The sequence below is a fragment of the Vicia villosa genome, linkage group LG6, assembly GCF_029867415.1.
Source record: "Vicia villosa cultivar HV-30 ecotype Madison, WI linkage group LG6, Vvil1.0, whole genome shotgun sequence".
Taxonomy (NCBI): domain Eukaryota; kingdom Viridiplantae; phylum Streptophyta; class Magnoliopsida; order Fabales; family Fabaceae; genus Vicia; species Vicia villosa.
In genome coordinates this window covers 20,395,094-20,527,631 of record NC_081185.1, presented here as the reverse complement: position 1 = coordinate 20,527,631, position 132,538 = coordinate 20,395,094, and the positions used below count along the sequence as shown (strand labels likewise).

Sequence of the window (132,538 nt, the reverse complement as noted above, 5' to 3'; positions counted from 1 at the left end):
GCATTGACCTCATTTCTCCCGCTGATGGGCCTTTTTGTAGTACCAGAGGTGGAACCTATTTGAATTTTTCCATTTTGAATGCCACTTTCGACACGTTCTCCGGTCAGTATCAGGTCAGTGAAACCTGATGATGAGCTTCCCAGCAAATGGCTATAGAAAGGGCCAGTTAAAGTGCCCATGAACATGTCAACTAGTTCGCGATCAGATAAGGGTGGTTGAACCCTTCCAGCCATATCTCTCCATTTTTGTGCATATCCTTTGAAACTTTCTTTTGGTCCCATAGACATGCCCCTTAGTTGAGTACGGGTTGGCGCAAGATCAGCATTGTATTGGTACTGTTTGTAAAAAGCAGCAGCTAATTCTTCCCAAGTATGAACCTTGGTATTTTCCAGCTGATAGTACCATTCGAGTTGTGTACCCGACAGACTTTCTTGGAAGAAGTGAATCCACAATTTGTTATCTGTTGTATGAGGTTGTATCTTCCTCACATAGGATCTCAGATGTAGTTTCGGGCAAGAAACTCCATCATATTTTGCAAAGATAGGAACTTTGAATTTTGGAGGGATAACAACATCCGAGATGAGCCCCAGATCATTGAAATCTAAGCCAGGTATTTTTTGTATCTCCATAGCTTTCATACGGTCTTCCAGCTGTTGGTATTTTTCATCGTCCGGTTCGTCCCCAGAATGATCATTTTCTTCATTTGAAGAGAGAGAGGGTTTAGCAGAACCCTGGTTGCTTTGATTGTCTTCTTGTTCATCATCACCGACTGTTTCAGGGATCGGTGGCTTTGTGAACTTTTTGACTGGGATTTTGATCTTCCTTTTCAGGTGACTCACGCCTACAGATCCTTTAGGCTTCTTTTTCTTCTTGATTATCAGGGCTTTCAGTTCTTGCTGCCCCTTTGCCAGTTCCAGAATTGCCACTTGAACTTGGGCATTCTGTGCTTCGAGATTCTTGATGCTCATTTCAGATTCCATCTCTTCTGACTGAAATAAACAGCGAGAAGATGAGAAATCCGTCATGTGAACCTGTTATGCCATGTGTATGACTGGATGCCATGTGTATGCAATGTATGAAATGTATATGCAATGTATATGAATGCAATGTATGCATGAAGTGAAATGTGTGTGCAATGTTTCAAGGATCTTAGAGTTTAGATTTGTTAAAGAAGAAACAAACGTTAGTTAATCAATTTATTTCTTTTTTCTTCTTTTTTTTTTTTTGCTTCTTTTTTCTTTGCCTCATTTGGGCTTACAAGACAGAAATAAAATAAATGATCCTTCAGGTCTCCCGTGGACGCTTTCTCTTTGCCCCCAGGAATGTGTTGATCTGCTGTTCTTCTTGAAACTGTCCGGTGAGCTCCAATATCCTTCTCTCATAGTCTTGACAGTATGATTTGAAGGTGTCTCTTTCCTCTTTGAGTTGAACCCAAGATTTTTGCAACTCTTCTAGGTCAGTTGGCATGTCTGGGTGTAGAATAACTTGAGGTTCATACCCTTCGACCTCTGGTTCAATAGTCACAGGTAGAACAGCGGGATATGGCATAAGGAGTTTCTGAGCATGAGTGCGGACCCATCTGAGGTAGGGTTCCATAGGAATAGAATTCCATTGCCCCAGAGTTTTGCTTTCTATTCTATAGACACTGCCCCATGCATGTATGAACCTTCGTCGGTGTCTATGAGAATCATTCTCGTAATCAAACACAATGCCATGGATAATCATGTCATGAGGACCGTTGCTCCTTGCATATCCGAATTGGCGTAGAGCTAAAGAGGGATTGTAAGTGATGCCTCCTTTGATGCCAAGGAGTGGCACATTAGGGTACTCTCCACAATGATCAATGATAGTAATGTCTTTTTGAAAGAAGTTGTTCCACCGGATATCTGAATGAGACAAAGACATAATCCTGTGAGACCATTGCATTCTTTGTTCATTTCTCAACACTGATCGGGGAAGATGAAATGTAAACCACCTAGCCAGTAGTGGTATACAGCACATGAGAGTTCCTCGTTTCTTCATGGTACGAGTGTGTAGAGAATGTAGAATGTCTCCCAGCAATGTTGGTACCGGGTTACGGATTAGGAAAAGGTTGATGATGTGTACACTTATGAACTGGTCGGGATTTGGGAATAAAACCAATCCATAGATCAAAAGTGCCATAACTTCCTCAAAAGCTGGATAACTTTTGTTTTCTAGCAGTAGTCGAGCCTTTTCCAACAAGAACTTGGCAAGCAAACCCTTAACTCCACTCTTTGTTTCCCAATTGGACTCGACTTCTGATTTCCGCAGATGTAAAGCAGCAGCAATGACTTCAGGTTTTGGAATCCTTTCTAAACCAGTGAAAGGTAATTGATTTCGAACAGGCAATCCCATTAGTTCAGAGAATTCTTCCAAAGTGGGTACCAACTGGTAATCAGGAAAGGTAAAGCAATGATGTTCAGGGTCAAAGAACTGGAACAGGACCCGTATCATGTCTTCTTCAAATTTTGAGGTAACCAAATGGAGTAGGTGACCATGCCTTTCAGTGAATTGAACATTCCTGGGGAATTCTGACACCAAGTCTTTTAGCTCAGATGGTACCGTTGAAATGTTGATTCGGATGTAATCTTTGGTGGCGGGAGCCATTACCTGCAAAAACAAAGGTAAACTTTTTGATCCTTGAAGTGTCTGGTGCAAAAATGATATGCTTATGATGCAAACATGTGGCACACAAAAACAAATCAAACAATAGCCTTAGGTTTAAAGGCTTGCATGGAGCTGATAGGTGATACCCTCCCCACTGAAGTTGAGTTGGTTAAAACCTGTCCTAGAATAGCATTCGGGTTCTATGATCCTTGGAAGTAACATCTCAATACGGCGCTCGAGCGGCCGATCAAAATATTCCTCGAGGATAACTAACTTCGATCAATTTCAAAGCTAGCCACTTAATAGGCCACAAGTCAAGTTCAACTAAAAAGGTTCTAAGACAAATTAGTGTTTAATGACATTTCGGAAGCCTAATATACTCCTTGATCGTTTTCAAGGGACATCAGTATAAACCAAAGTGTCGCACTAACGATGACTACCAGCTCAACCGTATCGGTACATGCCGTACAGTTTCCTTGGTCTAATGTCATATACTTAAGGTATCTCGAGATTCGGGTTAGAATCTTTCACACAAGCAAAATACCCAAGCAAGCCTTTGAAAAATAAAGCAATCAAGTCAAACAATTGAAAACATCGACCTATTCTCTTAAGGTAATCCCTTTTGAAAACATTTTGTTTTTTGAAAGTATTCCCCAGCAGAGTCGCCAGTTCTGTGGACCTCCGATTTTTTTAATACCGGGCCATACCTCTGTTCTGTAGAGATACGTGAACTGACTCTTTTTTTTGTCGCTTAATGCTTTCGCATTTTTGAAAATTCACAGAGTCGCCACCGACCTTTTATTTTATCCAATTAAGGAAAGGTTTATAAAAGAAACAGAAAAAAGACCTTTAAGAAATTCTGGGTAAGGGGGTAGGTTATACAAAGGGAAGGTGTTAGCACCCTTTGTATCCATGGTTATCCATGGGCTCTTAAGTTTGCTTAGCTCACTTGTTTTTCGATCACTTTTCAATTGCTCTGAAATTGCTCATATGTGGTTTCAAATACCTTTGTAATTTGAATTTTGTAATGATCCGTGTGTGGATGTATACAAAATGCTTGTTTATCTTTCGAAAGGTGTTTTGAAAAGAACGTTAACTTTGTAATAACCCGTGTTTGGATGTATACAAAGTGTTGTCTTTTTTGAAAGTTTTGAAAAATCAACAGTGTATGAGAATTTTGTTTGTTTTGATTTGAGCAAGCAAACTAGGAGGTCTACCCTGAGTTGTAAGGTCTTTATCCTGTTTCCTTTAAAAATCTATCCTTTCACCGGATATAAAAGCAAGGTTCGATTTTGTACTCAAAATAGTAGAATTTGACTTTGATTTTGAAAGAATGAAAAGGATTACCTGAAGAGGTGCAAGTGTGATTGTGATTGGATTCAGATATTTATCTTTGAAGTTAGTGATCTAACGGTTCAATTTTATCTTTGACATACACGCAGTTTATATGTATGCTGGAAAGTAAAATGCGGAAATGTAAAGTGCGGAAAGTAAATCTACGCTATTACATCGATTGTGCGGGAAATGTAAACTAGCCTATTTACATGAATTTGACATCCTATACATTTATCTAGGAATTTTAAATTGCAAGAAAAATAAAAGGCATGTTTTTGGAATTTTTATGATTGGTTTTAATTATAATTAATGCATGATTAATTAAATTAAAATGAAGAAAAAAGATGAAAATAGATTTAAACCTAGAAATTAAGTTTAAAATATGTACAAAATATTTGTCAATTAATTTTAAAACAAAACTATATTTTTTTGGAATTTTTGAAATTGATTTGAAATTGATTAAGCTAATTAAAACATAATTATACAAATAATTATACAAATAATTAAAACTCAAAGAGAAAATTATTCAAAATATGTACAAAATTAGTTTATAATATATAAACAATATTTTATATAAAGAACAATTTTTTTTATGATTTTTTGATTGGTTAGAATAATTAAAAAGCAAATATATAATTATATACTAATTAATTATGCAAAATAGCCTTAATTTAAATAAAATATTAATATTTTTATGCCTAAAAATAAATAAATATTTTATCAGATTAAAACTAAAAATAAAAATATTTTTGGTGTTTTATGATTGGTTGATTTTAATAAAAATGCAAAATATAGAGATTTATTAATTAAAACCTGCAGGGGGGTGTGCTAAGCAAATCTGGAAAAGAACTATGTTTAGTTCAAGAGATGCTTTTTGGGCCAGAAACCAGGGGTGTGGATATCACTACGTACAGGCCCAGTCCACTTGTTCTTTTATTTTTTTTCTGATTTTTAGTTATGTGGGGTCCACGTTTTTAAACCAGAGCCAATCATGTTATAACGTTTTGCCACGCATGCCACAGACTTATTGACCAGCCAATAGGAGCGAGGGAAGGAGCCACGCGTGCAGTCAACCCTGCCCTAGCTTTGCTGACCGCCGGAATAGTGTTTTCCGGTTGTCTTCTCCGGCGAGGTAGCTTGCCAAACCTGCGAAAACGTTAGTTTAAACACCAAATGAAGGCCCTACCCCCCTAAATCGAGGCCTGGGAATCCATTGGTGAGGTTAGTTTGGACTGAAAGTGCTTGTGTTAAGAGATTCGAAGAGAAACATAAACTCACGGTTGACAATGGCAACCTATGTTCAGGACGTTAGAACTCTCATGCTAGGGTTCAAACCTGATCTGATGGTGATTATAAACTCAACCATAGCCATGAGACATGTTAACAACGCATAAAATTTGAATTTGAACTAAATGAAAGTTTACCAAATCGGAGAGTGAGAGAACTCGAGTTTCAGGCCTCTATGAACTTGGTTATGGATCTGAACTTACTCAAATAAGTTCCAGGAAGTGATTTATGGACTTAGTTTGCTTTGAAACTAGCTGCAAATTTGAATACGAATTTTGAAGTTTCTTTGATTATTTTTTGAAATATGAAGTGTGTTCTTGCTATATCTTTGATCTATTTCGTGTGTCCTTCTTACATTGAAGTATACTAGCCTATTTATAAGCCAAGGGCTGCTTAAAAACTAAGCTAAAAGCATTGATGAGCTTTGTTGAAACTTTGATTTTTAAATATTAAAAATCTTTGAAAACTTGACCAAGTCACCTTGCCTTTACTTCTCTTGCCTTGCTCTTCAATCTTCTGCAGAAAGAGGAAGATTCTTTGAGGTGAGTCATGCTTGATTTGTAAGCTACCATTTATCCATGCATTTTCCTTTTAATTTTAATCTTAAAGTAAGATAAAATCATGCAAAAATGGATAAAAAAAGGTATGGGCTTAGTCTTGGTCGTGGGAGGCCCATAGTAACATGGAAATGATGTTTGAATGCTGAAAACTTGGCCCCATTTGGAAAAAATGCCATTTTGAACAATGTTGATTTCATGTATTTTCCCAAAATTTAGCCAACTTCAACAAGGTGTAAATCCTTCAATTTTTGTCATATGAAGGAGATCTTGCACTTTTTAGAAACCTCAAAGAGTCCTCTAACCAATGTCTTTGGTCTCATGTCAAAATGATTTTTGAAGCTCCTTGTGTGTCCTTTTGAAAAAAGTGTCTTTTTGTTGACTTTGAAAATAACCTGTAATGTCTTTGATCATATTTTTCAAATGGTGAATCCAATGACCATGGGATCAATGGCATTTGAAAGATAATTGAATTTCCTTCAAAACAAGCTTTGGTTTGAATTTTTTGGATGAAGGATGAGAGAGTTATGATCAGTCAAAGTTGAGTTGACTTTTCAGGCAAAAACCCTAATTTTGAATCTTAGAGTTTTGATTTTTTTAATCTTTCCTTGATGAATTATGATCATCCAATGATCAAATGATGAATCCTTTGACAAAATATGGACTTTGGCAAAAAATTTCATTTTTGACTGTCTGTTGACTTTTTGGGTCAAACGGGTCGTCTGTTGACTGTTTGAGCTGCTGACGGTGCGTCTGAGTGAATTGAAGTTTGAAAATTTGTATGATGGTACTTTGAGATATATGGATGTGTATGAAATCCATTTGAGCTCTCAAAAACTTGTTGCTCCTGTAAAAACAAGAAAAACCCTGATTAGGGACTGTTTGTGTAGGAGACAGTTAAGCGTACCTGATTTTTGTGCAGTGTTGAGTCTCTGCTAATCGCGTGATATTCAGAGGACTTCTAGAACAAAAATCTTGGAATTTTGAATTGTGAAAGATTGATTTGATTGATGGTACAAAACACTGAGAATTGTACTGCCAGCAGTTTGGCTGTCAACTGACCGTTCAGGTATTGGTGTAGCAGTTAGAGTGAAAAATCAACAGTCAAAGTTAATTTTCTTTTTTGTTGTTTTTTGTTTTTGTTTTATGTGAAAAATGAAAGTTTATTTACATGACTTGTTAGAAAAACACAGACATAATAAATAACTAATATTTACGGTATGCGGGCAAAATTACCGATAATAACCCTGAAAATCATTTAATGCACAGAAATAGGAATATTTGACTGGCAGAAAACACACAAAATATTATCTTAGTAATTAAGCAATATTATGACAAATAGTACAACATTTAATACTGACAGTACAAATATCACATACTATATTGAACAGTACGACGAATAAACGGTACATTTAAGAAATAAGAAATACGGCAAATTTTAAGAATGACGATTAATGACCCATGCTATGAACAATAACATGTAGATGATTGGGAGTGCAACCATTGCAGGTCCACACTCTTCAGGACTATGCAGGCAGAAGAAAGTCATGATCACCGTAGCAATGGTGATGACTGTAAGAAACAGTGTCTCTATCCACTTTGCCATTCTTGTTAGGGAAGAAGAGAAAATAGATATGAGGTAGGAATTTGAAAGATGAGTTGGAATTTGATGTGAGATTTTATGGAAGAAAATGAGAGGTATTTATAGAATGGAAAGAAGGAAAGAGACGTTGGGGAATGATGTGATTCCGTACAAAAGGAAAATTTGAGTGGAAGTAAGATTTGAAAGAAAGTGTATGATAGTGTTGGAAAAAAGAGAGATTTGATTTTTGAAAAAGAGATTTGAAAAGATTTTTGCAAATATTGGAATATAGTACAAAAACTAGCGGGAAATAAAAGATAATAATAATCTACTTGTTACCAGTACAGTCTGAGTTTCCTGATTCTGCGCCTGCAAAAAGATTTAACTCTGTACCAATTGTGTCAGTACCATTTATCTGTAAATAAATAAATAGCATGTGTGAAGTAATAAACAGTATTTGGCGTTTGCGTAAGAATAAATTCAACTGCAAGCCAAATTACTGTATAAGAAAAATTCTAAAAACTAAGTATTTCATATGTCAGGATATTTGTTGAAATAAAATCCATGATTATATGAGACTCTTAATTTTCAGATTGGAGTTTTCTTGAAAAATATGTGGGCAAATTTTGGGGTATAACACCTATATACTTGTCAATATGATCATACACATCCATACTCATACATATTTGATGTGATTTACTTTGTAGAGGTATGTTCTCTCTTTTATTCATAATCTTTATAACTTTAAGATCATTTATATACATTGATACCTTTGCTTATACTTAATATACTTTGACTTTACTCATAATACATGTGTCATATCTCACCCATATTACTTGATATACTTATTATTGATGCTTGCTTAACATGTATGCCATGATTGCTTGATTTCTCATTGATATTGCTTGTGTCACCAAATCCAAAGGAATGAGATAGTATTGACTAAAATTATCAAGGTACTCACCTATTTCCCTCTTGTTTACTTTATGCTTTGTATTTGTAAAACTTAGCACCAAAATCTTGCTTTGCATTTTTAAATCCTAGCACTCCCCCCTTTTAAATCTTGCTTTGCATTTCTAAAGCTTAGCCATTTTTAAACATGCTTTGTATTTCTAAAACTTAGCATTCCTCCCATTGCCTTTCATTTTTAAAGTCTGCCTCCATTTAAAGACTTGCTTTTTCTTGTTAAAGCTTAGCATTTTAAAAACTTGCTTTGTATTGTTAAAGCTTAACACTCAAAAACATTTTGTCACTTAGGCTCTTTATTTTCCTTTTGAGGGAAACTACAAATTCTCTGACTTCCCTATTGCACAAAAGAGGTATGTAGGCACAAAATGTGATGTCTTGCCAAGCATAATAAAACTCTTTTCCTACCATCCCACTATATTTCACATAACAAAAACAATAACAATAAAACAATAATGTACATTTTCAAAGAGGTTCACATAGAGTACTACAAATGTGAGGGGTGTTAATACATTTCCCTTGCATAACCAACCATCGAACCTAAAATCTCTGTTTATTTTATCAGTTTTGATTTAAAAACTTCTTTGGGTTTTACTTCGTTCTTTCCCCATTTCCTTTGGAAACAATAAATCGTAGTGGCGACTTTCCATAAAATACGAGCTAAGTCAATCCAATGACATCAGTCTCAATTTTTCCCCGCTACAGGTTCCTATATCGAAAATACGTGATGACACAATGGGATAACTGACTCAACAATGATCCGTGTAAATTAGCACACATATTAGTCATGTATCCAAAAACATCGACATGCCTACACAGTTCTGAACTACATGGAGCATAATCAAACTGGATAGGTTCCACCACCTATCTTAGAGTCAATTATGTTAACAAACTCGTATGTATCCATCGATGATTCCTAAGATCATTTTAATGAGTTCAACCTCTATATAAATAGGGGTTTCACTCCCTAAGTGTGATCACACAATTAATCTACTCATATATTATCTGTCAACATATTGTTTAACTTAGACATCAATATATATTTTTATAGGCACACCCTCTACATCCAAAGAAACAATAAAGGTAGGATATAGATAAAAGATTACAACAATACGATCATAAACACCAAACTCACATCACATGTTCATGTGAAGATCTTCTATATATTTGAACACTTTTATTTTTAATAAATTACTAATAAAAATGAGATCCACCTAAAGACCGATAGAACATAACTAATATAAGATTCATTTCAAATTAACACTTAAAAAGACACTTTGAAAGATTTATTTAGCATATTGTCAAAGAGTTTAAAAAACATACACTAACTAAAATAGTTTTATACTATTCTTCAATAAAAAATTATCATTTATCATATCAGAAGACTACTTAGATGTTCTTGGAGTAAAACTCACTATATAAATAAAATATATGTATAAACTAATTTGAGTGATAGAGATCTCCTATTTTCTCATTGTCAAATAGGATGAGTCCATTGTTGATGCTTCCATACTTTAATACGTTTCCATTATCCAAACAATTTAAATTTTAAACCTTCTATTATCTAAACTTAAACCCTATTTAACTTTCTTTCTCTCCATCCTATCCCATTTCACATGAAAACATAACAACAAAAAAATTCTCAAAAAGTCACCTCAATTCACTATCATTTTTCAATTAAAAAACGGTTAACAAAAACAATCGTTACCCAAGAACATGTGAATATAATTGAAATACTTTACCCCAACACCCAACTTGAACAAACGACAAAAAAATTTCCATTTCTTTCCCTTCAAGTTTCCCATTTCTCTCCACAAAATCTTTTCGTCGTTTATTTCTTCAAAAACATTCCTCCCACCTAATCATGCTCGTCACTGAAACTTAAACCCTAACCGTTTTCACTTCACTCTACTATGGACGCGCGTCGAGGCTCACGCGCCGTCGTAGACCCTAAAATTCGCATGGTCGGTTTCTTCACTCCTCCCGCTCCGGTTCAATTCGAGTTCTCTCCTTCCGCCAATTCTCTCTCTCCGGTCATGATCCCTCCGCCGCTTCATTCATCGGAAAATCTCGAACTCTGTTCTCAACCTTCCGTCGTCACTTCTCCTTCCTGCGATGAAGCTATTGCCGTCTCACGGAGCCTCAATAGCTGCTCCGAAGAGATGTTTCCTGCTTCGATGTCTCTCTCTCCGTCTCCGGTGGCTTCTACAGTAGCTCGCGGTGGATTGGACTCGACGACTGTGAAGAGCGGTGGCGGAATTCCGATGTGTAATTTGACTACGGTTTCTGTGGTCAATGCTGATTCGTTTGCGATTGACGGTGAGGTTTTGCGTCTTTTTGAAATTGAGAATTTGATATGCTTTGAATTTGAACTTCGTTTAGTTTAGTGTGGAAGTAGAAAGATACTGAAATTTAAGAGGATTTGATTAAGTTAAGCTGTAAATGTTTATTGTTACTACATTTAATTGGATTAATTGAAGATTTGTATGATTGTGTTTTTCATTCTTGGCTTATTCTGTTAGTGAATGCGCAGTTAATGCTTATCGATAACAGTGAATTCAATGTTTCAGGATCATTTGGAAGTGGAGTTGTTAATTAATGCTTTCGTGTTTGATTTGATAATTGCACGGTTCTTTATGAAAAATTTGTATTTAATGTGTTGAAATTGGCGTTAGGGATAAAGTTTTGAATAGTATCACTGCATTTATGATTGGAATTTAATTTCTGGAATATTGGAGTAGCTTCTTTAGGAAGCATGTTATTTAATGATAACATCATAGCGTGCTTTTAAAATAAGTTTCATTATGGCCTGCTGCTTTTGTTGTAATCACTCAAAATATCATTTGCATTGACATTAAGAGGAAAACATGGTGCTAATAAGTACTAGTTGTACTTTATTTCTCCTGTTTCAATTTCATGAAGTTATTTTTACAAATCAATTCTTGTCAATAGTGTATTTGTTTTGAATTTTTATTGCTTCTTAAAATTTTATGAAATTAGGCAAGAGCTTTATTTAACATAGGTTTGTAGTTTCTACAGGGAGTATCTAGTGTGATTAACACTGTATAATACAGTTACAATGCTATGGCTTTGCTTGTTTGTTATTCATGTCTAGCCCTTGCAATGCTATGGCTTTGCTTGTTTGTTATGAAAAATGCTATGGGCCTAATAGCTACTTTAACAAGTAGCCAATGCTTCTTAAGCGGCACGATCGAATTATATGTTGTTTTTAATGAAACTCACAAAACCCACCTAATTTGGCACCTTTTGAATCTTAATTTTTGTAAATTTTGATGACTGTATGCAACAATAGTTATTTTTTTTCAAATTAAAATTTTCATTTATTTTCTGCCATCTGCTATATTGATAACTTTTGTACTCTTCTCTTAGTGTTCATTTTATATTTTAACTGTTTGGCCAATCAGAAAATATGAGGAATAATTGTTGAAACAGCCTGACCAGCTTGTTGTCAATCTATTTTTGTAGCAATTCTAAGATGCTCTCTTTGTTTGCTGTTTTTCTTTCTAGTCATATATGGTCTTTTGAAGGTGTCTTGGGCAATTTTAAGCTTTCATTTAGCATAATTTAGAAATTCAAGCCTTTTTTTTACCCTTTTCCCCTTGTTTGCTATTCCCCACAGAAAGAGAGAAGCCGATCAAAGGAGGAGGATCTGCAGTGGACGTTAAAGACGAAGCTGTGAATTCAAAACAGAAGAAAGATAAGTCCTCAAAAGCTGAAAGACGTGCTCTTCAAGAAGCTCAGCGAGCGGAAAAGGCTGCTGCAAAAGGTGTGTATTAGCATTCAGCATGCTTGTGTTTGGTCGTACAAGTGCGATGTTGGTCTTGATTATACTACATCAAAATCTCCTTAGAATAACCTTTCATTGCTTAACATTTTAATTCTTATTATAAATTCCTCTGCAAAAACAAGTGAATCTGAAACATGATTGTAAGAATTCATCTGTCAATTGACCTAGTATCATCTTCAACCTACTGTATAAGGATTTGAACGTTGTTTGTTTATAATGATGATTTTAGCATTTCCTATATTAGAACATGATAATGAACTTTCATGAATTTCTTTTGTAATATAAGTCATTGTGACACTGCTAATCAGTATGTGCTTTTATATTATCTGTTGTAGCTGAAGGAAATACGGCATCTAGAACTGCAACTTCAGCGAGTGTAAAATCAGCTAAAGCTGCAAAGCCCCCACACAAAGCTGTTAATACGTCTGCTGCAGCTTCTGAGAAAAAGGGTGGTGATCGGCCATCAGAGAAGGATAGGAAAAAAGATGTTCCTCACCCACGCCTGCAATATGATGATAAGAGCAGAGTAGAGAAAGCTAAACGCCGTGCTGTGGTAAACCAAACTGAATCCAGGAACAGAGTTGAACTGTTTAGACATTTGCCACAGTATGAACATGGGAGTCAGCTTCCTGATCTTGAGGCAAAGTTTTTCCAGCTTGGTCCTGTGCATCCATCAGTTTATAAGGTGGCGATATTATCCCGTTATTTCAACTTGTTGCAATCCATAATTCTTATATGGTCAGGTTTTTTCCTTTCATAATATATGTTTTAGTTCTATTATTAGTAACACAGTCTAAATAGGATGTTCCCCTATGAAACACTGACACAGACACTGGAAACAATACTGGCACTAGTAGAAATTTTAAGAAATTAATTAATTGAATGTAATCACATGTGTTGGTGTCGCACACTAGACACCCCTTCCATCTGAAGTGTCGTTGCTACAGAGGTGTTCCCTGCCCTTATATCCTTCATGTCATAACTAAACATTTAGTAAACTCAACCAAGGACCTATGCGAAAAAGAAATCGTTTGTGGAAACTTAAAAATTGAAAGATCCAGCTCTAAATGGATTTGCATGTGTTTATTTAATTTAACACAGTCAAGACATGAAAAGTGTTAAATAGATCCAAGCATATGAAAGATCATTTATGGTACTCCTTAGTTATACATTTTGTATTCAAATCATTAACTTGAAATGGTTTCTTTTCGTGTAGCATTTGTCTATTGCTGGTAGTTTCATTAAATACAATTTCAGATCTTTATTCCCTTAGAACATTACAAATTTATTGCTTAAAGTTTCATCAATAAAACACCATTATTGAAATCTTCAGTTTTATCAGACACACTTGAGTTCATGCATTGTGATGGTTGGAGTTTTGCATTCTGATGCATCTCTAGTAATACATCTTAACTCTTAAGCATGGAATTGGTTGATATGGAATGATGATAATAATGATATTATGTATTTTGATATGTTGAATTGTTGAAATGAAATCTCTTCATTTTTTGAGTTAGAATTTGAGCCACTACTAGGGTAAACTCTAGTGGGCGCATCATTGGTGTTATTTAGTTATTTCACTTGTGAGTAAAGTTTTGATGTCTAGGGCCAAGTGGAGGTAAGAAGAAAGAGAAACACAGACTAAGTACTGCTATTTCTAGTGCAATAACATGTTTAAAGCTAAGCACATAGGCTATACTTGGGAATTTGGGGAGAAAGGAAGGGAAGGGCTTTGGAGGGAATGGGAGGAATGAAAAGATTAAGTTCCCTTCAAAGTCCTCCTTCAATGCATTTTTTAAATTCCCCCATATTGGAGGTTTTAGTTCAGTGAAGAAAATAAAATTTCATGCAAGATTCACCCTTCTCATTCCCTTTATTCCTTCCTTTATCCTCAAATTGTTAGGAGTCCCCATGCATGAAGGGAGAGTCAAATCCAAAAGACTAGTCCATTGGGTGGGAGAGTCTCATGACTTACCCAATGGACTAGTCTTTTGGATTTGACTCTCCCCACATGCGTAAGTCCTAACAATTGCCGTTTTCATTGAGAGTTAGATATACCTCAATTGTTTTTGCAAATTGGTCCCTCGTTTGGTGATTCCTGACTAAGATTTAAAACCCACTTCAATTGTTTTGCAAATTGGTCCCCTTTGGATATACTTTTTCCTAACCAGTTGTTTTTATCGTGGTTATCAGGTGGGTTTGCAGTATCTTTCTGGAGATATATCTGGTGGCAATGCTCGTTGTATTGCTATGCTTCAAGCATTCCAGGATGCCATCAAAGACTACACAGTTCCACTTGGGAAGACTCTAGTGAGAGACTTGACAGCAAAAATTAGTAGCTATGTTTCATTTCTTATTGAGTGTCGACCTCTTTCAGTCAGTATGGGAAATGCAATTAGATTTCTCAAAAGTCGAATTTCACAGCTACCTCGAACACAGTCTGAGTCAGAATCAAAAACTTCTCTTCAATCAGATATTGAGCGTTTTATATATGAGAAGATTATACTTGCTGACAAGATGATAGTAGAGCATGCTGTCACAAAAATAAGAGATGGTGATGTTCTTCTTACTTATGGTTCATCGTCAGCAGTTGAAATGATACTGTTACATGCACATAAATTAGGGAAACAGTTTCGAGTTGTAGTAGTAGACTCTCGTCCAAGTCATAGAGGGAAACTTCTGCTTCGTAGACTAGTGGAGGAAGGTCTTAGTTGTACATACACTCATATCAATGCTGTTTCCTACATAATGCATGAGGTTACTCGAGTTTTTCTAGGCGCTTCATCAGTGTTGTCTAATGGAACAGTTTATTCAGGAGTTGGAACTGCATGTGTTGCAATGATCGCTCATGAATTCCATGTCCCTGTTATAGTTTGTTGTGAAGCTTTTAAATTTCATGAAAGGGTACAACTTGACTCAATATGCTCAAATGAACTTGGTATGTTAACAATGGCGAATGAATAGGATTTCTTTAACTTTTTGTCTGGAAGAAAGCTGATATTTCCATTGTTTTCTTATAGGTGATCCAGATCTCGTTTCAAAGGTTTCGGGTAGACGGGATATTAACCACTTGGATGCTTGGGCCAATACTGAAAATCTGCAACTTCTAAATCTGATGTAAGGCATTTATATGTATATGAGATAATCCAAATTTTTTATTTCCTTACTTTAACCTTACATTTTTCTAAATCGATGTCAGCTATGATGCCACACCTTCAGATTATGTTTCAATGATTGTCACAGATTATGGCATGGTGAGTTCTGAAACTTAAAAAAGATTGTTTACAATTAATAAAAACAAAAGATCTAACAATTTACCTTTGGCAGATCCCCCCAACAAGTGTTCCTGTCGTTGTAAGGGAATATAACAGAGAACATGCGTGGATATAAACTCAGCAAATGCAGATGAGTCTCAATTTTGTGTGCATGCGAAATCCCTGTTTAGAAACCCGGAAGAAGCAATAAAATCTGTGAATGTTGTTGTGTTCTTATCTTTGAATAATTGAAGTGTAATGTAATAGGTGGGCCGCTTTGTACTTAAATTTTGGATATTTGTCTGTAGTTTCCTGTCACAGTGAAGAGTGCGGATCGTCGCCTCTCCAGGCAGATTTTGGCCATGCAGAGCTATTTTTTTTCCACTATGCGCCAAACTTTTATTAGTCATTTAGTCACAATTATAATACTTAGATATAATTCATGACAATATACTCTAGCATTTTTTGATCTATCCAGCAACCCCATTCAGTGGGAAAATATTTTGTTGCTGTATTCACTTTTCCGTCACAATTTTGATGGTTAGTTATTATTAAGTTTGCATTTTTTTAATTGCTGTTCTAATTATGTAAACTGAATAATTGTGAAGTGTGAATGATCTAACTGGGAAACGTAGAAAAGGATTTTAAAATAAGAACATCAGCCTCCACAATCAACTTTCCTTTTATGATTACAAGGCACAACAATCAACTTTTTTTTTTGGCTCAAACACAATAACAATCAACTTTAGGTGGATGAATACTAAACACATTGCATGTGATATTTAGGATGATATTTATTGCAATTCCATTAGGCTGTGGGGGATGCAATCATACAAGCATAAAACTGCTCTATAATAGAGAATTTCTTTATTGATGTCATACTCTTCTTGGTCACCCCCGGCAAATTTCTCAGAATGCTCTTATATTTCGGAAATGCATCTCCGAAGTCAACATTTTATGAAAAAAAAGGTGGTTTCGGCGATGCACTTCCGAAAACACTTTTTTTTTGTTGTAAAAAAATGATTTCGGAGATGTACATTCGAAATAAAGTTATTTTCTAGAAAAAAGGTGTATTCGAAAGTGCATCTCCGAATTCACCCCCCTTGGAAGAATTCGGATATGTACTTCCGAAATTTTCTCTAATGCAGAATCAATGAAACAAATAAGAACGCTTCGATTTATTATAAAACATGGAAATTACAAACATCACATAACATAAAATTAAAGTTACATATTGTTAAACACGGGTAAGTGAGGATGAGTCAACATTTTGATAACGTCGGCCCCCGATCTTTGAAGTTTTGCATCCAACTCGATCGGACCCTTCGAAGAAAATCGGTCGAAAGTTGTCCACAAAACCGCTAAATCTTCGTCGTTCTTGACTTCAAATGGGGTGAACTGAACGTCTTCCTCGTCATTAAGCGAAAGCGAGCGGTACTCAAGCTTGACAACCTTCCGATTTTCATTGCAAGAGAGCGTTGAGCGACGTTATCAATTTCGCGAATGGCGTGTCGCGCGAGAAACGAAATTGGAACGGCATCGGGTAGCCAGTGTTGAAGTAGACAAACGCAAGGTGGGGGTAGGTTTGTGTCATTGTTGTTTTGTGGCTTTATGTTGATGAAAATGATTGGAGTAGTATTTATAGACTTATTGGAGTAATAATGACCCAACAAACCTTATCTTGCTTTCAGTGGATGTTTCAGAAATGTACTTCCGAAATCAGCCCAAAAACAATTAAATTTCGGAAATATACTTCTGAAATAAGCAGAAACAGACATGAAATTTGAGTTTTGAGTTGTGCAGTCTGTTTTGACAAATAACTACAAATTCAACTAAGCATAAGCAAAACATAAACAATGACAACATAAAATATAGGTATATTATATATGTATTGAATCAGTTTGATTTTATATTATAAACAACAATACATACAAAAAATGACACACACCAGGTCATTACAAACAAAAAGGGTCCGGTAAAAACTAAAATTCGCCGAACCAATCGGTGGCGCTTAAATCTAAAACCGGTAAGTTCTTCGACCGCTCTCTATTTTCCTCACGCTCTTGCTTCATCATTTCTTCAAACTCCGTCATTCTTTCAACAAAAGGGTCTGGCCAAGTATCCGCCTCATTTGTATGATGTGTCTTCCACTGACAAGAAATAGCCGGTATAGGCACCCCGGTTTCAAAAAAACTTGCACAAAGTGGCACGATCTTAGATACTCGATACAGATGATGCAGCTAGACGCGTCCAAAGGCGGGCGACTATGAAACGGGAAAAATGTCTCCGAAAATCCAAATCTCGTCACACACACCCGATCGTACGCACTTGCTATAAGATGACCCATATCAGGGAATGACATCCACTTCGAAACCGGGGCGTGACCGCTTAGTGATGGAACAAGGGAATCATGAATTTTATCAAAGTTTTTTTTATTTTCATAGAGTCGACCGTAGATATCCCTATGCGAAGTCAACTCCGAAATAAGTGCCCGTCGAATAAGAGTGTGATTTTCTTCTCCTCTTCCAAGCAAACTGGCAACGGCTCGATACCCACAATTACCGTAGGTGCCAACATCAACTATGTTACCAATATACTTGTGCATAAAAAGCAGCATCTCATCAATGTAGATCATCGGAGGTTTTTTGATCGGAGGTGTGCGCGACGGCTTCGAAATACGGGCTCCTTTGTTAGCACTACACTTGGACTTTGGTGTCGGTGAATCCAGGATCAATGCACCAACATGTTCAAAGTAGGAAGGGTCTCGTTTGGTTGATGTGCCATCTTAGGTACTTTTCGGCTTTTTAGGCGCACCTTTGGTTTTAACTAGTTGAGATGGCGGTTTCAAATCGGTGGTCTCCGGAAATGAAATTTTCTCAATTGCTCCTTTATGTGCAATTTCATGGTGTCATCCGCTTTAGCAAACTTATCCATTATCACTTCCAACTCGTCGGAGATGGTAATTTTGGATTCATTTTCTTTCGGCGGCTCGAAATCATCAAAACGGAGCTTTTTCCAATGGTCAGTTACTTCATCCATGCGTATCGGTGAATTAAACTTCATCTTCTTAGAAAGTATACAAGCACATGGAAGCCCGTAAGTTTTTCTAATTGTTCACCCGCATTTTGAACTATCCGGCCCCGTTGTCTCCGCCCGCTTGGCCTCATGAAAAATAAAATTCAATCCCGAACAGGATATGTTGTAAATCAATTGCGAGAATAGATTTTGGCCCTTAAACCGGTGTTCCATAACCATCTTGCTCCGACCAAACGATGTTTGGATTTTATTGTGTTGATTTTGGAGCATTTGGTTCACAGTGTCCCATCCCCGACATAAATCCCCATTGCTATCACCCAACCATCTCTTCAACGTTGCATGTGCGGATTCAACTCGGTTAGTTATAGTGCAACCAAGATGTCTTACTCGATCCGTCCAATCACAAACAACTTTTTCTTTTACTTTGTCAAGGATCGTACTTTCGACATAATAACAAAAAGTGTTCAAAGAAACACACAAAGTCTGGAATTTTATCACTTTCTCGGTGTACAACTCTTCGGAACGTGCATCTAAAATCTCCCTCCATGCGGCCATAATCTTGTCCACCACTACACCGGCTTTGATGATGTTACCGTTGTCATCCTTTCTTTCTTTCCTGCCAACCGCGGGTTTTAGCTTACTTCTCACATTACACGTTATATGATACCGGCAAAGTAATGCGGTCGATGTCGGGAAGACGGTATCGACCGCATTCATCAAAGCATTATATCGATCGGTAACAATGATACTTGGCATGATATTTTGATCAACCAACAAAGACTTACACATTCCCAAAGCCCATGTAAAGTTATCTTCTTTCTCACATTCCAAAAAAGCAAATCCAACCGAAAATGTCTTGTCCGTCGAGGTCACACTAACAATCTCTAGAAGCGGAAGCCTATACTTGTTGGTCTTGTACGTCGAATCCATTACAAGAACGGTTGTAAATGTGTTGAACAACTTGATGCTTTCGGGATGAGTCCAAAATATGTCACGCACCGTAACTTTGTCCTCACATGTTCGGAAGCTTGAAATGTATTGGTTATGGCCCAAAAGTTTCAAAAGTTGTTGCATTTCCGACCTCGTGCCCATTTTCAAGACTTTAAGATTGTTTCGTTCATTTTATACTTGCTTTATATTTGAAACACTATCCGGTTTTTTTCGCTTCAAATTGGCAAGTATGTTTCTCGGTGCCACTTTGATTATCGATAAGTCCGAAATAACATTCTTCTCTTTGCGGGACAACCGACACGCAATTGGATGCCCGTGTAGCTTGCTTTCCAAGGCATGATTATGAACTCCACAAATGACGCTAAAACGCCACAAATCATCAATCCTACGAGTCACGTGCAACTTAAACAGATACCCACACTTTCTCGATCCCGCGTCTTTGTGTTTTAACACCCGGATTATTTGTACATACTTCCCATCCCTCTCGCAATTCAACACGATAAAAGCTTTCCGTCTACTACTTCCATTGTCGGACCTTAATATGACAGTGCCAAATCCAAGTTTAGTAGCTTCACTTCGAACCTAATCAAGCAAATGTTCACGACAAGCGAAGCTCATATCATCTGTAAATTATTGTCGAACATCCACTGCAACGATCATATTTTTAACATCGTTAACCGACTCTTTATCAACGTTGGCCCCTTCTGGAACTTCTAAGTCATCGGCGACAATGTTGTCCGGATGCACCATACCTAACATATGCAAAAATATACTAAAGTTGTTAAAACTTTTTTTTTATTTCTGCCAGGTCTTATTTCTGAAGTACATTTCCCAAATTTATTAGGTGATTTATTTCGGAAATGTAGTTCCCAACCAACGCAGTTTTCAGTCTACTAAATCATCAACAATGTAGTGTAATAGGAGATAAAATGAATGATGTTTACCTCAAATTGTAGCTTTCTATGCTCCCTTTAGTATGATCAACTGTTTGAAACTTGATTTTGAGATGAAAAATTGATTGAGAATGATGGAGGTTTTGGAGAGGGTTTGTGATGAAAATGATGAAATAGTGAAGGAGGGAAAACTGTACAAGAATAGATTATTTTGGAGGTACATCTCTGAAACAATACCTGATACATTTTTTTTGAATTTTTCAGAGCTTTCGGAGATGCATCTCCGAAAACACCCCCCATTTGATGTTTTCGGAGATGCATTTACGAATTCTGGAAAAATCTGGAAAAAAAATAACTTCGAAAATGCATTTCCGAAGTAGGGGTATATTTGGGTTTTTGCTAGAGGTTCTCCCCATAGGGGGGTCTACAAAGAAAAACTCCTATAATAATGATTAGCTATACACACAACAACGTGTTCATGTGCCATCCCAAGTATTTTATAACTTTAGAAAAATTGGGAATGTACACTCTGTGGAATGCTACCACACCCTATGAAAAATAAAAAATGCATAAGATTTTTGAGATACATCACCATCACCAGACGCATCCAAAACACAAATGTTTTAAATTTAAGCGTTTAGACTATGTAAGAAACAATTACGGAGATGCATCTCGGTAAAATTTCAACATATAGATTGCTTTTTACTAAGATGCATCTGCGCACAGTATTTAATTGAAAGGACAGTATAATCTTTTCTTTTTCCTGAATTTTCATAATACTCTCAAACTACCAAACTCTCATCTTCCAATATCTCTCAATTCACATTCACTCAAAATCATTCGAGACACTTCCAAATCTTTTAAGGATTGAGTGGTGTTCTTCAATAAGGGTTGTTGTTCTTTTAAGCAAGAGAATTGTGTGGTGTTCTTGATCAAAGCTTTTAAGCAAGATCAAATATTGTTCTTAGTTAGAATGCTTAACTAAGTATTTTGTTTATTGGAAAGTGTAATCTTTATATTTGGGTTCCCTTGGTCGCAGGGTGTGTGACTGTTTTATCACTGCGGTGATTGGAAGTGGGATGTCGATTTCTCAGGTCTAGATGTCCACTTCTAGGTAGAAGTAGCGCTGGGTAGTGATTAGGTGATAAGTTGTAACCATGGGTGTTTAGCTTTGAACTAATACTGCGAATAATAGACTTCCTTTTTTGCTTGGTAGCCCCCAGATTAGGTGTTGTTTGCAATGAACTGGGTTAACAATTACTGTGTTCTTTATCTTTCTACATTAAGTTTTTAGTTTGATAATTCTGATGTAAGTCAGCAGATGTTATAACACTTTTCTTGACATTGTGTGTTGTTAGGACATCTATTTTGACATCTGTTTTACGTGCTAGAATTTCAATTGGCATTAGAGCAGGAACCCTATTTTGTTTATTGGGCGAGCTCCAGGGAAAATAATTTCCGGTACTATGGATAAAGAAGGAGAATACAACAACAGACCACCTCCGTTAGATGGATCTAATTATGACTGGTGGAAAGTCAGAATGATGGCTTTTCTAAAATCTATGGACAACAAAGCTTGGAAAGCTGTTTTAAAAGAAACATCCTGGTAATAAGGATAAATAAGGGAATGTGTCCTTTAAACCTGAAGAAGATTGGTATGATGAGGATGATAAATCTGATCTTGGGAACTCCAAGGCTATAAATGCTCTATTCAACAGAGTAGACAAAAATGTTTTTCAGGTTGATCAATACATGTACTGTGGCCAAGGATGATTGGGAAATCCTCAAAGAAAATTATGAAGGCACATCCAAGTTAAAAATATCTAGGATTCAACTTCTCACTTCAAGGTTTGAAAGTATAAAGATGAATGATGATGAGACTATCTAGCAATATCATATGAAGATTCTTGAAATTGCAAATTGATCTAGTGCCTTGGGAGAGAAAATGTCATAAGAAAAACTTGTAAGAAAAATTCTTAGGTCTCTACCAAGGAAGTTTGACATGAAGGTAACAACCATTGAAGAAGCTCATGACATCAACACCATAAGAGTTGATGAACTTGTTGGTTCTCTTTGAACTTTTGAATTGGCCATTAGGGACAAGCTTGAGAAAAAGAACAAAGGTATAACCTTAGTATCCAGTAAAGAAGATGAAATCTGTGAAGCTGATCTAGATACTGAGGAAGGAATGTCCAAAATAGTTGTGTTACTTGGAAAGCAATTCAAAAAAAAATCATAAGAAAATGGATAGAAGAGGAAGACCTGATGTCAAGACCATCTCATCAGACATTAGAAATAACAATGATTCTCAAAATGATACCAGACCTGGAGATAAGTCTAATCAAAGCAAAGGAATTTGATGTTATGAGTGTGAAGGATTTGTTAACATTAGACCAGCATGTCCAACCTATCTCAAGAATCTGAAAAAGGGACTAACTGTTTCTTGGTCTGATGATGATGAATAAGAAGCTGAGTATACTACTGAAATTGTCAAGCTGGTAATGGCTCTTTCTGGAAGATGTGAAGATGAAGTAGAATCTTGTGATAAGAGTGATCTCTATAAATACCTGAATGTGTCCTACAAGGATACCTGTGACAGGTGTGAAGAAAATCTCAAGACACAAGAAGAATAGAGAAAGATCATTACTGATCTTGAGCTTGAAAATAAGGAACTTTTGTGCATTGTCTCTCATCTATGAAAAGAGGTAACTCTTTTAAATTCCAAGCTTAACAACTTGACAAACTCCTTGAATAGGATGAACAATGGAATTGTAACAATACAAGAGAATAAAGACACAAAAGTCAAATATCATTCTGATATTCTACAAAAGAAAAAGTTTGCAGATAAATCCCTTCCTGCTGGAAAGAAGAGAATGATCAACATGACAAACCATAAGTTTCAACATCATGACATGCATTCGCAAATTGTTAGTAGATTTTAGGTAGCATCCCTCTGGAGTTGTCAGATTTGGTGATGGGTTTAAGGGTGGAATCAAGGGAGTAGGAAAGTTGATGTAAGTTGGATCTCCTAAGTTAGAAGATGTTCTTCTTGTAAAAGGAATATCTGCTAATGTTATTAGCATCTGTCAGCTATGTGATCAAGGGTTGATGGTAAATTTCTCCAAATCAGAATGCGTAGTCAAAGATGAGAAAGATATTGTTCTCATGAAGGTTATAAGGTCTAAAGAAAACTGCTACTTCTGGGAATCTCAAACAACTTCTACATGTACAACAACCAATGAGGATGAAGTAAAGCTATGGCACCAGAAACTTGGACACCTTCAATTCAACATAATGAAGGACATTAGACTTAAAGGAATCATTGGAGGAATGTTAGGGCTCAAGATCAGAGGAAAGAAATTCTTTTATGAGTGTGAGTTAAAGAAGAAAACTATAATGTCACTCTCAATGTTACAACTTCAGACTACATCTAAAGTGTTTGAACTACATCACATGGACCTGATAGGACCTATGCCAATAGAAGGACTGGATAAAATAAGGTATGTCATTTTAGTCATAGATGATTTTTGTGGGTTTGCATGGATAAAACTTCTTAAAGAAAAATTAGACATTCTTGATGTCTTTGAATTCTTATGTGACGAAATTCAAAATGCTAGAAATGGTAAGGTTACTAGAGTAAGAAGTTATAATGACAAGGAGTTTAGAATGCAAAGTTCTTTGAGTTATATCTTTCAGAATGAATTAGTCATGAGTTCTTTTCACAAAGACATGGAATAATTAAGCAAAAGACTAAGTCATTACAAGAACATCCTGACAGTTCAAACTGGTTTTTGAACCTTGAAAGATTTGATTGAAAAATATGAGAATCTTGAAATAATCATTAAAGGTGCAGACAATCAAGGATGATTAGGACAAATGCAAATTAGCCTCTGTTTTTAGAAAAAGAATCTTTGAGAATTTTTTGAAAAACTAAGATTTAATTTGATTTTATTTAGGGTTAAATATGTATGAGGTCCTAAAAAATATTTCAACATTCAATTTTAGTACTTAAAAAAATTTCCCTTTAAAGAATGGTCCTCCTAAAATTTTCCGTCTACAATTTTAGTCTTTTTCGTCTATTTGGTCTAACGGAAGCTGATGTGGCACGCCACGTTGCATGTCACGTCACTTAAATTCAACATAATATTTTTCTACAAAAAACCTTATATATTGCGGGGTTATAAACCTCCCTAAATTCATTCGAATATGGTATCAAGAATAGTCTGCTGAAGCTGTGAAAAATCATATGACTACCATTTTTCCATTGTCTTATCTTTCAATAACATTCTCCCTATGTATGTTTGGTGTAATTTTCATTGTCTTATCTTTTAATAATATTCTCAACTTTCTTTCTTTGAAAGGGAGAGTTTGTATATTCTGATTGTCCATTACTGTTATATTAAATTTCTTTTGAAAATAAAAGCAATTTTAAAAGGTTAATATTATATTACATGAGTAAGTTTCTCCAAAATATATTTTGCAATTATATATTGAACATACATTGAACATGTATATGATATAATCTCTAGAAAACATTTAGAAGTCTATTTAAAACCAAAACCAACGAACAACTAAAACTATAAAAGCAAAACCATTTGTTTAATGAAATTCTTGCCATAAAAGGACTATGTATTTATCATAGCCAAGCTAATATAATCTTCTCTCTTGTGTTTGTTTTGACAAGGAACTCTGTTGGTAACTCTTATGCCACACTCTGTGATTAAAGACTTACCATGTTGGTGTATTCTAACCATATTGCAACTCAATATACCATTTACATCTACTTGTTGGTAACTCTTATGCCATTCTCTTTGCGATTAAAGAGTCATCATGTTGGTGTATTCTAACCATATTGCAAGTCAATAACCATTTACAACTACTTATTCTAAAAAAAAACTCTTGCTAAGAATCCATGGGTAATTATCAAATCATAAGAGATGTACTCTCATACAAAAAGTAAGTTTCACATTTTCGAGCTTTTGATAGCTCTCTGGACAGAAACATCGTGAGCCTTTGATTTAGTGCGTTTTTTGAGATTTTTCTGATGCTTAATCTTCGCATGAACTTCCGTTTTCCACCTGTGGCCATAGTATGGGTTTTCAGTGAAATTAGAAAGACAAATATTTTAATTTTTGTGTTTGAATAGGCATCGATGAAATTAGAGAGGGAGATGAAAAATTTGGGTTTCAAAGGAGGTAAAAATGATGATGTGAAGAATGAGAGATAAAAACGATTTATCTACCAACTATTTGAATAGTTGTTTGAGAAAAATTAATGTCTTTTTACAGTTATTTAGAGGGGGTTTCAAACCCCCGCGATTTCTATGTTTTTTATGTAGGGTTGACTTTAACTGATGTGGCGTGACAAGTAGCATGCCACATCAGCTTCCGTTAGATCAAATATATGGTAGGGACCAAAAGTGTGTACGAAAAATTTTAAGAGGATCATTATTTGAAGTAAATTTTTTGATGGACTAAAAACGATTTTTGCAATATTTAAGAGGACCAAAAACGTATTTAACACTTTTATTTATTCCTAATTTGTGAAAAGATCTTGCAGCAGTTTTCAGAAAAGAGAAGATTGGATTCAATTTGAACTCCAAGCCCATTCTGCAAGTATCTATAAAAGGAACTTGGGAAACCTAGTTTGCCAAGCATTCACACAAGGGAGACTGTGGGTGCAATAAGGGTTGTTGTTTTGGGAGTTTCTCAAGTTTTTCGTGTTTTCTATTCTTTTGTGTCACTCATGTATCTTCTGATACATTGAGGTGAATGTGTATTCTCACTCATGAAGCTTTTAAGCAAGAGAGTTGAGTGGTGTTCTTGATTGAAGCTTTTCAGAAAGATCAAGTATTATTCTTAGTTAGGGTGTTTAACTAAGTATTTTGTTTATTAGAAAGTGTAATCTTTCTATTTGGGTTCCCTTGGTGGGAGGGTGTGTGAATGTTTTATCAGTGAGGTGATTGGAAGTGGGATGACAATTTCTCAGGTCTAGATGTCGACTTCTAAGCAGAAGTAGCGATGGGTAGTGATTAGACGATACATTATAAACTGGGGTGTTTAGCTTTGAACTAATCGTACTAATAGTGGACTTCCTTCCTTGATTGGTAGCCCTTAAATTAAGTGTTATTTGCACTAAACTGGGTTAATAATTATTGTGTTCTTTATCTTTCTGCATTAAGTTTCCAGTTTGATAATTGTGATGTAAGTCAGCAGATGTTATAACATTTATCTTGACCTTGTATGTTGTTAGGACATCTGTCTGGACATATGTTCTACGTGCCAGAATTTCATCTTGTAATTGGCCAGAAAGCGTCTTCAGACATTGACAACAATTAGAGACATTTGAAAAAGTCTCCACGCAAACCCCAAAGAATTCCTACTCAAGAGTGACAACATGTGTGTACTGATTATCTTGGAAGAGATCAGCCAAACGCTTCCAAGCAACCAAAGTTATGGAGACAGGTTCCATGATGAATGTTAGCAAGTCAATAAAAATAATGGAATAGATCCACTAAAGCATGGTTGCATCTAAGGTGGCCCATTAATTAGGGTTAGTAACAAGTGGTGTAGGATTGTTGTCTTAAGGCATAATATGTTGCACGACCCGGTGAGAGCAAGCATGAACGCGAAATAGTTCCACGCATGTGCCATAGTAATTAGTCTCCATATCAAGAATAATAGGAATATTATTCCTAATGTTTGAAACAGCGAGAGAGAGAGAGAGAGAGAGAGAGAGATGAAATTCTGACTTGGCCGAGGATGATAGAGGTAGTGTCGGGCTCTCCAACTTAGAAGGAGGAGTCTCCATGTTGCTTTCTTCGTTAGAGGAGACAAACAAGATGTGTACAGGTCATGCAGTCTGAAGGAGGGAAATATATCTAGCTAAGGCAGGGTCTGTAACACCCCAATTTACCCCGTCAAGTTATAATAAAAATCAGAGTATAAAATTCCTTCATAAAATGATGTAACATTTACTTCACAAACATCAACAATTAATCGCATTTAAAACAAATACATAACACAAATAACTCGGATGAACCGATCACGATAAAGTATGTTAGAACAAGATTTGTTCTGATCAATTATCTTAGTTTTGATGATAACAATAATATGAATTTTGCTTAAGATAATATGGTACTCTAATCCAATGCAATTTCCCTTTCAGGAAATATATAAAGAGTACGCATAATTCAGCGCTCAGAAGCTTTGTCTCAAAGGGTTCAGCATGCAACATCAGAACATGGTCTGGCAAGACATCAGAAGATGGTCGAAGCAGAATCAGAACATGGGTCTATGGAAGCATCAGAAGAACAAGAGAACAGAAGCACTGAAGTTCTGATGGTATCACGCTCAGAAGCACTTCAAGGTCAGAAGATCAGAAGATGCTTTGCACCAAGCTGTTTGACTCTGATGATATTCAAACGTTGTATTCACAAACATCAGATCAGAAGAAAGTACAAGTGGCAAGCTACGCTGACTGACAAAAGGAACGTTAAAAGCTACTAAAGGCTACGTCAGTAGACACAGCGTGAACAAGGCTCGAGGTAGTTGACAAAAGCGTAAAACATTAAATGCGATGCTGTACGGAACACGCAAAGCATTAAATGCACTCAACGGTCATCTTCTCCAACGCCTATAAATATGAAGTTCTAATGAGAAGCAAGGTTAACGATTCTGCACCAAAACAACTCATATTAACTTGCTGAAACTCTGTTCAAATTCAAAGCTCAGAATCTTCATCTTCATCAAAGCTCACTACATTGCTTTTGTAATATATTAGTGAGATTAAGCTTAAACGATTAAGAGAAATATCACAGTTTGTGATTATAGCTTTCAAGAAGCATTTGTAATACTCTTAGAATTGATTACATTAAGTTGTAAGGAACTAGAGTGATCGTGTGGATCAGAATACTCTAGGAAGTCTTAGAGGTTATCTAAGCAGGTTGTAACTAGAGTGATCGTGTGGATCAGTATACTCTAGAAAAGTCTTAGAGGGTATCTAAGCAGTTGTTCCTGGAGTGATCAGTGTGTGATCAGAAGACTCTGGAAGACTTAGTTGCTGACTAAGTGGAGAACCATTGTAATCCGTGCGATTAGTGGATTAAATCCTCAGTTGAGGTAAATCATCTCTGCGGGGGTGGACTGGAGTAGTTTAGTTAACAACGAACCAGGATAAAAATAACTGTGCAATTTATTTTTATCTGTCAAGTTTTTAAAGCTACACTTATTCAAACCCCCCCCCCCCTTTCTAAGTGTTTTTCTATCCTTCAATTGGCATCAGAGCGCCGGTTCTAAGGTGCAAGCACTTAACCGTGTTTAGAAAAGATTCAGGAAGAGAAAAACGCTTCAGTAAAAGATGGTTGATGAAAGTGAAAAGTCTACACCTGCATCTACATCTGGCTCTGCTGAGCAATACAACGGTAACAATGGTTATACTAGACCGCCGGTATTTGATGGTGAAAACTTTGAATACTGGAAAGATAAACTGGAAAGTTACTTTCTTGGTCTAGATGGTGATCTATGGGATCTTCTGATGGATGGTTACAAACATCCAGTAAATGCCAGAGGCGTAAAGCTGACAAGGCAAGAAATGAATGATGATCAAAAAAAGCTTTTCAGGAATCATCATAAATGCAGAACTGTTTTGCTGAATGCTATCTCTCATGCTGAGTATGAGAAGATATCTAACAGGGAAACGGCCTATGACATATATGAGTCCTTGAAAATGACTCATGAAGGAAATGCTCAAGTCAAGGAGACTAAAGCTCTAGCTTTAATCCAGAAGTATGAAGCCTTCAAGATGGAGGATGATGAAGACATTGAAAAGATGTTTTCAAGATTTCAAACTCTTACTGCTGGATTGAGAGTTCTTGACAAGGGATACACCAAGGCTGATCACGTAAAGAAGATCATCAGAAGCTTACCCAGAAGATGGGGTCCTATGGTGACTGCATTCAAGATTGCAAAGAATCTGAATGAAGTTTCTCTGGAAGAGCTTATCAGTGCCTTGAGAAGTCATGAAATAGAGCTGGACGCAAATGAGCCTCAAAAGAAAGGTAAGTCTATTGCATTAAAATCCAATATCAAGAAATGCACTAACGCTTTTCAGGTTAGAGAAGAAGATCCTGAAGAATCAGAATCTGAAGAAGAAGATGAACTGTCTTTGATCTCCAGAAGGCTAAATCAACTCTGGAAGACCAAGCAGAGGAAGTTCAGAGGCTTCAGAAGTTCAAAGAAATTTGAACGTGGAGAATCTTCTGATGACAGAAGATTTGACAAGAAGAAGGTCATGTGCTATGAATGCAATGAGCCTGGACACTTCAAGAATGAATGTCCAAAACTTCAGAAGGAAAATCCCAAGAAGAAGTTTCATAAGAAGAAAGGTCTTATGGCAACCTGGGATGAGTCAGAAGATGATTCAGACTCTGAAGACGAGCAGGCCAACTGTGCGCTGATGGCGACAGAAGATGACGAATCAGAATCTACATCAGAATCAGATTCTGAAGAGGTATTTTCTGAACTTATTAGAGATGAGTTAGTTTCCGGTCTAACTGAACTTCTGGAACTCAAGTCTCAGATTAGTCTCAAATACAAAAAGCTGAAAAAGCTATTTGAATTTGAAACAAAGAAGCTTGAGTTGGAGAATTCTGAATTAAAAGAAAAACTTTTAAAATTATCCAATAATGTTGGATCTCCTTCTGATTCAGAAAAATCCACTCCTAGTCTAAACCATATTTTGAAAGAATATGATTTAAGTTTCAGGAAGTTCTTATCTAGAAGTATTGGCAGAAGTCAGCTAGCTTCTATGATATATGCTGTGTCTGGAAACAAAAGAGTCGGCATTGGTTTTGAGGGTGAAACCCCATACAAACTTGAACCTGTTGATGAAATGAAATTCACATACAAGCCATTGTATGATCAGTTCAAGTATGGCCACTCCCATGATATTAGGCACACTTCACATGCTCAAAGTTTTCACATAACACACACCAAAAAGCATGTGACACAACCTAGGAAATATCATGAAACTCACATTAAGAATTATCATGCTGTTCCTCCTATTGTTTACAATGTTAAACCCAAGTTCAATCAGAACTTGAGAAAATCTAACAAGAAAGGACCCAAGAAAATGTGGGTACCTAAGGATAAGATTATTCCTATTGCAGATATCCTTGACTGCAAAAAGGACAAAGCACAACATGTCATGGTACCTGGACTCTGGATGCTCACGACACATGACAGGAAGAAGGTCTATGTTCCAAGACCTGGTGCTTAAGTCTGGAGGAGAAGTCAAGTTTGGAGGAGATCAGAAGGGCAAGATAATTGGCTCTGGAACTATAAAGTCTGGTAACTCTCCTTCCATTTCTAATGTACTTCTTGTAGAAGGATTAACACATAACCTCTTATCTATCAGTCAATTGAGTGACAATGGTTATGATATAATCTTTAATCAAGAGTCTTGCAAGGCTGTAAATCAGAAGGATGGCTCAATCCTATTTACAGGCAAGAGGAAGAACAACATTTATAAGACAGATCTGCAAGATCTTTTGAGTCAGAAGGTGACTTGTCTTATGTCTGTTTCTGAAGAGCAGTGGGTCTGGCACAGAAGATTAGGTCATGCTAGTTTGAGAAAGATTTCTCAGATTAACAAACTGGATCTGGTCAGAGGACTCCCTAATCTGAAATTCAAATCAGATGCTCTTTGTGAAGCATGTCAGAAGGGCAAGTTCTCCAAACCTGCATTCAAGTCCAAGAATGTTGTTTCTACCTCAAGGCCATTAGAACTCTTGCACATTGATCTGTTTGGCCCAGTCAAAACAGCATCTGTCAGAGGGAAGAAATATGGATTAGTCATCGTAGATGATTATAGCCGCTGGACATGGGTAAAATTCTTGAAACACAAGGATGAGACTCATTCAGTGTTCTTTGATTTCTGCATTCAGATTCAATCTGAAAAAGAGTGTAAAATCATAAGGTTAGAAGTGATCATGGTGGTGAATTTGAGAACAGATCCTTTGAAGAATTCTTCAAAGAAAATGGCATTGCCCATGATTTCTCTTGTCCTAGAACTCCACAGCAAAATGGGGTTGTAGAACGAAAGAATAGGACTCTGCAAGAAATGGCCAGAACCATGATCAATGAAACCAATATGGCTAAGCATTTCTGGGCAGAAGCAATAAACACTGCATGCTATATTCAGAATAGAATCTCTATCAGACCTATTCTAAATAAGACTCCTTATGAATTGTGGAAGAATAGAAAGCCCAACATTTCATATTTCCATCCTTTTGGATGTGTATGCTTTATTCTGAACACTAAAGATCATCTTGGTAAGTTTGATTCCAAAGCACAAAAATGTTTCCTTCTTGGATATTCTGAACGCTCAAAAGGCTACAGAGTATACAATACTGAAACATTGATTGTAGAAGAATCAATCAATATCAGGTTTGATGATAAGCTTGGTTCTGAAAAACCAAAGCAGTTTGATAATTTTGCAGATTGTGATATTGATATATCAGAAGTTGTTGAGTCAAGAAGCAACGCATCAGAAGCAGAGCTTCTCAGAAGCAAAGAATCTGAAGATCAAGTATCAGCTTCTCTGGAGAATCTAAGCATTTCTGAAGAACCATCTGTCAGAAGATCATCCAGACTCATCTCTGGTCATTCAGAAGATGTCATTCTTGGAAAGAAGGATGATCCAATCAGAACAAGAGCATTCCTTAAGAACAATGCAGACTGTCAATTAGGTCTTGTATCTTTGATCGAGCCAAATTCTGTTGATCATGCTCTAGAAGATCCAGACTGGATAATTGCTATGCAAGAAGAACTGAATCAGTTTACAAGGAATGATGTTTGGGATCTTGTTCCTAGACCAGATGGATTCAATATAATCGGCACAAAATGGGTCTTCAGAAACAAGCTCAGAATGAGAAGATGAGAAACTCTTATGTATGAGTATCTTCTGAAATGAAAACTTTTTCTTAAGAAGTTCTGATTGAAATCAATTAGAAATTGTGATTCAGTTATTACTAACGTTTCATTGTCTAAGTTGATTCAGAATCTCTTTAAAAGCAAAACAGCTGTAACTGGCTATCCAGATGGTAAACACGTGGTCACTACTCCTGGACAAGCGTGCGTGCAGTTGAGGGGACGTCTACGTAGGTAACTGTGCAAATCACGTCTTTTGTCATTATTATCTCTCCTCACGTCACGTAACATTAAATACTTTTCATCATTTACTCTCTTTCAGTTTTCTATTTATATTCTTCAAACGTTTCTTTTCCCTCTCATATTTCTCTCACTTTGCATTCAGTTTCTTTTTCGTTCTCTCTCTTTGTTTTCATATCATAAACCCTAGCAGTTTCCAATATCTGCAAATTCATCATGAATCCATCGTCAAGCTCTGGGAATCAAGATAATGATCGGAAACAAAAGAGAAAGGCAACTGCTGAACCAGAAACCAAACCAAAAAGAGTAAGGATCTCCTATGACCCTCTCAAAGTGTACCAACCCCTTGACGGTTCCCCTCAATCACCTCCCTCTTCAAAGACCTCCACCACCTCTTCCTCCTCATTCATCCTCTCGGAACCACCTTCTTCACCATCTGATATCTCCTCTCCTTCAACCCGTCCATCAGATATTTCTTCATCTCTCTCACACCCTTTTCCCACCAGAACACCTAATCCCTATAGCGTTGTTCTTCCCGACTCCAGGTTCACTGTCAACCCTCCAACCCCTACCACTCAATCATATCTGGAGCTTTTACATTCTGATGTAAATGGCTGGTTGGAGATTCTAGGTGCTGCTCACCTTAACCATCTGGATGAGTATGCTTCAAACAACCTTTGGAATACCTTTCGTCAGGATTTTCTGGCTAAGGCTACAGACACTCAGAGAAGGATTATGTCTGAAGCTCCTGGTGTTCGTGGTCTTCGGTTGGAAGTTGGTGAAAGCAGCCATCACCATCTCATCAGGAACAGAAGTGTTCTTGAAGGGAAGATACCAGCAGATGAGTTGGAAGAAGAAAATCTCTGCAGAGATATCGTGGTGTGGAGACCATGGTTTCCTGTGCTGACTGGAGATTTTCAGTGGCTGTTCAACTGGTTCAGAATGAACCCTTCTGAAAAAGCACCTCACATGGTCTTTCCAGTAGTGGTTTATCCTGCTGAAGTTGCTGGTCCTACTCCTCCAACAAACCTAGCAGCTATTCTTCAAGCGTTGGAAGCTGGAACTTCTGAGCTGCCTGAACCAGAATATGCTAAGGCGACTTCTGAGTCAGACTCAGATGAGGAAATGGAAGATGCACAAGCTGAAGATCTTCCAGAAGATCACCCTGCTGAGATTGCTGTCACTTTTGGCAGAAATTCTGGTGCCTCCTCTTCTGGTGAAACCTCAGCTCTGATGGAGACCTTGGAAACTCTTCATCAGAATCAAGCTATGCTGGCTTCTCGTTTGGACGCGCAAGAAGTAGCCAATGCTGAGTTTCGCTCCTTCATGACAAGGCAAGCTACAAGCACTGACGGGATTCATGATGTTCTGGCGCGGATTTTGCGTAGGCTAGGATCTTAGTCTTTTGGTCTTTGTAGTTTCCTCTCCTTGTTGCATTTGTTTTCCTGCATTCCTTTCTTGTAATCTTTTGATTTTTAATGAAAAGTTTCTTTGCTTTTACATTCCAGTGATTTTATTTGTCGTTTTATTCATCTGAATCTTTTGAAATATTCTTTTTGATGTTATGACAAAAAGGGGGAGAAGATAAATGATAAATGATTTGATTAATCTATCAGTTGCTGGGTAAAGCTCCCACACATTTACTAACAAGAACTGCAAGTTCTATATGGTTTAAGTGTTTTGCAGGTATAAAGAAGTGAAGAGAATCTTCAAAGCAAACACAAGAAGCAAAACCATGGAATCTGAAGCAAGCTGAGTGCTATCAAGCTTCAGAGATCAGAAGCACTGATAATAGAATTTGATCTATATTTGTCTATTTACTTTGACAAAATTCTATTTGCTCTGATACATTATTTTAGCCTATATGGCTCTGATACATATCATGTGTTCGAATATACATTTTATGTTCTGACTCGTTCATGCTGACTTTTGTCGTTTAGTTTTTGTTCTGTAACATTTCAGGATGTAGAGATGCTCTGATGATGCTCTGGTACATTCAACAATGTTCTGATACAAATCTAGCATGAAGTGATGTTGGTAGAAATTCAAAGCTCTGAAGCTATCCGAGGGAAGCAGAAATCAGAAGCTGTGAATGTTCTAGAGATCCAGAAAACTCAAGTTCTGAAGCTGTCCTAAATGGAAGCAGAAATCAGAAGCTGTGAATGTTCTGAAGATCAAAGAAATTCAAGTTCTGAAGCTGTCCTGAATGGAAGCAGAAATCAGAAGCTGTGAATGTTCAGAAGATCAAAGAAATTCAAGTTCTGAAGCTGTCCTAGATGGAAGCAGGAATCAGAAGCTGTGAGTGTTCTAGGGATCTAAAGAAATTCTAGTTCTGAAGCTGTCCAATGGAAGCAGAAGTCAGAAGCTATGAATTCTCTGAAGACGGAAGCTTATATGATCGTCTCTACCGAAATAATCAGGGAAGTCTTTTATTAAAGTTCTTCGAGTATTTATTTCAGGGGGAGATTATTTATCTCAGGGGGAGATTGTTAATCTCAGGGGGAGACATATTCATATGCTTATGCTATAGCTGTGTAATTTGTCTTTTGCCGTCTGTTCTTTCTGATCGCAAATTCATATCATTTATATATGTTTTTGTCATCATCAAAAAGGGGGAGATTGTTAGAACAAGATTTGTTCTGATCAATTATCTTAGTTTTGATGATAACAATAATATGAATTTTGCTTAAGATAATATGGTACTCTAATCCAATGCAATTTCCCTTTCAGGAAATATATAAAGAGTAAGCATAATTCAGCGCTCAGAAGCTTTGTCTCAAAGGGTTCAGCATGCAACATCAGAACATGGTCTGGCAAGACATCAGAAGATGGTCGAAGCAGAATCAGAACATGGGTCTATGGAAGCATCAGAAGAACAAGAGAACAGAAGCACTGAAGTTCTGATGGTATCACGCTCAGAAGCACTTCAAGGTCAGAAGATCAGAAGATGCTTTGCACCAAGCTGTTTGACTCCGATGATATTCAAACGTTGTATTCACAAACATCAGATCAGAAGAAAGTACAAGTGGCAAGCTACGCTGACTGACAAAAGGAACGTTAAAAGCTACTAAAGGCTACGTCAGTAGACACAGCGTGAACAAGGCTCGAGGTAGTTGACAAAAGCGTAAAACATTAAATGCGATGCTGTACGGAACACGCAAAGCATTAAATGCACTCAACGGTCATCTTCTCCAACGCCTATAAATATGAAGTTCTGATGAGAAGCAAGGTTAACGATTCTGCACCAAAACAACTCATATTAACTTGCTGAAACTCTGTTCAAATTCAAAGCTCAGAATCTTCATCTTCATCAAAGCTCACTACATTGCTTTTGTAATATATTAGTGAGATTAAGCTTAAACGATTAAGAGAAATATCACAGTTTGTGATTATAGCTTTCAAGAAGCATTTGTAATACTCTTAGAATTGATTACATTAAGTTGTAAGGAACTAGAGTGATCGTGTGGATCAGAATACTCTAGGAAGTCTTAGAGGTTATCTAAGCAGGTTGTAACTAGAGTGATCGTGTGGATCAGTATACTCTAGAAAAGTCTTAGAGGGTATCTAAGCAGTTGTTCCTGGAGTGATCAGTGTGTGATCAGAAGACTCTGGAAGACTTAGTTGCTGACTAAGTGGAGAACCATTGTAATCCGTGCGATTAGTGGATTAAATCCTCAGTTGAGGTAAATCATCTCTGCGGGGGTGGACTGGAGTAGTTTAGTTAACAACGAACCAGGATAAAAATAACTGTGCAATTTATTTTTATCTGTCAAGTTTTTAAAGCTACACTTATTCAAACCCCCCCCCCTTTCTAAGTGTTTTTCTATCCTTCAAAGTAGTCTTCAAAATAACTTTCATTACGCAGCGGAATCCATCGCAATTTAAATCAAAATCAATATAACATCTTTGTCCAACATTGAACGATAAAACACTTCAACAATCCAAATAAAATCCAACAACAAAGCGGTAACAAAATAATTAACATTCATCCCCCCGAGTGTTACGTATCAGAGAAATGACGCCAACTCGGACTATTGAAGGTATTCTCTTTCATTCCTGATCACCTGTGTGGTACCAACATAGGGGTAACATTCAAACAAAAGGAGTGAGATATCATAATAATATAGTGAAATGTATGATAATTGATATATTAGAATAGGAGCATTCACAATTCACCACATCTCAACTCAACAACATCATTTATTTTGCAATAATATTATCAACGTAACACAACAATTATATCATCATCACATCGTCAAATCATCACGTCAACACTTACATAAAAAATTACATAATATTATCATTAATTTTCCTACTGTTTTCTTCTATTCTCCTTCGTCACCAATGGTCCGTTAATATTACATCGCTACATAGTTTCTGCTACTGTTTGTTTTCCACTGTCATTATAATTCTCGACTACTAATACTACTACTACTAGTACGTAATGTTTCAACAATTATTGTCTACTATTATTATTTTCTTATACTAATAATTCTTTATTTTATTATGTGAACTTTATCCTACTAATAATAATTCTTTATTTTATTAAACTAAACTTCATTTCTACTAATAATTTTGTTCAGTAATAGTACTGCTAAACATGCCCTTAGGCAGAGAAATGTGCCCCTCGGCACATAGGGCAAGTGTGTCCCTCGGCACAGTGTGTTTTACACAGAATTCAATTTTTTACTAACTTGGAACCCGATATAATTTCCATCAATTATCAGTATTAACCACAACGTACAGAAATAAATTGGAATAGAACCACGACATACAGAACATTTTAGAATTAGGAATCGATTAATTAATTATAATCCTTTATCAATTCCAATCACATAATACAGACATTGCAAAGATTAATTTATGAAGACAAGAATAACACATAGCAACAGACAGTTTCATCACTTATTATCATTCGGTAACAGTCTGATTCACTACCTACAATCATGATTCATACGAATACAATCCAATCCCTACATACAAATCATCATAAATCCCATTATAAAGTCAGAACCCCATCCTTACCTTGAATTGAAGGTTGCTCTATTCTACCGATTAAACCATAACTTTAGCTCTCTTCTCTGCAACTCCACATTCTTTCAGCTTTCTAATTTCCTTCCAAAATAATTTTTTTTCTTAATTCTCTTATTTAAATAAACCTCATAATTTTTGTTATTCTCTTTGGGCTTAACACTACACCCCCATATTTCTACTTCTACTTATAATCACCTAAACAGGCCCAATTATGATTACTTGACTGTTCTATTATAACCAATTATCTAATTAACCTCTAACAACATAATAAAATTTCAATTAAATCCTATTTTCACCAATTTATTCAAAAACACATAATTAAATAATTTAACGAAATAAACGGGCATTATAGGGTCAGAAGAAGAGAGGGAGGGGTGGTGGCAGAAGAAATGGAAAGCGGTTGTGATGAATGTATGGGAGATAGAGCTTCTGCAGGGCGATGCTGATGCATAAGGAAGAGCTATCGCGGTGGTGGTGGCAGCGCAAGAGGATGATCTACTGCAGCAGCGGTGGCAATGGTTCTAGAGGAGGAGCTACTGCGACAATAACCTTTGAGGAGAAGAGACGGTGGTAGCGATGCTAGAGGAGGAGCTACTGCAACAATGACTTTAATTTGGTTTAGATCTTTACCCTACTGATACCATGTAAGATATTGAGAGATATTGAGATCAACCGTGTGAAAATAGCACTAGAAAACTGTATTATATATATATATATACATATATATATATATATATATATATATATATATATATATATATATATATATATATAGAGAGAGAGAGAGAGAGAGAGAGAGAGAGAGAGAGAGAGAGGGAGAGAGAGAGAGATTTATAGTTTATTATGTGTTATAGTCGATGAGATACTTATATACAAATATTTTAACAAATAAATACATATTCTATCAAACATGAACTAGAACAATTATTTTTTATATCAAATAATTGTATTACAGATATTTTAAAGAGCACTAATTGGTTTGACATAACCGTACTTTAATTATAGTGCACGTAAATACAATTTTTATGGTGATTTCAATTTATATTAATTGTTTTCAAATACTTTTATTGTTAACTTTTGAGTTAGCATCATTTAAGTACATGCATCAATTTTGTGCACAAAGAGATTTAGAAAAGTATGGTTTATGAGCCTTTTCATATTCAATTTTCCCAAAGATCCTCAAATGATATCCGAACGTATATATATAAAATAAGTTAATTCAAGAGAAAATAGATTCTCAATTTATACCATTTATCAATTTGTAACTATATGTGATTTGTGTTTTCTCATATTTAATATTCAATTTTTTACCCATTATGACTTACTCTGGATGTTTATGCAGTGGTCGTTTGCAACTAATAATTATTTATCCCAAGCAAAATATTGTAATTATGATATGCTCGTTACACTATAATCTTGATTCAAGGATGAATTAAATTTCTAGCGCATACACTAGAACAAAAATGACTTTAGGCCACGAAAGAATAGGCAACGGCTTCATAATCGTTGCTAAATGGTGTTATAGAGTACGGTTTTCTAAGCGTTGACGTGCTTCTAAATTTTTTTGTTGGAAACCGTCCCTTATTTGTTTTAGGCTACGGTTTTGGAAATGTGGGCAAAACGTAACCGTTGCCTATTCTAAATAGGCGACAGTTTATTAAACGCGGGTGTAAACTAACCGTAGCTTATTCATTTAATAGCACAATTTTGAAGTGTGGATATATCTTATTTAAAAGGCTACGGTTATAAAGTGTTGGCCTACGGTCATAAAATTCTCTTTTATTTAAAATTTAGAACTTAAAAGGTTCAAGATGGGGATCGAACCCTTGTCCTTATAGGGTTTAGTTTTTTTAATTTAAATTATTTTTTTAATCAATTGGGAGTTAGTAAAATATGGACAAAATAATTAAACAAAAGTGCTAAACCTGAGGATCGAACTCAGGTTATAAACAAATATTACTCGAAAGTAAAGATAATCATTATAGTATTATAAAGAATACCAATTATATTATCGGTATTCTTTATAATACTATAATGTTTATCTTTACTTTCGAGTAATATTTGTTTATAATCAGTTTTTTCCAACATGTAGAGTTATGAAGGGATACAGTCTTATGTGTCGTAGTCAAAGAAATAAAAAGCCAAAAATCATTTTTCCAAAAGTAAGCGGTATTATTTGTGACATTTATTGAATATTCGCTAATATATTACTTGTGCTTTGTGTGTATTACCAATATATACAAATAATTGTAGGCCCAGAGACAACCAAACAAATATGCGTGTGAATATTATGTTATGAAACTTATGTTGGATATTATCTTTGGACATTAAGGATTCATGGCATAAGGTAATTAATTTATCCATATATATGTAATTTATTTATGTTAGTTATTATAATAGCATTTTTGTTATTGTTGTTGTTAGCTATTAAAATGTTTATGTTGTTGTTGTGGATATGGAAAGTTAAATGTTGTTGTTGTGTTAACCGAACTTAAATTTTGTTAAATTATAGTTGTTTAACGTGACACAATTTACACAAGAAGATATAGATGAGATTCATTCATGTTGGGTCGGTTGCTTCATAGATACTTATGATTTAAATAAATTTCTCATGGGTTGGTGCCTAGTAACCAAGATTAGTAACAATGTTTTTCTCCTTAGTTGTAACTCTCAACCAAGGTAAATGCATTTATTTCACATCATATACTAAAACCAACCGAGAGTAAAAGGTGCGAGCGCTTTCCAGTTTTTAAAAGGTGCGATCACATATTCATAGTAATGTTTGTTGTTCAAGCCATCCATGAGACTTTGAGGATTACTTGCTCTTTGGCACTCAACCGTTTTCTTGGCCAGGGCCGGCCCAAATAAGTTAGAGGCCCTGTTATAATTTTTTTAAAATTAGGCCCCAATAATAAAAAATTAAAAAATAATTGTCATTTTTTATTTTGATTCTTATTTTGTTTTTTTAGTGTGTGTGAAAATAGAGAGATGAACAAGTAGTAGATTAAACATTTAAATCACAGGAGATGAACAAATAGTTAATTAAATCGTCAAATTAAAGGAGAAAAAGGATGTATCATTTGAAAACTAAATCAAATAAAAAATAATAAATAAATAAAAGTAAATAAGGGTTTGTGTAAATTATGAGAAACTAGAAAGAGGTGAAAATTAAAAAATTAAATAAGTAACTCTTGATACAAGGTGAATTTGATAGGATTAGAAAAAAATGTAACTCATCATATAATACAAACCGTGATCCATCTCACAATCAATCTACCACAAAATAATAAGGAATTTTGAAAGAAAAAACAAGAAATATGAATAATTTTTATTTAAGATATTCTACCTAGTAAAAATCATGTAGCAATGAATAGGATATTTGAAACCATAATTAAGAGATATTAGTATTAGAAAACACTCTATTCAGTAACATAATTATTATAATCAATTTAAAAAATTTATTAATTAAAAATTCAAATTCTAAAGAACTTAATTGAAAGTGTTGTTATTAAAGTTAATAAATTCTATTTCAGCAAACTACCATAATTTTAATCTCATAGCTTCTTTTTTTCTTTTTTTTGGTTTATCACCACCGGTTTAGTCCGGTTCGGGGGTCAGTTCTGGCATCAAGTGGTTCCAGCCTCCTCCCGATCATCGTTGCGGGGGATCGAACCGTAGTTCTCCCTATCAAATTCAGCGCCAATCACCACTGAACCAACCAACGATTGATATAGCTTCTCTTGTTCTATATGAAGAAAATAAAGGTAGAGAAACAAAAACAAAAGTTCCACATTGATTTGTGGATATGTTTAAGGAAAAATAAACTATAATAACTCACTTGTTTCAATCATGATTGCCTCGTACAGTTTATAGCTCATGTGGGTCCGTTATAGGTATCTATGATTAGTTCAAAGTTTTTCAAATGCTAAAAGAATAAATTTAAGGCTCAGTTTATATTTATGGTAATAATGGGCCCTTGAAGCTTGGAGGCCATGTTCCATAAAGGAGGTTGCACCTGCTTTGGGCCGGCCCTGTTCTTGGCCAAGCGCTCATTCCTTTTGGCTAAAGAGACTTTTGAAATCTTATATGCAAAAAAAAAGGAAGGATAAATATGAGCAACCTGACCAGCAAAAAATCTCAAATAAAGAGAATTATGATATATATATATATATATATATATATATATATATATATATATATATATATATATATATATATATATATATTAGTTTAATTATCACTCCCCTGGTCTAAGGCAATTATGGTATGGGAACTCGTGATCTCAAATTCATCCAAGAGTTAGACCACCTCTTCCCTTTAGGTGTGAGGTAGTTAAATCATACCCAGTGATCTCCACTGGATTGTCTGTCTAAGCTATAGGGAAGTTACAGGCTTCATATGTCCCATTAATGACCATAAATTAGCTATCTCACCCTCCTACCATCACAAGTTATCCTTCCAATTTTTGTAATGATTGAAGTATGGTCTGAACATGGCTCTTTTAGGCAAGGATCCTAAGGTCACCAACCCATATAATGCATGTCTTGGTTCTGTAGAAGGAGAATAACATTCCTATGGTAGGATGAATATCTAGTCGCCGACATATGATGCTAAACACCCGAATTAAGCTCCAGTTTTTTAGCGTGATCGGCGATAGGGGTCATGTTTATCAACTTTAAAACCTCCGTCTTAAGCAAGGAAAATGGGATTAAAACTACTAGGTCACGAGTGGCGGGGAGGTGAAGGTAGAATTAGGGGCTGGGAGAATCATCCAAAACATCCTTATTGGCCTTATCTATCGTAGAACACATCTCTAGGATGACTTTTTCCTTATCACTTGATAAGTGCCAAAATGTACTTATTTTGTGTATGTAAATAGTGGCACTTATCGATACTTTTGTTAATACCGTTTGAATAATTCCCCGTTTTGTGTATAAATACGTATACTTTGTGAATAGTTGTATTTTCATATACTTTTATACCATTTGATAGTTTTTCCTTTGTTTTTATAGGTATTCATGCTTATTGGAGCCTTGAGGAATAAAGTGTCAAAGGCACGGCTTCGATTTCGCAATTTCGGTGAAAGCCCGCTTAGCCACCATCAAGCGGACTTCCAAAGACTCAAAATAAGGATGATCAAAATTATCATTTTGGTTTCCATTCATTAATTATTGGATAGAGCATTGAATAAGCTTTCCAACGCTTCGAACCGGGCGCAATTCGGAGTTACGGTTCTCGAGTTATGGCGAAAACAAAATCTGATTTTTAGCAGACTCCGCTAAGCGGAGGGGGTCCGCTGAGCGGAGCTCCAGCGGAGCAAATCAGCGTCTGGAAGCAATTTTGAGTCCGCTGAGCGGAGGGGGTCCGCTAAGCGGACCTGCTAAGACAGCAGCTCGTTAAAAGGGGCCAAAATCACATTTTTAGGTCATGGTTTGGGTATTTTTGAGTCCCAACACCATCATTTTCATTCTTAGATCAAGATTAGCTTAGAAAACAACTTCGGAGGTTGCATAAGGATGATCGGGGGTGGATTGAGCGTCGAACGGAGCTGGCAAACCGGGAGATCTTCGGTTCATTTCTCTTCTTCTTTGTGTATTTCTCTTTGGTTGGGTTTTGTTTGTATATTTACTTGAATCTTATGTATATTTACCGATTATAATGTTATATTTAACTTGATTTACGAATCTATGTTGATGTTATCCTGGATTTTTGCTCTATGCTGGGGATTTGGGGTGCTTTAGAGATAAACTTCTTGAATCCTTATCTAGGATGATTATCTGTTGGTTCTGAACTCTAGAGATAGATTTAGAGCTAGCATTCACCGTTTGTATCTGTACTTAATGCTTTCGTGTTTAAGCGGCGCGCGAGAGATCGCCGACGCGAGAATACGGATGTTCTCGCGACTTCGCGTTAGAGATAACCTTAGTTGTTAGAATCCCATTTGTGCATAGTTTGTATATATGTTTTGTGGTATTTCTGAAACTCTTGTGCCAAATTTGATTACTTTTTGATATAATAGTATGTAAATAAATAAATTTATGTTTATTTTCTAAATTAAGTTAGTTTATTAACTCTTGTTATGTTTTCTTTAGGTTTTAACAATTTTTGGACAAGATGGAATGAGAAGAATGATCAAAACAAGCTTGCAATTAGGATGGAATGCAAAAAGAAGAATTTTTGTGCAAGGAGGTCCGCTCAGCGGAGTCCAAGCGGACCCAGGCAGTGATGCAGCAGTTTTTTTTCATCAGCAAGTCCGCTCAGCGGAGCTGAAGCGGACGTGGGCAGTGAAGAGCAGAAAATTTACCTCCGCTCAGCGGACCCTCTCCGCTCAGCGGACCTTGAAGACAAAACAGATATTTTTACTGCTCCGCTCAGCGGACCCCCTCCGCTCAGCGGACCTACTTTTTCAACTTTTGTTCTTAGCCACATAAAATTGATGATTAAGCATGGTTAGGTTTTTTCATATCATAACACACATTTGGAAAGAAAGTTAGGGCAAGAGAAGAAGAGAAAAACCATTTTTAAGAAGAAAACCAAGATTTCCAAACATCTTTCTTTGATCTTCTTGAGTTTGATGTCACTAAATCTTGGTTTGTTGCTTGTTGTTGAAGCTTCCATGGATATGGAGGGCTAAGTTTCATCTTGTGTCAAGATTAGAGGTAGTTAGTTTGTAAATATGTACTTTCTTTGATCTATTATGTATGAACTTGGTTAATGATTAATACATGGTGAATATCTTGTTCTTTATGTTTCATTTGTTGTTTTGGATCACTATTGAGAAATATGTTTCAAAGCTAGACCTAAAAGATATTCATCTATCAATAAACAAACTCTAGAGATAGATTTGTGAGTTGATATTCACAAGTATCAAGCTTTTAAGATTATCATGTTGATTGTCGGCATGAGAGATCATCTGACGGTGAATATGATAATAATCACGATATTGCTTTAGAGATAAACAGTATCGAGAGGATACGTGATTGTATTAATCATGAATAGGTTCATATATATAATCTTTAGAGTACATATGAAGCAAACTAATGAACACTAATCTTGACACAGTTTTACCAAATCGTTTTTAAACCTGAATTTATTGTCTTTAATTTCTTTTAATGCTATTTATCTTTCATGATACTAAAAACATCCAGAGCCTTAACTCAAAATACACTAAGCTGTAGAACGGCGATAATATCGCATCAATCCCTGAGGAGACGATACTAAAACTACTTATCCTATACTTTCTAACAAAATGGCGCCGTTGCCGGGGATGGTTGTTTGAATTGCATCGCAATAGTTTCCGTGGTCTTGATCTTTGTATATATCGTATATATTGTATAGTTTCACTTGTATATTTTCACTTGTATATGTTTACTTGTTTACATTCACAAATTTTTCCTTTTTGTATGATAATAGTTGTTTGTGCTCCATACTTGTGCATATGTGTTGGCGTGTGTACATAATTGTATACTTGCGTTTTCTTTTATGTTTGTATAATTGTTGTATATATTTGTACCCATAACGTTTGTTGAGTGCTTTGGTTAGGACACTTTCTTTAGGCTTGTGCGGTGAGACGTCACCATGGCATGACGAGAGGAAGCTACTTTCCGAACACCGAAACAATAAAGGCGTCGAGCTAACGACGTAAAACAAGCGCTTGTTGGGAGGCACCCCAACGGTTGTAAAGTTTTGTTTATTTTTATGTTTAAGAGGAATTTAGGTGAAATGGCGAGTGATTGAAACAGCTGGTGCAATTCTGATTTTTCTGAGTTCTGATGTGCCCGCTAAGCGAGCATAGCAGAATTTTGTTTTTCTGCTTTGTACCAGTGGGGTTCCCATTCCACTTGGTTCACTCACTTTTCCCACTTTCACCAAGGCTAATTAATAGTAGATACTAGTTTTATTTTTCTAATTCTTGTATTGGTTGTTTGTACTCGAATTTTTTCGGTGATTCGAAGATTTTTTAGGAGATTTTCCAAAGCTTGAGTGTTTCAACTTGCGGATGTATGGTAGGATATTGTTTTTGAAGTTGTATCATTCAAGGTACTTATTTATCGCTTTCTATAGCATAACATGTTTAGGAAACTTTTCATTTGTACAATTACCATACCATTTATTCTTTTGCATTACTTGCTTGTTGATTGAATCACTTTAGTTCCCAAACCATAAATGTGAGGAAGTTTTCCATTGTTTACATATGCTGGAGGCCACAATCTTTGTTTTAACTGGATTTTATTATGCTTAATCTTTTGTCTATGTTGATTTTATGAAAGCATGAAAAGGATCAAGGCATTTTGTTTCATTTTGAGCACAACCACCATAACCAAATAGTCAATTCACCTTGTGAGTGTGTGATCATTTGTTAACCCTTTTGAACCTTTTTGTCAATGTCCATGTTGTTTTTGCTAAATGCTTATCTTTGAGTGTTTAGTTCTCATTTTTGCATGGATGATTGATTCTTTGTTTTCTTGAACCCTCAATCATGATTTTTGGTATGAATTTTTACCTTGCCTTAGAAAGTAGGGAGTATTCATATGATGGTGTGGTTGAATTCAAGTTGGGGAGAGAAATGGTTGCTACTTATTTGGTTGTTGCTATGAGGTTGAAAAGAAAGAAAAAAGAAAAAAATGTGAAAAGAAAAGAAAAGAAAAGAAAAAGGGAGAAAAAGTTTTGAAAAAGAAAAAGAAAAGAGAAGTGAATAATTGTGCTAATAAGTATTGTGATTGGTTTGAGAAACTTGTGGTTAAGGAAGAAGTTTGATCGAGATTTTGTTGCTTATAACTCTGTGGATTGATCACTCCCTTAGGTTTAGGCAAGTTTTTGTTTCGATTAGCCTTAGGACATATCCCTTGTTTGTTAACCAAGCCACATTACAACCTTGAAAAGTCCTTGTGATTCTTGCTTTTATATCTTCAATGTGATTTTTGGATGAATGCGTAATTTAATCTTTTGTTTGCAAGATTGTTGGATGAGTGTTAAAAGTCCTCCACCTTTGTGTGTTCTTCATCCATTGATGAAATTTTGCTAGGTGTGATTCATGATGTGAGCATGTATTGTGTTAGAATGTTTGGTATGCTTTTTGTGCTTAGGATTCGTTTCGTTTACATGTTGTCGTTGTAGTATAGTGGTAAGTATTTACTTTGTTTATATGTTTTTGTATTAAACCATACATTTGTTTTTGGTTTTCAAAACTTGTTGATTCACAATTCTTTGGTTTATTACTTTCAATTCTTTGATTTATTTGACATTGTTTGAGGACAAACAAAGTTTCAAGTTGGGGAGAGTTTGATAAGTGCCAAAATGTACTTATTTTGTGTATGTAAATAGTGGCACTTATCGATACTTTTGTTAATACCGTTTGAATAATTCCCCGTTTTGTGTATAAATACGTATACTTTGTGAATAGTTGTATTTTCATATACTTTTATACCATTTGATAGTTTTTCCTTTGTTTTTATAGGTATTCATGCTTATTGGAGCCTTGAGGAATAAAGTGTCAAAGGCACGGCTTCGATTTCGCAATTTCGGTGAAAGCCCGCTTAGCCACCATCAAGCGGACTTCCAAAGACTCAAAATAAGGATGATCAAAATTATCATTTTGGTTTCCATTCATTAATTATTGGATAGAGCATTGAATAAGCTTTCCAACGCTTCGAACCGGGCGCAATTCGGAGTTACGGTTCTCGAGTTATGGCGAAAACAAAATCTGATTTTTAGCAGACTCCGCTAAGCGGAGGGGGTCCGCTGAGCGGAGCTCCAGCGGAGCAAATCAGCGTCTGGAAGCAATTTTGAGTCCGCTGAGCGGAGGGGGTCCGCTAAGCGGACCTGCTAAGACAGCAGCTCGTTAAAAGGGGCCAAAATCACATTTTTAGGTCATGGTTTGGGTATTTTTGAGTCCCAACACCATCATTTTCATTCTTAGATCAAGATTAGCTTAGAAAACAACTTCGGAGGTTGCATAAGGATGATCGGGGGTGGATTGAGCGTCGAACGGAGCTGGCAAACCGGGAGATCTTCGGTTCATTTCTCTTCTTCTTTGTGTATTTCTCTTTGGTTGGGTTTTGTTTGTATATTTACTTGAATCTTATGTATATTTACCGATTATAATGTTATATTTAACTTGATTTACGAATCTATGTTGATGTTATCCTGGATTTTTGCTCTATGCTGGGGATTTGGGGTGCTTTAGAGATAAACTTCTTGAATCCTTATCTAGGATGATTATCTGTTGGTTCTGAACTCTAGAGATAGATTTAGAGCTAGCATTCACCGTTTGTATCTGTACTTAATGCTTTCGTGTTTAAGCGGCGCGCGAGAGATCGCCGACGCGAGAATACGGATGTTCTCGCGACTTCGCGTTAGAGATAACCTTAGTTGTGAGATGATCTTGTTTGTGCTCCAGAGATGGACGCTTATGTGAGAGATACGTGATAACATAGATGAGTATCGTAGGTTGAGTATAACGGGTTGGTAAGTGTATGTTTGTGAAGAGTGAATATATTTGCATTCCTGATAAGTTATTTCTCTTCTAAGAATGTGTTTATTCTCTTCCTGTTTATATCTTTGTTTACTTTTTGCTCATTCAATCCAAAGTTCGAAACCATAGAAACTGTTGAATGGCATCTCTCCATCTCTGAGGACGATAATTCCCGGATCAATATTTCCAAATCTTTTTTGTTGCTTGCCCTATACTGCATTCAACATCACTCAAAGAGGAAATATTAACATGCTATTGACAAGAGGGTGTCCTTTCTTCATTAATGTAGTGGTAATTGAAACCCTTGACGTCCTTGAGCTTAGTGTCAGAGGTAATCATTAGCTTCTTGTTTCTTGAGAAAAATAGAAAGGAAAAAAGGAGTCATTATCTCTACCACCGCTACTACCTCTATCGGAGCTAATGAAACTCTCGCAACTACCCAATATGCCTAATTCCATTAATTTACAACCAAGCGTCCCATCAAGACATTTGGCATTTCTATAATTGTAATTCCAAAAGGTTATGCATTCATTGCGAGTCAAAGGCTCTGTGAGTTTTCCACTCTCGTCCAAATCCCTAATTATCATCATAAATGGGAAAAGGGGATAAGAAAAGGGTATCAAACATGTACATGTAAATGTGGGCTTGAGCTTGAGAAAGCTGAATGACTCGTAAAAAATATTCAGAGGAAGCTTTAAAAGACTTTGAAACAAAAATTTGGAAAAAGGTAAAAAGGTTAGGGTTGAACCCCTTTTATAGAGGTTTAAAGACTACTAGGGGTGATGAAGGGTCTCTCCTTAGGTTTTACATCAAACACGAAAGACTTTACACGCTTCTGACACGTGTGAGAGATTAAGGCTAATTTAGCATCTCAAGACTAAATCATCATTGATCATATTTAATGACGCGCATCCATTTCACCTTAAATGACGTTAAGGGATTTCCTTCATTTGACATTTAGAGATTTTCTCAACTGACGTACGAGGATTCACATCATTGACAGCTGAAGGTATATCTCAGACCATTCTTGAGGAACTCATCCCATGCTTGAGGGACTTGTCCCATGCTTGAGGGACTCGCATGTGCTTGATGGACTCGCCCTAGGCATGCCTGAGGGACTTGCCCAAGTAAGAAAGGGAAAACAAACTAAATCACCTCACCATTTCCAAGTCCTCGTGTTGTTGTGGAGGTGAAGGTTCACAAGGGGCAGAATAGAAGGTTCACTAAATGGAGGTGACATAACATGCCACCAACCAACTTCCTAGTCACTCGTTTATTGGAATAAGCGTTCATCATTTGGTTATGACGCCCATTTTCTAGATCGCTCGTCTTGCAAAAATGAGGAGGTGATATGTCCTAGTTTTTAACAATATGGAAGAGGGATTCACGTGGAGTTAGCCATGCTCCCTAAAGAAACAAGGGAAATAACTACCCTTTTCCACACTCTTGAGAATGGAAAATGCAGAATCTATTTTCTTGAGATTTGAGATCCATGTCCACAAAGTTCTTTTAAATACCTCAATCTTAAGGTTGAAAAGGGATCCAACTTATTGCACAAAACAACACATACAAAGCTTATCACCATCTATGCGTGGGCTTGTTCTATTAACACAAACTTTAAAAACCTCTGACAACTCTATAGAACTAAGGGTTATGATGTATTGTTCTTTTAGTAAGCATACATATAATGAAGGAAGAACCGATCCTCTACTACTAGCATTATCAGGACCATAAAACCTCTTATATATTCTTGCCCAGAATTTAGAAAGATATCAAACACTAATTTTCTATATAATGAAACATATAATTTCTCGCATTCCTAAGTAAGCATGCTCTTTTTAGTTTAAGTGAGTACATAGTAACACCTCATAGCATTTTTTCCAAAATATTGAGAATTCTCTTTCAAATATTATATTAGTTTTACAATTTAATATATGTTAGTAGAATTAGGGGTGTTCAAAAATATAATTAATTTAATTATATATTTAAACTGAGTTGTATTATATCATAAAAAACTGAATTACTTAATTGATTAATGAACAAAACAATTAAATTTAAACTATTTAAATTAGTTTAAAATCAAATTCCTTTTATAAACAGATTTAATTATATAAATTAATTTTTCATAAAAAGAATAAAAAATAAAATAAGAGTAAAAAAAATTAAAATAAAAATGATATTTTTTAAAAAAAAAAATTATTCAACGTAGTTCATGAATATGAACATCCATAAAGTGAAATGGATAGTTAATCATTTATATATTGCATATTTTATTTTTCTCCATCATCACTTTGTGTTATGCCATAATACTAGTATTAAAAAAGTATAAGGATTACTAGTATAAAAAAAAGTATAATATAAGAATTTAAGGTTGTCTCAAATGATTTGAACTCTTTATTTTAATTTGAAAATTTTTAATCAAAAGAAATAAAAGTTAAAAACACACATAGTTATTATAGTTATGTTGTTAATGCTTTTAAAAATCATGTTTTGGTGCTTTGGATTAAACTTGGGTCTTGTTGGCTTTTGTGTTGGGATTATAGTTATGGGTGTACATAGATTAATAACCAAACTAAATTGAACCATATATATGATTTAGTTTGGATCTTGAAATCATTTATTTAAAATTGGTTTATACGTGGATCAGTTCAGTTCTAAATCGGTTTTATTTATAAAAACCAATTTAAAAAAAAAAACCAGTTTAAAACTGGTTTCTCTTAAAACTAGTTTTTTATTTTCTTTGAAAAACCAATTTTATAAAAACCCAATTTTAAAAGAAGTTTAATATACAAAACTTAATTTTAAAACCAGCTTTTTTTTATAACCAATTTTGTATCAAAAACGGTTTTATTTTCTTTAACCAGCCTATTTTTTAACTAATTTATCTAAAAAATGGTGTTGAAATATTGGAGTATAATCAAACAGTGAAATATTTTAACTAATTTTCTTCTCTCTTCACATAGTGATTTATTTCAACTAATTGTCTCTCTCTATCTCTCAAAGTTGGCTCTTAAAAAAATTATCTAATTAAATCTAAATGTTATTCCTTTCAATTAATATCAATATTTAAATTTAAATACTTAAAACAAATTTGATAGAGTATAATCAAACACATGATTAATTAACTTAACATTAACTTCATTATATATATATATATATATATATATATATATATATATATATATATATATATATATATATATATATATATATATATGGGCAAAATACCTTTTTTAGTCCCGTCACTAGTACAAAAAGGTTAATTTACACCCGTTTTTTATTAAATTTACACCCATTATTTTTAATAAAAATCGGGTGTATATCCACCGGGTGAGAAATGTCTAACGAATTTACACCCGTTTAAAAACGGGTGTAAATACGTTCGAGTTTACACCCTATTTTAATAAAAATCGGGTGTAATTACATTCTTAATTACACCCTATTTTAATAAAAATTGGGTGTAAATACATTCTACGTTATACCCTATTTTAATAATAATCGGGTGTAACTACACGTTCTTAATTACACCCTATTTTAATAAAAATCGGGTGTAATTACGTTTTTAATTACACCCTGTTTTAATTAAAATCGGGTGTAATTACGTTCTTAATTACACCCTATTTTAATAAAAATCGAGTGTAAATACGTTCTTACACCCTTTTTAATAAAAATCGTGTGTAAATACGTTCTTAGTTACATCCTTTTTAAATATAATTTACTCCCTTTATGAATGAACAAATTATATTATATTTAATTCCATTTACACCCTATTTCATATGCTACATTGCACCCTTTTTTAGTTATCACATTTCTTCATATTTCTTGTACTAAAAATAATATTTCAAATACTAGAAAATCATACACAAAAATAAGGGAGAATTATGTATTAATCCGGAAAAGCATATCAACATACAATCCAAAAATGTATTCACTAGTTGACAACGACTAACAAAATTGATTAGATAGCTGAAGCAAAAAACAACTAACAAAATCATATATTTTACATGAAATCCAAACAAATTTACAAAAACCATCTAAGTCAAAAGCCTGTAGTCAAGAAGAGGCCGAACAAACTTGTTGTGTTCCAATGACAACTCCACCAATTCCACACTGTCCCAGTTTCACTGCTCAAAAAGCAAAAAGAAAATGATAAAAGCAAGAAACACTAAAATCCACGTCCATCTACAGTTTTATTTAAATAACAAAGCAACAATGTATATAAGTATTCGTTAGTGGAGATTGAGAAAAAATAAGAGGCAGACACATCAAGAAATACCTTAGAAGCTTGCTGAAACAGAAAACTTGTTTGTTCCATACCACTGATCTGAAATATGCAACGAATATATATTCAGCAATAATGAACAACCAAAATTAGTAGTAAACCACTATCTGTATTCCCCCCAAGAGAGAAAATCATCTCACCATGTTGATGTCGGTGAATATTATGGTACCTGATTCAGTCCTTCCAAAGTCACTTTCAGAAGATGATAGCTTACAACCTGCATCAGGCAAAAACCATCCATCAATTCGTGCAAAATCTTGCAGGCCAAGCCGTTGAAATAACACAGATGCTCCTTTGCGAATATTCTCAATTACATCCAAAGGAAATCAAGGTGGAGTGTGATAAGCAACCTGTGGAGAATATATGCTTCACCGAATATTAGAAAGAAACTTGCTAGTAGTGTACGAAACCAAATGCAAATTATAATGAGATTGAAAAAGGAAAAAAAGTCACTTCCTGTATAAATTATAAGATCAGCAAGCGTGTCATGTGTAACACATTTACACTACTACTGACCTGTTGGGTTGGAAGGTACTTCCTACGGTAATTAAATATTGTATCATTCTCTTTCAAGTCATTTGCACCAAGGAATTGCAGCTCCACCTATTCATCTAATTAGTGTTATTACTTTATGAAATATTCATTAGGCGATCAATAATATTTACAATGTCCATGTATAAATTGCTTTTTCACGCCGACATTGGGAACTACAGAACTTCCATTCAGTTATAAATACTACTAATCTCAATTATTATCACTGAATTTTGAGTTACAAGTCATGAACAATTTACAGCCTTGAACAACGGCCCAAAGATATCATCATTATCGAGTTTCATTCAGTCAAAAATAGAATGACTATAACAATCCCAACCAATATTTGGTGATTTGTATACGAAACATACCTCCGTAGGAAGTAGTGCAACAGGACAACTATCTGAATTAGATCCTACGTCAAGGACGATAGCTGTAAACTCCTTTCCTCCTTCAAGAAATATTTCTACCAGCACTTTATCATCAATTCCCTATCACATTCAAAATCAATGAAAATACCAAAAGTTAACATATGTAATGATAGAGAAGTATGATTCTAGTCAATATATATTCCTAGATTTTCTTTATATCTTTCTATTTGATTTTTCTGCATATTCATCAACAAAATTACACAAGTGTCTGCTCCTATTTAAGTGGCAAATTAACTGAAGTGATACCTGATAAGCCCTTAAATCAAACTTTCCCAGCTTCTTGCTCCAATAGGGTCCCAAGCCACAGTGTGCACTTCCACAAACAGGATCCTGAAAGCAAATATGAGTTATTAACAACACTATCTCAGACTGAGTTGTGTTAAAAAATCAAAATCTGAACCTTACTTCATCACTTCATTCATATTTTTTAGTCACTTACCTCGTTGATTCCAAATTTAGGACTGAAATATCGACTGTAGAAGTCAAATCCTGACTCTGGAGGAGCAATCCCGGTAAGAATTATTCCTGTTCTAGGACATTTAAAATCAACAACTTGAGCCATAATTGAAAATTGTGAAATCAAATTGTGTAATCTAAAGTTAAGACACAATAAACATTTTAATCTAAAGTTAATCTAAATATATATTCCTAGATTTTGGGTAGTGTTTCTAGATAATTCTTGTAGTGTTTGGAATGTCTAGATATTTCTTATAGTTGTAAAATTCTCTAGAATACTCTTTGAATCTCTAGAGTTGAGAACTCTCTAGAATTAGTGTGTCTAGAGTTCTCCTTAGAGTAGTATAAATAGAGATGTAATCCTACACATTTGCATCAAGCAAAATACAAAGTTTTCTCTTCCATAAAGAATTCTCCTATCTATCAAGTTTCTATTCAAGCCTCCAATATTTCTAAACACTTGTCCTACACACTAAAACAACCTTAATTCCAACAGACAATGCCTCTCCGGAAAGCAATCTGGCAGTTCCAGTTAAACTTCTTGATCTTGAAGAACTTTCAGTAGGAGCATCAACAGCTACTTGCCTAGCCTGATAAATATCATCCAGAGTATGACCACCTCTAGTAGGATCTTGAACAAGCATACCACTGCAACAACAAAAACAAAGGTGCATTAAAACTTTTTCTAGCTTATTGAAATTAGTCAATTATATATCAAATGAAACTAAGCACTATGATGAGCTTCTAACTCATTGAAACTTGTCTGTTATATTCAACAAAACTAAGCTTCTATCTCATTGAAACTTGTCAATTATATCCAATGAAACTAAGCTCTAGGATGAGCTTCTAACTAACTGAAACTGACAATTAAATTAATTTTTACAATGCCTCACTAACCATGATAAATAAAAGAGCTTATACTAACAAAGATACACAATAATTTAAACTTATATCTCAAAATTTGTTTAATAAATCAATATGATTTAAAAAAGTTTACTCATTTACATTAACTCATCTTGCAATTGTTGCATTATTTAGGATTTATCAATATTGCCATTATTAGTGGCAGAAGCGATATTGCATCAGTAAACATAAGAGGAACATAACAAGAAGAACTTAAATTATACTTCATTCATTTCATCACCACATACCGCAATAATCATCGATTTAAGTCAACAACTCAATACTTCAATTACTGGTGCTAGCAACAACAAACACATTAAAGGGGTGTAAGTGGAGAAATTCATATACCTGATCCTAAGGTACTTCTATTTTGACCAAACATTTCTGCTATAGTCAATTATGTTGTTTCCAGGAGGGTCCTGGATTCAACACCGTTGACATTTCATTGACCACCTGGTGTTTCAGCTAGAGGCAGAGTTGCAATGATATTTTTTCCAACTATGCATGTAACTCTGACCATCAACACTACTTTCTCGAAGCTTTGTTGTCGAGGCTTCGTTGTGATTCATTTTCCTTCAATTTCTTCTCCCAAAAGTCACATCCCCACAAGATATATAAGCGCTTATAACAACAGTCCACACAACAACATTACTCTCACGCATTTCACCAAACACTTTATAAGCATCTTCAACATAACCCTTTTCCGAGTACAGATCAATCAACGAAGTAGCCACAAATGAATTTAATTTAAAACAACACTTTGAAGTACAACAATGAACTTCTTCACCTTCTACAAATCCTTCGACTTCGCACACGATTCAATGATCATTGGAAACGTGAAGCAATTCGGCATCGCCGCTGGCATAGTTCAGTTTCTAGAACAAAACGTTGATGTCGCGATGAAGTTCGATTTCGGGCATTAATTTGTGACAAGTATTAAAAAAAATCCGTGAGTACAAATGCAAAATTGAACCTTGGAGAAACAGAAAAGAGGGTTGCTTAGACTGCTTTAACTTGAAAGATAAGAGAGGAGTTTGCTCCATGTAGAATGCGAATGAAGAAGAAGAGTGAGAAGGTTTGAAGGGAAAGAATGAAGTGGAAGTGTGCCCTAAAGACACAGTGCGGACGGTGTGAAGCATAGGAAATAGGTCGTGGATGGAAGAAAATGAGAGCTAGCGAGGAAGAAGATGGAAGATGGAGAAGGTGCAGAGGGTTCTTTTTCGTTATTAGGGTTTTGGTGAAGAGAAGAAACGGAAACACGGTTGGCAGCGATTTTGGGAAGCTAGATTACCCGCGGAAACAAATAGAAAAGAGGGTTTAAACGAGCATTGAGTTGAAGCTTGTTGAGCTGTGGAAGCGCAAGTTTCAAAATTGCTACATATAAATTTACTTTTATATCTTCTGCTAGTTTTTTTTTATAATAATTTTTATAAGGTTTGGATTCTTTTTTAGAACAACTCAGAAATTTGCTAGTTTTTTTTTTAAAATAATTTTTATAAGGTTTGGATTCTTTTTTAGAACAACTCAGAAATTTGTTAGAAAATTCCGATGCTTGTTCTTCGATTCTGTTTTTAATGAAATTTGGTAAAAAAACTGAGTTTAGAATGAGAGTTTTGTTCAATACTATGAAATTAGAGTTTTGTTACTATGTTATTAATATGTTTAAATTATTTTATTTATCCAATAAATAAATTTAGATCCATTAATATTTACTCATTAATTTGATAATAATGTTTAAATTATTTATTAATATGTTATATTCATTACATATTTTGAGTTATAAAATAAAATAAAATAATTTTTTTTAATATATAAATTTACACCCGATTTTTAGTTTAATGGGAGTAATTGAGATTTGATTATAATAATAAGTTTAATTTAAACCCGTTTTTAAAAAATAGGGTGTATATTGTCATCTGATAATGCTTAAAATGTCACTTTATTTACGAAATTGCCATCGCATTTCTCAATTACACCCGTTTTTAGTATATTGGGTGTAAAATTTAAAATTACATTTAACTTTTTGCACTAGTGCGTATGTTAACCTCGGGGTTCATTTTGGTCCCTTAACTTCAAAAAATTTATATTAGTCCCTTAACTCTTCAAAAGATGTCAGTTAATATGCTCCATATATATATATATATATATATATATATATATATATATATATATATATATATATATATATATATATATATATATATATAACAAATATTTGACAACATAGATAGCAGTATAAAAATATTTGACAACTAATATATGAGCATCATGCTTATGCGTGTGATATGTAATGTAGAAATACACTGAATACTAGGAAAAGAAACAAGCATATAAATTTAATATATAATAAAATTTGAATATCTAAAACTAAATCAAATTATTATTATTATTATTATTATTATTATTATTATTATTATTATTATTATTATTATTATACATACCGGTTTATATTTAGATAACAAAATAGATACCCACTTTTATATTTTAGTATTTGAATTTGACAAATTAGTCCCTATTATTCCATAACCTAAAATACATCATCAACAAACATATGATACATCAATCATATATATATATATATATATATATATATATATATATATATATATATATATATATATATATATATATATATATATATATATATATATATATATATATATATATATATATATATATATATATATATATATATATATATATATAAAATATAAATTCTTAAAATTAAAAATATATGTTTTATTTTGTATAACTTTTTACACACATGACGTAAAATATATGAATAAAAGGCAAAGAGTAATAAATTACAAAAAGTAAAAAAAATTTAACTTAGTTGTTTAATCTAGTCAACAAATCCTAAAAAGTTGCATCCTAATAAGATTTACTCACAACAGTGAAATCAAAGAAATGGAATAAAAACTTCTGTGCTTAATAGCAAGCAGCTCAGGTGACGATATGCCTTCTTCGAAGAAAGTAGTAATGCTCATCAAAGGGTTATATTATATATTGAAGCTTCCCTTGAGCTCATCATATCAAAAGTTGAGTTTGAAGAATAATGGCTGAATATGCAAATACAACAAGGTACGTGATCCTATTGAAAAAAAAAAACAACAAGGTACGTGAATCACTTCAATTCTCATTTCATCACACTATGAAGCACGGACACTCCTAAAACGACCCGACACTGACACGGCGACACCGTTAATAATTTTAAAAAATAAATAAATTAAATGTAATTGCAAGTATCAATGTAGGTGTCCGTCATCGACATGAACACCGACACGCTTGATTTCAGAGGTGTCGGTGCTTCATAAGTCACTACTGAAAGTTGGAAAATTATTTGCATGCATGTGTCTAACATTTTTTTTTTTTGGTATTATAATTCAACCTTTTGTAGCTTGAAAGAAGTTGGAAAACTACTTGGCCAATATTTTGGGCTATTGTTTGCAATAATTGGACTTACATCAATAAATACAAGCAAGGAAAAGTCTTTACTCATGATGGCTTTGGCTTTCATGGTTACTCTTTACTACATGGTTACTCTTTACTCATGATGGCTTTGTCAAAGTGATGCAGCTTGAGGTTCCATTCATGATCTTGGTTAATCTTTTACTTGGAGCAATTGTTTCACTTTTAGCTTTGATGATTATTTCGCCTATAATTGCTTGGATTTATTTGGGCTTGTGGGTCTTCTTCATCTTTGGTTTGGTGTGCTATAAAAATGGAAAAGAGATCTATCATGTGATTCCAAAAAGGATAAGAAAATATATTGAAAGTCCACTTAGGAAAAACAATATTCAGAATTTGGAGTTACATGGAGTTGAGTCACTTCGTGTCTAGAATAAACAATTGATGAGGCAGGTTAAGAGTTTATGAATTTGAGTAACTTTGTGTCTAGAATAAACTAGTAACAAACCCGTGCGTTCGCACGGGTTCTGGTACGGGACGCGCATTTTTTTCAGATATATATTTTTTAATAGAAAAATGTTTGATATCCGTAAAAAATTAATAATTGAATGTATAGTAAAAAATCTGGTACCCGTGAAAAAATAATAATTAAATATATATAGAAAAATATCTGGTACCCGTGAAAAAATAATAATTGAATGTATAGAAAAATGTCTCGTACCCATAAAAATATTTAGATCAATAAGAGCGTTTAACAAAAAAACTTAGAAATGTAACTAAAATGACATATATTTTTATAAACACGTTTAAATATCTATGAAGTGTGCATTTTTTATATATATGCATCAATTATACAAATAATTATTAATAATTAATTTCTATGTATACTTATCATACAAGTTGGTATCCAACTACCATCACTATCATAATTCATCCCAGATTATTGCTTTTTATTCCACATGGATTTTGGATTGTTTATCCGTGCATTCACACGGTACTACTATGTTATCCATGTGTTCAGATGAATTTTGGTCTGATTACCCGTGCTTTCACACGGTATTGCTATGTTACTCGTGCGTACACACGAGTACTGGTATGATACACACATTTATTTTTAAAATGTAGTAAAAATAAAATAATAGAAAGACAAAAAAATTTACAAACAAAGTTTATTATTTTTTTAAAAAAATAATAAATCGGTGTCTATAATTTTTATATATAAAAATATTTGAATCAACAACATCGTTTATGTTCGGTCATTATTTATAAAAATATTTGAATCAATAGTAAATTTGTTTTTAAACTTATTTAATATTTTGATCGTAACTTCGTATTTCCGTTATTATTCAATATTTTCATCAATAACTTCGTGTTCCCGTTATCATTTAATATTATGATTAATAAGTTCATGTTCCCGTTATTATTTAATATTTTGATTAATAATTTCATATTTCTATTATTATTATTTAATATAAATTTTTATACTTTTTTAATTTTAAAAGTGAAGTGGTCGTGGGCCTCCCCACCCCAACCTCATTTTATTTGTGAGGCAGATCAATGATTTTGACCCGTGCCATACACAATATCTACCATGTTCTATTTTTTGTGTGACCCCTGTTAAGATATTTTTTTTCTTCATATTTGTATTAGTAATTCACTTTTTCATGTCAATATTTAATATTTTATTAAATATATAATTAAAAATTTTAATTTATATAAAATATGTGCACTTCCTCTTATTATTAACATCCATATTTATTTATAAATATTTTTTAAGGAAAAACGGTCAATAGATTTAATAGATTTATTTTATTTAATAATCTATAAAAAATATCATTAATATATATATCTATATATATAACTTTCATATTTTATATATTAAATAATTTAGTAGTATTAATAAGAAATCTTATTAAAGTGGTCCAATCCATTCTACAAAGAAAATATAAAATAGTATAGTTGGTTTTTTTTAATAAAGGTTGATATTACGTAAAATGTCAGTTGGTTTAAGTTTGTCACGAATTTAGTTTATTCATCTGAACTCGACCATCTTTGTTCATATATATCCAACAATGTTTATCCGAAAACCAAACAACCCGTTTTAACCCACCCGTTTACTTTTTTTTTACTACCTGTTTAATCGATTTTGTCCACCCTTGCCTTGCTGCATATTGACAAATGTAAAAAAAAATATATATAAATTTAATATAAGCACGAATATTAGAAATTATTCCTAACATTTTTTATAAATATAAACATAAATTTAATAAATAAATCATTTAATAAACACTAATTTAATATAAACATAAATTTAATAAATAAATCATTTACTTATTTTAATGTAATAATTTCTAGATTTGAAAATTGATAAAGATATTTTCGTGATAAAGATATGTCATTTAAAGTCTATTAATTTTTTAAAAGATAATAAGTTATTTGATATTGAATTCAATTCAATTACTTTTAATTTTCAATAATTTCATGCTGTTTATTATTTTAGGACTCTCTATTTCTTTGTTAAACTTGTAGTTAAATTCTTATATCTTTAAAAGATTCTATTAATTGTTCAACAACTTTCTAAAATCACTTTATAAGAGAGAGACTTAACACTATAATTCCTAAATGTGTGTCAAACATTTCTTTTTTAATTGGCAGTTATACAATACTATGTTTGTAACTGTTTCCTTTGCATAAAGACTTTTTTTCATGTTAAAATCTCAACATTATGGAGACATATAACCTGATGCACCAACCAGATAAACTAATTCATATATCAATTTCGAGTTCAAGATCTTGCCAATACTTAACTATTCAAGCACTTTTCCTTCGGGTACAGTCCACAACTTTTGATTTGGATTTGCTGCAGTTATAAGTTCAAAGTATTCTCGCAATCAACACATCAGTAGCAGTTGGTTCGAGATTGGACAATCCATATTTCAAGTTTGGTATTTCAAAATTCTTAAAATTAAAAACAAAAATTATATGCTTTCAACAATGTCTGATCTCAATCCAACAATTATTGATGTACTCATTCTGAATTTGTGACCAATCCAAATCCAACAATTTATTTAGGTATTGTATTCATAATAATGGATATATATTACTTTACAACAATCATGTTAATAGCCAAAATGATAGAGAAGTGGAAGTTGATCCCTATGGACTGCTGAGGCAGAGACATTGATTAGATGCATCATTCTCGTCAAAAGGAGAGACCTTTACTCGTTAGTAAATCAAACTCTGATCGGTTTGACATCACTCTCTGAGACACTAAAATCAAGCCTATCTACATATTGCAGTGACGCCTGCCAAATCATACAAGTCAGTCACTTAATATATATGACTTTTATAATCTTAGCATGAAATGTGCATCTTTCATACAGATAGTTCTCACGAGTCGATGTTATCCTTTTCTTTCTGTTATTCTTAAACTATGAGCAAATAAATTTCTACCAACATCTTTTCAATCACTGTTATATTAACTCTTCCATTAAGAAATAGTGCTAAAAAGAGATACTTACAACTTTATCTGTCACAACTGCATATCTCTCAGCTAAGGAGGCAAAGGTTTTTCCTATTTAGTGAGAAAAAAACAGTTAGCATAATGCAAAATTGTTAAACAAAATAAATAGGAAACTGAAATATATGAATCTAAATTACACTATCAAATGGTGCTAATATCAGTTGCGGCTAGAAAACGTATATAAGAAGGAAAATATTATCGATGAGAAGAGCAAAGCACCTGATAATTGACCTGTTTTTTTAGGATTCTATGTGCTGCCCACAAGATCCATCAACACTCAAAAATTATTCTAGGAACCAAAAATATTAAAGAAATGCACCCAATACCTGGGTCTATTAGTCTAAGACTACTCTTCCCATTAATGACTAAGATGAGCAATATAACTTTTTCTACTAAAATACATAGTTATAGTTGCAACAAAAATCAATTTTGTTACACGGGAAAAAGAAGGAACACAGAGTTACCTTCCTGCATCCATGATTGAACATATATTATTTGACATACAAGAATAGGGTGCTTAGATAGTGCAACAAAGTTAACAATACTAATCTTTATTGTAATAGCTAATTACATTATGAAAGCTAGTTTTTTCTTTCCAAAATCCAACAACAACCAAGCTTTCTCATCTTAGATAGCGTAGGCTAATTGTAATTCATTAGATTAACATAAACATCCATTTTCATTTCACAATACCTTGAGATAACCATTGCTCCCGACATGCATCAATCGATTTCAATTACTAAAATACTGAAATGGATGATATGCAAACTACTAATCTAGAAGTGTTTATATGAACAACTCTTAAATTAACTCACATTCATTGTGCTATAATCTACAATTGTAATATCTAGATCCTAATAATTGTATTGATTCAAGAATATTCTTGGGCTACCTGTGAGGTCGATAAATTATTATCAGTCATAAACAATTGAATAGACAAAAATATTTCTATCTCAAGATTAAATTTGATTCTTATTTATCATTCCATCCAACAAATTGACATACATTTTTTCTTACCGTAAAAGTTGTGTATATACCTTTGCAAATTCTGTCGGAGGAACCTTATATCCGTTGCTAAGCCGACCATCCTGCAGCTTCTTGTAGGCTTCATTAATCTTACCTTGTTTCTCACATAAGACACTCCTTGTTGTGTTAAGGAAAAATCTAGAAATAAATATCATTTCAAGTCAATTACAAAGAAAGAAACTGATCATAAATGGTTACAATGGTGCTTGAAAATAGGAAAACTTTTCTACCTTTGACATAGGTACAAGAATCAAGGCCATCTGCAGCTTTCCCACCTTTTCCTTTACCCTTAGAAGCATTCTCATCACTTCCACTTGCAGCCTGCTTTCCATTACCCTTCCCTCCCGCCTTTGCGTCTTTTCCAATCATTCCAACAACTTTTTAATCATTTCAACCAAAAAAGTCAACAACTATTATTAAAACGATATGGCGATGCAAACTCAACGAAACCATCCGTATTCAAACACACCCAACTCCTAGAAATTCTCATGGGTCGAACATATTGTCAAACACTTGGAATACATATACAAATACACACATAAACATTACATATATATTGAATCACCTTACCGATCTTAGCTACAATTAACCGACAAGATGTGATTCAGAAAGGGGAAAATGATAAAATTAAATCATCAACATATCATTACAAACTGGTTCCTTACCAAAACCAAACCAGGCAACTCATCAATACAAACCGGTTTATACATCGAGTCAAACCGAACCGTGCAAATAAATCAACCTGCACTTAAACCAAAACCGCATCAAAACTAACAGCAAAGCATTATTATGATTAGAAGAACATGCACATGCAAATATTCATATGTAAGATCAGAAGGGTACTGCAAGACCGAGGAAAGAAATTTCATAAGCATATGTCCTCAATTTTTGAAGGACAAAGAATCTGTAAATCAATAGCGACCTATCCATGCTGCAAATTTAATCACAATCCCAGAATGAGAGTAAATTCCATAGAATAAAATGACATAAAAATTGGCAATGTATAGAATAAGTAATTAAGTGATACTCACATCATTGATAATCACAACATGATGTATCAAGCTCCGGGAAACTTGATCGACACATGCACATGTTTTTTGACATGCAGAAATCACTCTTTGGAAAGAAATTTCATAAGCAATGTCCTCAATTTTTGAAGGACAAAGAATCTGTAAATCAATAGCGACCTATCCATGCTGCAAATTTAATCACAATCCCAGAATGAGAGTAAATTCCATAGAATAAAATGACATAAAAATTGGCAATGTATAGAATAAGTAGTTAAGTGATACTCACATCATTGATAATCACAACATGATGTATCAAGCTCCGGGAAACTTGATCGACACATGCACGTGTTTTTTGACATGCAGAAATCACTCTTTGGAGTTATGCTTGAATGCTACTGAAAATGTAAGAAACCATCATTTGAACAACACGGAAAACAATGTTGGCCGGAAGAACTAAACGATTATTTAAAATACTATTAATGGAATCATAATACTCATCAACACAACATACAAGATGACAAATGATTCAGTGCCATTCGTACTCTATTGCGGGTGAACAACATGTTTTGATTTGTTGGATCTTCTACCCACTCTTCAGTACCACCTTGACATATATGCAAAGATATAGAAAGACGATTAAATTATCAATTTCCAATGGGAGAAGGGGGAAAATGAACAATGCATAAATAAATCAATGACCAATTGTGGATCGCAAAACATAAAAGTCTCGTCGAATTCTGCTATGATAAAGTGCTATAGTATCACTATAGCTACTATTTGACAGTACTTTATATCAAATAACGTATCGCGGAATAATTGTGATTTGTTCAAATTATGCTATACGCTATAGTTTTTATTTGACGACACTGAAATAAATAAATATCTAGTACCAACCTTGTACATATCTTCCTTTGAAAAATCTCCATAGTAAATAAATACTTGCAAGGCTAGATTAGAAGCCATCCACTTAAGTAGCAGTTCCAATGCTCTTAGTCCCGCCGCAAACCAGGGATATGTGTCTAAAATACAAGATTCATAGAAAGTAAAAACACATAATTACATAATGAAACACAGAAGATAACCCGAAATCATAGAAGATAATGAAACACTATCTCTCTACGGCATTTCTTCAAACAGCTCACGCGCTTTATTCATATGTCACCATATCTCGAATTGATCTTCAGCGTCTCTAACACCGCCTGCTCAAAATGATAAACCAGCAGAGCATATTAACACAATAAATGACAATTATATTAAAATGAAAGTTACCCCAAATGAAATAATTGAAAATTACATGTAATTTAATATATTTAAATTTAAATTTAATACAATCAAGCATCTTATACATTATTGTTTTATTTATTTCTCAGTATCATGAACATATAGTTTTGAACCTCCACCGTGAACCACCCTATAAAGGTAAGTATAAGAATGAACACACAACGAAGAAATACCGCCGAAATAAAAAATTTGGAAAAAATTATACCTATCTCTAGGGTTTGAATTTAAAATTCAGGATATGCAAACATAAAAGCAGAAGGAAACTAACCTGCAATTGATGGTTCAGTAGCAGTAGCATCACTTTGAGACCCTCCGCGCTTTGCGGGAATGAAGAGTCCACTGCCGCTAGATTTCTCGGCTTCCAACGTCATGTTGTCTGTATCAACTATTTCTCCGATCTTCATGACAAAATCTACAGAAATAGAAAAATTATTAGTAATGAAATGAAAACCATAAACCCTAATGCAAAAAAAATAAGAAACCCTATTTAGATAATGTTAAGAAATTATCGTACAACGGAACAGAGTCTATATGATTTTTAAAGATGGATTTGTTTTTGAAATCATAAATCGATGTAGTATATTATCGCTTGTTTCGATTTGGTTTTAATAAGAAACAGAGGAAGATGGAAGAAGAAGAAGAATAGGTATATCGAAGAAGAAAAAGAGGAAGAAGAAGAAGAGGTAGAGCGAAGAAGAAAAAGAAGAAGAAAGAAGATTAGAGGTAGAAGGAAGAAGAGGTTCAAATATTAATGGAGGTTGAAACCGTTTTCAATAGTGGAATATGGAGGATGAATCATCGTGGAAACCATTTTTGTTCGTGAGAAAAAAGAAATAAAATAAATTAGAAAAATAAAATATTTGGGAAATAAATAAAAAGATTTGTTTGATTGGTAGAAAACACAGAGCTTGATTCTTAAGGTATCCACGTGGCACAATATTGAGCAAGAAGGGTATTTTAGGCTTTTAAAGAACATCTTATTTTCTTATATGATAGATATATTTTTGTGATTGATTAAAGTTTACACATATTCCACTAAATTTTATGAATTTCATATGAATTTAGTAGAGTTAAGTAACTTTAATTAATTAATAAAAATATGTTACTAATTTATTGTTGTGTGGTTTGTTTTATAATTTGTATGTTGAATTTTTATTTTTAGTTTGTTGTTTTAAGATGTAAAATGTTCATTTGAAATTTTGTAATATTGTGATATCTATTGTGAAATAATTAATTGTGTGTTTTTCTTTGTGCTGAGCTCATTTAAATATGTACTCACAAAAAACACATCATTGTTCGACATTAGGGGTGGAAATAGGCCAGGCCGATAACAGGGGCCTACAGGCTAGCCTATATAGGCTCAGGCCAGACCACACATTATTTTTAAATAGAAAAGGCCTAGGCTTTTTTATAAGTCTATTTAGTTAAAAAGGCTAGGCCTCAGGCCATAAAAGAAGCTTTTTAAGCCTATCAGGCCGACCTATTTAAGTAAATATGAATACTTTTTTATCATCATTATGTTATGTTTTATACTTTGAATTAAAATACATAAATAAAATTTGGTTATCTTAAAAAAATTGTGAACATAAGATGAAAACATCTGATGAACATTGTTTTCATAACTTCTCTTAGACAAATAGTCTCCTAGAACTTATGCTAAGAGGTAAGTTAAAATAAGTCAATGCAAACAAATTTTTAGTCTCTTGGTCTTTTAGTTAGTTAATCTATTTAAATATTATTTTAATTGCTTATATACATATGTCTAAAACAAATAGGCTTTTATATAGGCTAACAGGCTAACCAGGCATTCGAAAAGGCCAGACTCAGGCCTAAAAAATAAGCCTACGACAGGCCACAGGCCAGGCTTAGGCTTCAATTTTTTTGACAGGCCAGGCTTAGGCTTGGCAAAGCCTAACTCAGCCCAGCCTATTTCCACTCCTATTCGACATCCTTTATGGGGTATTGCCAAGACTCTTGCATAGAGGGTTGAAGTTGGACGAGTTTATATTTTTGTAGATATATTGGTATAAATGGGTACTCCACAAATAATGATGAGGGGCATGGCTTAGATGGAATTTATACATTATACATAATGTGATAAATGTCTAAGGACTTAATACTGAAAATTATTATATTAAGTATGTTGCTAGGTATAACTCACTATTTGTTATATTAAGTGTGTGATTTAATATAATTTCTAATGTTACAAGAACCTATAGGACCATAGATATAAGAATTGATTTATGAGAGATTAAATAAATAAGTGAAACTTATTCAAAGATGTGGTCTTGCAATCCACATAATTGGTTCTATAAATAAAATTCTTGTGTTGAAGTAATTTTTTACTTTACCAAATTCGTTTTAGAAATCCTAGTTTTCTGAAACCTAAAATCTCTCTCTCTCTCTCTCTCTCTCTCTCTCTCTCTCTCTCTCTCTCTCTCTCTCTCTCTCTCTCTCTCTTCATTGGAATCAGCTATCATTGTGATTGGAGATATATTATTCGTGTAAACAAAATACCTGTCGTTTGTGATCACTCTCTGAATTTGACTTCAAAGGTTCATCACTACAACTGGTAATCATTCGTTCATTGATCATGTCGTTTCGTATGGGTTTCCCAAAGGGAAAATATTTTTGTATATTTGATGAGTTTTTCTCATAACTTCCTTTCATTTGCCTAGTGTATAGGTTCAGCAAGGAGTAACTGAGGATGATGATGACAAAGCTGGTAATGAAAGGATGGTAGAGAAGGAAATTGATGAGTAATAATGAAGGGACAATAAAAGACTTATCAACTAAAGTCAATGTCATATTTGTAGACTTTGTCTTTCCACCTAGTCTTTTCATTAATGAGAGTGATATCAAGTTATTTCTTAATCCCAAGTCGCATAATGCCCCATGAATATTTAGTTAGCCTTTGTTGTAGGGTATATTGAAGCTCCTTGGGTCTGGTAACTTTGGTGGAAGCTTACATTGTATGATCACACTAGATACTTTGGTGGAAGCTTATATTGTATGAACACACTACATCCTTCTAATAAGTTATCCATCTCGTTATTTGGGAATCCCATCACTTTTGTTAGAAGTTCTTCTAAGATTTTATCCTAAATTAGAATTTGTTATAGTGCTTATAAGAATAGTATAGTTACCTGCAAGCTGTTGAACAATGTAAGGAACTTCCTATATTTTCCTTTTGTAAGATCTTTCTTCTTTATAGGTGGGTATGGTAATGGATTAGGAGTTAAAGTCTCTTTCTCTTTATTTTTCTCTCCCGCACTCACATTTTTTCTCTCTGCTTTCTACCTCTATGCCCCAACCTTTTTCAACTCTAATCTCTCTCTCTCTCTCTCTCTCTCTCTCTCTCTCTCCATAATCTCTCCCTACTTTGTTCTTTTCTAAAGATGATCATTTATAATGCTTATGTTTTAAAATTGTAACAAATATATTCCTTTTGAAATTCACAACATAACATCTTTTATTATTCTTAGGGTTCTCAATTGTATTATGATGACAATTCTAGCAAGTGTACTTGTCTCGTTGAAGTAATAAAATAATTCGTTTCTACCTGGATTGCGACTTCAAACAAGGTAATGATAATTCGAATTTAAAGTAAATAACAAGGGGGTTTTGAAATTCTGGTATGCAGATATCAGATGTTCTAAGAGATGTCAAGACATTGATATTCACTCACTTTGACAAGGTAATCACATAATCAATGTACAAAAGCATTTAACAATGAGTTTGAAAAATTTATATCAAAATCATATGTAAACACACACTTTTGAGGTCTTTTCAAGGTACAATAATATTCAAAAAAAGATATGATCCCCCAACTCACTCAACAAAAATAACCTTTTGGACATCTTTAGAGTCAACTTCCACCAGTAGCCATATCTCTATTAACCACTTCAATTGCTTTTTTGATGCTACATTAGGAGGGGCAATGCCCCTAATATAACCTAGAATCTAACAAGAAGTTTCTTTGGCACCTGTTGCACCCCAATTTTTGACCTCTGAGATCCCATCATTTTCTAAGTGTTATGATCATTATTGTTATACCCCAAAATTTGCCTGCGTTTTTTAAAAAAAAGAGAAGTCAACAGAATTCTGTCTAAAAATTTGGAGTTTTATACAATCTTGGATTTTTATTTCATAAATATCCTGATTTTATAAATATTCAATTTTTAGAATTTTTTATACAGTATTTTGGTTCGCTGTTAAATTTGTTCTTACATAAACACCAAATACTGTTTATCACTTCATACACTGTTTATTTGAGATTTATTTTCAGATAAATAATGCTGACGCAGTTGGTACAGAATTAAAATTTGCAGGCGCGGAGTCCGGGTTTCAGATTATACTGGTAACAATTAAATTATTATTGGTTTTATTTCCCACTAATTTTTATTTTTATACTATATTATTTTTTCAAAATCTCTTTCTTTCTTTTCAAATATCTTCCTTTCTTTTTCTTTCAAATCAAATCCTAGCTTTATTCTATACCCCTTTTCTTTTCAAAACCTACCATACTTTTTTTCAAATCCTACTACTATTCAAAACGGTAACACTCCACTCCCAACGACTCTATCTCTCTCTTTTCACTCTATAAATACTCCTCATTTTTTCCATAAATTCTCACATCAAATTTCACTCATCTCCCAAATTTCTCAAACTTCTATCTCATAATTATTTTCTCTTCTTCCTCGGCAAAAATGGCAAAGTGGATGGATACACTTTTTCTTATAGTCATCACTATTTTTACGGTGATCATGTCCTTCTTCTGTCTGCATAGTCCTGAAAAATGCGGACCTGCGATGGTTACACTTCCGATCATCTATTTTCTGTTGTTCATAGCATGGATTATTAATCGTCATTTTTAAAGTTTGTTGTATTTGTCGCTTTCAAATAGTGTACCGTTTATTTTATTTGTCGTACTGTTCATTATATTATGTAATATTTGTACTGTTAGTATTAAATGTTGTACTATCTGTCGTACGGTAGTTTAATTATCAAGATAATATTATGTGTGTTAAATATTTATTTTTCTGTGCATTAAATATTTTTTTTCAAGGTTATTATCGGTATTTTCGTTCGCGTACAGTATATTTTATTTATTTATTATGTTTGTGTTTTTCTAACAGCTCAGGTAAATAAATTTTTCACCATTAACACAACAAAAACAAAAAAAGAAAAAATTAACTTTAAACTGTTGAATTTTCACTTTAACTGTTACGTTAATACCCGGACAGCTAGTTACCAGTCAAACCCGCTATCAGCGCAATTCTCCGTGTTTGTACCATCAGTCAAATCAATTTTTCGCACTTCAAATTTCCAAGATTTTGTTCTAGAAGTCTTCTGATAATCACGTGGTCAACAGAGACTCAACACTGCACAAAAATCAGGTACGCCTAACTGTCTCCTACACAAACAGTCCCTAACTAGGTTTTTTTATTTTTTTCAGGAGAACGAGTTTTTGAGACCTCAAATGGATTTCATGGATCTACATATGTCTCAAAGTACCACCAAACAAATTTTCAAACTTCGATTTGCTCGCACGCACAGTCAACAGCTCAAACAGTCAACAGACGACCAGTTTGACCAAAAAGTCAACAGACAGTCAAAAATGCAATTTTTTGTCAACATACATATTTTGTCAAAAGATTCATCATGTGATCAATGGTTGATCATAATTCATTAAGAAAAGTTCAGAAATCGACAAAACTCCAAGTTTCAAAATTAGAGTTTTTTAGCTAAAAGTCAACTGAACTTTGACCGACCATAACTCTCTCATAATTTATCAGAAAAATTCCAACCAAAGCTCATTCTCAAGGAAATTCAATTCTCTACAACTTTGATGTTGGGACCAAGGTCAAGAAATGCTTCCGCCTAAGAGATATAAGCCAAAACATTACAGGTCATTTTCAAAGTCAACAAAAAGCAGTTTTTTGTCAAAGCCCATATCATCAAGATAACTTCTCCAAATGCAAAAACGCTTCCAAAGTGGCTTGTAGAGGACATCTTGGGCTTTCCAAAAAGTTAAAGAACACTTTCATAGGATCAAAATTGAGGGAGATATGCCTTGATGAAGTTGACCTTTTTTGGAAAAATGCATGAAACAAGTAATGACCAAAATTTGATTTTTTTTCAAAAAGGCCAATTCTTTTGTGATTCAATCTTGATTCTCATATGTTTAAAGGGCATCCACGACCCATCCATGATTCATGACATTTTTATTTCATTTTAATTAAATTTTATTCATTTAAAGTTTAATTAAAGTGAGATAATTCAAAGATATTATCAAAGATGCTTATGGTTGCCAATCAAGACCAATTCAAGATGCTTAAATATATTATTGCAAGGTTGAAGAGAATAATACTTGAGTGTTTTAACCATGGTTAAGAAATACACTCATTGAAAATATTCCATTATCATATTTTTTCCACAAAATCAATCATGACAATTTCCACTTGCAAGGCTTCCAAGATCAAACTCTTTGCCTATAAATAGAACTTCATTTTCTTCATTCAAGGGAGAAAAAAAAGGGAGAAACAAGAGGAGAGCACAACAACAAACACCAAAGCAATAGCATAAGTTTTATATTTTCCAAAAGTTTCAATAAACTTGTAAAAATCAAGGCTCATTCAAATAGCCACTTTCAATCAATTTCAATCACTCTATTCCACTCTTGGGACATCATAGAGTAAGTACAATGTAATTTTTAATATGTAGTAGTGTTAGGAGTTCATGAATTAAAAACTCCATATTTATGCATATTTTCAATTTCTCAAAAAAAATGTTTTAATTTTAGTTTTAAGTTGATAAAATGTTTATTTAATTTTTAACATAAAAATATTTTATTTCTTTCCATAATTAATTTATCTTGCTTAATTAATTAGTAATTATGTAAATATTGCTTTTTAATTATTTTAAACCAATCAAAAAACTCCAAAAATATTTTCCTTTTAGATTTTGGTTTATATTTTTATAATCTAATATTTGACATAAAAATATTTTATTTTTATTCATAGTTAATTTATTTTGCTTAATTAATTAGTAATTATATATATATTTGCTTTTTTTAATTATTTCTAACCTATCAAAAAATTCAAAAAAAAAATATTTTATTTTGTTAAATTAGGTTTATATATCATATACTAATTTTATACATAACTAGATTTATTTTTTTTGTTAAGTTTAATTATTTGTTTAATTAGCTTGTTAATTAACTTAAAATCAAATTCCAAAAAAAATCACAAAAAGAATGAATTAAGTTTAATTTGTTTTATATTTATTTTTGTATATTATTTGATATTGTTTCTTATCTTTTTCCTTTGTCCCGAATCAGAATAAAAGATCAAATATGGCAGAGATTGTATGCAGTTGTTTTAAGACTTTTGGAAATTTATCGTGTAGTCGCTATGATTCTATCAAGCTTCTGATAAATTTTCATTAATTTTAAATCCGAGATCATCATTCACTCACCATCGATCTTCACTAACATCGTGAATATACTTGACTAGCTTCAAGATGATTCACGTGCTAACATACTAACAATTGACTTTAATTTCCGCATTTTATTATATTGTTCTTTATATTTCTTGCTTTATGCTTTATTTTATTATTTATTATTTATATTTCTGTTATTTTTTCTTTGTCCATTTGGACATATTATTTATGTTTCTGTTATTTTTTCTTTGTCCACTTGGACATATTATTTATATTTCTGATATTTTTCCTTTGTCCATTTGGACATATTATTTATATTTCTGCTATTTTTTCTTTGTCCATTTGGACATATTATTTATATTTCTGCCATTTTTTCTCTTTGTCCACTTGGACATATTATTTATATTTCTGCTATTTTTTCTTTGTCCATTTGGACATATTATTTATATTTCTGCTATTTTTTCTTTGCCCATTTGGACATATTATTTATGTTTCTGCTATTTTTCTTTGTCCATTTGGACATATTATTTATGTTTCCGCTATTTTTTTATTGTCCATTTGGACATATTATTTATGTTTCTGCTATTTTCTCTTTGTCCATTTGGACATATTATTTATGCTTCCGCTATTTTTTCTTTGTCCATTTGGACGCATTGTTTATGTTTCCGTCATCTTCCTTTTGTCCACTTGGACCATATTTTTACCTTTAAGCTAAAACATTAATAATCAAGATAAAACTTTAAAAAAAAAAAAGCACTTTGCACACTTGCACCTCTATGGTTTTCCCTCTTATTACTTTTTTTTAATCATACCATCATTTAAGAAAAGTGTTAAATGCATAGGAAAGATCTTATAAATTGAGAGTAGATAACTCCTAATTGCTTGCTCAAACATTTTCATTTTTCAAACAATGTATTTTCAAAACTTCTCATCTATTTTCAAAATTTTCATCTGGTATTTGAAGGGCATTATTCCCGGTGAAACTCTTCAGAGACCTATGTGACCTATTGTCCATCTTCACTTCTTCTATTTTCAAATCAACAAAGCATTTAAAAAAGTGAGCTAAGCAATTAAGAGCCCATGGATAACCATGGATACAAAGGGTGCTTAAAACCTTCCCTTTGTATAACCAACCCCCCGAACCCAAAATCTGTCAAAAGGTCTTTTTCTGTTCTTTTATGCCTTTCCTTGTTTGGATAAAATAAAAGTCGGTGGCGACTCTTGCAAAAAAAAATAAAAAAAATCAAAAAAAAAAAAGAGCAAGGAGTCAGTTCGTTGCCAAAAAAAACCGAGTTTACAGAACTGGCGACTCTGCTGGGGATTTGAAAAATCTTTTTAAAAGAGGGGTTACCTTAGAGTTTTAGATCACTTTAATATTTGCTTATACTTGGTTATTTTGTACATACTTGTTATTTCATGCTATTCTTGATATATGTGTGGTTCTGTTACAAGTGATACATTATGGACAAATCCTAACCCGGATTAAGAACACATAAGAATTAGGTGGAGGGTATAGTCATGTATGGCATACAAGGAGTTAGTCCTTAAAAAGTCAGCATGAGAATCCTTCCGCTCAGTGGAGGTTCCTTGTTTGTAGTATATGTTTAGCGAGTTAGTTGCGAAGACATTATTGCTTTCATTGAACTGTAGAAGCTGAGTTGGCTGTAGAACCCATAACCCATCCTGGCCTTATTAGGTTGTGGTGCAGAAACTATTCAGGTGTAGACTTGGATTAGTTGTCATGCGGAGAACCACACTCAGACGAGTTTTTCTTGAGAATATTATTGGCTCACAAGTTTCAGTTGTGCAAGCCGGTAATATCCGAAAGAAGAATGTGGACTCTGACGTATCAGTAGAACATGTTATGCAGGTGATTAACCCTTAGTACTATCCCATGTTTGGTTCTTTGACCTCATGCTCGTGACGTTGAACTTTGGAACCTACCTTATGTGCACCATGTTTGTGTTACAATTTCTGTATATGTGGCATTCATGCATTCATACATTCATAAAAATCTTTTCCTTTGATTTCCAATGAACTCAGAGGTCTTTTTTTTGTAAACATCGTAAGTTTCATCAAACTCAATGGATCTTGGGTGTTGATGGGGTGAAAACTCTAATCCACCAAAATGGATGATTGATTTTGATGATAACTTGAACAATGCTTTAATCCAATGCTTGAATGTTTGCAAATTAATATCTTAAGTTCTTTGAAACTCAAATAATATAAACAACAAATGCATCATTTGCATACATACATCCAGCTTATCCATGAAACTTATCCTTGTATATCTCCATCTTCGAAGTTGTCTGTCTACCATCAAGCTGATTCCTCCTCTTCGGAATCCTCTTCCAAAAGGTTTTAGGTCTGATTTTCATTGTCCTTTCCATCAAGGGGCAGCAGACCATGATTTAGAAAGATGTTTCCCTACTGTTTGCATTTCCTCAGTTGTATTGTTTGCTTTTAAACTTTGTTCATTCCTGAATGTTAATTTTAATGAAATGAGCATCGTATGTTTGAATTCATTTTCATCTACTATGTCTATGTTCATTCTTCTTTTAAAAAACCTTTCTCCTATTTTGCTTTCTCTATCAAACTTGTGTTTTATGCAAAGATTGGAGGGAGGATGATGACAACGAAATACCCAGGTTGTTGAACTGTATGCTTTCAAATAAAACTTTGCTGACGATGTACAGGCATTGTTTCAATTCCCAAACACTGGAGAAATAAGGAAGTTAATCCCTTGTCAACCCCTTTGAGCCTAGAAGTTGGTGTTTTTTTTTATACGAAATAACCCACATTTTAACCCGGGGCAGGGTAGTTCCCAGTTAATTTGGTTGTGCATTCTATTTTAAGAGAATCATTCAATACACCTTTCAACAAGTGTTTTAATCATAAGCTTTCCTCCGCATACATCAAAGAAATGTTGGAGACGCCAAGCAAAAGCTGATAATGGTTCATTATAATCATTAAGCAAGATAGTCACTATCTTTCAAAAAAAGTATCAAAAAAGAAAATCAAAGAAAAGCCTGCTAAGTCAAACTCAAAAAATGACTTAGGCAAAAATTAAGGCATCCCGCTGACTGTAAGTTCAAAATAAACAGTTCAGGCAAAAGTTAGGGATATCAAAATAAGGAAAAAAGAAGAGATAAGTCAATAAACTCTTGAACCACAAAATGTTGTGACTATCAAAAGGAAGAAGTGACTGGCATCTCCAAGTTTTCTTGGCTTGTGAACTATCATCATTACAACAGGTAAAATTCCAAAAGTCTCTTGGTACCTGAATGCATATTTTGAATTAACTGGATTTAGGAATGAAGATCATCACGGAGATGGGGTGGGTTACAAAAATTTTGAGCCTTATACCTTTTATTTTTTTAAACCGTGAACCTGACCACGTTACAACCTTCAAAAGCCCTAATTGAAGCAAGGTTTATTTTGAAAGCATACTACAACAAGGTTGCGTAAGCTGACTCCCAAGAGATTTACCAATCATTTATGTTGATACCATATCTTTGCTTTATCTTTCACGTTGATTGTCTTAACCGTTATGTTTTAACCAGTGATTCCATTTTCTTTACAAAGTGATTTTGATTTCAAAAATATGTTTTGAGCATTGCATTAAAATTACCATTCTTGAATGAACACTTTATTTGAAAGTAAGTACTTATCTTTCGGGAAGTTCAAACAGTCGAGAAACTTGATCAGTGATCCTATCAGGGGCACGTTCCTTCAAGATCCTGTTGTTCAGATGTTTAATCAAGAATTGTTGATCAGAATATCCTCTGCAAGACTTATACTGGGGCAAGTCTTCCTAACATTCATTTCAAGAGTTGAATCCGTGATCAATTCATCCCCAACATAGTTCAACTGAAGCCATGATCAGTTAACTTGCAACAATTATTCGATCAGGGGCAATCTTCTTCAGCAATCCCCAAGCACAGGTTATCAGTCCTTCTCAAAGGATCATTTGTTTAAAACAGTTATCAGTGTGACAAGAAGTTTGTTCAAGCACCTTCTTTCCAAGCAGAGTTTTCAGAGTTCCTGTGTTGACGAATCAAAGCCCCAATCTTGCCTCACAAAAGAGTCATTCTCAGTTGTCATAAATAACTACATTGCATTGAGCATTCATCATGCATAGAAAAAATTCAACATCATGCATAAAAACAAAATCATGCTCATTTACATTCTTCTAAGGTCCTGTTGTTGTCAACATCTTACCTTGAGATCAAAGTCCAACTTACTTGGCACCTACCCAAACAAATTTATCCTTTTGATTCGTTTTGTCTGTATCTATCTGATATTCTTCATGATATGTCTTGTTTGTTCTGACAATTTTTCAGAACTTTGTCACCTTTTATTCAAAGCTTCTATGGATGTCCCAATTCCCAATAAAGTGTTATTACCTCATTCAATGTCACTCTTGAATGTCTCTGAGTTCAATCATGTTTTATCTTGATTGTCGTTTGATGCTGCTGCATTCATGGTTTATCTTAAAACGCTTTTGATATTTTCTTCTTAAAGTTCAAATCATGTTTTACCATGATTGACCTTGGTGTTCTCTAATCATGTTTTACCTTGATTGTCACTTGGTATTCTCTAATCATGTTTTACCTTGATTGTCATTTGGTATTTTTCAATCATGTTTTACCTTGATTGTCATTTAATGATTATCCAATCATGTTTTACCTTGATTATCCTTAATGACATCCAATCATGTTTTACCTTGATGGACCTGTGATCATGTTTTACCTTGATTGTCCGTTGATGATTACCCAATCATGTTTTACCTTGATTGTCATTCGATGTTGCCCAATCATGTTTTACCTTGATTGTCATTTGATGTTGTCCAATCATGTTTTACCTTGATATTCATTTTATGTAGCCACATTCATGTATGCCGCAGATATTCTCTTCTCAAAGTTCAATCATGTTTTATCTTGAAAGCTTTTGTCAACTGTTTCTTTTTTGTGTGAAGTCTGATTCTATTCCTAGATGACGCATACCTTTTCCCCAACGGAGTCTGTTTACTTCTCCCCATTGGTGTCCTGTTTCCATCTCGTGGAAATCATATGCATTCATAATCATAAGCATTACATTGCATCTCAGGTTCAAAAATTGTGTTTTTATATATATTTAAGTCTCTTCAATCACGTCGAAACGAAGATTTACAATCATCGTGTCTCCGGATAGAAGAAACTTAAATAGGGGCATCTGTTGCACCCCAATTTTTGACCTCTGAGATCCCATCATTTTCTAAGTGTTATGATCATTATTGTTATACCCCAAAATTTGCCTGCGTTTTTAAAAAAAAAGAGAAGTCAACAGAATTCTGTCTAAAAATTTGGAGTTTTATACAATCTTGGATTTTTATTTCATAAATATCCTGATTTTATAAATATTCAATTTTTAGAATTTTTTATACAGTATTTTGGTTCGCTGTTAAATTTGTTCTTACATAAACACCAAATACTGTTTATCACTTCATACACTGTTTATTTGAGATTTATTTTCAGATAAATAATGCTGACGCAGTTGGTACAGAATTAAAATTTGCAGGCGCGGAGTCCGGGTTTCAGATTATACTGGTAACAATTAAATTATTATTGGTTTTATTTCCCACTAATTTTTATTTTTATACTATATTATTTTTTCAAAATCTCTTTCTTTCTTTTCAAATATCTTCCTTTCTTTTTCTTTCAAATCAAATCCTAGCTTTATTCTATACCCCTTTTCTTTTCAAAACCTACCATACTTTTTTTCAAATCCTACTACTATTCAAAACGGTAACACTCCACTCCCAACGACTCTATCTCTCTCTTTTCACTCTATAAATACTCCTCATTTTTTCCATAAATTCTCACATCAAATTTCACTCATCTCCCAAATTTCTCAAACTTCTATCTCATAATTATTTTCTCTTCTTCCTCGGCAAAAATGGCAAAGTGGATGGATACACTTTTTCTTATAGTCATCACTATTTTTACGGTGATCATGTCCTTCTTCTGTCTGCATAGTCCTGAAAAATACGGACCTGCGATGGTTACACTTCCGATCATCTATTTTCTGTTGTTCATAGCATGGATTATTAATCGTCATTTTTAAAGTTTGTTGTATTTGTCGCTTTCAAATAGTGTACCGTTTATTTTATTTGTCGTACTGTTCATTATATTATGTAATATTTGTACTGTTAGTATTAAATGTTGTACTATCTGTCGTACGGTAGTTTAATTATCAAGATAATATTATGTGTGTTAAATATTTATTTTTCTGTGCATTAAATATTTTTTTTCAAGGTTATTATCGGTATTTTCGTTCGCGTACAGTATATTTTATTTATTTATTATGTTTGTGTTTTTCTAACAGCTCAGGTAAATAAATTTTTCACCATTAACACAACAAAAACAAAAAAAGAAAAAATTAACTTTAAACTGTTGAATTTTCACTTTAACTGTTACGTTAATACCCGGACAGCTAGTTACCAGTCAAACCCGCTATCAGCGCAATTCTCCGTGTTTGTACCATCAGTCAAATCAATTTTTCGCACTTCAAATTTCCAAGATTTTGTTCTAGAAGTCTTCTGATAATCACGTGGTCAACAGAGACTCAACACTGCACAAAAATCAGGTACGCCTAACTGTCTCCTACACAAACAGTCCCTAACTAGGTTTTTTTATTTTTTTCAGGAGAACGAGTTTTTGAGACCTCAAATGGATTTCATGGATCTACATATGTCTCAAAGTACCACCAAACAAATTTTCAAACTTCGATTTGCTCGCACGCACAGTCAACAGCTCAAACAGTCAACAGACGACCAGTTTGACCAAAAAGTCAACAGACAGTCAAAAATGCAATTTTTTGTCAACATACATATTTTGTCAAAAGATTCATCATGTGATCAATGGTTGATCATAATTCATTAAGAAAAGTTCAGAAATCGACAAAACTCCAAGTTTCAAAATTAGAGTTTTTTAGCTAAAAGTCAACTGAACTTTGACCGACCATAACTCTCTCATAATTTATCAGAAAAATTCCAACCAAAGCTCATTCTCAAGGAAATTCAATTCTCTACAACTTTGATGTTGGGACCAAGGTCAAGAAATGCTTCCGCCTAAGAGATATAAGCCAAAACATTACAGGTCATTTTCAAAGTCAACAAGAAGCAGTTTTTTGTCAAAGCCCATATCATCAAGATAACTTCTCCAAATGCAAAAACGCTTCCAAAGTGGCTTGTAGAGGACATCTTGGGCTTTCCAAAAAGTTAAAGAACACTTTCATAGGATCAAAATTGAGGGAGATATGCCTTGATGAAGTTGACCTTTTTTGGAAAAATGCATGAAACAAGTAATGACCAAAATTTGATTTTTTTTCAAAAAGGCCAATTCTTTTGTGATTCAATCTTGATTCTCATATGTTTAAAGGGCATCCACGACCCATCCATGATTCATGACATTTTTATTTCATTTTAATTAAATTTTATTCATTTAAAGTTTAATTAAAGTGAGATAATTCAAAGATATTATCAAAGATGCTTATGGTTGCCAATCAAGACCAATTCAAGATGCTTAAATATATTATTGCAAGGTTGAAGAGAATAATACTTGAGTGTTTTAACCATGGTTAAGAAATACACTCATTGAAAATATTCCATTATCATATTTTTTCCACAAAATCAATCATGACAATTTCCACTTGCAAGGCTTCCAAGATCAAACTCTTTGCCTATAAATAGAACTTCATTTTCTTCATTCAAGGGAGAAAAAAAAGGGAGAAACAAGAGGAGAGCACAACAACAAACACCAAAGCAATAGCATAAGTTTTATATTTTCCAAAAGTTTCAATAAACTTGTAAAAATCAAGGCTCATTCAAATAGCCACTTTCAATCAATTTCAATCACTCTATTCCACTCTTGGGACATCATAGAGTAAGTACAATGTAATTTTTAATATGTAGTAGTGTTAGGAGTTCATGAATTAAAAACTCCATATTTATGCATATTTTCAATTTCTCAAAAAAAAATGTTTTAATTTTAGTTTTAAGTTGATAAAATGTTTATTTAATTTTTAACATAAAAATATTTTATTTCTTTCCATAATTAATTTATCTTGCTTAATTAATTAGTAATTATGTAAATATTGCTTTTTAATTATTTTAAACCAATCAAAAAACTCCAAAAATATTTTCCTTTTAGATTTTGGTTTATATTTTTATAATCTAATATTTGACATAAAAATATTTTATTTTTATTCATAGTTAATTTATTTTGCTTAATTAATTAGTAATTATATATATATTTGCTTTTTTTAATTATTTCTAACCTATCAAAAAATTCAAAAAAAAAATATTTTATTTTGTTAAATTAGGTTTATATATCATATACTAATTTTATACATAACTAGATTTATTTTTTTTGTTAAGTTTAATTATTTGTTTAATTAGCTTGTTAATTAACTTAAAATCAAATTCCAAAAAAAATCACAAAAAGAATGAATTAAGTTTAATTTGTTTTATATTTATTTTTGTATATTATTTGATATTGTTTCTTATCTTTTTCCTTTGTCCCGAATCAGAATAAAAGATCAAATATGGCAGAGATTGTATGCAGTTGTTTTAAGACTTTTGGAAATTTATCGTGTAGTCGCTATGATTCTATCAAGCTTCTGATAAATTTTCATTAATTTTAAATCCGAGATCATCATTCACTCACCATCGATCTTCACTAACATCGTGAATATACTTGACTAGCTTCAAGATGATTCACGTGCTAACATACTAACAATTGACTTTAATTTCCGCATTTTATTATATTGTTCTTTATATTTCTTGCTTTATGCTTTATTTTATTATTTATTATTTATATTTCTGTTATTTTTTCTTTGTCCATTTGGACATATTATTTATGTTTCTGTTATTTTTTCTTTGTCCACTTGGACATATTATTTATATTTCTGATATTTTTCCTTTGTCCATTTGGACATATTATTTATATTTCTGCTATTTTTTCTTTGTCCATTTGGACATATTATTTATATTTCTGCCATTTTTTCTCTTTGTCCACTTGGACATATTATTTATATTTCTGCTATTTTTTCTTTGTCCATTTGGACATATTATTTATATTTCTGCTATTTTTTCTTTGCCCATTTGGACATATTATTTATGTTTCTGCTATTTTTCTTTGTCCATTTGGACATATTATTTATGTTTCCGCTATTTTTTCATTGTCCATTTGGACATATTATTTATGTTTCTGCTATTTTCTCTTTGTCCATTTGGACATATTATTTATGCTTCCGCTATTTTTTCTTTGTCCATTTGGACGCATTGTTTATGTTTCCGTCATCTTCCTTTTGTCCACTTGGACCATATTTTTACCTTTAAGCTAAAACATTAATAATCAAGATAAAACTTTAAAAAAAAAAAGCACTTTGCACACTTGCACCTCTATGGTTTTCCCTCTTATTACTTTTTTTTAATCATACCATCATTTAAGAAAAGTGTTAAATGCATAGGAAAGATCTTATAAATTGAGAGTAGATAACTCCTAATTGCTTGCTCAAACATTTTCATTTTTCAAACAATGTATTTTCAAAACTTCTCATCTATTTTCAAAATTTTCATCTGGTATTTGAAGGGCATTATTCCCGGTGAAACTCTTCAGAGACCTATGTGACCTATTGTCCATCTTCACTTCTTCTATTTTCAAATCAACAAAGCATTTAAAAAAGTGAGCTAAGCAATTAAGAGCCCATGGATAACCATGGATACAAAGGGTGCTTAAAACCTTCCCTTTGTATAACCAACCCCCCGAACCCAAAATCTGTCAAAAGGTCTTTTTCTGTTCTTTTATGCCTTTCCTTGTTTGGATAAAATAAAAGTCGGTGGCGACTCTTGCAAAAAAAAATAAAAAAAATCAAAAAAAAAAAGAGCAAGGAGTCAGTTCGTTGCCAAAAAAAACTGAGTTTACAGCACCATAACTTAAAAAATATGTCGAAGCACTAGTAGTGCGCCCTGGGTTTATGGAACATATTTTAGTGTGGGTTTCTTTGTTGAGAGGAGTGGTCGAGAAAATTGATCCTTGAAGTGCTTGACACAATCTGAATAAACAATAAACATCTTAGTGCATTGCCGAAGAAATATCAAGCGTTAATCTTTTGATGAAGTAGTTGAGCTATGCTAAGCTTTGAAAACATGGAAGTAAAGCGTCAATATTTGCACACTCTTCTTATATTCGTACCAATATTGGAAGACTTTAACGTAAGCCCAACTTACAGGATGTAATTGTTAAGGCAAAATTAACAAGTGATTAAGACTGCCATCCTCGAAATTATTGAAAGGGAGATATAAATCTATTAAAGGAAACAAATACTCGTGAATAGGAATAACACATTCGTCATACTTGCTTCATACACTCTTCTCTTCATTGGGAATAAACACTCCCTATTCATACGAGGGACCCACCTCAATTAAAGCAAAATTGAAACCTCCCACAGAGATGAAAGTAAAGGTAGTGTCTAATGTCTTATGATCCATCCACACTGACGATTTGTCTCCTCTTTCCTTATAAAGCATAATAGGTGGAGTATTCAATATAAAGAATACTATGAACAAATAAAAGGCAAATATGAAGAAACAACGCAATTCACACAAGGGCAAAGGTTCAACGCTCCAATCAAACATGCTAATAATAGAAGTTTGAACTTCAAATATATTAGAAACCTAGTCTCCAAAATATTATTTGTAACGTTGTATCCTTAAGTAAACAAAGTCTTATTTATAATTTCTACTTATTGATAGAATACAAATAAAATAACTTAAACCATACAAACAATCTAAAACAACTATCATTACCATCTCACTAAAATAAATGACTAAAATTTTCTTTTTATGAAACTCACATAGCCTCGTATGGAATGAAATGATATCCTAAAATGAATGATTCAATTCAATTTCCAATGCACCTTTTCCAATTCTACCCTCTAATTAATAAAAATTTCACCATTTCCAATAAATGATAAGGGTAATATAGTAAAAACAATATTCTCTCTTACTTTTATACATTTTTCTTAAACTGTGTGAAATGGTGTGCAAGGTCACTCATTGTGGGACGGAGGGCATTGTTGGACAGAGGGAGTAAAAGAAACTTAAATAAATTTGGACATCCTAAAATACTCATAGAGAAGACCTTTTGTATTTTTTTTCATTTCCAAAAGTAATAAAAGCAAATTAAAATAGTTAATGATTGAATGTTTCAATTTTCAATTGGTTCACAGCCTTTTTCCCACTGTATGTGAATGTGAATGACCACCGTGTTGTGTGACAGACAGTGTAGCTGATCTTCCTTCTAAAAGTCATATCCACGTTCTCTCTTCGTGCTCTATGTATGTTCCACTATTGATATTTTCCCCTAAATTATACATTTTTCTTCTCTCACTTTATTTCCACTCTCTCTTTTCATAAATCATTGTTAAATTTTTTACTTTTTTTCATTTTTTGAGATCTGGATATGCTGCATTTTGTTCTTATTGTTTTTATTTAGGTCAGAGATATTGCTGAATTTGTGATTTCTCATTGATTTGTAGGTTTGTTTTTTTGAATTGTTAAATTTCAGTATTGTTAGGTTTTGTAGAGTTTAAAAATGTTAGCTTTATTGAAAGTAGTTTGTGGGTGTTGAAATTTGGGATATTAGGGTTTGGTTGTGGAAGAGTTGATCTGAAATCTGATGTTTGATTTGGAATTTTTGTGTTGTAATTTTATGGATAAAGATTGGAGTTTTGAGTGTTGTTAAAGGGTTTTGGAATGTAATGAGTGATTTCGGTTGGTGCATTGTGTTATTGAGGGAAGATTTTGATATGTTTGTGTTACTTTTGACCATGTACTTTTCTCTTTTTGATGTTGTCAAAGGAGGAGAAGAAATTTTTGAGTAAGAGAGAGAGAGAGAGATTGCTGAGTTTTTTTTTTGCAGATTTTGGAGTTTACGAAATGCATAAATTCAGGGGGAGGATACTCTATGAATTGAGTAGAAAAGTCGCTTAAGCTTGCTTAAGTTTTGACATCATAAAAAAGGAGGAGTATGTAGGGCAAGGTACCTCTATCCTTGTTTTACTGATGTCAGAACTTCTTGATCTGGGTTGGCTCCATGGAGGATCTTGCTAGTAGAACGGGTGGCGTGAAATTCCTTGAAAACAAGCATTTTTGGAAATTTACTCTATTTGCGTCGACGCATGACCTAGTTAGGTCGACTCATGAAGTAGAGAATAAAATTTCTCCTAGCTCAGGAATGCTCGCGTCGACCCCTCTGGTCGACTCATACTGGGAGTTGGATATTCATAGATTGCGTCGATGCATGCCCTGCAGCGATCGACGCATGGCTGGTTCAAAAATTATCCCACCAAGCTCGGGATTGCTTGTGTCGACCCATCTGGTCGACTCATACTGAAATTTGAATATTTGCAGGTTGTGTCGACGCATGCTCTGCAGCGGTCAACGCATCGCTGTTATAAAAATCATTTCCCCACACTCGGATTCGCTTGTTTCAACTGGGGTCCCTGCATAGTTCGACCACTCGCTACTTTTTACTATTTTTCAGATATGCTGATTGGGAATTGACAAATGGGTAACACATATATTAGCTAGCTTTTATCATTTGGAAGATAACAAGAAAAAGTAAAAGATATACACATTGTTCTCTTCAACTTCATCCTCTCATTGCATTCATCAACAATTACACATAACAATTTTTATTGATCAAGGTGATAACGTTCAAACTGAAGATTGAGATTCATATTTGGGTTGAGCAATTGTGGGTTTTTTCTTGAATAAAACCATTGGGGTTTTGTCCTCCAAGATCTTGAAGATTTGGGGTTTTTTGCACAAATCGTTGCTTCATAGATTCAGCCGAGTGAAAGGATTGGGAAACTGTGGGTTTACTTAATTAAGTAGTGGTAACCGGAGGATTGTGAAGAAAGATTTGGGATCAAACATCTTGCGATCGAAATCAACCGAGTGAAAGGTTTGCGGAAAGCGGTGTGCATGCAAACAAGTAGCGGTAACCGGAGGTTTGTTCGAAGAGTTTGGCATACTTGGTTCATCTCAAATCAAGGGAAAGGAAGAACATAGCATCATAATTCATCAACTATAAATTGAGTATTGGTGACTATTTCTTCTCTTGTAAAACTTTGCAATTTAATATCATATATCCTAATTCTAGATTCTATAATTGGGGGCAGACGTATCCTACGCGAGGACGACAAAGGGAGCTGCCTAAACAAATCGTGTGTTGTTTTTCCTTTCCGCACCTTTATTTTCATCTGCTATAGTTTGTGTAATTGTGTTTGCTGAATCGGTTTTACCATAGTTGTAGTCATTGAAAAGTATCGCAAAAATATTAGTAACATTGATTTTGATTGTTGTATAGTAACCTCACTACTACAACTTAAGTTAAATTGAACTTGGTGTATTTTGCACACCAAGTGTTTGATAAATTGACAAACATACAAACTATTGAGTTTATCTTAAACAAGTCATTGGAAGTAGTAAGTAATCAATAATATCGTTTAAGCGTTTGATTAAGTGAATATCGTATTGATTCAATCCCATCAATTTTAGTCCATTCGGTTTCGCATATCCTATCCTTCCAATAACGGATAGTTTAGACGAGTTTTGATTCTGGGAGCTTTCACACCATTTAAAAACAATTTTAAAAGCATAAGTTTTAAATAAGGGATCTATTCAACCCCCTTCTAGATCCGTCATATTGTCTAACATGTTATAGCAAAACACTTGTATCTTAACTTTAAAAATAGTGGAAGATGTTACTATTTCCGATGGTGTAAACCATTGAAGAATATAGTAGGCATATCGAGGACGAATTCTCGATCCCCTATATATCCAATGTACATTTCTCTTTCTCTATCTCTTTTAATTTTGTGCATATATCATGTGTGTTATATATTGTTCATATTTAAAGAAATGGCGTATAAATAGGTAAAAACAATGGTAAGTAATCAAAACCAAAATACACACCACAATGAAGAAACCATGAAATTTGCTTATTCACTGAAGAGACAATCATACCGACTACAAGCACACCAGAAGAAACTTTTTTTTAAAAAAAAGTGGGAGAAGAAGAACCACACATCCGACTAACCCATCGAGGAGATTAGATTTTCGTTCTTAATAATCTGATTAGGGTGGACTCGTTCTCATTATATAGGCCTCATGGGATTAAAATATCCACCGCTATAAAGCATTTTCAAAAGAGTCGCATGAAATAGAGTAACTCTTCTCCAATGACTTCGTGTACTCCTTGGCCAAGGCAAGATGCTTAAGATGTATCTCATGAAGGCCATCTTCAGCCTTTTATCTACCTTCCTGATACTACTTCAAAGATGCCTCAAGCTCTTATATCCTTTTTCAAGAAGGATCTAGTGCCCGATTTACTCCAGTGAGAGCGGCTTCTGTCATAGATAGTGATGCCCAAGCATAAACTAAGTCTTAATTCTTCTTTTTCACCCTCTACACAAGCAACTTCACCTTTTCAACCAGCATGATGGGGTACTCGAAAGGCTCCACCGTGGTCCCTATGTCTGAAAGTAATATAGACGCCCTTTGAATATATTCCAAATATCAATCTCGCTCGATGGTAAGGGAATTAACACATTCTTAGAGAACTTACTTTTCCCTTTGAAGGAGGTCGGACAAGAAGAGTTCTCCCTTTGCGACGGTGCCTATAGGCCAGAACGGCTGATGTCCGACGCGTATAATAAATCAAGTCTAATAACACCTCTTGATGAGCTTCTTCAAATTTGTTTAAGAAATAAGACTAATCTTGTTCAGAGATAGAAGATGGGGATGCTTAGCAAGCAAAGGCTCTCCGAGCTCATAATCAAGGTCTGGACTTCCTCCATCATCAGATCGTGACGAGTATGAAGCATTCTTCATCATAACTTGGTTAGATGAATCCTGAGCTTCCACATGGGATAGAGTAGGCGTGTCTCGAGAACGAAAAATAGTCGGTACCCCCACTATTGGAACCCCTCAAGTGGTTAGAATATTGGTAGCATTATCCTAGAGAGGGATAACCTGGGGAGTTCTCCTTATTGGCTACATTGTTTTCTCACATTTTATCTTATCAACAAGACAAGAACATATAGGTTACAAAAGGAATAACACAATAATGTTTAAAAAAAGATAAGATCCCCTAACTCACTCACCAAAATTAACCTTTTGGACATCTTAAGAGTCAACTTCCATTAGTAGGTGCATCTATATGAGCCACTTTAATTGCTTCTTTGATGCTACATTAGGAGGGGCGATGCCCCTTGCTAATTTTCTGTATTTTGATTGACATTATGTTTGGTAAAAATAACTTATGGGAACATGTTGAATAAGATGTTCCACTCAACTGAAGAAGACATGTCGAAGGAAGATGTCCTATTTAGATTTTATTCGACATCGCGTCTGTTATGATACAACTGGACGGTTGAAGTTGGTTGATGTACAAGTGTAGAAGATGTTGGAATATTATGCAATCCTATGTGGCGCTTGATTTAAGGGATAAGAGATTGTCTGTGATATCAAGATATTTGATTAGTTACTAAATATGGAGAATATTTATGAATCTAATATTTGAAGCCCTATCTTCATGGAGAAGATTTTGGAAGATTTTCTGGAATGCCCTGCAGCAATTTGAAGCCCAAATCCAGTCCAAAAGATTGTTATATATATCAAGCATGAAACCTATTATTTTATGTGAACTTACATTGTAGTTTGTGTTAGATTTTGTGCAGTCTTGTCTATTGTAAGCCACACCTATATCATATTGATAGAAAAGTTTGGTGTTTTCATCAACTTGTAAGTTCTATGTTCATTCATAAACTTTTAAGCATTGAATTAGTGTGTTTTAGAAGTGTGTCTTCTAATGTTTGTAATTATACTGAGGGGGATTTGAGGTGGGCCTCATACCTAGGTGAGTCTTAGGTAGAAGCTAGCACGGGTAGTGATTAAGTGAGAAGTTAGTAAACCAGAGGTTGTTTGCATAGTACTTTGAATTGATACTATCATAGTGGAGTTATCCCTGGCTTGGTAGCCCTTAGAGTAGGTATTGTTGATATCGAACTGGGTGAACAATTACTTGTGTTCTTTAAAGTTTCTGCACTTGTATACCTTGTCCTTGTGTGTGTTTGGAAAATGGTGTCTCGACATCCTTTTGGACATCTTTAATCTGAATGCCATAATTTCACCCCTAATATAACATAAATCCTCGAAGAAGGACACCAAATACCTCTTTAGGAAAATTCATTCTTTAGACAAATCATCCATCTTATAAAGATATGGCCTAGAGTCTGACAAGTAGTGGCTTTGGCGCCTTAACTTAAAAAATATGTCAGAGCATTGGTAGTGCGGCCAAGGTATATGGAGTATATTTTAGTGTGGGTTTCTTTGTTGAGAGGAGTGACGGGAAAATTGATCCTTTAAGTGCTTGACACAATCCGAATAAACATTAAACTTCCTAGTGCATTGCCGAAGAGGTATCAAACGCCAATCCTTTGATGAAGCAGTTGAGCTATGTTGAGCTTTGAAAACATGGAAGAAGAGCATCAATATTTGCACACTCACCAGATGTAATTGTTAAGGCAAAATTAACAAGTGGTTAAGGCATGTGTGAAAAGAAAAGGTCCAAAAATTCCAAATATTTCCAAATGGGCCTATTTTCTCCTCATTCAAACTTAATCTTAAGCTCATCTACGATCCAAAATCCCTTTTATTTATTTTTTATTATTATTTATTTTATTTTGGAATTTAATTATTTAAAATTCAATATAAATTAAATAAATGGTAAAAATAATGAAAGATTAGTTTTGATTTATTTTCTCCTAAAAAATCTCATTCCACAAAGAGCCTAAATCATATCAAAGTCGTTAATTGAGATGGAAAAAGGATTGGGGAGATGTAAGCCAAAAAGGGAAGTTTTTAAGGCAAATTGAATCAAATATTCAATCAAAGATTTAATCTCTCAATCTTTGATTTTGTCCAAAGTTTGTTAACCTAGATTCAACCCGTATAAGTATAAGGGACAATTCAGAAGAGAGGAGGATTTTTTTTGGTGGCTGCAGAACCCTATAGAATAGCTGGCAAATATCGTGAAACAGGGGCAGCTTGAAGAACTCGATCACTCTTGATCATTCCTCAATCACCATTGGAGCCTGAAACGTTTACAAATCGAAGCATATAGGCCACGGTTCGTTCATAACTTCTTTATCTCGATTGCACTTATTCGTGAGTCATAAGCAAATTCTAATCATACATGTGTGTTCATATTGATGATTGCAAGCTTTCTGCATAGTTAATTGGATTTCGGTTACGATTTGAGAGATCCACCATGTTTAGGATTTTGAGCTTTTGAATTTGGGAACCCTAGGTAGAAACAACTTCAGGACGAATTAAAGGTTCCAATGGATTCGTGAGGCTATTCATATTCGATCTGGGTTGTTTTGCTGCGTTTTCTATGGATTTTTGCAGGTTTCATTGATGGCCATGGGCGGCTGAAGGCAACGAGAACGAAGAACAGGGAAGGGCGCGTTCTGGTTTTTTTTATTTTGTTTGAGTCTTTTTATATATTACCAGCGCTGCGTTTTGTTTTCAACTGGTGAAGATGGCAGGGATGGCAAGAGGCGATTTTGCCGAACTAAGGAGCCTGGGTTCGATTCCCAGTCATGCTGTTTGATTTTACAATTTACCTCATGACGAATCCAATGTTCGCTACCAATCAACGCGCGCAGTAGGGCCTCAGATCTCCACCATCAAATCTTGCTTGCTTCAGATCTAACGTCTGCGAAGCTGCCTGCATACCATGGACTCCCAGAGGCGCTACACCAGATAACCAGCTAAGTATTTTATAAATTTTTTTATTTATTATTATACAAACCAATTTATATTTATATATATATATATATATATATATATATATATATATATTCGTTTTCGTTTTTTAACATATATTAATTTTCCAAAAAAAAACCTCTTATATATCAATAATAGTAATTTTTATTATATTTATTAATTCTTTTATATTATTTGTTATTTATTTTCTTAATATATTTATTATTTATTCATTTAATTAGATTATTTATCTATATATTTTCAAAATTCATATATGCTTTATTTTAACTCATAAGAAATCATAAAAAATGTTTTTTTTGACTGATTTTATTTTCTTTTTTCCGATTTAGTTAATTAGGTCGCGAGACCAATAATTAATTAAATCGATTGCGTTGCTTTACTCAATTCGCGCCCGAATTAGGGTCAATGAGAATTTGCCCTACACTGAGAATATTTGTTTTTCTGTGCCTTCTTTTCAGGGTTGACTTTTCAAACGCCTTCCGACTACGCGCCTGATCAAGATCCGAAGCTAAGTATTCAATTTAGTTTTTAAAGTCTATTTTGTTTCCTTTTTATTTTAAGGGCTACCTTTCGAACTTCGCATACACTCACATCTTTTCTGCCTTTGCTTTGTCATTTTTCAGGGTTAACCCTGAGGCTTCCTCCGAGTGCCAACCATATCAGATCAAATCAAAAGATAAGTATTCTTTTCTAAATATTCGTTTATCTGGTTTTATTTTATTTGTGAAATTAGGGTTAACCCTAATTGACCTATGAACCGATAAATACACTCACCCCTTCTTTTGTTTACTCTTCCTTTTCCAATCTTCAGGGTTTGTCGATTGCCAAAGCTACGAGTATCGGTACCCTAAACCCTAAATTATTATATCTTCTGTTTTTTAATTATATCCCGCTGGTTTCAATTCCCCTCTCCTCCGCTGGTTTCAATTTCCCTTCCCCATTATTACTGTTTATATTAAACTGCGTGGTTAGTAATCCTAGGGAGTGCAAGCCTCTAATGAATTTAGATAATTAATTATAAGATAATTTTCTGAACATAATCACATGATTGGTGCACACACGCACACTTTTGGGTAAACCTCTCTGTTGCCTTGTTGCCTGTTGCTTGTTGCCTTGTTGCCTTGTGTTTTTTTGCAGAATAGTCAGTCCCTCGAATACGAGGATACCTCAGCCCTGTTGCCTCGATTAAAGATCATGGTCCCTAATGATGCTGCCTTCGGTACACTAAAAAATGATCTCGACCCTCGGAAGTTGCCTACGAAAAGGCTGAGGTATCCTCTGGTTGCCTACGAAAAAGGCTATTCTGATCCTTCCCCTTTGATTACCTGCCTCTCTATGGCATGGGTCAGTCTTATGGCGAACGATAATGCGATGACCCGTTTACATCCAAACGAAAGGCTTCATGCCCTCTCATGGCATGGATAGACCCTTTCATCCTGAAAGGCTAAAAGAAACCTATCATCTAAGTTTAAGGTAATTTCCCCTAATTGCTTTGCCTTGCTCTAAAATTTTTATATTCTTTCTCATAATCCTTCAAAAGGGCTACGCTCATTTACGAGCTAAAGTCCCTATTCTTTTCTTCTACATTTCTGAAAACAAAGAGCAAAGCAATTAAGAGCCCATGGAAAACCATGGATGCAAAGGGTGCCTTACGCCTCCCTATGCATAATTACCCCCCCGAACCCTGTTTTCTCTAAAAGGTCTTTTCTGTTTCTTTTAGCCTTTCTAACTTGTTTGGATAAAATAAAAGTCGGTGGCGACTCTTGCTTACCGTGACATTTCGATAAAGTCAGTTCACCGTATTACAGAACTGGCGACTCTGCTGGGGACTTTTCGATTAAAAGAGGGGTTATCTTAAAAGTTTAGGAATCACTTAAATGTTTTCTATTGTTTGCTTTGTTCGCTTTATTTTTCAGGGCTATTTTGGGAAATAAATGAAGGACGAATCCTACTCCCGGATTCAAGAACACTTAAGATTAGGAGCGGCATAGTCATGGAGACCCCCCTTGTGCATGCTTGGGGTTGGTCAAAGTGAAGTTCGCACTTGAGTTAGGCCTCTACTGGTTATTGTGTACCTCTTTTGCATGAGAGAGGTTTATGCATGTATCTTTGGGTGCGTCGGAGCTCAAGGACCTTTAGTCACCTTTAACCCATCCTGACTTTTAGGAACGTAGTGGGAGGGCTATTCTTGGTGCATGCCAAGTTATGGTCGCTACCCGATACTACAGCTCAGATAGGTTTCTTCCTAAAGTATCATTGCGTGGTATGCATGTACCATGTTCGAGGGTGCTTTAGAGGGGGCTGGCAATTCTGAGTCACTTGGTAGAACCCGTTGCTGAAATATCCTTATCCATAGAAATACCCTTGGGAAGGACACCTGATCAGACTCCATGCAAGCCTTAAGCCAAAAATTGTGTGACTTGTGTGACTTGTTTGTGTTCGCTACTAACCTTCATTTCCTCGCAGGTTTTGTTAAAAGGACTTGTTTGTCCTTACTATCTCACACTATGCCAAATGAACTTCATTCGCATAACATCATGACATCATGACATCATAAGCATAACATGATTTAACTAACCCTTTCAAGGATCTTAGGAATTTAGGGCGCGCGATTTCAGGTGCTCTTATCAAGGACTGAATTCCTATCTAGGGGCAAGAGGATTTATTTTCCTCTAGCCACATGCCTTCCAATTCAGAGATTCAGTACCTATCAAGGGGCAAGAGGATTTATTTTCCTCTAGCCATGTACCCTCAAATTCAGAAGTATCCCGAATCAGAGGCGATGACTCACTCGATATGGTGAGCTTGGTTCTCAAAGAAAGACGTTCAAAGACAAAGTTCAGATTTCTTCAGACAAAGACATGACCAAATCATTTTCTAAATGTTGCTAACTTAATTCCTAAAGATCCTTGAAAACATTGCATTTGCATTCATAACATCGCATAACAGGTTTCTTACAATAGGTCTCTCATCCTTCCTCGTTGTTTATTTCAGCATCATGGATCTCGAACAATCTGTGAAGAATCTCCAAGTTCAAAATGCTGAATTTCAAGCTCTGATCCTGAACTTGTCCAAAGGGCAAGACGAGCTGAAAGCTCTCCTGACTAAGAAGGAGAAAAAGACCAAGAAACCCAAAGGTGTGATACACCTGGGAAGAAGATTCAAGGGTCGTCCCAAGAAGGCCGAAGAAACTGAGATTCCTAAAGACGAGGAAGAGGAAGAAGATGATTTCAGTATCAAGAACAACCAGGGAAGCCATGTAGGTTCTGATGCTCAGGAAGAAGAAGAAGAAGAGTATCCTCAAGATGATGATTATTCTAATGAGAAGTATAGGCTGTTAGAGGAGCGTCTGAGAAACGTGGAAATTCAGAAGGTACCTGGGCTGGATTTTGAAGAGCTTGGACTCGTTCCTGGGGTTGTTATTCCTCCAAAATTCAAAACTCCCGCCTTTGCTAAGTATGATGGAGTCTCCTGTCCCAAGATGCACTTGAGGTCTTATGTAAGGAAGATTCAGCCTCACACTGCTGATAAGAGGCTCTGGATCCATTTCTTTTAGGAAAGCTTATCTGGAACTCAACTCGAATGGTACTATCAACTGGAAAATACCAACATCCATACTTGGGAAGATTTGGTTGTTGCCTTCTACCAGCAATACCAATACAACGCTGACCTCGCACCAACTCGCATCCAACTACAAAGCATGTCTATGGGACCCGAGGAAAGTTTCAAGGAGTATGCTCAGAAATGGAGAGATCTAGCTGGAAGAGTCAAACCTTCCTTGACTGACAGAGAGTTGGTAGATATGTTTATGAATACACTGACTGGCCCTTTCTATAGTCATTTGCTGGGAAGTTCGTCATCTGGATTCACTGAGCTTATACTGACTAGGGAACGCGTTGAGAATGGCATCCGAAGTGGTAAGATTCAAGCTGCTACATCCTCGAATATTACAAAGAAGCCTCTCAGTGGGAAGTCAGATTCAAATAATAACCATGGCCAATTTGTTGGGGCAGTTTTGATCTCCACACCGACACCTCAGAGAAGTCGTCAAAGCACACAAGACACGCCTAGGCGTCAGTTCACAAATATCAATATGTCACTGGCTCAAGCACTACAACACCTGTTGAAGTTAGAGTTGATCACTCTAAAGGATCCCCCTAAGAATCCTAGTACTTCTGCTCGAAGCTATAATCCTAATATGAGGTGTGCATACCACTCTGATAGTCCTGGTCATGATACGAATAGCTGCTGGACATTGAGGAACAAAATCCAAGACATGATCGATGCTGGGGAAGTTGAGTTTGATCCTCCTGAGACTCCTAATGTAACTGCTAATGCTGTGGATGGCTAGAAGGATGAACTTTTAGATCATTAGTTTTAGTTTCATTTGCAAATTTCTATTCTGTTTGTTTAAACATTCGAATTATGATAGACATTATCTGTTTTAATAATCATCATCAGTGCATTGCATATGTTTGTCTTGAATAAATTATTTCGCTATCACTCGTTTTAAATTGTGCATTCACTTTGCATATGTTTCGTGTTTATTTAACTCCTGCTAAGTTGTATGCCTTTCGAGGGAGGATGACGAAAACGATACCGCAACCTCATACAGTATGCTGTTGAGCGGACTATGCTGACGATGTACAGGCATTATTTCAATTCCTAAACAGTGGAGATATAAGGATGTTAATCCCTCGTCAACCCCTTTTGAGCCTAAGAAGTAGAAGTTTCTTTCTGGTACTAATTAAAAACCTTGATCATAACCTGGGGCAGGATAGTTCTCAGTTAATTTGGCTGTGCATTCTATTTTAAGAGAATCATTCAGTACACCTTTCAACAAAGGTTTCAATCACAAACGTTCATTCGCACACATCAAAGAAGTGTTGGAGATGTCAATCAAATGCCAATGATGGTTCATCAATCATTAAGCGAGGCAGTCAATATCTTTCAAAAAGAAAAAATGAAAAAAAACATATATACAAAGAAAAGCCTGCTAAGTCAAAAATCAAAAAGATGACTTAGGCAAAAATCAAGGCATCCCGCTGACTGTAAGCTCAAAATAGACAGTTCAGGCAAAAGTTAGGGATATCAAAAGATGAATAAAGAGAAGTCAATAAATTCCAGAACAACACAATGTTGTGACTACCAAAAGGAAGAGGTGACTGCCATCTCAAAAAAGTTCTCTTTGCTTGTGAACCATCATCATTACCAAAAGGTGCAAATCCAAAAGTCTCTTGGAACCTGAATGCATAAGTTGAATTAACTGAGTTTAGGACTGAAGATCATCACGAAGAGGGGTGGGTGAGCCATTATCCTTTGTTTCTTAAACCGTGAACCAAGCCACGTTACAACCCTTGAAAGTCCTAATTGAAGCATGGTTAGTTCGAAGGCATACTGTCACCAAAAGGTATCCTGACTCCTGAAGGTTTACCACAAATGCTGAGTTGATATCCTGTTTTTACAAAAAAAAATCACGTCTTATAAACGTCACGCTTTTACATCTCATGTTTTAATGTTTTTCAAAAAATCAAGACAAACGTATGCATTGCATCTCATGAATTCATTATTAAGCATATTCTGCTACATAATTTCAAATGTTAGCGTCAGAAAGAATTTGCACAGGGTATGGCTAATGACTCAAAGTTATCCCGACCAACACAAATTACTCCAAGAAGCAATGTCTCCTACGTATACAAGGGGCATGTCACTTACAATATACACTTCATAAAGTCCTCGCAAGGTGAATCTCTTCAAGTCCCTACTAACTGGGGCAAATCTATGCAAGTCCAGTTGGACATCTTGGTCAATACTCAGTGGCGTGTCCTAAATCAAATGGTGGTTACTATAATACTGGGGGCAATGTTCAAGGCATCCATGCTTCTCCACAGAGTCGACCTCACAAGATCATATCCCCACAGAGCAATCCTCAAGAGGACACCTTCAAACATACTCGTCCCGATAAAGACATGGCTCCCCGACAGAGTTTACGCCTTCAACACTACCAGTTCTCCAACACCTGGCTTTTCTCCTACTTGGTTTACTAATATCTTTTAGGGTACATCAAATTACTGGTCATCCCCAAGCAAAATCAACAAATCTCCCAGCTGAGCATCTTCAAAAACAAGATCAAATATCAAAATCACAATGATACAGAGATTTATTTTCTCAATCAAGGACAAATCATATTCTGACATCATATATCATAAACATGTTCATACATTGCATACATTACCTCATATGCAAATTTCTCATTTATTTTGAGAAACTCAAAATACATGCATCATAACATCGCATAAAGACTAACTCTACTTTTTCAGGACACAAGAACAAGCAGATAAACAATATCTATGATCTAATTCAGTTACTACGAACGGTACTGACACGATCATCTCTCCAAGACCTAATTCGTCCACCACGAATGGTGTTGACAAAAGAAAGAACCATACTTAATCATGACACTCCATTCAGAAAAATCATGACAACTGAGTCACGATAAAGGAATCACGACAACTGAGTCACGATAGTAGAATCACGACAACTGAGTCACGATAATGGAATCCCGAAAACTGAGTCACGATAAAGGAATCACGACAACTGAGTCACGATAAAGGAATCACGACAACTGAGTCACGATAAAGGAATCACGACAACTGAGTCACGATAAAGGAATCACGACAACTGAGTCACGATAAAGGAATCGCGACAACTGAGTCACGATAAAGGAATCACGACAACTGAGTCACGATAAAGGAATCACGACAACTGAGTCACGATAAAGGAATCACGACAACTGAGTCACGATAATGGAATCACGACAACTAAGTCACGATAATGGAATCGCGACAACTGAGTCACCATAATGGAATCACGACAATGAAGTCACGACAATGGAGACGCGACAATTGAGTCACATATCTAATCCCGGTATTTAGTTCAGAAACAATCAGGGCAATGGAATCACGACGATGAAGTCGCGACAATCGAGTCACGACAATACAATAATGGAGCCATGACAATAGAGTCACTACAATCAATTCACTTCATACTCCCAACACCTGGACGACATCTTTAAGCCCATCTCCAATAAACTTTTTTTCTCTCAAGGCCTGGATGGCATCTTTAAGCCCGTCTCCGATAAAAGTCCCTACTTCAGCGAGGGAAAATTTCTGGGCATTCTAGTGTTCAATCTTCTTCTACCTTCAGATTCCGACTGGCGTACAAACATATCTACATCTTCAGGTTTAAGAAAATTGAACAGGGGCAGCTGTCATACCCCAAAATTTTCCCATACTATGTCTCTTATATAAATTCAAATCAATACACAAAACTCCAAGAACTTAGAAAAATGTTGAAATATGAGGAAATGGCAAGGTGTACAAGTTCACCTATTTCCAAAGGCATGTGTGAAAAGAAAAGGTCCAAAAATTCCAAATATTTCCAAATGGGCCTATTTTCTCCTCATTCAAACTTAATCTTAAGCTCATCTACGATCCAAAATCCCTTTTATTTATTTTTTATTATTATTTATTTTATTTTGGAATTTAATTATTTAAAATTCAATATAAATTAAATAAATGGTAAAAATAATGAAAGATTAGTTTTGATTTATTTTCTCCTAAAAAATCTCATTCCACAAAGAGCCTAAATCATATCAAAGTCGTTAATTGAGATGGAAAAAGGATTGGGGAGATGTAAGCCAAAAAGGGAAGTTTTTAAGGCAAATTGAATCAAATATTCAATCAAAGATTTAATCTCTCAATCTTTGATTTTGTCCAAAGTTTGTTAACCTAGATTCAACCCGTATAAGTATAAGGGACAATTCAGAAGAGAGGAGGATTTTTTTTGGTGGCTGCACAACCCTATAGAATAGCTGGCAAATATCGTGAAACAGGGGCAGCTTGAAGAACTCGATCACTCTTGATCATTCCTCAATCACCATTGGAGCCTGAAACGTTTACAAATCGAAGCATATAGGCCACGGTTCGTTCATAACTTCTTTATCTCGATTGCACTTATTCGTGAGTCATAAGCAAATTCTAATTATACATGTGTGTTCATATTGATGATTGCAAGCTTTCTGCATAGTTAATTGGATTTCGGTTACGATTTGAGAGATCCACCATGTTTAGGATTTTGAGCTTTTGAATTTGGGAACCCTAGGTAGAAACAACTTCAGGACGAATTAAAGGTTCCAATGGATTCGTGAGGCTATTCATATTCGATCTGGGTTGTTTTGCTGCGTTTTCTATGGATTTTTGCAGGTTTCATTGATGGCCATGGGCGGCTGAAGGCAACGAGAACGAAGAACAGGGAAGGGCGCGTTCTGGTTTTTTTTATTTTGTTTGAGTCTTTTTATATATTACCAGCGTTGCGTTTTGTTTTCAACTGGTGAAGATGGCAGGGATGGCAAGAGGCGATTTTGCCGAACTAAGGAGCCTGGGTTCGATTCCCAGTCATGCTGTTTGTTTTTACAATTTACCTCATGACGAATCCAGTGTTCGCTACCAATCAACGCGCGCTGTAGGGCCTCAGATCTCCACCATCAGATCTTGCTTGCTTCAGATCTAACGTCTGTGAAGCTGCCTGCATACCATGGACTCCCAGAGGCGCTACACCAGATAACCAGCTAAGTATTTTATAAATTTTTTATTTATTATTATACAAACCAATTTATATATATATATATATATATATATATATATATATATATATATATATATATATATATATATATATATATATATATATATATATATATATATATATATATATATATATATTCGTTTTCTTTTTTTAACATATATTAATTTTCCAAAAAAAAAACCTCTTATATATCAATAATAGTAATTTTTATTATATTTATTAATTCTTTTATATTATTTGTTATTTATTTTCTTAATATATTTATTATTTATTCATTTAATTAGATTATTTATCTATATATTTTCAAAATTCATATATGCTTTATTTTAACTCATAAGAAATCATAAAAAATGTTTTTTTTGACTGATTTTATTTTCTTTTTTCCGATTTAGTTAATTAGATCGCGAGACCAATAATTAATTAAATCGATTGCGTTGCTTTACTCAATTCGCGCCCGAATTAGGGTCAATGAGAATTTGCCCTACACTGAGAATATTTCTTTTTCTGTGCCTTCTTTTCAGGGTTGACTTTTCAAACGCCTTCCGACTACGCGCCTGATCAAGATCCGAAGCTAAGTATTCAATTTAGTTTTTAAAGTCTATTTTGTTTCCTTTTTATTTTAAGGGTTACCTTTCGAACTTCGCATACACTCACATCTTTTCTGCCTTTGCTTTGTCATTTTTCAGGGTTAACCCTGAGGCTTCCTCCGAGGGCCAACCATATCAGATCAAATCAAAAGATAAGTATTCTTTTCTAAATATTCGTTTATCTAGTTTTATTTTATTTGTGAAATTAGGGTTAACCCTAATTGACCTATGAACCGATAAATGCACTCACCCCTTCTTTTGTTTACTCTTCCTTTTCCAATCTTCAGGGTTTGTCGATTGCCAAAGCTACGAGTATCGGTACCCTAAACCCTAAATTATTATATCTTCTGTTTTTTAATTATATCCCGCTGGTTTCAATTCCCCTCTCCTCCGCTGGTTTCAATTTCCCTTCCCCATTATTACTGCTTATATTAAACTGCGTGGTTAGTAATCCTAGGGAGTGCAAGCCTCTAATGAATTTAGATAATTAATTATAAGATAATTTTCTGAACATAATCACATGATTGGTGCACACACACACACTTTTGGGTAAACCTCTCTGTTGCCTGTTGTCTGTTGCCTTGTTGCCTTGTGTTTTTTTGCAGAATAGCCAGTCCCTCGAATACGAGGATACCTCAGCCCTGTTGCCTCGATTAAAGATCATGGTCCCTAATGATGCTGCCTTTGGTACACTAAAAAATGATCTCGACCCTCAGAAGTTGCCTACGAAAAGGCTGAGGTATCCTCTGGTTGCCTACGAAAAAGGCTATTCTGATCCTTCCCCTTTGACTACCTGCCTCTCTATGGCATGGGTCAGTCTTATGGCAAACGATAATGCGATGACCCGTTTACATCCAAACGAAAGGCTTCCTGCCCTCTCATGGCATGGATAGACCCTTTCATCCTGAAAGGCTAAAAAAAACCTATCATCTAAGTTTAAGGTAATTGCCCCTAATTGCTTTGCCTTGCTCTAAAATTTTTATATTCTTTCTCATAATCCTTCAAAAGGGCTACGCTCATTTACGAGCTAAAGTCCCTATTCTTTTCTTCTACATTTCTGAAAACAAAGAGCAAAGCAATTAAGAGCCCATGGAAAACCATGGATGCAAAGGGTGCCTTACACCTTCCCTTTGCATAATTACCCCCCGAACCCTGTTTTCTCTAAAAGGTCTTTTCTGTTTCTTTTAGCCTTTCTAACTTGTTTGGATAAAATAAAAGTCGGTGGCGACTCTTGCTTACCGCGACATTTCGATAAAGTCAGTTCACCGTATTACAACTTTACCTTAAAAGAAATGAGTTGACCGTCCATGTGTCTCAGATACCACCTAATGAGATACCATAGATGAACCTAATCATAATATTGGTGCAGAATAGCTCACAAGAAAGAGTGAAGTTCATAATATAAAAGAAGAAGAGCATTTAAAGTCTACAAATGGCAAAAAAGGGGGGTGGTGGAAATGATACTTCAGGAACCTTTTATGCGTGCCTTAGCCACAGGGGACTGTACAATCCACTACGTTGGAGAACGTGAGACGCACCACCAGCGATCAAGATTTCATCGAAGTTTGTTTAAAATACTCGAGTACCTTGTGGTAAAGGAAACATAATTACTTACTAGCATTGTGACATGCGCAAAGACTCCATACGAAATGTTACGTATTACAAGAAAGACATTTAATGTGTATTCCCAATGATAGTGACGATCCACCAAGGCTCTTCATATACTCCTGCCAAACCAAAGGTGTACACGACAAACCCTCAACCTGCATAATACATACAAGAGATTGAATAACAACTGTAATGAGTCGTTCGCAAGTCCCAAGGCGAAATGTCAAAGAGCACCACCTCGCATTAAAACATGTGGAACATGTGATCCCTCATTCATCCAAAAACATTTTCGCTCCCAGACACATCTACCACTGTCTGATTAGATCCAATGGCTAACCGTACACCGCATCTCACTTCACACAAACAACTTTAAATGCTCTCCCTATATAAAGAGAAAAACATATCATTTCAAGTATAAAAATTCATTCTCATTCTCACATTATTTTCATTATGCACTGACTTGAGTGTTGAAGTCATAACTTTGCAGGTCAGCTCACTCTCCGTCCCATCAGAATCTTGCTCTATCATTCCAAGATCTTTTATGTTACCGTTCATCGATTAATCTGATTCCATAGAGAACAATTTCCAAATAAACTAATCAACACTGTAAATACCTTATTGACGCTAATAAAGATTAAAAAAATAAACAAAAACTAAGATAAATAAACAAAATATGTTATAAATAAATATTATTGTGGATGTCCATATATATTCTTCTCTTTCATCTTCATCTTCCCTATTAAGTGGTATAGTGAAGTTATGATTTTTCACCTTCCTAATGTCCTATAAATAGAGACTCACATTGTAATGTAAATGACACTTGAAAGAAGATAATATAATATTGCTTTTCTCTTCTCTATTTCTCTTTGATCTTTATTCTTTTAGTTAGTTTTATAACACGTTATCAGCACGAAACTCTACTGTCTGAGTGATTTTATGATTAATTTGCATAATCATGTTTCTTCTATTTCGAGTAAGTTTTTAAGATTTTTCTTCATCTTATAGATTAAATTTTAGCGTGTTATTCTATTATGTTTTTTTATAAAATTTCATTGGAAATTTTGTTTAATTAACACAATTATTTTTTTAACGTTGTCTATCGTCGATAAGTTCTTGAATCTTCCCTGAAGGATTGCTCAAAGAATCATTGTTCAATTTTTATGCAAACATGAATTATAATTTTCATGCATTTCTGAAAAATTGCATGAATAGCGTGCATCCCAGAAAGATTATAAATATTATTATTTTTATTAGTAAAATATTTGTGATTGAGTTCCTGAAGAACTACAAAATATGATTGAGTTCCTGAAGAACCATAAAAAAAATTGTGATTGTGATTGAGTTCCTGAAGAACTATACAAAAAATTGTGATTGTGATTGAGTTCCTGAAAAACTATAAAAAAAATTGTGATTGAGTTCCTGAAGAACTACACAAAAAAAACAAACCTCTTTAGAAGGATTGTGCAAATAATTGTTTCTTTTTATCACTATGAAGATCATTTGTGATATATAATTCCTGAAGAGTTAAAGTTTTAAAATAAGGATTTCTCACACTTTAAAATATTGTATCTATAATATTAGAAGAATTTCATCATGATATTAATGAATCCAAGAAGGATTGCAACTATACTAATAACATATCCCAGAAGGATTGCATCTATTATGTTAAAAATTTGAAAAATGATTGCATCACCTATATTATCGGATTCTAGATGGATTGGATCAATAATAGTGAAGTATTCCAGAAGGATAACTATATTTTTGAATTATTGTAATTTTCTAGCATTTGGCCATATTAAAAACTTATTAAATTTGTTAGACTATAAACTATTTCTTAATTAGAATTATAATTCTATATATTTGATCTTCTTGATAATGTCTAACATTTTTTTTCTTAATTATTGTCTGGATTTTTATATGTCATGGTTTTATATTTTTCATGCCAATGATTATAAGAAAATTTGTGTTATATTATGAAATCCCAAATGTCATGTCCCTTGTGTTATTTAGATATTCTTTTTCTCCCAATAAGATATTACATGAAATTTGTAGCTCCTCTAATTGTCATAGTTAAATATTTATATGCCAATGGCTAAGAGAAATTACTTTACTTTCGAATCACCAATGTAATTCATCTTAATTTTTGTTTCGATCTAAAAATTTATAATTTGTAATATGCTCATTAAATGACTGTCATTCTGGAAGAATGACACACATAATTTTAATCCATCCCAGAAGGATTATTATATTTTTTTAGATCATTGTTTATAACAAATTATTTATATAGTTCCTGAAGAACTTATCAAACATCCATGAAGGATAGCAAAACAAATTAATTATATGAAGATATAATTTTATAAGGGATAATCATTTGATAATTATATGATAATATGTTCATATGCATGTGTATGATTAAAGTGTTGAATCATGAGATACTACTATATTAGTTTTGAATTATATTGGAGGTATCAAATATCTTCGTATTACACAACATAATTTGGACAGGAAATGTGTAATAGAAAAGATACCGTCTTTTCCTCGGGCTTGTACTACACTTATATTAGTACAATTGAAGCACATGCCATTGTAAACCAGAAGTTTAAAAATTACACTTAAATGTGTCGTTGGTAAAATCGACTAGGTCATCTCGGATATAATATGATGCGAATAATTTGTATTGAAGAACCAGAAGTTTCTTCAATCCAGTCAATTTTTGTGTGTTTCTAAAGGAAAATAAAAATTTGAGAAATTGCGTTTTTATGACATTAATTGTTGCATCGACTAAAATATCATGCATATGTCTCTACTCACAACCAAAAGTTTGTGAAATTATTTTCTCAACTAATTAGACTAAGATCTTGTTTTCTGGATTTTTTTAGAAATTCATGTATGAGTATCACATATATTATTAAAATTGATATTGAATATCATATAATATATGTTCATAAAAAGAAAATGGACCCGAAGATCCATTCTTTAGACGTCTAAAGTTAATTATATGGTTGATACTTATGAAATCATCAATTCTAAATTATATATTTGAAACACGCAAAGAATGATATTAAGATATTTATTCGCATTAAGCAAACATGATACTATATCTTAGTCCTCCCTAATTTATTCTAATACTTCTCATCTTAGTGAACATTTGGATGTGTTGTGTATATTCCAATTGCTCCAATATAATATATTAAGATGAGTCATGAAAGAATATTGGAAAAATATAATTAATATGACTCTCAATTTTGAGGATATAATTTGAGAAAATAATCAAATACTTGATTCCAGCCCAGCAGGCTGATTATCACTTGATAAATTAATTTTCCCTATTAGGGGGAGGGAATAAGTAGCTGAAATCATGAACAAGAAGTTCAATGAACAATTGAAATCATGAACAAGAAGTTCAAGTGAACAATTTAAAATAAATTGTTGTCTTGACCCTCGTAGAAATCAATATGAACCAAAAGTTCAAAATATTATTCATTTGCAAAGTTTATGAAATAAATTATCAGCTGATAATACTCCACTCAAAGTGAATTCTCCTATTAGATAATATAATATTGCAAATGAGTTGTTGATGCGCCTGAAGCGTGGTATGAAAGTCGGTTCCAATGTTAAAAGTCCTCTACTAAGAAAAGAAACTAAATATGACCCAAGTGAGGATATGAAAATGCTAAGAGCACTTTGACATAATTTAATTTTTAGTTCCATAAGAACAAATCAAGTACTTGAAATATGAAATAAAGAGATCTCGATAAATTATGTCATGGATGAAATGGAGTAGAACCGAAATTGAGATAACCAAATAAAGTCAATGTTTACAATGTCTTTGTATACAATATATCGCTAAAAGTGATCAATGATAACGAGGATCATGAGTCAAAGTCTATTAAAGATTATAGACTAAGTGAGAATTGACCAAAATAAATATATTCAATTGGAGAAGAATTAAACTCACTTTACAAGTGACTCACTTTTGAACCTGTAGTCCGAACACTTCAAGGTGTAAAACTAATTGGATATAAATGAGTTTTTGTGAAAAAGAAAAATAAGAATGATATAAAGTTTGATTTATTGCTCAATCATTTTCACAAAGACCTAAGTTTGATTTTGATAAAACATATTCACCTGTAGTGGATTCAATCGATTTTTTATATTTAATTAGCCTTGTAGCACATGAATGGCTTAATTTGAACATGATGAATGTTATGCCATATTATTTATATGCATTTACATGAAACTACTCCATCAAATTGAACAAGTTTCTCTATAGGTTGAAATAATCTGGACACGTGTGGTATAATTATCTTAGTGAATATTTACTAAAGCATGGATATACAAATAACTCAATTTGTCCTTGTATTTTCATAAAATGATGTGGAAAAGGATTTGCAATAATAGTTTTCTATGTGGATGACATAAATATTATCAGAACTCCTGAAGAGCTTCCAAAATGTATAAATTTCTTTAATAAAAAGTTTGAGATGAAGGACCTAGAAAAGACAAAATATGTCTAGGTTTGCAAATTGAGCATTTGGATAAAAGAATATTTGTACATCAAGAAGGCTATATAGAAAAGTGTTGAAATACTTCTATATGGACAAATTTCACATGTTGCCTACTCCAACATGGTTGTTAGATCAGTAGATGTGGAGAAAGATCTTTTCAGACCTCGAGAAAAGGATGAAAAATTGCTTGGTCCTGAAGCACCATATCTCAATGGAATTGGAGCAGTAATGTACCTTGATAATTATACACATCTTGATATATTATTTGCGGTCAATCTATAAGTAAGATAAAATTATTCACTTACACGAAGACATTGGAGAGAAGTCAAACATGTACTTCGTTATCTTAGAGATCAAGGTTACTTGTCAGATTCTCACAATAGTAGATCAGAAAGAGGTTATTTGCTTACATGTGATGGTACAACCATTTCATGGAGATCTATGAAACAAATCATGACAACAACTTCATCAAATCTTGCATAACTATTAGCACTACATGAAGTTACTTCGAAGAAGAAATTTTTAGCAACTACCACAAAGAATATCGTCTCACATATAAATGTATGCATGAGGGGGAGAAATAAATATTTTCTGCACTCTTTTTCCCTTCACCATGGTTTTGTCCCACTGGGTTTTCATGGTAAGGTTTTTAACGAGGCAGTTCACATTCAAAGGATATTGTACTCTTTTTCCTTCACTAGATTTTTTTCCCATTGGGTTTTTTCTAGTAAGGTTTTAACGAGGCATATCCTCAATGGACATCCAAGGAGGAGTGTTATAAATAAATATTATTGTGGATGTCCATATATATTCTTCTCTTTCATCTTCATCTTCCCTATTAAGTGGTATAGTGAAGTTATGATTTTTCACCTTCCTAATGTCCTATAAATAGAGACTCACATTGTAATGTAAATGACACTTGAAAGAAGATAATATAATATTGCTTTTCTCTTCTCTACTTCTCTTTTATCTTTATTCTTTTAGTTAGTTTTATAACAAAATAAAATTTGTAACATTGTATCAATAAGTAAACCAAGACTTATTTATAATTTCTACTTATACATAGAATACAAATAAAATAACTTAAACCACACAAACAATCTAAAACAACTATCATTACCATTTCACTAAAATAAATGATTAACATTATCTTTTTATGAAACTCACATAGCCCCATATGGAATCTTAAATAAATTTGGACATCCTAAAATACTCACATAGAGAAGACCTTTTGTATTTTTTCATTTCCAAAAAAGTAATAAAAGCAAATTAAAATAGTTAATGATTGAATGTTTCAATTTTCAATTGGTTCACAGCCTTTTTCCCACTGTATGTGAATGTGAATGACCACCGTGTTTTGTGACAGACAGTGTAGCTGATCTTCCTTCTCAAAGTCGTCTCCACGTTCTCTCTTCGTGCTCTATGTATGTTCCACTCTTGATATTTTCCCCTAAATTATACATTTTTCTTCTCTCACCTTGTTTCCACTCTCTCTTTTCATAAATCATTGTTAAATTTTTGATTTTTTTTCATTTTTTGAGATCTGGGTATGCTGCATTTTGTTCTTATGTTTTGATTTAGGTCAGAGATATTGCTGAATTTGTGGGTTTGTTTTTATTTAATTGTGAAATTTCAGTATTGTTAGGTTTTGTAGAGTGTAAAAATGTTGACTTTATTGAAAGTAGTTTGTGGGTGTTGAAATTTGGGATATTAGGGTTTGGTAGTGGGAGAGTTGATCTGAAATCTGATGTTTGATTTGGAATTTTTGTGTTGTGATTTTATGGAGAAAGATTGGAGTTTTGAGTGTTGTTGAAGGGTTTTGGAATGTAGTGAGTGTTTTTGGTTGGTGCATTGTGTTGTTTGAGGGAAGATTTTTGTAGTGTGAGTGATGGCTTCAGTTACTCTTTCTCCAAATGCTTCCCCTGTTGTTGCTTTGCCTCCATCATCTAGTGTTGTTGTTTTGTCACCACCGCCACCATCGCCTCAGTCGAATCAAACATCGAATTCTCCTCCTCCTTTATCTCCTTCGGAGCCTACGGCTCTTCCTCCTTCTGATCCTTCAGTTCCTCCTCCTTCGCCTTCAGAGACAGTGCCTGATACTCCTCCTCCTTCGCCACCTGTATCTCCTCCTCCTCCTCCGTCTCCAACTCCACCCCTTTCTCCTCCACCATCAACTACACCGCCGCCAAGTTCTCCACCACCATCGCCACCAGCACCTGTTGTAACGTCACCACCTCCTGCACCAGTTGTAACATCACCACCTCCTGCACCAGTTGTAACATCACCACCTCCTGCACCAGCTACCGCTGCCCCTCCTCCCGATGAAACTTCACCTCCGCCTCCAAATTTGTCTCCACCACCTCCAGCGGCTGGTTCCCCTCCCCCTAAATCATCAAAGCCATCTCCACCACCTCCTTCTCCAGCTAATGTATCAAAGCCACCATCTGCCAATCCTCCTCCTGCACCACACGCAAAGCCACCAAAAAGTACGCCTTCACCTGATGCGCCTCCTCCATCAGTTTCTCAACCACCTCCTTCACATGATGCATCCCCTCCATCAGTTTCTCAACCACCTCCTTCACATGATGCATCCCCTCCATCTGTTTCTCCATCCCCTCCTTCCCCTTCAACTGTTCCACCTCCATCCACACCATCAACTCTAACTTCAGGACCTGCAGCAACTCCTACTAACGAAACAGTACATGGTGACAGTCCAATTGTGCCATTGCCATCTAGACCAAGTGTTGACGGTTCTGGTAATATAGCCACAAACAACACTCCTTCACATTCAGGAGGGTTAAATACCGGAGCTGCTGTTACTATTGGCGTTGTAGTTAGTTTAATTGTCCTCGGCCTTTTTGGTATCGCTGTGTGCTTTGTACAGAAAAAGAAAAAGGGAAAAGAATCCAGATCTGATTATGCTGCGCCTTCTCCATTTACCTCGTCTCACAATTCAGGTATTGCACTGAAAATTCTAGTAAGACTTTACTTCTACAAATTTAGGAATTTAGCTGCGTTATGTTTGAATTGCAAGGCACTATATAACCGCCACATGTTAATAGTAACTGTAAATGGCTGTTACAATATTTGTTTTTAAACATTGATATTCTCCTACAGGTACCTTGTTCTTGAAGCCATACACTCCAGCCAATTTGAATGGGAGTGGCAATGGTAGTGAATATGTGTATTCACCACCGGAGCCAAGTGGAGTAAATAATTCAAGATCATGGTTAACATATGAAGAACTAATGCAAGCTACAAATGGGTTTTCAGAGCAGAATTTGTTGGGAGAAGGTGGATTTGGTTGTGTCTACAAAGGTTTGCTAGATGGAAGAGAAGTAGCTGTAAAACAGCTTAAAATTGGTGGTGGGCAAGGGGAACGTGAGTTCAGAGCAGAAGTTGAGACTATTAGTCGAGTACATCATCGTCATCTGGTTTCTTTGGTTGGTTACTGTATATCTGAGCATCAAAGATTGCTCGTCTACGACTTTGTTCCCAACGATACTCTTCATTATCATCTACATGGTAAGATACATATCAATGATTAAGTGATTTGAATTGATAAGAATTTCATCACAAATCTTCACCTCCGAGACCTATGAAGCACATACATGAACATGGAGACATCAAGGGACATTGAAGTGTGTGTGTGTGTGTGACCAAATCACCATTGACCCTTATTTTCATTGCTATCATTAAAAATTGCTTAGAAGTTTAAAACAAAATTAGACACTCATCAAGCTAGAGGCGGAAAAAGGAAGGAAAAAGGAAATTGAACATGTATGAACTGTGTCCATCTACATTTCAAGCTAAAACATGACCAGTAATTTAATTTTTTACAGATGAAAAAGCACCCGTTTTGAATTGGCCAATCAGAGTTAAGGTTGCTGCTGGTGCAGCCCGTGGAATAGCTTACCTACATGAAGACTGTAAGTTTCTTCCTTTTCTCTCAGATTTGTAGTTATCCAAAAAAGACATAGCTTTTCCATCGTACTACATACATTTTCCTTTTAGCTTAGACACTATCTTGCGAAATGCACATTTTTTTAAAACTGTGCTCATGTAATTCTTCCAATATTTTTCAAACACAATCAAAATGCATCAGAGGTGGTTCTATTATTTTCAATTGCAAATTTAGAATTGTTTGGTTTTTATAGCATATTGTTTCATCCTATTTCTATTTGGTTATTCCTCAGGCCATCCACGCATTATTCATCGAGATATTAAGTCATCAAACATCCTTCTCGATCACAACTTTGAAGCTCTGGTAAGCCACTTTTATAATCTATACCCTCTGATGCAGAATACTTCATAACTTTTTGAAGTATTATGCGCTTTATAAATCGATTCATTCTTAAATGATAACTTATGCTGAGCATCTCCGAGTTGATATTTTGTGGCTTTTTCTAATTGGGACTTTTTGTTTTATTGATATTATTTGGCCAACAGGTTTCAGATTTTGGGCTTGCGAAATTAGCATTGGATTCAAACACACATGTAACTACACGTGTAATGGGAACATTTGGGTAGGTTAAACACATGTAACTGCTGCTTGTTGCAAATAATGAATCATTTGAATATTGATGGTACTATAGTATGCACTGTTATCATTATGAGCATATATAATCGAATAATTTGTTTTGAATTGGCAGGTATATGGCACCAGAATATGCGACGAGTGGAAAATTGACTGATAAGTCTGATGTATATTCCTTTGGCGTTGTGCTTTTGGAGCTAATTACAGGTCGGAAGCCTGTCGATGCTTCTCAGCCACTTGGTGATGAGAGCCTGGTTGAATGGGTGAGTTACACATTTCCAGCAACATTTTATTATAGATATTTACAAGACGTACAAGTTGATAAGAATAGGTTTCAGATTTAAATAGTATCTTATCTTTATTTCCAGGCTCGGCCTCTATTGATTGAAGCACTCGATACAGAGGACTTTGAAACTTTGGTGGATCCAAGACTGGAAAAGAACTACAACAGAAACGAAATGTTTAGAATGATTGAGGCTGCCGCAGCCTGCGTGCGTCACTCCTCAATTAAGAGGCCACGGATGAGTCAGGTAACTTTACAACACGCCGTTGCCATACACTTGTTGAATTGATTTTGAAGATGCTAACTTTGTGGTACATGCTTTGGTTTGTTCATCATAATTATCATAATTTTCCAGGTTATGAGAGCTTTTGATTCCATGGCCGAGTTTTCTGATCTGAATAACGGAATGAAACCGGGGCAGAGTTCAGTGTTTGATTCTGCTCAACAATCTGCACAGATCAAAATGTTTAGGAGGATGGCTTTTGGAAGCCAAGATAGTTCCACTTTCTTCAATGAATCTCAAAGTAGCTATGGAAGTAGGAATCAGGACTCTACAACTATGCTCCCGCAAAATAAATCTCGGCCTTGGAACGTTCGAGACGACCCTTTATAGCTGCAACATATCTGCATAAATTTTCACGAGCGCTCGCGCGCGCATACACATAGGTCAACCAGTAATTTCTCAGTAATATCTTGGTAGAATTGTTGCATTTTTTCCATTTTGCTGGGACAGAAGCTCTGGTGTTCTGATTTGTAAATCTCTTATTTTTTAATTTTTATACTATTTTTATTCTCATTTTCTCATGTGATTTTACTCTGGTGACAAGTGAAGGCTTTAGAATCCATGTGATTTTCCTAATATTATTTGATATAAATATTTTTAATTCTTTTGACATTCCTGACAGACCCATATGTTAATATTTTTTTTATAATACTGTCATATTATTAATATTCAATACAAAATACAATATATTTTCATTCATACAAAGCACATCTTAACATGTTAGTATCTTTAATTTGATCACAGAATTTCCTGATTGATGAATAGTACAAATGGTTTCAAAAAGTATTAACTAAAACAAGAAAAGGGATATTACCATTTTACCCCCTTGTCATATTAGTCATTTAGTCTCATAAGTCAAAATCCGCAGTAAAATACGAAAGAAAATCTGCAGATTTTGACTTTAAGGGCTAAGTTGTTAATATTTTGAAATGACAAGGTTGTTTTTTCAAATTTGTTTTTATAGGAGAGTAAACCAGAAATGACCTATATAGCAAGGGGTAAAATGGTAATAACCCAAAAGAAAATGATAAAAAATTCAAATTATGAAGAACTATATGAAAATTTAGTAAATGTATGTATATTTAGATAATAATTTAATTTTGTTTTTATTTATATATATACACCACTATCACATTTTCTACTTGAGAGAATCTTATGTGTTACATGATCCAAACTACAAGACTCCAAAATAATGAAGAGCTTTCACTAGAATCGGTCTGCCAATTGAGGAAATCGTTGAAGAAGCCATGTCACACTCTTTATCACCGTCTGCATATAAATTGTTTTCAAGGGGATCAGTATTTTATCTTGATTCTTTTACAATCAGAAGATACTAAAATCAGACTTTGGATAGACCAAAAAGACTCCACATAGTTTTGGAAATTTGAAGCTCTTTATTTAAATGTTGGATCCTTGTCTAAATACATGTTTGTAATAGTGATAGTATGTATTACTGATAAAGAAAAAAATTCACATACCAAAGTTGCTTCTCCCGGCTTGATTGCTGGCTCGACACTGTCTCGCCCATATCTGTTTATCCGAAAAGATAAGTATCATCAATAAATTAAACTAACATAAAGCACCAAAATCTGTGCACGAAAACAAATAAGGAACAACGTTTTGAAGGTTCGCGTTAAAAAGCTACCATAAACTAATCTGTCAAAATTCGTAACGTTAACTGATAAAACAGCCCAAATAACATTGCAATAACACGCACAGAGTCACGATTTCTTGCACAGCAGTCTCTTAAACTGAACAATGATACGCAACACTGAAAAGAAACAGCCACCATAGATACCCAGAGACGCAGAAACAAAGACAGCGGTGATATTTCAGAGCACTCCGCCATTACACCAAACATAAATCAGCAAGAGGACTGGTGAACTATTGAGAAAAAGAATAACTGTGCTAACGATTTCTCCTCCCAAATGAACAATTCTCTTTTCCAAACAATCCCTCCTCACCCCCTCGACACCGTTCTCTAACCTACCTATCTCCCGCCACCACGGTGAATCCAAACTCCCACCCCTTCTGGTTTCACCCTCAACTAGCCCATACTTAGATTCTAACACTTCAAATCACAACATACTCTTATCAGATTATAGCCTCCACAAGAATATACATAATCAGGGGCGGAGCCAAGATCCAGCTAGCCGGGCAGGCGCCCAGGCTCAACCCCTATTTTCTTTGTACTCCCCCTAATTTAATAGTCGATTTTTAGACAAAATTATGGGCAAAATTAGTAAAAATAAGGTGTGAAAATTAAAACAGATGAATAATTAATGGTGTAAAGTTTTTGCCCAGGCTGCATAAAATTCCTAGCTCCGCCACTGTACATATTCATCATCTAAACAAATATTTCATACAAAAATCTAGCAAGTTGTTTATACTTTGATCAGAGAGTTTACCAAGCAACATCATGTTAATAATGTCACAAAAAACAAAGTATCATTACTTACGTTATTTGTCTCTTGCCATTAATCACCTCCAAACGATAAAAACTGCATCCTTTGCTAAACGGAAAAGTCTTTCCTTTCCATTCTGCAGACAATAACAAATGTTAATAATACATTACACTTCTCAAATAAACCTGCAACCATCGTTTCAAATTGTGTTCCGAAATCACAATTGCAGCCGCAATATTCTTGATGCAATAGTCTCTACAACCGCAATATTGCTCCGTAACTGCAATTGCATCCGCAACCGCAATTTAAAACAACAATTCAATTTGAATATGAAACACACCTAAATGCCAAGTCACTCCAACTGATGAAGAATCCTCCATAGACAAATCATCAATAACAAACTGCAGATCTAAGCTGGTAGAATCAGTAAACTTCTTGAAAAACTCTATAATTTCCTGCAAAAATAATCCCAACAAAAATTCACAAACCAATCTCCATAGTCAATTATTTAACCAAAAACAAAATTTCCATAAACCACCTTACGACCGACAAAGGGACTAGGAAAGACAAGATCCTCGTACACACAGTTTTCAGATATAAGATACTGTACAGAATCTACATCATGTCTATTGATTCCCTCATAGAAATTTCTCACCACTGTTGAAGCTGAATCAACGACACTATCATCGAAACGTGTGGTAGTTGTAACTGATTTACTAACTGCCATATTCCATTTTCTTCTTCCTGTTCTTGTTCCAATTCCAACAACCTTGTTAACTGAATTTGGAGCATAGATTGTGATGATTCTTCTTAGTGACACAGAAGTTGAAGGTGAAGTTGAAGTTGAATTCAGAATTAGCGCTTGAGTGCTGCTACTGAAACTAAACGCAGTAGACATTTTATGCTCAACTTCACCCACCACCGCATACACTCTTCAAACTTAACACTTTATCTTCACATTTTACCTTCCCAAATATTTGCCTTAAAAAGATTGAATTAATATAAATAATTATTTTACACAGTTATTTAATAAAAAACCATCAATTTGTCATATTATTAAATTTTTAAAAAATAAAAGAGTGATTTAATTGAATATATATTTATGATTAATTGACGTTAAAACTCGTGCCAGACCTTTCCCCTCCCTCATTCTTCACATTTTCAAACTCAAACACTCTCAACCTTCAAATCTCAAATTGACGTATTTCTTTATCCCGAGTTCGGAAGACATTGTCAACTCAAGTATCAACTTCCATCCAGTTCCTATATTTATTTAACTGGTAAGTTTTCGATATTTCGATGAATTTTAGAGTATTTGTAAAATCGAATTAGAATTCGATATTTAGGTATAGAAATGAAATGATAGGTTTAGCAATAGTGTTTAGAGACAATGTAGGGGTTGTTTGAGGTTTTAAATGCAGGATGATACCCAACATACTCAGTAGTTATATTTGATGATGTATTTATATTTCATTTTTGTATGTATTTGATGATGTACTCGACACTTTGACCGACATTATTTATATATTGTATTTTTATTGGTCTACCTACTGTTGTCTTTAAAATGCATTACTGAATATGAAAACGTATGTTTTTAAAAATGAAGTTTCTGAATGAAAATGACATGAATTTAAAAAATAACAGACTGTTTCGTAGATGCACCTACATAACAGACTCTATTTTTACCACATTCCGTAAATGCATCTACGAAAGTATTTTTAAACTGAAAATAAGGTGAAATTAACTGTGTTTTCTTTTATTTGATATGCTTCCGTAGATGCATCTATGGAAGGAATCAAATTTTTTCAAAATATGGGGTGGTTCCAGATGTGCATCTATGGAAGCAGGGGGCAAAATTGAAATTTTGCGTGGTGTATAAGAGACCTGTGAGGTTGGATGAGAAACTTTCCAAAATTAAACCTCACACCCTATATTTTCTTAATACTAAAAACATTTCTTGTAAAAAAAAACTTTTCTGAACTAAATTTACAGTACGATTTTGAAATTTTTGGTAAGTTACAATTAGTTTCGAAAATTTTAAAATTGATGGTAAAATATTGAAAATTTCAAAATTTTTAATAAAACCTCTCGGAAAATTTGAAATTTCTAATAAAAATCTTACTTTTTTGAAGAATTTCCGGTATGTGTTTGAAATTTCTGGTATCGTCCGAAAGATTTAAAAAAATTTGGTGGAAAAATTGAAAAAGATTATTACAATCTTTTCATACATTTTTGGGGAGGTGCCAGGTACAGCTGAGAGGTGCTAAGTTAAACGCTCCTATTGTTTGTTATAAAAAACTACTCTAACAAAATTATTTTTTTTTTCTTTTTGGGCATGAAAGTTCTGATTGAAATAAAAAATAATCTTCCTATTTTTTTTAGTTTTTTCTTTGTTCATGTTTTTTTTGACGCTTGACTTTCATTCCCGACGGCTAGGCAGTTGCCAATAGTTTAATATGTTAAGAAATATGGTCGAAGTTAACTCAAGTCTATAAAACTGATTTGTAGGGTGAAAGTTGTCCCCACTTATAAACACATATTCAAATTATATATTATTTGATATGGAACTCTCAAAACATTTCCTCGTGTTCAGGATTGGACATCTAGAGCGTTGAAATAAATGGTGGGTGGTCTGATAGCAAAAACTTGATAGCAGGTGGTCCACCAAAACTTAAACAAACTCTTGATACCATGTTAAGAATTGTATTGGGTCTAACTCATTCCTACAAAACTTGTTATGATATCAAATCTTGTATTTCCTTTAACGTGTCCTCATTTGAATCGCTTGGCATATTACATCTCTATCCTTTCTCTTTTTTTTTTCTTCATACAATTGCAAGAATCTTTTCCTCATTTTACCGAATTTCTCCCTCCTCTCGCGTAAACCCTTCTTTCTTCGTCTCCAATGAACAATTTCAGAACCTTCAACAACGACCACCATTAATGATGCCATCAATGAACATTCACCTTCCCCATCTCCTCAACCAGTACAACCCTCTAACCCACCAAATCTATCAATTCTTTTATGAAAAATAAATCCATGAACATCGTTTCAAACACAAACCATAATAGAAACTATCAAATCATTATGCTTGATTATTTTTTCATGCACCCCAACAACAATCCTGAGCTCGTCATGATTTCTCCTCCCCTGAACAACTCCAACTACCATTTATAGTCCAGATCAATTATAGTTACTCTTGGCTCTAAAAATAATTTAGGGTTCATAGCTAGAACCCTTATCTGGTCAGCAACATCAAATCACACCTTATTAGCTAGGGATCGTTGCAATATAATGTAATGGTGTGGATCATCAATTCAATTGAAAGTGAAATTTCCTAATGTCTCCAATGGATTGATACAACAAGAGATTTGGAAAAAACGTCAAGATAGATATCATCATGGAGATGTTTTTTTGCATATTAGATCTCCGGAAAGAATTTTACTCCTTCAAGCAAGGAGAAAACACCATCATGCAACCACTCTCAAGAAAGTCCGACAGTCATTTAAAAATTCCATACCTCTTCCAACATGCACATGCAACATTAAATGTAGTTGTCAATTCATTTTCACCATAAAAAATTACCAGGAGAGTGAATATGTTACTCGATTCCTCAAAATAATGGATGAACAATATGTTGTAGTTTGATCCCAAATTATGCTCATGCATTAGCTTCCTCACATCAACAAAGTTTTTTCCTGTTAATTCAACTAGAATGTTAACAAATCACCCCCTTGGATGAAGACAAACTTGTGGCCAACATCAACAACCCCTACCTAAAAGTTCTTCAAAATGATTATAGATCAAGACACTTTGTTAGTGGTAGAGGAAAAAGGCTTCAAAATTTTCACTTTCTGCAACAAACCTAGTCACACAATCGAGGCATGTTTTAAAAAACATAGGCTTCCCCCATATGCGAAGAAACCTAATATACCACATATTTCTGATGAAGATACTAATCAAGATAACTCCTAACAAATTAAATCTAAAGAAGTAATTCAACATAGTGATCAATTAGGGTTCACTCCAAAACAACATAAATAAATCCTTGATATTCTTCAACAAGCGTCGCCTAAAAAAGCATAAAAAATTCATCATTCAATTTCCATCTCCAATCTTCCTCTAGGTAAAATTTTTTATGTCCATTATTTAGATACTTATAAAACCCTAATTGGATATTAGATACCAGGGCCATAAACCATGTGTGCCATTCTAGATCATTGTTCCCCCATTTAATCTTCAATTCCTCTCATTAAATCCTTTAAAACCTATATAAATAGTCAAAATTTCACACCAATGTCATACACATCAGATCTAGCAATGGCCCTGAGTTCGATCTTAAATATTTTTACATGGATCACAGAATCCATCATCAAATCTCTTGCATTGACACACCTTAGTAAAATAGATTAGTTGAAAGAAAAATATCTTTTAGGTATCACTTATGCCTTCCTATTCTAATCCAAACTTCCAAAATAATTAGGCTCATTACCTTTCACATATTGTTCATATAATAGTGAAATTACCCTCCAAATTACTTAATTTTCAATCTCCTTATAACTTACTATTCCACATCCAACCCGATTACTCTAGCATAAGTGTCTTTGGATGCTTTTCTTTCATCCATCTTAAAAGGATGTCAAAGTACATTACAAATGTATATACTTAGACATTAAAAATGATGCCAAAGGACTCATTTTCTATGACCTTTAGAACGAACAACTGTTCATATATAAGGATACTATTTTTTTAATCCATATTCCCTTCATAAACCAACAAATCCAATCCAATATCACCACTCCTGCCATATATCATCATCCTCGTGACTTCACCCTAGATTACCTAAACAAACCTCACATTTCCCCTATCTCAACCAACACAATTAACTCACTAATACCCACAAACACATCCATAAATTCCCAACCTATCATCCCCAACATTCCTTCCCCTCTTCTAACCAACATAACCACCACTTCCCCTACCATCCCATCACTAATACAATATCCCTAGCTTAAGAAAATCTATTAGAATCTCCAAACCTCTCATATATCTCTGAGATTACCATCGTGCCCTTATTCAAGGTGATTTTATCTCTCAACTATCTCATACCACATGTATCAACCTTTATCCATTATATAATTTTAATATTTTCTGATAATTGACAAGTTACCTTAAAATCATAGATTTTTTAACTTAAAAATCTCAAATATGACTGAATCTACGTCCTTTTATTTTTCTATTAATTATCCAAATTAGTAAGAAGCTTTCAAAATAGAACTTAAACCCTTAAATGACATTAATACATTGGATTTAACCATTATTCTCCCAACCAAAAAATCTATTAGCGACAAATGTATATTCAAATTGAAATTTTTAGTCAATGGCACAATTGGAAGATACAACAAGGCACACCTTGTCACCAGATGATTTAACCAATCTGAAAGAATATATTATTTAAAAAAATACATCCCAATATAAAAAAGGACTACTGATCAGTGACATTTTGACTATGTTTTTAGTAAGTTTTGTCTGCAATTAATAAGAAGTTGATCTTTGTTATTGTGCACTTTTATGTGTGTTTGTGTGCTTTATCTGCTTTTTAGGTAATAAGGAACCCGTGGGACAAAAAAGAAGTGAAAGGATCGAAGAGTACATGTAAAAGAATCATCCAGTATAAAATTCCATCAACCAATACAAGTGGGTCGTGTTGATCATAAACACTTCTCCAATACAAAATATTGGAGAGCAATACAATTGTATCTTCAATGCAAAATATTAGAGAGCAACACAGTTGTATTGTGTCACCCAGCACGGGCCATGTTGGCCAACACTACCCCCGTGTCAATCAACACACCTATGTCAAGTTCAATTTTAAGTGCGGACTTTTGAGATTTTGTAAAGTTTTTATGCCTTTTTCAATTTCCAACTGTTCCAAGGCCTGGAGGAAAGACTCTTTATTGATCATTATGTGATGTTAGTGTGTATTCATGATATGAGGTCTATAAAAAGAATATAATTACTAAGAGAAATGGATATTTGATACCCTAGCTTTCTAGTGTACATTACAATCGTATTTTTCTACAGTTTGCTTTCATTCAAATGTCGTGCTCTCAACTCCATTGGAACTATTGTTATTAGAATTTCCTTGTTTTTATTCCAAGTTCTAAATTTTATCATTTTTCTTGTTATTATTACTTTTGATCATGTATGCAATGTATGTATTGTTTGCTGATTCGATTTCCATGTCTGAGTAGTCAATCAGGGGTTTCGGGAAATGAGGATTGTATCATAACAATCCTCGTGTAGATTTTCAGATGATTTGTTACGAGAACATAAAAAAATCATTTTGGTGTTTCCGATTTTAAAGTATTTAAATTCTATGTGAAAATAGGAGCGAATTAGACATCACTTATACGCATAAAGGGTCTAGTGCAATATGGGAATTGGAAACACCGAGCTATTGAATTGAAGCGACGAAAGTGTCTCAAAATTTTGACAGAGAAAATATTTTTTGTTAATGGCTACTTTAAAAATTGACTCTGAACAAATACACTATTCTGACAAAAGTAGGTAGCGTATTTGATCAGAGTAAGACAACACGGAGACGAAAGTGGGTGTTGTCTATCTTTTCCATTTTTCTATGAAAGTTTATTTATTCTCGTAACAAACTAGGGTTTGCAAAAGGATTAGAGGCATGAATCAAAGTTCTAAACTCTACTTTTATTAGTTATGTTATTTACAAATGTGAAAATATTCATTAACTCTATCTCGATCATTTTAGCTACACAAAGATAAAATATAATTCGGTATTCAGTCACTTGTTTCTGTGGTATGTTACTTTTTATACTACTCAAAGTTTCCACTCATCAATATGAAAATGAGATAGAAACTATTAGAAAGTACATGTCTTAATATTGAACATTTCAACTCTATCACACTCTTAGGGAGGAGAATATGTTCAATGCCTATTTATCGAAACTTAGAACAATGTCTACTAGTGATATGATGATTGTTCTTGATCTTCCCGTCGATCTACGATTATTGTTTACGACGGTTAACATGGGGGTTTCTTATCAGCATGACCAATAATTTTTATTTTTTATTTCTAAATTTCTTCTCATGTGACCAAAAAAATATTAATATTAAATGAGTTCAATTAAGGGTGTGTTTGTTTTAAGGTTTAAAATTATATTCCTTAGAATGTGCAGTGTTATATTTGCAAATAACCTTGCCTAGGGCGAAACTTGGGACCGTCCTAGGAAAAAGCGACGACATGAGGTTGCCCGAAGGGAGGTATTGTCTCACCCTTAATTTTTTCTCGCTTATGGGGATAATAAATGTGGGATAAGACGTGTCTTGGATAAAGAGAAAGTCATAGTCATTACTGATTCACACCCCCTTAGGAATAGAGATTAATTGTCCATGTTTTGACTAGGTGGGAGGAGACATTTTCCAAGAAAACCCTAGGTATTAGGAACTCCTATAACTACACTATCCCTCAAGGGGATAAGGGAGATTCTCAAGTCATACACATTTACTACTACTCAGAGAGCATTTTGCTCCTAGTAGCCTTAACACCGTCAATCTAATTGCCCGCATGCACCCCAGCAGTGTCGGCCACCAGCAAAGCCTTTAACCTCACGTGAGTTGGTTCCTTAAACAACATAAAAAAACTAAAATATAAGAATAATCACCGTCGTGAGCTAGCCATCACCCCCAAACTTGTAATATACCTACTAGGGCCTTTGAGTATCTCTGCCCTTGTAGGGGGAGCACACGTACACCTATACTTTTTGGATGGTACAATGGCGCCCATCGTAGGGCCCGATAAAATTAACTTAGGCCACACCTTCCACTCATACCCTATCATCCCCATTTTTTCTCTCTGGAGATGAATGATAGGGTCCTACCCCATGCATTAAGTACCATTTATTGAGGTATCTCTGGGAGGGGCCTTTCTAGGGCCGCTCGACAAAGATACACGAGGCAGGTGTTTGCCGGGAATGTCATATCATCCTATTTTTCTAAGAAGACTGCAGGAACGACCCGGGTCAATGTATTTTTCTCTAAAGAAGATGCCTTAGGCATCAAACCTCATGACAATGATCCCTTGGTCATTACCGTCTAGCATGGCAATTGGGATATCATGCACGTCCTGATAGACATAGGCAGATAATCCAATGTCCTTTTCTGGGATGTCTTCCAAAAGTTAGAATTGAATTTGGATGACATATATGGGTTCACAGTCTCTCCAACAAGATTATCAGGTACACATAATGGGCTATATGACCCTAAAAACCATCTTTCGTAAGGGAATTGACGTAAAAACTATCAAAGTTTTCTACCTCATCGTGGACATCAAGTCACTTTAGAACATCATTCTGAAGCGTGGGACTATTAACGCCCTAGGAGAGATCGTATGTAACACCCTGATTTTTTTGTTATTTTATTATTAGTTATTTTATTATGTGTTTATTTTATTAATTAGTATATGATATGATAATTAATTGAATTATGTGAATTGTGAATATATGTGTTTTGGGTTAGTATGTGTGAAAATAATAAAATAGTTGATTGGGCCTAATGTTGTGTTAGAATGAGAAATACTGGAGGTGTTAATTAGTAAGCCCATTAAATAATACTTTGTTAGTAGGAGTTTAACAAAAAAAGAGAGAATTAGAAAGATAGTAAGACAAGAAGAAAAGAGGAAAAAATGAGAAAGAGAAGAGAAAGAGAGAAGAGGATGAAATCCTAGAAGGATTCTAACCAAGGTAAGGTGGGTTTTTCTTGATTTATGGGTATGTGTAATGATATGAAAAGGGTAGTAACATGAAATTAGGGATTTTGTTCTTCATTTCATAAATTTTGACATGCTGGGGTTTGAATGTGAAGTGATGAATTGACTTTTAGAAATCATGTTTTGATGTTGCTATATGATGCTATATGTTAGATACATGTTAGAGGACATTAAATCCATGATTAATTGCTGCCTGTATGGATTTTAGTAGGGAAAATCGTGTGAGACAGAATGTTGTCTGAAGTAGATTTTTTTTGTAGAGTCACGTGGGCGCTTAGCGCGGTTTGGAAGAAAAAGTTTTATATTTTTGAAACTGAGTTAGGTCTTGTATGCTTATGATTTATCATGAATTATGGTGAATTTTCCATAATTTTCTGAAATTGTTTGGATGACTTTTGAGGCAATTCTTGGTGAAAACATAATACTTGAAGTCTAGAGGACGGACTTATTTTTGGTGGTTATCTGTCTGAGAGAGAGACGGGGAGAATACACTAAGGATAACATTGGTACCACATGAATTTGCATTGAGTCGCATTGGATTCACATGTGTCGATGTGAATTGCATTTGGTGTGTTTATGTGCTAATTGTGTAAATTGGTACTTTGTTGATATTGTGATTAGATTACTTGATATCTTGAATCGATTGAGCTATGTCGTGTTTGTGAATTTATGATATGTATTTATAAAGTGTTGAATACATGTATACTTGAAGTGTGTGAAATCTGTTATCGTATATTGTTATACAATTCTTATTATTATATCTTTCCATAATAATATGAATTCTCACTCATCTGTTGAAATGATGTTTTGTACGACATTGCTCAGGTACCGATAGAGCTATCAAAATGGGCTACCCGACCCTAAATGGGTCGGCCCATACAGGCCTCAGGCTTTTCAGGGCCGGGGCTGAAAAAACCATATTTAAATGGGTTATATTTTTACTACCTAGGCCCAGCCCTATCTGAGTTGCGGGCTACCCAGCCATAAACAGGCCCCGATCCTAAACGGGTCTATTTCTATTAAAAAAAGGTTCTCCTTATTTTTGTAAGTAACCATGCAATTGCATGCAATAGTACTTTATATTATATATATATATATATATATATATATATATATATATATATATATATATATATATATATATATATATATATATATATATATATATATATATATATATATATATATATTAAATTCCTTATCTAAAATTAGGATTTTTAAATAATCCATATAAGTTACAATTAAAATATAAAACAACACTTTAACTTAATTCCAACTATCCAAAATACATCACAAATTATCCAATGTAGCACACAAAATTAAATGGCCCCGACCCTAAATGGGTCTATTTCTAAAATAAAAAAAATCTCCTTATGTTTTAAGTAACCATGCAATTGCATGCAATAATAAAACACTTACTCCAAATCTGACCATTGATTTTCATTAATCTAACGCTTTTAATTATAATTTAAGATATAAATATTCATCACAATTATAATTTTCTAACAATTATAACAAGAAACTATTATAAAATTTTATAACGATTATAATAAGATTGATGAGATATTATTTTATAGCAAATTGTTATATATATATATATATATATATATATATATATATATATATATATATATATATATATATATATATATATATATATATATATATATAAAATTTGTACTAACTCTATCAACTTTTTAAATCTCATTTCAACCTTATTTTGTCTTTTCTATACTATCTACATAATTATATTAGGATGAAACCTTTTAGTTTGAAATTAAGTCAAACCATCGACTTTTGTTTGATATTTATACCTTTATAATACCAAAAAAAAAAATTAAAATACATAATACACAAAAATTATTTATAGCATTCCTTTATGAATTAGAATAGGACAATTTTTAATTATATTAAAAACATTAATTTTTTTCGGGCTGGGGGGCTACCCATGGCCCATACGGGTTAACCCATATTTTTTAGGGCTTTTTTAGGTCGGACTTAAAAAGGCATGGATCTAAATGGGCTCAAAAAGTAAGGCCCAAGCCCTAACTTTTTTCGGGTCTAATGGACCGGCCCGTGGGCTTCTAGCTCAAGCAATGCATAACATAATACGTTTAACTCTTGCAACATCAACATCAAAGTAAATAACAAGAAAACATAATTGTTCGCCCATCAAGTGTTACAAATGAGAGCAACATATCTAAATAATTTACTAGACAATGGGAAAGAAGAACAACCTCAACATCATCATTCAGCTTCTAAGCAGCTACTCATTTACCTACTCATTCGTACTCCATAGAAGCACAGACACCACAACAAACAAAATGGGTGAGAATGCACTTCAATAAATTAAATGGTATAAGCTATAAGGTAGAATACAATATTTATACATGTATCACATCAGTCACACAATCATATTCTCACATCCAACTCAACAGCATACACAATTACAATCACACATACAACTCAGTTATGCAACGTGACTCATGAGAACAACTCGACTCATATGTATGTGGCACTATTTATGGACACACAGGTCCATCTCGCTCCCAATCTCCACCACAGGATCAGAGCACACCAAAATTGTTACTAATCACCATATAGTAACGCTTCACTGATTCTTCAATGGAATTAGATACTCGCACCCAATCTCCACCATAAGATCGAGGCTCACCAAAATGAACTGAAGTTCGGACACCATGATGCATGACTTTCTACACTAACATGAAAAGAAACACATGCACATCGACCCCTCTTCTGACTGTGTATGCCACCAACAATGTCACCAAAACAAACATAGTATGCACATATTCAAACACACAACATCACCGCAATTAATAACATGTGCATAATCATTCACCAACATAGTTAGCAACAACATATAATAAATTTATAAAACTGATTAATTATGTTAAACACAACATTACCATCAACATCTACGCATTTTCATCAATCATTAATTAATTTATAAAACTGATTAAAATCATGTTTAATCATCATGTCACATCAATACAACATCAAATTGTAGCTAAATAGTAGGTCAACAACCAAATAAACTCGAAAATCAAAAACGAAAAATTTAATTCCAGCAACTAGATAAATTACGCCTAGCTGATAGCATGACGAGCTACTTGTCACCTAGGCGACGCCCGTCAGCAACTCTAAAACCCCTGACAACCAACCCATGACGGATGACTCACAAATTAACCCTGGAGGCCATGATGGCCTATCCGTCAAGCAGATAACGCCCGTCATCACCCTCAAAGCCATGACGACCTGGGCGTCATGCCGGTGATTCCTGTCATCGACCTTCAGATTGCATAATTTGTTTTCTACTATGGAGTTCTACGTAGAACTCTGATTTTTCACTTTTAGCACCTAAACTCGACTCAAAACATTACATACATACCATATACACATTTATATCATATTGTTGCATAAAATTAACACCATTAATCAATTATTTTTATAACTTATCAAAATCCTTAAAAACCTTCAAAACACATCAATAGCTTCCCAAAATTAACACTCACCAAATAGGATTCACACACAGATTGGTGTCATACCCTAATTTTTGACCCCCCTGAGATGACATATCTTCAGGATTTTCATCAAGTCAAAGTGAGTACCTAGGACAGTCTGGCATTCAATCGAGGGTGTTCAAAGACAAGAAAACTCAGGCAAAGGATCAATCAATAGAGGGATTAGTCTCTAATACAAGCATAAGACTCAAAAGCCTCATTATTACACCTATGATTGATCAAGACACCCAGTTATCTAAGTACAGGATTACTCAGATCAACAGACTAGGGTTTGGAGCCTATCAAGGACTAAAATCAGGGATCACCTTTGGGAAACCCTAAAAAGCCCCAGGGGATCATTCAAAGACATCAATCATCTACAAATAACTCATATGACAAGATCCACTGGACATTACACCCCAATTCAAAGTCTACAGTCATTATTTTCATATGGTCGACAATTAGGGTTTTTGACCTAATTCACCAGGATGGTTGACTTTTAATCAGGGCATGGATCCAAAACTCAAGACATGATTCAAGAATCTCTACTACCTCAATATAATCCATTTACATCATTCATTTGAGAAGAAGATCTTGTTTCTTCACAAAAGCCCAAAAAATTCACTTTGTCAGGAAAAGTCAACTGTGTGGGATCATCATTGACTTTTAAGGTTTTTGGTCAAAAAATGACTTTCAAAGATCAATATCATCAATATATGGATGTCAAAGTCATTTGACCAAAGAAATTCAAAGAAATTCATCAAGGAGCAAAAAGTCGGGAATTAGGGTTTTTGAGGGCATGGTGAGAACTCAAAATTTCACCTACACAACTCAAAAAACTTCCAACATGAAAGTTGTAGATCTTGCAAAATAAAACAACATCTTACAAAGGAACTTTTTTCAAAAGATCAATCATTTATGAAGTTTTGGAAATTTTGAAGTTTAGGTCATAAACACTTAGAAATTTTTCTAAGTGTTTTAACCTAGTTTTCATCCAACTTTGGGCTCATTTTTCACAAATTTCCCAAATGATTCTGAAGAAGACATAAACTAATGATTTAAAGTAGATGTTTAGGGCTTTCCAAATTGTGTTCAACCTTCTCCAAATTCAATTTGAGCTAAGAGTTATGCTTGTCCAAAGTTGGCCTCATGAAGTAAAATTATAGGTCATGAGCAAATTGGAACTTTGCAATTTTGTGCATTTTGCTTCACTAATGGATGCTACACGACCCATAACATGTCTGAAACAATACCATGCATTCATTTTCACCATGCCATGATAATTGAAGAAGATTCCTAAAACAAGAACATGTGATTATGTAATGATTACTTTTGAGAATTTATGGCAAATTGATGAATCACCCAAGGAATCTTCTCACCAACCAATTAGAGCTCACTTTGCATCTGAATTGTCCCCTAAGATCAGATAGAATCAATGGATAGGGGAGGTGGCTCGAAAATGCAATGATCACACTTGGATATTCTTTGAAATTTCTTCATGGCTAAGAAACCAAACTTGCTTCACTAAGCAAGCTCACTCTCCCAATCAGTACTGAGACATTTGCCTATAAATAGAGGCCTCATTCTCATTCAAAAAACACACCAAAGCAACCATATTCCTTGCTTTCTCTTTCTCTTCTCATGTTCATTGTTTTTCAAAGTTCTTTGGCAAGAAGAATCGATTTCTTCAAACCAGAGCTTATCTTTGGAAAGTGAGCATTCTAACATCTCAAGGGAGGTCATTTGAGGTGATCCAAGCACCTGGATCACTTCTGTAAGTAGAGGAACACCATTGTTGCTCTCACTTTGGAGCATTTGCAGTTGGAGGTCCATAGAGTGATTCAGGAGGTTTCAAGTCAAGCCAATCATCCAGGCACACTCCTCAGGTCATAGTGAAGCTAACCAGATGGCTGCAGCTCATCTGTAACTCCAAATTCAACAACCTCCATGTTCACTTGAAGCTGAAATCGAGGGAGGTCCATAGAGCAATTCAGGAGGATTCAAGCTCCAAAAAGCATTCAGTTAGCATCATTGAGTCTCAGGGAAGCTATTGAGATCATTCATTCAAGCCCAGTTGCTCTCAATCATCCTCACGACCTCCATTTTCAGAGGTAAGTTTCTGAACTTCACCTCTTTAATTTAAGCACTCACTGAGTTAAAGCTCGATTCTATCTTGTTTAGCATCATCAGAGGATTGAAAACCCTCTATCATCTTGCATTTATTCATCTTGTTTGTCATTTAATTTCAAATTTAGGGTTTATATGTTCTTAGAGTTTTCTGAGAAATTAGGTAGCTATAGTTCATATAAATAAATGTTAGTTACATATCTGGATTCGTGAGGAAATTTAGAACAAGATTGATGTTTACATCATGTCATTTAGTTGAGAAACCAGAGAGTTAGGATTTTGAAAATCTTTGAGCTCGAGGAAGAAGATGACTATGGCCATGGCGCGCAAAATTTGAATCTGGGGCCAAAGTTTATTTTATTTTGAATGATATGCGTTCCTTAAACGACTGAACAAACTTGCCCTAGTGGCCTCCCATACGCCCTTAGTCTCATCATGCCTCAAGTCTGGGGTTCGAATCCCCCTCGCCCCAGACTTTTTTGATTCTTTTATTTTTCAATGATTTACTAGTTGTTTTGAAACATAACCAAATGAATGCAAGTTGCTATCACCACACGCGCGTTGGCTCAGTGGTGTTTGTTTTGAGTGTGTGATCTAGAGGGCGTGGGTTCAAACCCTCCAAGGGCCAAAACTATTTTTTTAACACACAATTTCTTTCATTTTCTCACAAACTTCACATATTTATTTAACCTATCAAATTAATTTATTTTCACTTCATTTTTCACACACTTATCATTTAATATACCTATTTTGTGAATAATAAAAAAAATCATAAAAATATTATTTATTTCATATATTTTTATTAGGTTTAAAATAGTATGTTTTAAGTGTTTTCTTAAATACTTTAAATACATATATTCACTTTGTTTTAACCTAATCATTTTGTAAATAAAGTTTATGATAAAACCCTAATTGTTTAGGTCTTAATTAAGTAAAAATCTTTATTTTTACTTTGATTAAGTTGACTTTTTGTCAATATTCAAAACTGTTTTCAATCTCTGATTAAACGGATGATTAAGGTTTTCAAACAACAAAACCTTGTATCATTCCAAATCATTTTCAAATTGCTTTTACACCAGTACTGTAAAGTACTGGGCCTCTAATAGAGTGTAAGTCCCAAAAACCTTCTCTTCTTAGCTTGTTTTCAAAACTGTATTTTCAAAATCTTCTTTCTGTTTTCAAAACATTCTTCTGGTATTTGAAGGGCATTATTCCCGGTGAAACTCTTCAGATACCTATGTGACCTTTGTCCATCTTCACTTCTTCTGTTTTCAAAAACCATTAACTGTTTATCATATATATATATTCAACTATTATCAACAAAACAACAAAAATCCTGTTGAGGCTCTGTACATACTTCTCCAAAGGCCTCCACTCCATCCAGGTTAGGCTTTACAAGCTTTCAATTTACAGTCTTTATTTAAATTACTGTCAAATATAAACTGTGCATATATTAGTTTAGAACTACGTTTGAGTATAAACCTTAGGACAGTTAAACCATATATATATTATAGGAATATGACCTAGGATTGATAATGTCTTCCCGGTGAAGGCTCTTTCCTAATTAGAGATCTGTAGTTCAAACCCCCAAGATGAATTATTCCCGGTGAAACATCTTGGCAAAAACCTTAGAATCCAAATAATAGGACACATCCACCCAAAGAGGAATTATTCCCGGTGAAACCTCTTACCCATTTGCTTAGAGCCAAAATAAGTTCAAAACTACATAGCTTTCTCTTGTGCTATAACAAGGACCCTCGATTAGCCTCCTCTTGGGCTTTGTACAAGGACCCACAGGCTTCTTAAAAGCATTTCCAGCTTCCTCTTGAGCTTGTATACAAGGACCCATCAGGTTTCTTATAAACATAGGAACAGGTCTTTAGTCACCTTTTAGCCTACCCTGGTGAGTTTCTTCCAATTTAAACCAGACTTTAAACAAGCTAAGTTTGTCTCAATTTTGCATTGAGTACACCTTTTGGAATGAGAGACATGGACAGTCTCTGTCACCCTTATCTTCATCAATCTTCCTTAGCAGAGTCTAGGATCTATGTTTATTTTCTCCTCAGCATGTGTCAGCCTTCATCTTGGGCTTTAAACAAGAAGTCTCCATTAGATAATCTTTCTGCCATTCATGTTAACAAAAATCCCTGGAAAGGGTTAGCTTCCACACATTCCTTCATTTTAACAAAATCCCTGGAAAGGGTTAGCCTCCAAAGTCAATTATTAAAATGTCAAATAAATAAAGATTCATTTCTCTTAGGAGATAATTTCCCCAAAAGAGTCAAAACCCCTGGAAAGGGTCAGCCTCCAAAAAACATGATAAAGTCAGTCTTTTACTAAATAATTTCACCAGCTGAGTCAAAAATCCCTGGAAAGGGTTAGCTTCCAAAGAAAAACAGTCTTTCAATAAATAAAATCTCCTCAGTAGAGTCAAAACCAACAAAAATAGTTAGCCTCAACCTTGGGCTTCATACAAGGCACCAAACAATAAAACTCCTCTGTCAAGAGTCAGCCTCAAACTTGGGCATTGTACAAGGCAGATAATAGAGTCTCCCCAGTGAGTTCTTCATCATTCAGTAGCCACAACCTTGGGCTTTGTACAAGGCAGATAAACCATACTTTCATGTGTCAAAGATTCCTAACACCTAGGATCTTTTCCTTATAGAGTCATCCATACTCAGTTTATTTAAGAGTCTGCCACAACCTTGGGCTTTGTACAAGGCAGAAAATAATGTTTTCCCTAGCTAGAGTTAGCCACAACCTTGGGCTTTGTACAAGGCACATAAAATAGAGTCATTCATTCAATTATCCTCAGCAATCAGCCACAACCTTGGGCTTTGTACAAGGCACATAAATAGAGTCTCCCTAAGTAGAGTCAGCCTCAATTCTGGGCTTTGTACAGAACACAAAAATACCCTGTAATTAATCCCCAGTGGAGTCATCTCCCAGTGTCAATAATAATTAATTAATCAATCAAAAGCCTCAAGCTTGGGCCTCATACAAGCCAGCTAAAGTCAAATCTTTTATATAGTAGATAGACATAGCTTATCTCTATAGAGAGATATTTTTACTACTCTACCACATTCAAACAAACAAACATTTCCATTTCAATTTCAATTTTAATCAAGTCTCCCATTTAGGATTTTGAAAGGCATGAGCTGGCAGTAAAACCCAGACATGTGGTAACTTTCCCTAATTTGGATGAGCATCTTTCTTTCATTTAAGAGGCATTCGACTGGGATACTTGCACATACACAAGTAAGGTCCCCCTCTTGAATGAAATGAATTCAGTTATTCTGTCACTCCTTTAAATGTTTGTGGTAGAATAGTACATATACCTCTCTGTAAAGATGATTTCATGTCTCTTTACTGTAAACAGAGATTTAATTCCAAGCTTCAACCTTGAGCTTCAAGCAAGGCACCAAAAAATATTAATTTCCCTAGTTAGTTCCCCGAACTACATTAAGCTCTGACTTCCACTAGGGATATGTAGGCATGAGGTTCACAAGGAATCTCAGCGAGCTAATAAAATACCAAAAATAGTCAGTCTGTCTATCTGTCTGTCTTTCTTTAATCAATTCAATTCTCTCTCCTAACACAAAGGAGAAACTTTCCCAATAATCATTAGCAGCAAACACAATCACAATGACACATAGAAGGTTCCTGTAGAGTACTACATATATGTAGGGTGTTTAAACACTTCCCTATGTATAACCGACCCCCCGGACTCCAGAATTTCTAGTCTAGGTGAAATCCCCACACTTAGCAAACTCCTAGGGTTTAGTTGAGATCTTTTTTCCCCTTTCCTACTCGTAGGACCAATAAGAAAGTTCGTGTGATATCGTAGGAAGAACTGAAACAAAATTCATCCCACCACGGGCGCATTCTCCTTCCAAATTTCGCGTGAAGGGTTTAGCGTGCCATCCTCCCAAGTGAAACGGGGAGGTAAAGAAAACGACCACCACAGAAAAATGGCGACTCTGCTGGGGATATAAGTGTTAAAAACCTTGGTTTTTCATCCAAACCAATGGTTGACCTGTTGCTGGTCCAGCCCCAATGAGGAATTAGGGATGCCAAATTCCCCCTCAAACAAGAGAGGTCCTGCCTAACCTCTGTGTCATATCATGTGTTTGCTGCATTTATATTTGTTTATTTTGTTTATTCTGTATCGGGAAAGGGCTTGATTCCCCCTTGTGGTGAGAAATCCTATACCCGGATTTGAGTGCAACATAAGATAGGATGGAGGATGTCTTCCCGGTGAAGACCCTCTAATCTTGGTTCACAATTCTACTCTTGGGATTTGTCTGGCTGGTTGTGATTAACTGCGCCACTGCATTCCGAGACTGATTTGTACCAGGAGGACCTAGAAACACATTAACCCCACTTAAAGCCTTTTGTTAGGACGTAGAGCGGTGATTACGGAAGTAATTGTCACGCAGATACTACACTCAGAGAAAACTCTCTTATAGATACCAATCAACGTATCTTTAAGGTTGAGCAAAAACTCTGAGACCCCTAGAACCCGTTCTACAGGTACAAAAATCCTTATCCTTAGTTTACCATTGGGGCGGGGATTGCGTTTGGACTTCATGACCACTATACCCTTCAACGCCATGTTTGTTTAAAACTCTTGTGTGTGCATTCATGCATTCATGCATCATTCATTAATAAACAACTAAAAACAAAAAGAGTCTTTTTCGAGTCGTTTTTCAAGGGAACTAAATAACGAACGTTTTGAACTTCATAGAAAGAGAGAAACGGAGAAAGGACTTAAGGATCTATATTATGGATTACGGAAGAAAGAGAGCTAGGAAATACACCTTCAAGATTCCCCAAGTCGAGGAACTGGGAAAGCTCGGAAAACTGGTGGTCAACCCCCAGGCTTTCAAGGAGAAGTATGGAAAACTTCTGCCTTTGCTCAATACCAACATGGTGGATGGGATCCTTCCCACCTTGGTACAGTTTTACGATCCAACGTATCACTGCTTCACCTTTCCAGATTATCAGCTCATGCCTACGTTAGAGGAGTACTCTCGTCTGATTGGAATACCCGTGTACGCG

General features: G+C 34.4%; 5 protein-coding genes and 1 long non-coding RNA gene across 8 annotated transcripts; 2 read left to right on the top strand and 4 right to left on the bottom strand.

The window, feature by feature from the left end:
• Nucleotides 1-9,994: 9,994 nt before the first annotated feature.
• LOC131608959 (uncharacterized) lies at nt 9,995-15,801 on the top strand. 2 transcript variants are annotated; one of them, XM_058880567.1, is made up of 7 exons: nt 9,995-10,674; nt 11,996-12,142; nt 12,499-12,848; nt 14,357-15,101; nt 15,184-15,280; nt 15,363-15,417; nt 15,491-15,801. In XM_058880567.1, the coding sequence occupies exons 1-7, from the start codon at nt 10,269-10,271 to the stop codon at nt 15,551-15,553; spliced, it is 1,863 nt and encodes a 620-aa protein (XP_058736550.1). In that variant the 5' UTR covers nt 9,995-10,268; the 3' UTR covers nt 15,554-15,801. The 2 variants fall into 2 exon arrangements, with proteins under 2 accessions (XP_058736550.1, XP_058736551.1); XM_058880568.1 differs by lacking the exons at nt 9,995-10,674; nt 11,996-12,142 and having other exon boundaries at nt 12,766-12,901.
• Nucleotides 15,802-52,257: 36,456 nt separating this feature from the next.
• On the bottom strand, nt 52,258-53,288 carry LOC131611314 (uncharacterized). The gene is made up of 3 exons (XR_009286852.1): nt 53,160-53,288; nt 52,774-52,860; nt 52,258-52,607 (listed from the first exon to the last, which is right to left on the bottom strand). It is a non-coding gene; the product is annotated as an uncharacterized LOC131611314 (long non-coding RNA).
• Nucleotides 53,289-53,344: 56 nt separating this feature from the next.
• LOC131613333 (uncharacterized) lies at nt 53,345-61,987 on the bottom strand. The gene is made up of 5 exons (XM_058885012.1): nt 61,974-61,987; nt 54,174-54,323; nt 53,659-53,812; nt 53,466-53,549; nt 53,345-53,395 (listed from the first exon to the last, which is right to left on the bottom strand). The coding sequence occupies exons 1-5, from the start codon at nt 61,985-61,987 to the stop codon at nt 53,345-53,347; spliced, it is 453 nt and encodes a 150-aa protein (XP_058740995.1).
• A 393-nt stretch (nt 61,988-62,380) lies between these two features.
• Nucleotides 62,381-65,637, bottom strand: LOC131613332 (uncharacterized). The gene is made up of 5 exons (XM_058885011.1): nt 65,592-65,637; nt 65,095-65,238; nt 62,717-62,912; nt 62,547-62,649; nt 62,381-62,401 (listed from the first exon to the last, which is right to left on the bottom strand). Exons 1-5 carry the CDS (start codon nt 65,635-65,637, stop codon nt 62,381-62,383), a joined length of 510 nt encoding a protein of 169 aa, XP_058740994.1.
• Nucleotides 65,638-106,759: 41,122 nt separating this feature from the next.
• Nucleotides 106,760-111,147, top strand: LOC131608957 (proline-rich receptor-like protein kinase PERK8). The gene is made up of 8 exons (XM_058880564.1): nt 106,760-108,480; nt 108,641-109,048; nt 109,366-109,452; nt 109,720-109,790; nt 109,973-110,049; nt 110,176-110,323; nt 110,429-110,590; nt 110,699-111,147. The coding sequence occupies exons 1-8, from the start codon at nt 107,412-107,414 to the stop codon at nt 110,954-110,956; spliced, it is 2,280 nt and encodes a 759-aa protein (XP_058736547.1). The 5' UTR covers nt 106,760-107,411; the 3' UTR covers nt 110,957-111,147.
• A 541-nt stretch (nt 111,148-111,688) lies between these two features.
• Nucleotides 111,689-113,988, bottom strand: LOC131608958 (uncharacterized). Of its 2 annotated transcripts, none has more exons than XM_058880565.1 (5): nt 113,570-113,988; nt 113,372-113,486; nt 113,086-113,167; nt 112,105-112,156; nt 111,689-111,895 (listed from the first exon to the last, which is right to left on the bottom strand). In XM_058880565.1, exons 1-5 carry the CDS (start codon nt 113,927-113,929, stop codon nt 111,833-111,835), a joined length of 672 nt encoding a protein of 223 aa, XP_058736548.1. In that variant the 5' UTR covers nt 113,930-113,988; the 3' UTR covers nt 111,689-111,832. The 2 variants fall into 2 exon arrangements, with proteins under 2 accessions (XP_058736548.1, XP_058736549.1); XM_058880566.1 differs by having other exon boundaries at nt 113,687-113,988.
• Between the last annotated feature and the right edge of the window lie 18,550 nt (nt 113,989-132,538).

Coding starts and splice junctions, on each gene's coding strand:
- LOC131608959 (XM_058880567.1), top strand. CDS start 10,269: ATGGACGCGCGTCGAGGCTCACGCGCCGTCGTAGACCCTAAAATTCGC. Junction 12,143..12,498: donor GGAAAAGGCTGCTGCAAAAG/GTGTGTATTAGC, acceptor TATCTGTTGTAG/CTGAAGGAAATACGGCATCT. Junction 15,418..15,490: donor TTGTCACAGATTATGGCATG/GTGAGTTCTGAA, acceptor TACCTTTGGCAG/ATCCCCCCAACAAGTGTTCC.
- LOC131613333 (XM_058885012.1), bottom strand. Junction 53,813..54,173: donor TTGCTTTCCGGAGAGGCATT/GTCTGTTGGAAT, acceptor TCTTAACTTTAG/ATTACACAATTTGATTTCAC. Junction 53,396..53,465: donor TTGATTTAAGGGCTTATCAG/GTATCACTTCAG, acceptor ATGAATATGCAG/AAAAATCAAATAGAAAGATA.
- LOC131613332 (XM_058885011.1), bottom strand. CDS start 65,637: ATGGTTTCCACGATGATTCATCCTCCATATTCCACTATTGAAAACG. Junction 65,239..65,591: donor ATATTCCACTATTGAAAACG/GTTTCAACCTCC, acceptor CTATTTCTGTAG/ATTTTGTCATGAAGATCGGA. Junction 62,402..62,546: donor CTCCGACAGAATTTGCAAAG/GTATATACACAA, acceptor TCGACCTCACAG/GTAGCCCAAGAATATTCTTG.
- LOC131608957 (XM_058880564.1), top strand. CDS start 107,412: ATGGCTTCAGTTACTCTTTCTCCAAATGCTTCCCCTGTTGTTGCTTTG. Junction 109,453..109,719: donor AGCTTACCTACATGAAGACT/GTAAGTTTCTTC, acceptor GTTATTCCTCAG/GCCATCCACGCATTATTCAT. Junction 110,324..110,428: donor ATGAGAGCCTGGTTGAATGG/GTGAGTTACACA, acceptor CTTTATTTCCAG/GCTCGGCCTCTATTGATTGA.
- LOC131608958 (XM_058880565.1), bottom strand. CDS start 113,929: ATGTCTACTGCGTTTAGTTTCAGTAGCAGCACTCAAGCGCTAATTCTG. Junction 112,157..113,085: donor AATGGCAAGAGACAAATAAC/GTAAGTAATGAT, acceptor TCGGATAAACAG/ATATGGGCGAGACAGTGTCG. Junction 111,896..112,104: donor AGCCGGGAGAAGCAACTTTG/GTATGTGAATTT, acceptor ATTTATATGCAG/ACGGTGATAAAGAGTGTGAC.